Source organism: Bos grunniens, chromosome 19, assembly GCF_055505025.1.
Source record: "Bos grunniens cultivar Pamir isolate PY7600 chromosome 19, Bosgru_T2T1.0, whole genome shotgun sequence".
NCBI lineage: Eukaryota > Metazoa > Chordata > Mammalia > Artiodactyla > Bovidae > Bos > Bos grunniens.
The window spans coordinates 1,753,247-1,880,719 of record NC_141183.1 but is presented as its reverse complement, the minus strand read 5'-3'; the positions used below and the strand labels follow the sequence as shown (position 1 = coordinate 1,880,719).

The 127,473-nt window shown below is 50.2% G+C and overlaps 2 protein-coding genes and 3 long non-coding RNA genes across 11 annotated transcripts; 2 read left to right on the top strand and 3 right to left on the bottom strand.

The window, feature by feature from the left end:
• Positions 1-21,523: 21,523 nt before the first annotated feature.
• LOC147350943 (uncharacterized) lies at positions 21,524-43,185 on the top strand. 2 transcript variants are annotated; one of them, XR_015147012.1, is made up of 3 exons: positions 21,524-21,795; positions 24,114-24,247; positions 42,015-43,185. It is a non-coding gene; the product is annotated as an uncharacterized LOC147350943 (long non-coding RNA). The 2 variants fall into 2 exon arrangements; XR_015147013.1 differs by having other exon boundaries at positions 21,549-21,795; positions 24,114-24,237.
• LOC147350944 (uncharacterized) lies at positions 37,047-37,507 on the bottom strand. The gene is made up of 2 exons (XR_015147014.1): positions 37,383-37,507; positions 37,047-37,297 (listed from the first exon to the last, which is right to left on the bottom strand). It is a non-coding gene; the product is annotated as an uncharacterized LOC147350944 (long non-coding RNA).
• Positions 43,186-58,335: 15,150 nt separating the features above from the next.
• Positions 58,336-99,884, top strand: FAM20A (FAM20A golgi associated secretory pathway pseudokinase). 5 transcript variants are annotated; one of them, XM_086355872.1, is made up of 12 exons: positions 69,303-69,425; positions 69,904-70,022; positions 87,697-87,881; positions 88,743-88,793; positions 90,355-90,433; positions 92,835-92,927; positions 93,798-93,913; positions 94,559-94,739; positions 95,541-95,650; positions 96,121-96,202; positions 96,902-96,961; positions 98,111-99,884. In XM_086355872.1, the coding sequence occupies exons 3-12, from the start codon at positions 87,707-87,709 to the stop codon at positions 98,373-98,375; spliced, it is 1,212 nt and encodes a 403-aa protein (XP_086211998.1). In that variant the 5' UTR covers positions 69,303-69,425; positions 69,904-70,022; positions 87,697-87,706; the 3' UTR covers positions 98,376-99,884. The 5 variants fall into 5 exon arrangements, 3 of the variants coding, with proteins under 3 accessions (XP_086211996.1, XP_086211997.1, XP_086211998.1); XM_086355870.1 differs by lacking the exons at positions 69,303-69,425; positions 69,904-70,022 and adding an exon at positions 58,336-59,099; XR_015147010.1 differs by lacking the exons at positions 69,303-69,425; positions 69,904-70,022 and adding an exon at positions 58,600-59,099 and having other exon boundaries at positions 92,839-92,927; positions 98,111-98,994.
• A 4,652-nt stretch (positions 99,885-104,536) lies between these two features.
• PRKAR1A (protein kinase cAMP-dependent type I regulatory subunit alpha) lies at positions 104,537-119,083 on the bottom strand. 2 transcript variants are annotated; one of them, XM_086355874.1, is made up of 11 exons: positions 118,899-119,083; positions 115,758-115,937; positions 110,955-111,125; positions 110,057-110,148; positions 109,795-109,856; positions 109,005-109,051; positions 107,994-108,152; positions 107,273-107,333; positions 106,115-106,236; positions 105,172-105,253; positions 104,537-104,894 (listed from the first exon to the last, which is right to left on the bottom strand). In XM_086355874.1, exons 2-11 carry the CDS (start codon positions 115,929-115,931, stop codon positions 104,722-104,724), a joined length of 1,143 nt encoding a protein of 380 aa, XP_086212000.1. In that variant the 5' UTR covers positions 115,932-115,937; positions 118,899-119,083; the 3' UTR covers positions 104,537-104,721. The 2 variants fall into 2 exon arrangements, with proteins under 2 accessions (XP_086212000.1, XP_086211999.1); XM_086355873.1 differs by lacking the exon at positions 118,899-119,083 and adding an exon at positions 118,534-118,658.
• A 424-nt stretch (positions 119,084-119,507) lies between these two features.
• On the bottom strand, positions 119,508-121,174 carry LOC147350940 (uncharacterized). Its single transcript, XR_015147015.1, has 3 exons — positions 121,046-121,174; positions 120,080-120,218; positions 119,508-119,656 (listed from the first exon to the last, which is right to left on the bottom strand). It is a non-coding gene; the product is annotated as an uncharacterized LOC147350940 (long non-coding RNA).
• Positions 121,175-127,473: the final 6,299 nt, after the last annotated feature.

The window sequence follows — 127,473 nt, the reverse complement described above, 5'->3', positions numbered from 1 at the left end:
GGGAGGCCTGGCGTGCTGCGATTCATGGGGTCGCAAAGAGTCGGACACGACTGAGCGACTGAACTGAACTGAACTGAACGCCTGTAATTTGCCCAATATTGTACAGCACTTATGGGGCTTCCCAGGTGGCTCAGTGGTAAAGAATCTGCCTGCCAATGCAGGAGACGTGAATTCGATCCATGGGTCAGGAAGATCCCCTGGAGAATGAAATGTTACTCTTACACTTAAAAAAAAATGCTTATCATAGCCCTCAAGTCCTAAACTAGATGACCGTAGAGCTAAGGACTTGACTGAAGCTCTCTGACTCCCAAAATTAAGCTTTTTCTACCAAAAGTAGAAGACTTTCCCCTGCAAGGCTCTAAGATTCTAGGCACACACACCAGAAATCCGCTGGGACAAGTTTTTCTTCCAAGTGGGTCACCAGTGATAACCGCAAGTGAATGCATTTTGCAGTGCAGGCTGCTCACCAATCATTCAAACATCACACTCCCTAAGAGCACCATGGACACCTTTAGAACCAAACAGAAAGGGAGATAAGCAAAGCAGAGTACGGAACAGCCTGTTCTCGGACGCCAGCAAGCTAGTGGAAAAACAAACAGACTCTGCTGAAAATTAATAGGAAGGCAGAGACCTACCGAAGAAATGTTGTAAGAGGAGCCTCTGTACTTTTTTGGCTTTTTCAATCCCTGATGTACAAAGAAAATGTCAATTTTAAAGAGTAGCTTTAAAAAATGGGTTCCACTTGCTGGAACTGAAAGGATAACATTAAATAAGTAGCTTGGATCATCCCTACTGGGCTTCCCTGTGGCTCAGATGGTAAAGAATCTGCCTGCAATACAGGAGACACTGGTTCAATCCCTGCGTTGGGAAGAGCCCCTGGAGGACGAAATAGCATCCCACTCCAGTACTCTTGCCTGGGAAATCCCATGGACAGAGGAGCCTGGTGGGCTGCAGTCCATGGGGTTGCAAAAAGTCAGACACAATTGAGAGCCTAGTTTCTCTCTGAATGGCTTGTTCTTAACCAATTTGTTCTGGGGGGTCACACTGCCTCACGCAGGATCTTAGCTCCCCAACCAGGGATGGAACCTGAGCCGTCCGCAGTGGAAATGCAGAGTCCTAACCACGGGACCGCCAGAGAAGGGCTTGAATGTCTCACTCTTATCATTCAGGCCTCAGATCCAAATTCCCTTGCCCAAAGAGGTAGACCAGTCAATTCAGAAGGTTGTTGCTGTTCAGTCACTCGGTTGTGTCTCTTTGCGAGCCCGTGGACGGCAGCATGCCAGGCCTCCCTGTCCCTCACCATCTCTTGGAGTTTGGCCAAGTTCGTGTCCGTTGAGTCGGTGATGCCCTCTTTTCCTTTTGCCTCCAGTTCCCCAGCAATTCAGAAGGTGGCCCTCACAATGACTGTCTCTCTCCCTGGTTAGTTTCCCTTCCAGCACTTTTCACAAAGGACAGCTTCTCTCTTTAGATATTCACGCACTGACACTCTGTCCCCACTCCACCCTAACACCCAACACAGCATCTGCAGCCCCACAGGGAACAGCAACAAGTGCTGGATAAACAGAGCCCCAGGCCCCGTCCTGCGGCGCCGACAAAGCACACACCAGGCTCACAGCGAAGGGAGCCGGGTCACCGCCTCGAGTGTGAAAGCAAACAGCCAGCTCCACTTACAAAAACAGGCTTTCAGCTAAGATCACAGGAGATAGTTCCTAACTGATTATGCTGAGCTGGGGAGTGAGATGCAAAGATAATAAACACAGTTAATTGAAAACAGATGCAGAGCAGCCCGTCCCCCATGGGTGACTTGACGGAGGGCCCTCAGACTACTCTTCTCGCCAACATGTTATGAGGATAATTTTATATGCCAGAATATGTTCTCATGAGGGGACATCTCTGCCCCCTGAGCAGTCACTCGATGGTCAATCCATCTTGACAAGGAGTCCTGAGGGTCCGTGCTCATTTGCATTTCTGCCCGGGTCTGGTAACTGGTACCGCCCAGCTCTGACTTCATAAATAAGAATCCGTAACAGAGGGACACAGTCTAAGATCCTTGAATAGGGCACCAGAGACACTATAATAGTATCTTTATTGAGTGTTGATTTCCTTCTTGTGCCAAAACGCGCCTCTGGCTGATCGGTTCAAATGATACAACTTGCTAGCAAAGGTGGAGGTTTCTGGTGATCAGACACAGAGCAGATGTCCCCTGAGTGCAAGAATGTTGTTTTTCTAAACAACTGCCCCGCGACTCACAACTGCAGCACACAAACTGCTGAAGCTGCGTCTTTGCAGAGGAGCAGCCGAGAAGCCCAAGTGCACAGAGGCTTCAGAAGCCAAGTTCAAACTCATCAAAGAAAAGCCACGTGCTTTTTTAAGGTGTGGAGAAAATGCCAGGTGCCCGTCCAACCTCAGGGAGGACAGTTCGATGCCTGGTGTTAACCAGGGCTCCCAGAGGGACACGGTGGTGTCTACACCTTAACATTCTCTTCTAATGATCACGTCCAGGACGCTGGGTTTCATGTGCAACTTCTCTGGCTTTCAGGGAAGAAATTGAGCTCGCCAGAGATCTTGCCACGTAGTGCTTCTTCAGATGAGCCAACCACAAAATGCAAACGCAAATCACGTCCTCTTTTCTGAGCCTCTAGTGTAGGTGGACACTCTTGATGAATCTCAGATGCAGCCTTCATTGGTACAAGCAGCACCCTGACTCTCTGCTCCTGACCGACTCTGGGTGTCACTGTGGATCTGAGGTGTATTAATCATGCCTCCAACTCTCTCTTCACATAGTTCATATTTTTGATCTACTGTCTTTTATTCTCCTCAACCTTTACCCTATATTTTGTCCTCTACCCATCCATCCATCCATCCATCCATCCACCCAGGCATCCACCCATCCGTCCATCTGTCCAGCCACCCGTTCACCCACCCATTCACCCACTCACCCACCCATCCATCCCTTAACCCAACCGTCTATCCATCCATCCACTCCTCCATCCACCGCTCACCCACCCATCCCTCCATCCGTCCACCCACCCAGGCATCCACCCATTGACCCACCCATCTACCCATCCGTCCATCCGCCCATATGAACTTAGCGTCTGTCTCTTGCCAGATACAGTGCTTCGTGCTGGGGGTGCGCTGGTGAACAAGGTGGAGTCTAAGCCCTTGTGGAACAGAGTACCTGACAGTGGAGACAGGCACGAGGATGGACCGTGTATTGCACTTGCGGTCATCACTAGAATGGAGATGCTTGAGAGGGGCTGGGGACCAGAGGGAGGGCAGGTGTACACGGATGGGAGGGAGGCGGGCGGTGTCAGGGACCACTCCATGGAGGACTGGCAAGGAGGAGGCCCCAAGAGGATGGGAGCACGAATGAGGAGAGGGGGAAAGTGTGACATTCCAGGCAGAGTGAGAAACACAGCTCGAGGCACAGAAACCTGGGCCTGGATGCCCAGCACTGGGGTGGGAAGGGGCGGGGAGGAAATGGGCAGGGCTGTCAGGAAGCTCCTGGTGGGTCTTGCCAAGAGGGATGACTTGGAGGTTTGAGGGTGACCCGAGAATTGTGTTTGATATTCCCCCAAAATAACCTTCTTTTCAACTGGTCTGCCTGCAGTGCAGGAGATACAAGAGACATGGGTTGGATCCCTGGATCAGAAAGATCCACTAGAGAAGGAAATGGCACTCCAGTGTCCTTGCCTGGGAAATCCCATGGACAGAGGAGCCTGGTGGGTACAGTCCATGGGGTCGCAAAGAGTCAGACACGACTGAATAACTAAATAACAGCAAATATTAAGCTTACCCCATAAAAATGAAATACTAGCTCATAAGAACTATTTTCTTTCATTCATATACATGGATGTGTAATGATATGTGTGTGTACACACACACACATACACGCACGCACACACCTGCTCTCCGATCGCCCTGCTACTTGGGCACTGGACATGTCTACTCATCTCTCCCTCTACTATGCTGCTAAGTCCCTTCAGTCGTGTCCGACTCTGTGCGACCCCATAGACGGCAGCCCACCAGGCCTCCCCGTCCCTGGGATTCCCAGGCAAGAACACTGGAGTGGGTTGCCATTTCCTTCTTCAATGCATGAAAGTGAAAAGTGAAAGTAAAGTCGCTCAGTCGTGTCCAACCCTCAGCGACCCCATGGACCGCAGCCTTCCAGGCTCCTCCATCCACGGGATTTTCCAGGCAAGAGCACTGGAGTGGGTGCCGTCGCCTTCTCCGCCCTCTACTATATGCAAGGATAAGGGACTGCATCCATCCATTTTCTCTCCAGTTTACATCCTTTTTCCTGAAGTTAGGCTCTCTGTTCAGTGCCTTCCACTTAAGCCCACAGGCCAGGCCCCATGTTCAGGGGCAGTTGACGCCCTCAGAGCATCGGCGCTGATGGGGGTTTTGTGTTTAGAGCGCCCAGTGAGAGGAGGAAGAAGAAGGAAGCCCTGTCTGAAGAGCAGCCCCGGGCCCTCGGTCAGAGGCTGCTGAAGGGAGAAGGGGCCCAGGTCACGGGCAACAAGACCAGGGATGCCAGCGACGACAAGGCTGCGGAGGACAGAGCTTCTCCTGGCAAGAGAGAGTCCCGGAAGGACGCCAGGGGTAAGGCCAGCCGTCCTGGGGAACCTGCGGGCTATTTTCCATTTCAGGAACTGGGGCCCGGGGGCGAGGGTGGAGCTGATGGGATGGGACCCAGGGAATGGAGGCGGGTGAATTCAGGTTATAAAGTTCAAGTCTGCAGAGCTACAGTGCTCAGGACTTAGCGTCCAACCCCCAAGGCTCTCACTTCTGCGTTTAGGTCAAACCCAGGGTTGGGAAAAAGGGGACCAGTCCCAGGGACACCGATGGCCAGGCAGGGCAGGGAGCTCAGCAGCCACAGATTGCAGGTGCCTCGCCCTCAGGGAGAGAGTCTGCTTCTGGCCAAGGACACACGAGCCCTTCCCCAACATGCTGCCTTCATGTCTGGGAACTGGGCTCTTCCCCCAAAGCAGGGACCGAGCCAGGCACACCTCATTCAGGCAGGAAGAGGGCGGCTGCCAACGAGGCATCTCTTCAAGAATGGGGGGCAGACGCATCCCTGGTGGCCCAGCAGAGAAACACGCAGTTTGCAAGGCAGGGGACTCAGGTTCCACTCGCCACGGGGCCGCCAAGCCCACCCACCACGGAGAAGATGCCCCAGGACGCAACGGAGACCAGACACAGCCAAACTTTTAAAAACAGAAGAATGGAGACGTGTCACCTAGTGCCAGCGGCAGACGCCAGAGCGGGGCCGCGGTCGGAAGCGGGAGCTCAGAAGAGAGAGGAAGACAGGGAGGCAAGTCATCTCCGCATTTCCATCTCCTGCTGTAGGCAAAGAAGCCACACCCTCCGCAGAGGTGTCCACGTGATACTTCTGCTCAGCGTGCCTCCTGGGTGCAGGAGAGAAAAGCGGGGGGTGTTTTTAAGGTGAAAAGTTATCTTCAAGCCTCACTAACTGGATGGCACAATCGTTTTTGATCATTAACTCAGAGCTGTCACTTATACTGAGTCCCAAACACAGTGACAAATTCCAGTTGCCAGACCCAGGGTTACATAAGTCCTCCTGACTGCCTCCTGTTCCTGCCGTCACACAGAATCAGGAAGGGCTCTTAGTGATGCAGACCCGGCTCACGTCTTGCAAATCGCTTTCTAGTCCCTGAAAGTCTTCTTGGTTTCAGTCACGTGGAAGCCAGTGAAAACTGTGAAGATGTGAACCAGATAAAACTGAGCTTGGAAAGCTTTTGCAAGCTTTGCCAAGTCTGGTCCTGCTCCCCAGCACTGAAACTAGTCCTTAAGAAGCTGTGTGAGGGGACTTCCCTGTGGCCCAGTGGCTAAGGCTCCATGCTCCCCATGCAGGGGGCCTGGGTTCAATCCCTGGTCAGGGAACTAAGATCCCGCATGCCACACCTATGACCTGGAGCCACCAAATAAATAAATAAAAACAAACATTAAGAAAAGGGAGATTTGTGGGAAAGGGAAAGACGAGAAATACAGCAAAAGTAGGAGAGAGGAGACAACTTATCTTAGGATAACAACTCCAACTTCGAAGCAAAACAAGTGCAAACTCTTCGTTGCCAACGGAATTCAGGATGAGTGTCAACTTCAAAGGCACAGGAGACAAACATCTGGCTCCTCCTGCCTCCCAGCTCAGACGCCCTCTGAGGGTCTACACAGGAGCCCACAGTGTCCCAGACCCCTGCACGCAGCCGAGTTGATCCTCCCCGGGCTTCCAACCTTCTCATTCACCTTCCTCTCCAGCTCTGCTTCGAGATCAAAGCCTTGGGGTCGTGCACCAGCCATGTGCACAGTCAGCTGCGTGACAGGGACTCTAGGGAGCCTGTAGGGCTCAAAAGTGGGTTCATTCTGTCGTTCACTGTGTGGTGAGCACCCACTCTGCTCCAGACACTGTTTCAGGTGCTGGAAACACGTCAGTGCATGAAAACCAGAGGAGACCGTCCACAACACAAACGCAGAGACCATTCAGATGAGAGACGAGGGTAGCACGGACCTGAGTGGAAACAGTATCAGGTCCCCCAGAGGAGACCGTCCACAGCACAAACGCAGAGACCATTCAGATGAGAGACGAGGGTAGCACGGACCTGAGTGGAAACAGTATCAGGTCCCCCAGAGGAGACCGTCCACAGCACAAATGCAGAGACCATTCAGATGAGAGACGAGGGTAGCACGGACCTGAGTGGAAACAGTATCAGGTCCCCCTCTGAAACACGTGGTGCTCTGGGAAGGAGTTCAAATGGAAGCCCACACAGGTTGGGCTTCCCGGGCGGCTCAGATGTTAAAGAATCTGCCTGCAGTGCAGGAGACCTGGGTTCGATTCCTGAGTCAGGAAGATCCTCTGGAGAAGGGAAGGGCAACCCACTCCAGTATTCTTGCCTGGAAAATCCCATGGACAGAGGAGCCTGGCGGGCTGCAGTCCATTAGGTCATGAAGAGTTGGACATGACTGAATGACTATCCTTTCACTTTCACACATGTTAAATATTATTGTATGTGCCTAGATGCTCTGTTGATAGACTGACAATATATGCATGATTAATGACATAAAATATATAATTCATACCTTAACATTAAAAAAGGCTTCCCAGGTGGTTCAGTGGTAAAGAATCCACCTGCCAATACAGGAGATGCGGGAAACATGAGTTCAGTCCCTGGGTCAGGAAGATCCCTGGAGGAGAAAATGGCAACCTATCCCAGTATTCCTGCTGGGAAAATCTCATGGAGAGAGGAGCCTGGGGGCTACAGTCCATGGATCACAAAGAGTTGGACACGACTGATCAACTGAGCATATCATTAAAGTAACACACTAATGCAGAGAATGCACTTATGGACCATATTCTATTCTCCAACTCATGTCCAGCCTCTCAGAGCAGTGTGGGCAGAGGAAGAATTTGAACGCCACTTTCATCTACATATGCTCCCATCTGGACCGAATCAGTGACCCCCAAGAAGGTCAGGGCTTGGTCCCCAAGGGGTCGGTGGAAGCTTTGGAAGCCGTTGTGGGAGCCTGCAGTTCAGACCATGCGAGCCGGGCTGTGTCTTACTTTCCTCCCACTTGAAAGTGATTAGGACTTTCTTCCATTTGGGGTTTTTTACCCACTTCTGTCCCTGGAAGGCTCCGGAAATTACACAGCAAGTTTTCCAACAGATGCTCCTACAGCGGCTGGCCGTCCCTCACAGCTGCCCGGCTGCCCTCCCCACATGTCGCAAGCCTGACGTGGCACAGCTGAAGGGAGACTCGAGCCCACGGCCCTGCCGCCTGCGGAATGCCCAGCTCCAAAGCCAGGTTGTCTCTCACGGCCTGGGGAGGTGCCTCTACACCGCCAGGGGTTCCGCCAGGCAAGAGATCCCAGCAGGAGGTACCAGACATGTAAGATGTCAGGGCAGAGTGGTGGGGAGGGGGAGACGGAGAAATGTTCCAGAAGAAACAGCCTTGCTTGGAAAAGTGCGGTTTCAGCAGCGATTTTTGGAACCTCAGTGCAGAGAATGCCGGGAGCGGCTACATTTGGGGAGCGGCTGCATTTGGGGAACCGGCACTCCCCAGCCCCGGAGTCACGTGCAGCATGAAATCTGAACCACAGCCCTTGCGTTCAACCGCCTCTGCTCGGGGGTATCTGAGATCTGGAAGACTGCAGATCAAAGGAGCGCTTGCTCCCGAGTGTCAGGGTCAGGGGAACACAACACTCAGGCCAGCAATGCACAATCCAGCCAACGTGCTTGAGACTAGATGGCTAAGCAGAGCGTGGCTCGGTTTTCTTGAAGAGCAGATGGTTGAACTAGAAAGGAGAGCAGAGAGCAAAGGCTCAGAGAGGGTGAAGGTCCACCCCTCACACGTGGCTTTGTTCACCTCATCCTACATCCTGGTGCCCTGGTTCTTCTTGGGCAAAACGGAGCTCACTGTGCTCAGCTTGCAAAGTCACTTCAGTCGTGCCCAATTCTTTGCGACCCTATGGACCATAGCCCTCTAGGCTCCTCTGTCCATGGGCTCCTCCAGGCAAGAATAGTGGAGTGGGTTTCCATTCCCTTCTCCAAGGGATCTTCCCCACCCAGGGACCAAACTCGGGTCTCCTGCACTGCAGGCAGATTCTTTACTATCTGAGCCACCAGGATGGGACCATACGTAAACAAGATTGGCGTTCAAATTCTCCCTCTGCCCACACTGCTCTAAGAGGCTGGAGACAAGCTGGAGAGCAGAACATGGTCCATAAATACATTCTCTGCAGTGCTGTTGCTTTTTTGAAACCAAACCTCACCCAAACCTGCCTCCCTGCAGCTTCCTTTGTTGGTTCTAGTTCTGTCCACAGGGTCTGGTCAGACGAGCTTGACCCCTCTTTTTCATGGCAGCCTTCAGATATGTGAGAGTGACTGCATGTCCCCCGCCAGATTCATTCATCTTCCCTAACCATTCCCACTCCTTTCAGTCATCCCCCAAAAACAAAGAGTGTTTTAGGGTTTCCACACCATCATCACCACTCTCCTCTGAAGGAGCCACAGTGGGTTCAGGTGCCCTTGAGCTGAATTCAAGGGTTCACCTGTAATGAGACCAGGGAGAAAAAACTGGGTCCATTCCCTTCTTGTTCCAGATTCTTTGTCTACTGATGTAGGCGGAGGCCTTGCAGATAGGTTCTCAGTCACTCAGTCATGTCTAACTCTTTGCAACCCCATGAACTGTAGCCTGCCAGGCTCCTCTGTCCATGGGACTTTCCAGGCAAGAATCCTGGAGTGGGTAGCCATTTCCTTCTTCAATCCACTCACACAGTTCAGTTCAGTCCAGTGCCTCAGTCATGTCTGACTCTTTGTGACCCCATGGACGGCAGCAGGCCAGGCCTCCCTGTCCATCACCAACTCCCAAAGCTTGCTCAAACTCATGACTATCGAGTCAGTGATGCCATCCAACCATCTCATCTTCTGTCATCCCCTTTTCTTCCCACCTTCAATCTTTCCCAGCATCAGGGTCTTTTCAAATGAGTCAGTTCTTCACATCAGGTGGCCAGAGTATTGGAGCTTCAGCTTTAGCATCAGTCATTCCACTGAATATTCAGGACCGATTTCCTTTAGGATGGACTGGTTGGATCTCTTTGCAGTCCAAGGGACTCTCAAGAGTCTTCTCCAACACCACCATTCAAAAGCATCAATTCTTTGGTGCTCAACTTTCTTTATGGTCTAACTCTCACATCCATACATGATTACTGGAAAAACCATAGCTTTGACAATATGGACCTTTGTCAGCAAAGTAATGTCTCTGCTTTTTAATATGCTGTATAGGTTGGTCATAGCTTTTCTTCCAAGGAGTAAGCGTCTTTTAATCTCGTGGCTGCAGTCACCATCTGCAGTGATTTTGGAGCCTAAGAAAATAGTCTCTCACTGTCTCTACTGTTTCCCCATCTATTTGCGATGAATGATGGGACCAGATGCCATGATCTTAGTCTCCTGAATTAGCAGGCAGCAAATTTGTCCTGCCACCTATTTTCCTAAAGCTTGCAAACTAGGAAGTGTTTTCCTGTTTTTAACTGGTTGATGAAGAAATCAAAAGAGGACTATTTGGTGACAAAGAAGAATGACCTGAAAGTCAAAATGTAGTGCCCATGAATAAAGTTTTATTGGGACACAGTCGGCCCCACCCACTCATCTGCATATTTGCACACTGTCTGTGGCTACTCTGGTGCTATGATAGACGAGGTGGCCAACAAAGGCTTAAATGTTTATTATCAGGCCATCAACAGAGAAAGTTCTCCAATCTCCACACTCAAGTCAAAGAATAATCCTGCACAAAGGCAGAAAAGTGAGAGGCTTACTTAAGTCATCCTTTAATAAACCAAATGAAATGACCATGTCAGAGCCCCTAAGAACCTTCTCTACTCAGTTAAACCCCCAGAGCAAGAATCAACTCAACCTGTGTGGCCTCAACTCACAAAAAGTGAACGTGGCCTGAGACACATTCACAAAGCTGGTCACATTCCAGAAAAGCAAATCGGAACATCGTCACCAGGCTTCTGTGGATCTCCTAACAATGCTTTCATTCTGGGCCCTGGGGTGAGGGTCTGCTTCTTTCTCAGCCGCACGAGCCTCCTCCTGGTTATGCTGGGGTCAAACACGGACAGATCAGCCCTGGTCGCGGCCGGAAGGAAGGGGTGCAGTGCCAGGGTCCTCCGCGGTGCCCTTTCTTTCCTCACCCCCCAGGAACAGACTGGAAGCTGCCGGTCCCCCTGGGACCTGTTTATCCACCTTTGGTCTCGAGTCTGAGCTCCGTGAAAGCCCTGGGACGAAGCTGGGAACTGACTCCTCCGACAGCGAACAGGTTCCGGATACACGACGTGAGTCTCCCGAGGGTCCCTGTCCCCCTTAGTCCTTTGCAGACTGAACAGTGAGAACAGGCCCCGTCCAGGGGTGAGCTGAGAGAGTGCTGAGGCCCGTGCAAACCAGAGGGGCAGGAGCGGGTGGTGTCTCCCTCCCCCACGTCCCTGTCCAGCCCTGACACCTGGTGAGGCCAGGGCAGGGGAGAAAGGGAACCCCGAGTGCAGGTCCTAATGCACCCAGCATGACCCTCATCGCGGATCCCTACAGAGAAAAGAAAAGTCCTCAAAACCGGGCAGTCTCCTGATGGTCCTAATGGTTTCTTCCATGTCAGGCCTGGTCTGTTCCTCCCCCCGCCGAAGCAAACTTATGGTTACCAAAGGGGAGATAAACTGGGAGCCGGGATGGGCGTTCACACTACTACACAGGATAGATGACCAAGGACCTTCTGCGCAGCACAGGGAACTCTGCCCAAGAGTCTATGATAAACTATGAGGGGAAAGACTCTGAAACATAAAAAGATGCATGTTTATGTATAACTGAGGGCTTCCCCAGTAGCTCAGATGGTAAAGAATCTGCCTGCAATGCGGGAGACCCGGGTTCGATCCCTGGGTCGGGAAGATCCCCTGGGTCGGGAAGATCCCTTGGAGGAAAAAATGGCAACCGACTTCAGTATTCTTGCCTGGAAAATCAGAGGAGCCTGGTGGGCTACAGTCTGTGGGGTTGAAAAGAGTCGAACACGACCGAGCTACTAACACTTACGTATAACTGAATCACTTTGCCGTACACCTGAATCTAAGACATCGTAAATCAACTACACCCCAAATAAAATTTTTAAATAATAATAATCTGCCACAGAGGTGGGTGGTGAGTGAAGGTCCCATAGAGAGGGGCGGGGTCATCACTAGAGCTCGCGCCCTGACCCTCCAGCCACTGACCCACTGACCCAGCGACACATAGGGGGTTAGGTTTCGTGTGGGGGAGGGTGGGGGCTTGCCCCTTCGATCTGCATCCCGGGGATACAGAAAATGAAGAGAGGTACCCGGAAGCCCAACTCACGCATGAGAGGCCTGAACGAGAGCTGCCCCTTCTAAAAAGCCCCCTGCCTGGTCTCGCCGTGATCCCGTGGTGCTCGGGAACCTTTGTTTCTGGGATTCCTCACACAGGTGCATGCGGCCCACCTGCCCCAGCAGGGCCCCTTCCAGAACTTCATGGACATGAAGGCGGAGAAGAGGCTGGCCGGCCGCAAGGAGCGTCGCAGCCGCTTTGGAGACATCAACCCTCACAAGCGCTATCAGTTTGGACAGGTTTTCTGCCCTTTCCAGGCCCTCGCCACCACGGTGAGCAAGCTTTTCTTCTGCACAGGGTTGTAACGTCTTTTAGTGAGAACTGGGAAAAAGCCCAGGGCTTCCTTTCTTTGGAGGGATTCATTAGTCAGTTCCGGCCACAAAACAAATTACCCTAAAGCTCAGTGCTTACGGCGGCAAGCATCTTTGTTTCTCCCTCGCTAGCTTACAGAGAAATATATTCATTCCACTTTTGCTCACCACAAGTCCACAGGGTAGGAAGAGTAAGAATTGAGAATAGTCCCAACTGTCACAAGAGACTAAATCCAGTCTACCCACAGGTCTGCACAGATTCAGGGAAAGAGCTGAAGGCAGGTGGCCACAGTTGTGTTCAGAAGCACAGCCATTTCCAGAAGAGGAAGAGGTCTGGGGAGAGGGGGATCTTTTGTGATAAAGGATGATGGTTCCTTCTTCCTCACCTGTCACCTTCAGGACCCAGGTCAATTCAAGTCGGACTGTTCCGGGAGGCAGGTCCTTGGAACTCTTACTGTTACGTCTGTGTGGTACTTCCTAGAGCTGCAGTCTTACCATTTGAGTATGCATACGAATCACTTGGGGGACGTCCCTGGTGGCTCAGAAGTAAAGAATCCACCTGCCAGTCCAGGACACACAGAGACGTGGGTTCAGTCCCTGGGTCGGGAAGACTCCCTGGAGAAGATCATGGCAACCCACTCCTTTATTTTTGCCTGGATAATCCCATGGATAGAGGAGCCTGGCAGGCTATAGTCCATGGGGTTGCAAAGAGTCAGACTTGACTTAGGGACAAAAACAAAGAATGAATCACTTGGGAAGTTTGAGGAGCATGCAGATGCCCCAGGCTTGCAGTCATTGCCATAAAGGGGTCCTGGGTGTCTTGGGTGGGACCTCAGAATTTCCCTTTTTGATGAGTTCTCTATGCCCCATATTTATATGTCATCACTCAGCAGGACTTCCCATCCGGGCTCACTCCATCAGTGCCCCTAGGGCTGAGGCCAGTATGCTGGCCGCCTGTAACCCACTCTCAGCTCCATCGTGTACACTGGAATCCGGGTCAGAAACTTCTACCCATCGGTAGTTCCCAGACCTCCCTGAACATCACAGTCACCCGGACAATCACGCTCCTCCCCATCTTCCCTCCCCTAGAGCAGAGATCAGAAGCTCCGGGGGTGAGTCCCCGGGCAGCAGCAGGCTGTAAAGCCCCGCTGGTAGAGTGGCCAGTTCATCCCAGTTTCCCCAGGACTGACTTGCTCAGTTTTCCTGGGACTTTGTATCTTTTAACACTAAGAGTCCTGTCCCAGGACCCTGCAGTCCTGGTTTTAAAACTGAGTATCTCAAGTCCCTGGAACTCATGCAAACCACATGGTTAATCACCTGTCCGCTCAGGATTCCAATGTGCAGCCACACAGAGAACTCTGCACACCGACCTTCCCACGAACCAGCCCCAGTGCCTCCTCTCACAGGTCCCTGCTGCCCCTCTTCCCAGCCGCTGACCAGTATTCCCTCCGGAGGGTCCACGTGCCCAGAGCCAGGCATGCTGGAGCATCCAGACATGGAATTTCAACCCCACCCTCAGGGAGGGTGAGCAAACTGAGCCACATGCTATAAACACGAGCAAAATGGAGCGGTAATAACGGCAGCACCATAAACTGACGGGCCAGAGGCAGAGGAGGGCCGTCCAAGCTGGAGGTGCTTTCTGCTAAGCCCAGTGCCCCCCCTTCCCCGAGGCCTTGCTGAAGGACGGTGATGTCCCCAGGTAGGGACGGCCTCTCGATGCACAGGGCACCTGGGAGGGTGGATCCCCGTGACCTGAAGACCGTAGGAGCCTTGTGTGGACTCCTTAGTGTGGGGCAGGTATGGTGCCGGAGCCCTCACAAGGCCTTGGGCTTCATGACCTCATCGTGTGAGCATCATCCTCGCTTTATCCATGAGGAAACAAAGGGCTAGACGTTAAGGGATTGGCCCAAGACGGCTGCCAGTCAGAGCTGGAGCCGGGACGGGAGCCTGCTGTGCGGAGGAGGCGCCCCCGGGCCCCCACGCTCTAGTCTGTTTTTTTAATTAAAGTACGTATATACAGTGGAATGTTACTGAACCATAAAAAGAACCAAATAATGGATGGACCTAGAGATTATCGTACTAAGCCAGACAGAGACAAATACCATACGATACCATTCGTACGTGGAATCTAAAATCTGGTGCAAATAAACTCATCTGCAAAACAGGAACAGCCTCACAGACACAGAGACCAGGCTTGTGGTCGCCAGTGGGGAGGAGCTGGGGGCGTGGACTGGGAGTCCGGGGTCAGCGGGTGCAGACTAGCACACAGGGATGCTAAAAGCAAGGTCCGGCTGGAGCACGGGAAGCTGCTTCTCTTCTGTTGTTTCAGTTTAAACGTTTCATTCAGTATTGGTATTTGGTACTTTATTTGACATGACCGATCAGCAATGCTGTAATAGTCTCTGGTGGACAGCAAAGGGACTCAGCCATACATATGCACGTACCCCAGACTCTGCTCCCACCCAGGCTGCCACATAAGACTGAGCAGAGTTCCCTGCGCTGTACAGCAGGTCCTTGTCGGTTACCCACTTTAAATAGAGCCCGGTGAAGCTGACCATTCCAAACTTCCTAACTGTGCTTCCCCCCCAACTATGAGCAGGGAGCTCCTGTTTAGCCACTGTTCTCTGCCCGACAGGAGATGCGAAGACTTGTTTTCCCCCGAGACCTGCCCCCGAGCCCACACATGCAGAGACTGGGCGTCTCCTGCCCCACCGAAGGGGGTCTTCAGGACTTACCCTTGTCTTCCGCAGAACTGGGCTTGGGGAAGCACACCAACAACCACGAAAAGGAGAAACCGTCCAGCCACGTGAAAACACCTCTATTCCCCCCAATAGTTAAGGCAACAAATTCTAATGACAGGAGATAATAAACATTGCAAAACTGCATGTGGCCTCTTGCTGTGAGGGTTAAAACAGCTCCCCAGGACTTGAGAATTGCTCATTCTCTAACCCAACTTAAGGCATTCCATCAACACGCCTCTGTGAACAGTCTGGGAAGGAAGAGCCACTTAGAAGCTGCAGTGCCCAGTGAGAACCGAATCCTCTCCGAGTCCACTTGTTTCAGATCTCTGAAGATACATGGGGGGAGGTGAGTACAGGTCAATGAGTCAAGGACCCCACTCTCTCCATCCTTCTGGTCTACCAGCACCAGAGTGTTGTATGGTGAACTTGGGGTTAGCTCCTCGTGGTCACCAAAGATTTGACACTGCACCAACACCACATCCTCACAGGAGCACGTCTGACCCTGAAAGGCTGAAGTTTCTGCCCACATCATTCACACACACACACACACACACAGCCAGAAGGAGAACCTCCCCCAGCCACCGCTGAGCAGATTTCCCAGCAGCTCTCCTTGGCAAGGATGTGGCTCGCCCATGCTGTGACCACAAGGGAAGCTGGGAAGACATGTACTGGATATTTGCTGGGGGCAAGTTCTACCATTAGGAAAACTGCTGATAAGCGATGAGTGTCTGCTACCCTGGGACACTCCCTAGTTTGCAGCTCAGACCCTTAGAGTGAGAAATTCCTGCTTAGGCTGACTGAATACCTGGCTTCTTACAGTTTCTAAGCATACATCCTAAGGTTGCTCCTCCATGTTAAATAGCTTTCATTTTTCATTTTAAAAGTAACGTATGCTTATAATAAAATTTACTCAAAAATATAAATAAGAAAGGGCTCCCTGGTGGCTCAGTGGTAAAGAATCCTCCCACAACGCAGGAGACTCGAGCTCAATCCCTGGGTCGGGCAGATCCCCTGGAGGAGGGCATGGCAACCCGCTCCAGTGTTCTTGCCTGGAGAATCCCATGGACAGAGGAGCCTGGGGGGCCACAGTCCATGGGGTCACAGAGAGTCAGAGATGACTCAGCGACTGAATGGCAACAATAAAAAAGAGAACAACTACCCAAGTCACAGCACTGATCAACAACTAGCGTTTGCATCTGGAAGCTTTTAGATCGCTTTTCAGTCTTTTGTTTTTATTGTTCTCCTGGCCTGGATCCGTTTTCCAGACTTATTTTCTGGTTGCCCCACAGGGCATGTGAGATGTTAGTTCCCCGACCAGGGATCCAACCCATGGCCCTGCACTGGAAGCTCAGAGTCTTAACCACTGGACAACCAGGCAAGTCCTGCCTTCTCTGCAGTTTTGTCTGGGTGGTTTTTTGCCACCACTGCCCAGCGCCTCTCAGAGCCAAAGGCCCCCCTCTGGGTCCCCTTCCAGGTGAGTGTGGTCAGCAAAGTCACGGCCCCTGTTTGCATCACAGCTCTGTCCCCAGGCAGGGGGTCTGCCCTTTCCTTTGAACTTCTGGCTATACTAAACAACTTCCCCCCAAACTAAAACCAAAATCTATTCCTTCTTTATTTGTAAGCTTTAGCCTTTTTTGCTGATTCCCAGAGCTTAATTTTTTCACATCAGCAAGTTTATTTCTAAGCCACAGGACAGGCACACACAACAAGGTCCCCTCCTCTCTGGCACACGCCCCCTTCAATCCCAGGCAGACAGCTCCCTTTGCAACTACGCTGATTATTCAATTGTCTACTTGTTTTTCCTCTGACTGCTGTGATTCACAATGACATAGGCAGAATTTTATATTTTAGCCTTTCCCATCTCTCTTAAGCCAGGGATTCACACACTACGGCTCTCAGGTCAAACCTGAGCTTTCTGGTTTTTTATATCAAGTTTTACGGGAAAGGCAAACACATGCATTTGTTAGCACACTTTTTACTGTGCCTTTGGGGCCATAGCAGCAGAGCTGACCAGTTACAACTGCGACTGTACAGCTCAGAAAGCCGAAGATATTCACTCTCTGGCCCCTTATAGATAAAGCTGTCTGTCCTTTCTTAAACCAAATTCCCCTTCACGATTTCCAACTAAGGGATTCTACTTCATTTATCTCCACTTCGTAAAAATATCCTTGAAATCTGGAGTCCATGACCACGTCCATCAACCAGCAGAGGAAGTCAGGAAGGCGTCCAGGTCTCTTTCTAGGACGTGGGGTCGACAGCTGTCTGATGCTGCCCCAGCACGCCCTCCCTGCACACAGGCTAGTGTGACTTCTGGTGAAGAAACCATCCTGCATGTACCATGTGTGACCTGGCAGTGTGTGGAGAAGCTTCTTTCTCTCTTTTTATTCTAACCATGAGCCACCACTTCACACCAGCTTCCACTTCCAGGTGGAGAATTCCATACAGAAAGACCGGCTCTGTATGGATGCCGGGGAGGGCTTAAGCTCAGCCACCCGACCTGGTTTCTCTTATGCAAGGTGCAAACTTCCTCCCAGACTCGAGCAGAGATACAGCTCCAGACAATCGCAATGGAATGCAGGGAGAGCGTGAGACCCAGGGAGGAGACTGCCCACACTCAGACCACATGCCCAGGCGTGAAGAGGAAGAACTACCAGTGAAATTCACAGCTGATGATGAATCTGCTTTATATCCATCTTTGCAAAAACCCATTAATGCACCGAGCAAATCTACACAGACCAAGCTTTGCTCTAGGACTTGAGCAAGGCAGGACTCTGATGAAAATAATAAAAACCACACCACCAGCATATCCTGAGTAATTACTTTGTTCTGCACACTGTATTCAAAGATTTTGTGGGGCTTCCCTAAAAAAATTAGCATTATTTATCTCCTGATGAGTTGGGCTTCCCTGGTGGCTCAGAATCTGCCTGCAATGTGGGAGACCTGGGTTAGATCCCTGGGTAGGGAAGATCCCCTGGAGGAGGGCATGGCAACTCACTCCAGTGTTCTTGCCTGGAGAATCCCATGGACAGAGGAGCCTAGGGGGCTGCAGTCCATGGGGTCTCAAAGAGTCAGACACGACTGAGCAACTAAGCACAGCGTGCAGCACATCTCCCGTGGCTCGGTGGTAAAGAATCTGCCTGCCAATGCAGATGACATGGGGTTTGATCCCTGATCCGGGTAGATCCCACATGCAACGGAGGCAACTGAGCCCCTGTGCCACAACTATTGAGCCTGTGCTCTGAAGCTCGAACCGCAGCTTCTGAAGCCTGTTTGCCTAGAGGGTGTGTGCTCTGTGACAGGAGAAGCCACCGCCATGAGAAACCCGAGCACCGCAACTAGAGAGGAGCTCCCACTCGCTGCGGCTAAGGAAAAACCCGCACAGCAATGAGGACCCAGCACAGCCAAAATAATACAATTATATACAGTTGAATCTACACTGTTATTCCCCTAAATTAATCCACCATCATTAAGGATGAGAAAACTGACCTTTAAAGAGATTATAATGGCATCAGGCAGGCACTGGGCCGGCAGCCTTGACAGCCCAGACGCGTCCCCCAGGCTTGCCCCAGGACAACAGCCGCATTAACATCGTTTATCTCACAAACTTGTTTAGAAACCGCAGCACATGTCCTTACCCCCTCCTGCCCTGTGGTTTATTTGTCCTCTGCTCTTTCCTGCACTCTCTTGATAAAATAACCCATGCATACGCGACAAATGTTAATGGAGTCATCTGTCACTGCTGGTAGGTAACGTCTGTCAGTTTTCGCTGCTGCCTCCTAGACCTGATGCATAAGTGTGAGTGCCTCCCCTCCTGGCCTCAGAGGGGGTGTGGACCCGGAAGGGAGACACTGGGCTCTTTATGTGCAGGGTCCCCAGGGACAGGGCCCGGGGTGGACGGGCAGAGAGGAGGGGCGCTCTGGGTACTGCCAGCAGCTTCGAGCTGGTTCAGGGAGAGCTTTGCCACTCAGGACAGGACAGCCTTGGGCATGATGCCTGTGCAATGTTGAGGAGGCCAGCTCCTGGTGAACAACCTCGGTGTGATTTTTTAGGCCTGGACGTCCGCAGTTGCAAGGCTTTTCCTGGCAGGTCCCAGGCCAGGCCTGCTGGCAGTCACGCACCACAGACTCTGAAGGGTCCCCCTGGCCTGCTGGCATTTTACTCCCTTGTCTCTCAGTGTCTGGAGGGGGAGGATCGGCTCCAGGACCCCCTGCGGATGCTAAAATTATAGGATGCTCAAGCCCCTTACTCAAAACTCTCTGCTTGTGACCTTCACATACCCTCCTGTACACTTCAATCATCTCCAGGTTAATTACAGCACCTAATATACTGTTGACACTATGGGAACGGTTGCCAGTGGGGAGGGAGGTTGCAAATTCAAGTTTCGCTTTTTGGAATTTTCTGGAGTCTTTTCCCACAGTGAGTTGAATGCAAGGATGAGGGATACGCAGACACGGAGGGCCCACGGTGCTGGCAGTCCCAACCTTGGCGCTTCCTTTCCTGGTGTCTCTCTCCGCAGCCTCGGGTAGGGACAGGCTTCTTCAGGAGATAGGCTTCCTCACCGGACAGAAGCCAAGGGGACCTTGAGACCCTGCCCCACCCTGACCCAGGACACCGCCCACTCCCCGCCTTCCCCTCCCCTGGCCGTCCCTGAGCCAGCCTCGGGGTCCCCTCGCAGAGGCACGACCCCTGGCCCACTCTGATCCAAACTGGCCGTCACTGCTGCAGGGAGGAAGATGGGACGGGGGGTCAGCCTTTCCTTCGGTTTCTGTTTCTGGGCCCGTCGCAGTCGTGTCTGAAGGCTTCACTCCCTCATTCTCGGCTCCTGCCCCGGATCGGCGGCTCAGCGTCCGTGTCCAGTTCCTTGAGCTCCAGGCAGACGCGCCAGCAGCCCTTCTCCAGTGAGGAGGGGTGACGGGGAGCCTGAAGGCATCCAGCGCAGGACAGTTGCTACCATGGCTTTTTCCTCTCCTTTTCCAAGGCTTGATTCTAAGCCTCACATCCAGACCTCTGTGCACATGTGTGAGTGTGTGTACATGTGTATGTGAGTGTGTGTACGTGTGTGCGTGTGTATGTGTGTTGTGTGTGTGCACATGTGTGTGTGCGTGTGTTTGTGAATGTGTTTGTGTGTGCACACGTGTATGTGAGTGTGGGTGTGTGTGCACACGTGTGCGAGTGTGTGCATGTGTGTGCACACGTGTGTGAGTGTGTGTGCACACGTGTGTATGTGCATGTACGTGTATGTGAGAGTGTGTGTGCACACGTGTGTGAGTGTGTGTGTGTGCACGTGTATGTGAGTGTGGGTGTGTGTGCGCACGTGTGTGAGTGTGTGTGAGCACGCACACGTGTATGTGCATGTACATGTATGTGAGTGTGTGTGCACACGTGTGTCCGTGTGTGTGTGCGCGCACGTGTATGTGAGTGTGGGTGTGTGTGCACACGTGTGTGAGTGTGTGTGCGCGCACGCACACGTGTATGTGCATGTACGTGTATGTGAGTGTGTGTGCACACGTGTGTGAGTGTGTGCACATGTGTGTGTGAGTGTGGGTGCGTGTGCACACGTGTGTGAGTGTGTGTGTGCACACGTGTATGTGCATGTACGTGTATGTGAGTGTGTGTGTGCACCATGAATTCAGGGAAAAGCTGACTGCAGCCCTCAGTCTGTGACACACCCCCTCCCCACCCCCTGGAGAACCCCACCTTTCTCTCTGACGCTCACTTTTCTCCCCAAAGTGGAGAAATTCTCCTGCCCAAAGGGCGGAGCCCCCGTCTGGCAGACAAGGCCGGCCTGGGGAACCACATACCACCATCTCTGCAAAACTGAGCCCCAAGCTCCAGAACACAGATCTAGAAACAAACTGCTATCACAGAGCTCTATTTTTCCTACAAAAATAGCTAATGACAAAGATCTACCCTATAACACAGGGGACTAAACTCAATAAGCTATAGTGGGAAAGAATCTGAAAGAGAATATATATGGATATAATAAGAATATATATATATTATAAGAATATATGTATGTATATACACATATATACGTGTCTGTAACTGAATCGTTTTGCTAACACCTGACACTAACACAACACTGCAGATTACCTACGCTGTGCTGTGCTGCACTCACTCACTCAGTTGTGTCTAACTTTTTGGGACCCCATGGACCGTAGCCCACCAAGCTCCTCTGTCCATGGGGATTCTCCAGGCCAGAATACTGGAGTGGGTAGCCTTTCCCTCCTCCAGAGGATCTTCCCAACCCAGGAATCGAACCCACGTCTCCCGCATTGCAGGTGGATTCTTTACCACCTGAGTCACCAGGGAAGCCCAAATTAACTATACTTCAATTTAAAAAGTGAACCGAAGAACAAAAACAACAAATAGCCTATCCCATTTCTTTATGATTTTGTTATATCAAGAATTTTCAAACAAGTCTTGCTCCTCATAAGCAGGCCTGGGTCTCACATTATCCACATCCTTGTGAAGCCAAACAAAGCAGGAAAAAAAAAAAAAAAAACAAGACTTGCTCACAGTTTTGTTTTGTTCCTATTTTTTGCTGACTTGGACTAAATGCTGCCATATGCTGAGAAAACATCCAGCGCTTGCATGTTGGGTTTTTTCTCTTGTTTAGTTTTATCTGGTCGAGTCACGGAGCCGTTGGCTAAGGAAGCCTATAATCTGTACTTCGTGAATAACCATGTAATTGAGCGATTGCAGTCACGGCTGCGGGCTGCTGTGTGGACAGTAGTCTTTGGGGGTTTTTTCTAATTTTTTTTCTGGAATGCCCAGAAAGGGAGCACACGAGTTGGTTCTCAGGGCTCCAATCCTGGAATCTGCAGCCTTCTTCCAGGAGTGATGAAGGTGAGGAAACAGGGCCTCAGGAGCCCAGGGAATCCAGCTTGGGAGAGTTTCCCAGGGTGATTTTCTGGGTTGGTTGGTTTGTTTTGGTTGGAAACGGGAAAAGCTAGATCTGTGCAGAACCCACTTCAGTGTTTGGAATGGTCTTTTCAGAGCTCCGTGTCATGGGAGTAACTGTCTGCAGACAGGCTTCTCTCCTCAGTGCACCAACACAAGCCCACTGCTTGATATCTCAACACATAGAGGGGTGGGTGGAGGGGTGGAAGGGTGGGTGGATGGGTGGATGAATGGATGGATGGATGGATGGGTGGGTGGATGGGTGGGTAGATGAATGGATGGGTGGGTGGATGGGTGGGTGGATGGGTGGGTAGATGAATGGATGGGTGGGTGGATGGGTGGGTGGATGGGTGGATGGATGGATGGATGGGTGAATGGATGGATGGGTGGATGGATGGATGAATGGATGGGTGGGTGGATGGGTGGGTGGGTGGGTGGGTAGATGAATGGATGGGTGGGTGGATGGGTGGGTGGATGGGTGGGTAGATGAATGGATGGGTGGGTGGATGGGTGGATGGATGGGTGGATGGATGGATGGGTGGGTGGATGGATGGGTGGATGAATGGATGGATGAATGGATGGGTGGGTGGATGGGTGGGTGGGTGGGTGGGTAGATGAATGGATGGGTGGGTGGATGGGTGGGTGGGTGGGTGGGTAGATGAATGGATGGATGAATGGATGGGTGGGTGGATGGGTGGATGGATGGATGGATGGGTGAATGGATGGATGGGTGGATGGATGGATGGATAAATGGATGGATGGATGGATGGGTGGGTGGGTGAATGGATGGGTGGGTGGACAGATGGATGGATGGATGGGTGGATGGATATATGGATGGGTATGGATGGATGGGTAGATGGATGGACCACTGAATATTCTCAGGACCCAGAATTGCTTTAAGTTAATCAGATACATGAGAAAATTATAATGCTTCAAGGTGCCAATATTTCAACACTCCAAGTAACACAATGATTCAGCCCAAATCCTCAATATTACTTTAAGGAATGACACTCATGAGTGAGATGTGAGAGTTTTCAGAAGGTTGCAGGCATTGACATTTTTTGGTCCCGAATGACACCGACTCTGCCTGCATAAAATACTAGTCCTGGCAGGAAGTACCAGTGGCTCCTCACCACTTAGGAATGAAAATAAGTGGCAAACAGGAAACCACGTTTATTTTTTACTACAAGTCAGCCAAACTCCCACACCTGTGCTGTGCATTTCCTCTGTTGGGCGTCATAAAGGGCAGCAAGAAAGTGACACTTGCCTCCTCCCTCTCTCCCAAGAGGCCGTCTCTCTGCTGGGTAGCGTCTGTGAGGGGAAGCAGGGGAGCGCAGCTGAGACAGCGCAGAGAAAGTCTCCATCCCCCAGCCCTGATCCCTCAAGAGAGTCACTGAGCAGCTGGCCCTCCCAGGGATGCTGGGGCTCCTGGCCGTGGCTCTGGGGACAAGGTAGCATTTGATGAAACACCCCATCCAGGACTCAACTGAGTCCCAAGGCAGAACAAGTTGCTGCTGGAAATTATCCTGTGATGAGATGATTTGGAAGGAAGCGATCGGCCCTGAGAGCCACTGGCCGCGTTCCCTGCTTCTTGCTCACTGGGCTGGATAAGGTTTGCCTTCAAAAGATGACTTTGCCCACAATTCCTTCAGGAAGGTTCTTTATCCCGGGGAGCCTCTTCTTGAGAACGGCTGAACTGTGAATACCTGTTCTAAGTTAGACCGCTCTTTCAGCTCCATTTAAATTACTATCATCATGCTGGCTTCCTTAATGACGCACCTTGGGAGGCCAGAACGTCTCTGAGGTGCAGGTCCTTAATGAGGAGCTTCGTCCGAGAGGTATAATTTGAGCCGTCTGCCGTGAAGCGGTCCCGACTGAGCCGGGCCCGGTCCCCGCTGGCGCTGAACTCCCCCTGCCCCTGAGGAGCACTCAGCTTGGCTCTCTCCCTTTTCCTCACGGCCCGGGCACTGACGTGTCTTTCTGCTTGGAGCTGCCCGTCTGGTCCTCTCGTAAGAACAGCATCATAGTTGAACACGAATAGACAAATCGGAGACACGTCCTTCTTCATATTCACAGGAGTCAAAATATGACCATCAGTTTGTCTAGTTGAGGACCAAGTTGCTTCGTTTTTTTACTCTTTTTATTGTATTGGAGTAGAGTGGAGTCACTGTGCTGTGTTAGTACCTGATGCACAGCAAAGTGACTCACTATATACACTCACACATGCATATGCATGCAGTCTTTTTCACTATGGTTTATTACAGGACCCTGAGCAGAGTTCCCTGTGCTGTGCAGTGGGTCCTCGGTGTTCATCTATGTTATATACAGCAGTGTGCACCAGCTAATCCCAGATTCCAGTTTTATCCTGGCCCTCCCTGCGCTTTCCCTGTTGGTAACCGTAAGTTTGTTCTCTATGCTTGTGAGTCTTTTTCTGTTTCATCGATGAGTTCGTTTGCAGCCTTTTTGTAGATCCCACACACAAGTGGTACCGTATGATGTTTGTCTTTATCGCACTGACTTCACTTACGTGACCACTTCTAGGTCCATCTATGTTCCTGCAAGGGGCATTATTTCATGCTTCTTACGGCTGAGGAATATATACGGACCACATCTTCTTTATCCAGTCCTCTGCTGATGGACATTTAGGTTGTTGCCATGTCTTGGCTATTGTAAATAGTGTTGCAATGAACACTGGGGTGCGTGTATCTTTTCAAATTATAGTTTTCTCCAGATACCTGCTGAGGAATGAGATTGCTGGGTCATATGGTAGCTCTCTCTTTAGCTTCATGCTGTTCTCCATAGTGACCGCACCAATTTACATTCCCACCAGCAGTGTAGAAGGGTTCCCTTTTCTTGACACCCTGCCCAGCAATTGTTATTTCTGGACTTTTTAATGATGGCCATTCTGACCAGTGTCAGGTGGTAGCTCATTGGACTCGCAGCTGCATCAAAGCTCAGCCCTCTCATTCCCGCCCCACGTCCCCGCCTCCTCCACAAGTGAGCCCCTAACAGCACACACCAAGGGACCTGGTCACACGCATCTCCAACTCAGAGCCAACCCTGCCCTCATGGCAATCCACCGGCCTTCTAATCCATCCCCCTCCAACCTGGATCCACTCTCAGGTCTGACTTCTCTGAGCGTCTGCTTAAAACGGAGAATTTAGCATCTGGAGAGTGAACAGCCAGGGCCTTCAGGAAAGTCTGCCAGCCGTTGTTTGCAGCTTGTCAAAATCACATCACCTCCACCCTTCCCTCTGGCCAGTCTCTCTTTACGTCTCCCTGTCTCCACTGAAGCTCAAACGCCACGTCTTCACAGTTAAAGGTTTGTTTAGTCAGGACGGCGTTCACCCAAAACAAAATCTCTCGTGAGTGGTTTTCTGCTCGCCCGTCACTCCCCTGCCTGCTGACCTCGACTCTCAGACCAAAGGAAATGAGGGCCAACAGGTCACGGGCAAAGCCGAGCTCGGACCTCAGCGGCGGTCCCCGGGCTGGATGGGCCTGTCCTCACTCCCGCCGTCCTACTGATTGCTAGGTCTCTGCTCCTGTGGACTCACTGGCATGTGGGCCTGGTCTGGTCTTGATTTAAGAGGAGGAAATAAGTCACAAATCTTTATGGGCAAAGATAATTGCCATGGGCCATGTTTTTCCTACTCCGAGTCTGCTCCTCATCGGCACTGGAAGTCACCCCCCAGAGCGGGCGTCCGGGCCCTGGGCCTCGTGGCTTTCAATGCGGCCATCGGCTAGACTTTGATTTCCTGCTCCTCCACCTCCTGCTACAGAGTTCCCGGGCTTAAAGAAGTTTCCCTTAACTCTGCTCAGGGTTATGTGGCAGCCTGGGTGGGAGGGGAGTTTGGCGGAGAAAGGACCCGTGTACGGCAGGGCTGAGTAGCTCTGCCTTGCACCTGAGACCATCCATGCGGTGTCAATCGGCTACGTGAAAGCCAAAGTGTTAGTCGGGCTCAGTCCTGCCTGACTCTTTGCAACTGCACGGACTGCAGCCTCTGTCCATGGGATTCTTCAGCCAAGAACACTGGACTGGGTTGTCATTTCCTTCTCCAGGGGATCTTCCCAACCCAGGGGTTGAACCTAGGTCTCCCACATTGCAGGTGGATTCTTTACCTTCTGAGCCACCAGGGAAGCCCAGTTGGCTAGAATTCAATATAAAATAAAAAGTTTAAACAATAAATAAAAAACAAGAGAAGTTTCCCTTTAGAGAAACAACTCCCAATTGTCAGAGAAAGGATTGCATACTTGTCCATTGTCCATAGACAGAGGAGCCTGGCAGGCTGCAGCCCATAGGGTCCCAAAGAGTCAGACACAACCGAGCAACTTAGCCCACATGCACTGTCTAATTTTTCAATTCATAAATTGATGCATGAATTGGCCTCTTATTTCTAAATCTACTTATGTTGTGAACTGGTCTGGGGCTCAGGCACAACTTGGAAGTTGTTTAGGGAGACCATGACAGCTGCTGAAGAAGCTGAGGGTGGGGAAGTCTAGTTACTCTCTCATAAGCTCCCTGTCAGGGTGTAAGGAAAAAGAGCCTCAGACCGAATTCTTCCCATCACATGCACATTTACTCGACAAATGTTTCTTGGCAAGCAGACACAAAATAGTTCATGCAATCAGTTCTGTAGACACAAATAAAGTCCCAGCCCTGTGTCTCTTGGACGTGATGAACAGTTCATTTATTAGAAAGGTTTGGTTAAGACAGACACAACTCTAGAAGCAGGATTCAGCTCTCTCCGCTGGACTCAGGCCACTGGAAATGTTCCAGTGTCAGAGGCTGAACACGAAATTGCTCACTCTGAGCGGATGGGCAACAGCCTTGCAAGACTTTCCTAGCCTGGTCTTGGAAGATAAGGGCGTCTTCAAAGCACTTTGTTGTTGTTATTATTTAGCTATTCAGCTGTGTCCAATTCTTTGCTACCCCACAGCCTGTAGCCCACCAGGCTCCTCTGTCCATGGGATATTTCCAGGCAAGAATACTGGAGTGGGTTGCCATTTCCTCCTCCTCGGGATCTTCCTGACCCCAGGGGTCAAACCCTCATCTCCTGTATCTCCTGCATTGCAGGCAGATTCTTTAAGCTGAGCCATCAAGACATGGGTGCTTATATGCATATACACTGGCATTAAGAAATGGATTCCTTTATAAAGGAACTAGTTGGTTGAGTCTGGATTTGAGTTGTCTGAAGTAAAAATTCTAAGAAGTCTCTTCTCTTCTCTTGACAAACATGAGCACTTATTTGTCTTTTTTTAGCAAGACTCAAGTAGGCCCCAATGCAGGGCTGGCAGGTTGAAACATTACGATTCCATCCATCATGTTCATAATTCATGCATTTGCATCTCTAAGGAACCAGATCAGAATAAACAAACCCCTGGCACTTTCTCAAATTTTGGTCTCTGTCGTCTATCTCTTAATGATTTCCAGAAGAGGCGGTGGAAACAAGAAGCAGCGGTTCACCCGGGGTCAGCTTCCAAGCGACTGACTGATGCTAGCGTCAGAATCGTTCTTCAAAGACATCTTCAGAAGGGAAAGGCGTGTGGGCGTGTAACGAGTAATCCCCTTATCCCGAAAGGATGCGACACTCCTCAGAGACACTTACAATCCAGCGCTTTGGATTTTCCTTTCTTTCTTCTGTGGCTTTGCTGTTTAATCTTGTTAGGAAGGTACCCCAGCTTGTTCCACTGAAGTGAATGTCAGCATGGCCTTTGGAATAACAAGACTCAGAAGTATATCTGTACCATCTCTTGTTGGGAAACCAGGAAAAGCGGTCCTGGAGGATCATTCACTGCCCCAGATGTTTTCTTCTCACAGGTCTGGTTGCCCAATTGTTTTATTTACAAATGAGAGATTAGCCATTAGGAAGAGCAAAGTGAAGTGACAGTGAAAGTCACCCAGTCGTGTCCGACTCCTTGAAACCCCATGGACTAAACAGTCCATGGAATTCTCTAGGCCAGAATACTGGAGTGGGTAGCCTATCCCTTCTCCAGCGGATCTTCCAGACCCAGGAATTGAACCGGGGTCTCCTGCATTGCCGGCAGATTCTTTACCAGCTGAGCTACCAGGGAAGCCCAGGAAGAGCAAAGCCCTAGCTTTTCAAAGGTGCAGATTCTAGGGCAAAGCCGCGAACCAGTCAAGTGTGGGGGTAGACCTAGGAACCTGAATGCAGTTCTGATCATCTATGACTCCTCCTCACTCCTCAGAGTCCAGGGTATTGTGGTTTCTCCTGGAAGCAAGTAAGACAAGGTCAAAAGAATAATCCAGAAGCAAAGTCTGCTGAAAGTGGCTAAAAGCAGAGCTCCATAGAGAACCACACACTATTGGGGAATATGCAAGATAAAAAGCCACCAGGACTTCCCAAGTGGTCCCGTGGTTAAGGCTTTGAGCTACCAGTGCAGGGGACTCAGGTTCCATCCCTGGTGGGGAACTAAGATCCCACGTGCTGTGGAGTGAGGCCAAAAAACAAAAAAAGCTACCAGACTTGCTGCCATTTATTGGGGAAATCAAGTCTTTTCACATGGTGAAATGTTACAGAAAGAACACCGAGTAACATGCAGATGGGAGAAAGGAGACCAGCCATAAACGCCAAAGGTACACGTGGTGAAAGAATAATCAGAATTGGAAGGGGACTGTTTCTTGCAAAAAAAAAGTGTTTTTATATCAGGGAACCCCACATCTTCATTAGCAATATTGACTTGGTGACAGTTATATATTAAAAAAATTAGGGTTTCACCAACAGCTCAGTGGTAAAGAACCCACCTGCCAATGCAAGAGATGCATGCAGGAGATGTGGGTTCGATCCCTGGGTTGGGAAGATCCCCTGGAGAAGGAAATGGCAACCCACTCCAGTATTCTTGCCTGCCCAGTCCCATGGGCTGAGGAGTCTGGTGGGCTACAGTCCATGGGTTCGAAGAGTCGGACATGACTGAACACACACATACATATATTAAAATTAATTAGTTTCAGCCCAGAAACAAAAGCATGAATGTGTGGGCATATAAAGTAGGATGTAGCATTGTCAAAGTGAAGGGGGAAAGCACGGTATTTAACACTTGTATTGAGATTTTCCATTTTGTGAAATGAGTGAGATCTCTGCCACATATAAAAAATGAATCCCAGCTGGATTAAATAATCAGAGACAAACCACAAGCTACAAAAGAATTAGAAAAATAGACAAAATATTTTTGTAGCTTTAAGGATAAGGAAGACTTCACAATGAAGACATAAAACTGAGAAGGTCAAAATGAGAGACTCTGACTGACCTGACAGCACCGGGATGGGAGACCCGCAGACGGAGGGCGTCAGAGTCAGAGACGCCAGAGAGTCAGTCAGACCCCAGCCAGTCAGACCCCAGCATGGGACACCCGCACACGGAGGGCGTCCAGAGTCAGAGACGCCAGCACAGTCAGAACCCAACAAACCGATAACAGCCTGGAAAGAAATGTCTCTAGCAAAGAGAAAGAAGCGATATCCAGAATGCTGTGTTTATTACAAATTGACAAGAAATGGGTGAACATGGCACAGAAAACTAGCAGACAATGAGACCAGCTGAAGGGAAGACCCGGCAGCAGGAAAGGAACCCAAATCACGAGCACACACGAAAATAGGCTAAACTCTGTCTAAACTCTAGAAGGACAAAAATGGTTACAGCAAGTATTTTCATAATATTGATAATATTCACTGTTAGCAAGAAGGCAAGATCAAAGACCCTGCCACACACTGTTGATACGATTGTAACCCCATAAATATTAACTCATTAACGCCCACATCTCTGGAATCAGAAATTCCATTTCTAAGAGTCTATCCTCCAAAAATATCAGTACTACCAAGAAAAGTCATTTAAAAAAAAATTATGCAGTTGCCCGTTGCCACGATACGGAAAAAACCTAAGTGTCCATCAACAGATGAGCAAATAGAGAAGATACGGTATACACATGGGCTTCCCAGGGGGCGCTAGCGGTCAAGAACCTGTCCGCCAATGCAGGAGAGGTAAGAGATGAGGGTTCGAGCCCTGGGTTGGGAAGATCCCAAGGAGGAGGGCATGGAAACCCACTCTGGTATTCTTGCCTGGAGACTCCCATGGACAGAGGAGCCTGGCGGGCTATATAGTCCACAGGGTCACAAAGAGTCAGACACAACTGAAGTGCCTTAGCATACACACACACACGTACATACACAGGCAACAGAATACTACTCAGCTACAAAAAAGAACAATTTTTTTTTCCATTTGCAGCAACATGGACGGACTTAAAGGGCGTTGTGCTAATTGAAACAAGTCAGGCCGAGAAAGACAAGTACTGCATGGTATCCCTTACGTGGATGGACTTAAAGGGCGTTGTGCTAAGTGAAACAAGTCAGGCCGAGAAAGACAAGTACTGCATGGTATCCCTTATGTGGAGTATAATAAAAACAACAAACCAGCACGTATAACAGAAAAGAAGCGGATTCACAGATACAGAAAGCAGACTAGTAATTACCAGTGGATTGGGGGAGGGGCAATGCAGGGATGGGGAGAGGGCACAAACGATCAGTGTAAGACGGGCTCAAGGCTGCACTGTTCAACATGGGGGATACGATCAACACTGTGAAATAACTGAATGAAGTATAGTCTTTAAAAATTGCATAAAAAATTAAAATGAAAAAATAATTTTAAAAAATTAGAAACATCCAAAGGCAGAATTCTTGGTCAAAGGGTAGGAAGATTTTTAAGTCCTCTATTTTAAACTGGCCTATTTCAAAAAATACTCTGTACATGTTCCACACAGGACTCAGGATAAAAATACTTACCCTACCCTATAACTGTTCATTCCGCTATATTAGAGTTCTGCTGTGTTCTGTAAGCCACGCCCAGCCTGGGCCTGATGGTCATTATGGAATAAGCGAAACTTTCCCAGCCTTGATCAAACACCAAATTCTAATGAAAGAAATAACTTCAGCTATTTATGAGAGTATGAGACTTAATCCGAAGGGAAGTCAACTCTGAATATTCACTGGAAGGACTGTTGCTGAAGCTGAAACTCCAAAACTTTGGCCACCTGATACGAAGAGTTGACTCACTGGAAAAGACCCTGATGCTGGGAAAGATTGAGGGCAGGAGGATGAGATGGTTGGATGGCACCACTGACTCAGGGGACATGGGTTTGAGCAGGCTCCAGCAGATAGGGAAGGACAGGGAAGCCTGGCAGTCCACGGGGCCACAAAGAGTCGGACACGACTTAGGGATGGAACCACGACGTGAGCCTCCAAGGACCAGGCTTTGTCTAATGAAGATGAAATTAAACTAGCAACTGGAAGACGAGATGACCTGAGTCAGATCCCCTTGCTGTTTAGCCCCTAAGTTGTACCCGGCTCTTCTGTGACTCCATGGACTGCAGCCCCCAGGCTGCCCCACCCATGGGATTTCTCAGGCAAGAACACTGGGGCGAGTTGCCACCTCCTCCTCCATTTCCAAGTCACCTTAAGCAAGCTATTTCACCTCCCTGACCTCCAACGAACACGTTTGCAGAATGACGATAATAACACCCGTCCTTCTAAAGGATTCTTGTGAGGATTCACGACACGAACTAGGAGATCGAGCTCTATGGAGACCTGGAGGATTATCAGGGCTGAGTCTCTTGGGCAATAAAGTGAAAACTGAAACACATGCCTGACAGCTAACTGCCTCCTCTCAGGAAATGGTTTCTCCTAATTCTTAGAAACACCAGCGACGGTTTACCCCGTCCCTGGCACCTGTGTGTCAGCAGCGCCAAGAGTGAGCAGAAAGGACACCCCCCCTGAGCTCTCAGGAACCAGGACTAAGCTTCAGGAAATGAGCCCTTGTCACTTTGTTTCCGTGTCAAGCTGGGGTTCTGACATACATCTAATCTTCGCATCACCTCCTGACTTCGTGTGGTGGGTACTTGAACAGGGTGGGTCCGGAAACCCAGGACATGTCCTTGGGTCCCTCTGCAAAGCCATGAATGCCTGGGACTCATTCTGGGCGTGGTCAGTCCCTGGCCACAGGGTGAGAAAGGGGTGGATGCCCAGGCTGGTCCAATCAGAGCATCTCTTCTAGACTCTTGCAAAAGGTCAGCCTCTCTGTTGACAGAGGCTGTTAACTTTAACCCTGAAACGGTACAGCAACCTGGCCCTGCCTCACCGTAGAGGATTTACAGCAGAGGTGAAGCCGAACTCACAACCCCTTCCGTGGCTCTGGCCCTGGCTTTCCTCTCTGTCTTCCCCTCTCCCTCCATCTCTTCCTCTCTGTCTCTCTGATCAATCTCTTGATAAACACGCACATAAATGGGGGCAGAGAAAGTCACAGAACGTTCGTACTTGTTAGGAACAACTTCCCCCACCACTGTGCATGTTGAAAAAGCAATAACAATAGTAAGCTTTCTCATGCACACCTCCCGCTCTCCACCAGCGGTTGATATTTTATGCACCAACAAAACAAGCTTGTGGCTGGACAAAAACAGCACACCATAAACAGACAGACTGCTTCCCAGGTCAGAGTTCACCTGGAAGCAATAGAGAACTCTGTGTGGCTTCTCCCAGGCATCAGTGCAAATTTTTGCGGCAGCGAACACATGAGCAGAAGCACGTGACCTTGGGCTCATCAGTCAATATGACAAACGACTTTGAAGAAGACCTGTGTCACCAGTATGGAAAGTCCCCAAAAAAGTGTTGTAAAATAATGTCTTGCAAAGCCAAGTTCATACAGATATCCTCCCAAAATCCCCTTCCCCACAAAAAGTAGCTGAGAAGTGAGTCTGATGGGTGGGGTGAGAGAATGAAACTTTCAGCAAGGGAAAAGTAGAAAAGAAAGAAGTTTTTATTCCTGGATTGCCACTGGCTTTCCTGCTCCTGGTTTTTTTTTCCTCTTAAGTTACATGAGGTAAACCTGGGGTAGGGAAAGAACCATGAAATTAAAAGACACTTGCTCCTTGGAAGGAAAGGTATGATGAACCTAGACAGCTTATTTAAAAAGTAGAGACATCACTTTGCTGACAAAGATCCGTCTAGTCAAAGCTATGGTTTTTCCAGTAGTCGTGTACGGATATGAGAGTTGGACCATAAAGAAGGCTGAGTGCCAAAGAATTGATGCTTTCAAACTGTGGTGCTGGAGAAGACTCTTGAGAGTCCCTTGGACTGCAAGGAGATCAAACCAGTCAATCTTAAAGGAAATCAGTCCTGAATGTTCATTGGAAGGACTGATACTGAAGCTGAAACTCCAATACTTTGGCCACCTGATGCGAAGAACTGACTCATTGGAAAAGACCCTGCTGCTGGGAGAGATTGAAGGCGGGAGGAGAAGGGGACGACAGAGGATTAGATGGTTGGATGGCATCACCAACTCAATGGACATGAGTTTGAGCAGACTCCAGGAGATAGTGAAGGACAGGGAAGCGTGGCGTGCTGCAGTCCCTGGGGCCACAAAGGGTCAGACGTGACTTACGGGCTGCACAACAGCATGAGACACAGATGCAGACTTAAGATAGACTGCTGAGGTTGTCTTGAGTGAGGTTCCAACGTTTATAACAGAGGAAGTCTGAATATTTCTGATAGATGTTACGGGTCCCCTTTCTTAATGAGAAAACAGAGGGTTAATGAAGAGAAGGGACTTGGTCAAGGGCAAATGGTTCTCCACCTCTCTCCCCACCACCAGGCTCATCTAACCCAAAGCCTGTGGTCTTTCCCCTGAGCTGATGAGCACAGGATGCGTCCAAGCCCCCAGCGGTCTGAATTATCTGGGTACACTGTCTCATTGATTTCCTTCTTGGCTCCAGGCAGTAAGTTATCCAATGAGAGAATCTCGTTCCTTCCTTCCTCCGCTGCTTCCCATTCTCCTGGTCAGGACTGGGATTCCATGCCCGGCCACAGCCCTTGAAATCTCTTGGTCATAGCAGCTCAGGGAGAGAGGAACCTGGGGAAGAAAGCTTTGCGTACCTCTCCTCTCAGACTCAAGACTGGAAACTGTTGACCCCTGTATTATCTGACTGTGCTCTTAAAGATTAAATGGCAAGAGATAAACTCAAGTCCTTCCAAAGGTCAACTCACTCCATCTTACCTCCCACCTTGCCTCACAGAGAGGCATTTCTGAAATCAAGGATGTGGGCCCTGCTGTTGAACATTATTAATGAGTTATCCTTATTTGAATTATCCTTATTTCAGTAAAAATTAGAGGAGGGCTTCCCTGGGGGCTCAGTAGTAAAGAACCCGCCTGCCAATGCAGCAGACGCGGGTTCGATTCCTCGTCCAAGAGGATCCCACACGCTTTGGAGCAGCTAAACCTGTGCACCCCAACTACCGAGCCTGTGCTTTAGAGCCCGGGGGACACAGCTACTGAGCTGACGTGCGGCAACCACTGAAGTCTGCGTGCCCGAGGCTGCGCTCCTCCGCACAGGAAGCCACTGCCGGGAGAGGCCCACGCGCCGCAACTAGAGGAAAGCCCGCACGGACTGAAGACCCAGTGCAGCCAAAAATAAGTAAATAACACATGTTTAAAAAATAGAGGACCAGAAAGATGTGTCACACAGAATCCTCCCATTCTAGCACTACCAGTGTTAGGAGTTTGGTACATTTTTTCCCATCCTTTTTCTTAAGCATCTGTTTCAAATACAGTTGTTATGAAGAGGTCTAATTTTGTAGCATATTTTCTTTAATCAGCATTTTCCATGTTGCTGTATGTTCTTTACAACCATAAATGTAAGGATAGAGCAGTCCTAAGGATATCGTATCATTGCGATGGACATTTACAGGGGTTCTTCGCAGGGAACTGAGTCCCTTTGCTGTCCACCTAAATCACCGTAAATCAACTTTAATTTTTAAAAAAAGGTTAAATAAGCCCTAGGGATGTGCACAGCAGGATGACTATAGTCTCTATTGCTGTGTGATATGTAGGAAAGTTAAGAGAGTAGAGTCTAAAATTTTTCATCACAAGAAGAACATTTGCTGCCTTTTATTTCTATTGTTTCTACAAGTGGAAAAAGTGAAACTTGCTCAGTCATGTCCAACTCCTTGTGTGACCCCATGGAGTGCAGCCCACCAGGCTCCTCTCTCCGTGGGATTCTCCAGGCAAGAATACTGGAGTGGGTTGCCATTTCCTCCTCAGAGGATCTTCCCAACTCAGGGATCGAACCCGTGTCTCATATCTCCTGCATTGGCAGGTGGATTCTTTTACCACTAGGGCCACCTTGGAAGCCCCTTATTTCTCAGTAATACTGGGAAAATACATATACAGTTAGTGGGTTTTGAAAAACACACACATCTGAGTAACTACCAGCATAATTAAGATGTGGAGCTTTGTCTTCACTCCAAAAAGTCCCCCATCTCCACCCTCAGCCCCAGACAAGCACTAAACCGCCACTGTGGATGAGCTTTCTCTGCTACAGAATTTCATATAAATAGAAACATACATTTATTCTACTTTCATGCATCATAATATTTTTGAAGTGCAGCCATGTTGTTGCATATGTAAGTCATTTTTGTTTCTTTTTATTGCTGAAGTATTCTACTGAATGGACGCGTTACAGTTTCTTTACTCATTCACTATCTGATGAACATCTGGGTTGTCTCCAGTTTTTTTTTTGTTTTTTGTTTTGGTTATTATAAATAAAACTGCACTAAGCATTTCTGCATAATTCTTCTTATGGATGTATGTTTTCATTTCTTTTATGTACATACCTAACAATGAAATCTCTGGATTGTATGGTAAACGTATAAACATCATAAGAAGCTGTTTGTAAAGTGCTTCTACAATTTTACATTCCCCCCAGTAATAAGTTAGGTTCTCATTTCTCCACATCCCCACCAACACTTTTTATTGTTAGCCATTTCAATGTGAGGTGGATGGAGGCAGGATCAAAATTTCAAACTTTTTTTATTTTTGGAAAGAGGTAAAGTATTATTCTACTATATAAAGATATAACTTGTGCCATGCCAAATGATACTGGTTAATTTCTGTGATGTTCGTTTCGTTAGAAAGCAGACTAGAAAGACTCTAGAAAGACTCTACTACGGTGGAGGTAGAGATGTGGGAATATTAAAGAAGTGGAGGAGAGTCTATCGGTGGGAAGAGGGGCCCTATGGAGACACTCCAGGAGGATTAGCTGGGTGACATAGGAGCCACCCACATGAGCCGGAATTCAGAGGTGGGCAGATGTTTATCACTCCCAAGCTTAGGGTCCTGGATTTAAACTCTATAAAAGGAGTTCCTTATATGTGGAATCTAGGAAAATGGTACAGATCAACCTATTTGTGAAGCAAATAGAGTCACAGACGTAGAGAACGGACGTGTGGTCACAGGGGCGAGCAGAGGCAGGGGTGAATCGGGAGGTCGGGCCAGACGTGTACACCCTGTTGATGCTGTGTGAAAAGCAGACAACGGCCGGGCACAGCTGCTCAGCACAGGGACCTCCACTCGCTGCTCTGTGACGGCCTGAGGGGAAAGGAAGCCTGAAACAGAGGACCAGATGCATCTGGTGCCTGATTCACCGTGCTGCACAGCGGAAACTAGCACATTATAAAGCAGCTGTACTCCAAATGAAAAGTTAAAAATAAATAAATTTCACCTTTATAAGTTAAAAAGCGGGGAGGAGTCCATAAAATTGGAGCAGAAGCCCAGAAATCACACTTATGACAGCAGACAGAGATTCCTCCATATTTATAAACTTCCCAATGGTAAGACGCAGCTTAGAGTTCTGTGAATTTGATCAGTCCTTACTCATGGCCTTGTGAACCCTTGTCTAGAGTTGAGAATATCTAGCCTCAGTTACTGAAATGAGCTGTGTGCTCAGGGTGAAAGTACTCTTTCCCTTGCCAACTCCAAACCACACGTCTCGCTTTTTGGCCGTAACCAATCATGAGGTCAGCAGGTTCAGCCTAACCTAGCCTACCTAACACAAGCATTAGGGAATATTTTGCAAGTGGCCATGCTTCAGATCTTGTATGTTAAACCCAGGGTCTGAGGTTTGTTGAATCAACACACTCACAATAAAATATGCGAGAGCCATAATTCCCATGCAGAAAGACACAATGGTTAGTGTACATCATAGGCTTTGCCCGCTTTCAGAACCTCACACAAGTTAAATGATGTCTTTGTGCCTCTTGGGTTTTTTCCATCTTCATAAACAAGGACCGAACAAAGGACCTCCTTGATGATAACTGAAGGGGGGAAATTTTCAGAAAACCAATGCTATTTGTACAACGATCATCATAAATTAACATTTATTCTGTGCTGGCCAAACTCCAGGCACTTGTTGTCCTGAGCTCTCACCATGCATTAAGCAGCCCATTCTGTCATCAGACAGTCCTGCCCCACACGCCCTTCCCTTGGCACCCATGGGGAATGGGCCCCAGGGGTCCCTGTTGATGCTAAGATCCAACGATGCTGAAGCCTCTCGTGGAAACACCTTCTAAGGGAAGAAGTGCGCTTCCCAGGTGGCTCAGTGGTAAGAAATCTGCCTGCAATACAAGAGACCTGGGCTCAGTCCCTGGGTCAGGAAGATCCCCTGAAGGAGGAAATGGCAACCCACTCCGGTGTTCTTACCTGGGAAATCCCATGCACAGAGGAGCCTGACGGGCTGTAGTCCATGGGGTCACAAAAGAGTCAGACACAGCTGAGCAACTAAACAGCAGCAATGAAGTGAATACGCAGACCGTCCACACCTGCAGATTCAACCACAGTGAAAGTCATGGTCGCTCAGCCGTGTCCGACTCTCTGCGACCCCATGGACTGTAGCCCGCCAGGCTCCTCTGTCCATGGGATTCTCCAGGCCAGAATCCTGGAGTGGGAGCCATGCCCTTCTCCAGGGGATCTTCCAGACCCAGGGATCAAACCATGGTCTCCTGCATTGGAGGCAGATTGCTTACCATCTGAGCCAGCAGGGATTCAACGAAGCACAGATCTAAATTTCACGACTGGAAATCCTCAGTGGGCTGAATTCCCAGAAATAAAACCCCAGGACGCGGAGGGTGGGTACTGCACTTGCCCACAGTCAACCACATGAGGCGTGTGAGACCCAGGAACCGAACACAGGCTTTCTCACCCCAACGCTAGTGTCCTTAACCACCCCCCAGCCATAGCACACAGTAGAATGAACTTGCCTCCAGCACTGTCTTGATGAATTGAACTGAGTTAGCTTATCTCACATCGCGACAAATGCACAGAGGTTGGGGCCTCGGTGTAAGTCACATTTTTTGAAAGCATAATCCAGCCAAGTTCCTGGGCGAGTTCTTTTATTCTCCTTCCTTTTCCAGCCCTGAATTTCCCACCTCTTGGGATTTGGTACTACTTTAGCAGACATGGGGTGAAACTGAAGGAAAAAAAAACAAATGTGAAGAGCACCTTGTAGGAGAAACATAGCATCATTAAAACGCCTACAAGGTGGAAAAGGAGTCGAAACACACTTATTACACACAGATTACATGGCAATTCATCTGAGGCGTTAGATTTTGCAGCAAGGTTAGCATATTTCAAATACTCTTCACTTTGGCTCTCTCCTTTTTGGCCCTTCGTTTTTAACAGCAAAGGTATTGTATGCTTTTGTTTCAGGGGGTGATGTAAAGAAGGAAGTAAAGAGGGGAAAAAAAACAGTATTTTCCTGGCTCTACTGTTTTAAAAGCTTTGGATGGCAGGAGCCTGGAAAGGACTCTCAGTTTTTACAAAATACTTCTTGGAAAACATCTTGAATAAGAGGAAAGCCAGGTAGGAACTGTGCAGACAGGAAAAAGGGAGTTCCTACAGAGACAAGCTTGGGCCAACAAAGGAGGACGGAAGTGGGTGGCAGAGGTCTCATCCAGGAGCCTGACAACCAGATTAAAGAGGAGACGCGCCCACGGGACGTTTATTTTCCCAGATTTAAACACAATCCTGGAGCAGAGAAAGAAAAAAAAAAAATTAACTGAGGTGAAATGCTTTTCCACTCTGCTGAAATGAGGGTTGGAAAGAGAAGTTAGACTGAATCTCAAAAATCCATCGAAAGTTGTTTTTCCTGTATACTCGGGCTTCTGGGCTAAGATTCGATTCACACCTACAGCAGCTCACACAACGGAGTGCAAACCAGGCGCGCACTCCCGGCAGGCTGCTGTCCCCCAGGGTTTCTCAGGGAAGAAGCGAAAGGAAGAGGCTACAGGCCACGAGTCAGGGAAGTTTCTGGACAGCCGAAGGGACGGGCCACACTCTCCTGCCAAGTCAGCCCGGGTGAAAGGACAGCTTGTCTCTTTACAGATGTCCCACAGCAGGGACGGCAGGCGGTTTCGAAACACTTCTTCTCAGGAAAAGGGCCAAAATGTTACATAAAGTTAAAAACCAGTGTGCAGCCTAAACCCCAAGATGAGCGAGCACTGAACCTTCTCTGAAGGCTCTGGGAGCCCTACTAACCTCCACTTCAGTGCTCCGTGGACGCCAGGCCACAGCTCGCTCTTCTCCTTAAGAGGAGCTAGACAGGCTTCATTTTTAGCCCAAAAAGCGATAGGAGAAATCCATAGAAACACAGGTGCTGAATCTAGCTCCCCTCTGATTGCAAACATCCCAAAGTGCATCCAGTTTCCTACACACTTTTGACTCAGTCGATGGCTTGGGGATGGTGCAAGAACAGAAAGGACAACAGAGGTGCCTCCTGCAGACAGAAGATTCTGGGTCCTTACGTGCAAGGTGTGTGTTCCAAGGATCCACAGGAACCGGGGCGCCCAGGAGCTTGTTAGAAATGGATGGTGGACCACACCCCAGGGCACAACAGAGGATTTCTATAGCAGTGAAAATACGATGTCTGATATTATAATGACAAGTACGTGTCGTTATATCTGCCTGCAATGTGGGAGACCTGGGTTTGATCCCTGGGTCGGGAAGATCTCCTGAAGGGGGACATGGCAACCACTCCAGGGTTCTTGCCTGGAGAATCCCATGGACAGAGGAGCCTGGCAGCTACAGTCCATTGGGTCACAAAGAGTTGGACACGACTGAGCGCATGCATGCGCACACACTCACAGACACAAACACACACACACACGTCATTATAAATTTCTCCAAACCCATAGGATGCTCAACATCAAGAGTGAACCCAGGGACTCCCCAGTGGTTCAGTGGAGAAGACTCCCTGCTTCCACTGCAGGGGCTACAGGTTCAATCTCTGGTCGGGGAACTAAGATCATGCATAGCAAATGGCACGGCCGAAAGATGTTTTTTGAAAAAGAGAGTGAACACAACGGTGAACGAGGGACTTGGAGCGATGGCGATGTGTTAATGTAGGTTCGTCCGTTGTACCAAACGTCCTGCTCTGGTGAGTGATAGGGATCTCGGTGGGCGGGGGTGGGGAGGAGGGGCAGGGCTATGGAGAAAACTCTCTGCCTTCCTCTCAACTTTGTTTTAAACCTAAACTTCTCTAAGAAATATTGTTGCTACTGTTGTTTAGTAGCTAAGTTGTGTCCAATTCTTTGAGACCCTATAGACTGTAGCCTGCCAGGGTCCTCTGTCCATGGGATTCTCCAGGCAAGCACACTGGAGTGAGTTGGCGTTTCCTTCTCCAGGGGATCTTCCCGACCCAGGGATCGAACCCAGGTCTCCTGCATTGCAGGCAGATGCTTTGTCCTCTGAGCCACCAGGGAAGTCCAAAATTCATGGGCAGTTCAGCCAATTCTAGGAAGGAGAGGTTTACATTGCTGTTTCTCAAACTTCATTCATTCTAGAAACATTCACTCTTTTTTTAAAAACCATTTCCATATACAACCCTTATACATTATTTTTACATTAGTCAATTTACAATGAATTTGGTTTCTTTAGAAGCAACCTTCAAGTCAATAAATAAGACCAATGAAATCAGAAATCTGATGGTCTAAGTTGTGTTTTTTTTTTCCCTAATCCACTTTAAAGGGAGACTATTACTTAGGAAATAAAAACAGTCACACCTGCATAAAAATGTGACTTAGAACTCCAGGAAGCCCCTTCGTTCCCACATTCGCTTCTTATTAGCTCTCAGTGGTAGCTCTGTTTTGACATGGAATCTCTTCACCCAAGTGGTGGGAGCAAAACTTCTCAGCTCCCAGCTCGTCCAGGTCAGTCAGGGACCAGAACTGACAATCGATTTGCCCAAAGTGACGCGCGTGCTGCGAGGTGGGAAGACTAGAGCGCGGCTCTGCCCCGCAGGGCTGAGCGTCCACACCCCACCCCAAGCCCCAGCCGCTCCGGGACTTGGGTCTTGCTCCTGCAGGTGTATAGCACCCCTCCCTCATGTCAGGATGACTGGTGGGTCTGTACCGCAGAGTGAGGAGAAACTATTCCTGAGTGTCAAGCCTTTCATTTTGCAGCTTTCTGACATCCAAGGGGCCCGATTTCTTTCAGAGCCGCTCATCAAAGTTTCTCTTCACGGAACCAAAGCCGCGTCTTGCTCTTCCTGCCATGCTGCTTGTCACAGAGCAGATTTCAAAGGCTGAGCTTCCCAGGCCAAATTCTATCCTCCTTAAACATGTTTTTTAAAAACAGCTCCTACAAAAGGAATGTGTGAGCAAGCTCCCGTGACTGACAGCCTCTGGCCCAATGATTTCTTCTCAAAGTTTTTTTTCTCTGTGACTTTCCTGGCGATATTCTAGTGATTCTTGGCAATATTGATTCATGTCTGAGGAACGAGGGTAAATTAGCAGTGTCTTTCTGCTCTGCTCTATGACAAGCATGAGAACATCCTTGCACACTATATTATCAATTCTCAGTTCAACTCTGGAAATACGTTTTGAGGGTCCCAGACAAGCCACAGGTGGTAAATGCTTCCGGGTCACAAGAATTCCATGTGACATATTGCAGTCTTCGCAAAAGAGGGATGTGTCTTTTCCACCCAACAAAAAAGTTGTCAACTTCTATTTTTCTAAATCATGTGTCGTCAGTGGGGGCAAAGTTTGTTCTTGGAGGAGAAAGTATCTTGGCTATGAGAATGGTATGTGGCCCTTCAAAGCTCACCTCAACTCAACAAAATCTTCACCCTAGAATTTAATTTCTCTCATCAGACTGAAATTTAATTTTAATCAATTTAAGTAGTCCATTGAATTTAAAATTCAAGTTTAATTTTTTTTTTCCTTAGGGACAGTGATAATGGCGGCGGGGGGAAAGGTTGAGAAACACTGAAAACGCAATGAAATTGTATTTCAATTGTACTTCTCCTCTGACCTATAAATTCTTCTATTTCCCTCCTAGAGAAAAGATTCCCAAAAGAAGCATTTACACGGAGTTGCTGACAGCACCATCTTTTTTAATGGTGGAAAAACCTGAATGTTCATCAGTTGAAAATGGTTAAAAAAAAGAAGAAGAAGGTCTGTATTACGAGAGGCTGTGTATGAGTGCTCCTTGGAAGGCAAGCTGTGACAGACCTGGACAGAGGATTATAAAGCAGAGACATCGCTTTGCCAACAAAGGTCTGTAGTCGTGGACTGATGTGAGAGTTGGACCATAAAGAAGGCTGAGAGCTGAAGAATTGATGCTTTTGAATTGTGGTGCTGGAGAAGACTCTTGAGTCCTTTGGACTGCAAGGATATCAAACCAGTCAATCGTAAAGGAGATCAATTCTAAATATTCATTGGAAGGACTGAAGCTGAAGCTCCAGTACTTTGGCCACCTGATGGGAAGAACTGACTCATTGGAAAAGACCCTGATGCTGGGAAAGATTGAGGGCGGGAGGAGAAGGGGACGACAGAGGATGAGATGGTTGGATGGCATCACTGACTCATGGACATGAGTTTGCGCAGACTCCGGGACACGGCAAAGGACAGGAAATCTTGACGTACTTCCAGCTCCTGGGCTCACAGAGAATCGGACACAACTTAGCGACTGAACAACAGCAAAGGACACGCTGGCATTTTCTGTTCCTCCTGGAAGTAAATGAGACGCTCCCAATAAAGTCACAGCACAAAGTTTACTTATCACTTTGAATTTTCTGTCTACTTATTGAAAAAGCTGCTTTAGACATCAGCGATTGTTTATCACAGATTCCTCGTATGTCTTAATGAGAAAGAAAATATAAGAGATATAAAGTGTTCAGAGTCTGAATGATCTAAATTGTTTTTCAATTCGAGTCAGCAACCATCACATTTCTCCAAAATCACCCGTCAAGCGACCAACGATTCTCCTCCAGGATTTTCTTTTAACGCTGACACCCGTTCTGCAGCTTTTGATGTCGGCGCTTTCTTGATCAGCAACAATCCATCACAACAACCTTTCATGGCTTTGAAATTTTCTTCATCCAGTCTGTGGAACTTCACAATTTCTCCTGCCTTCAATCACATGGCTTAGCATGGGATAATAAAAGGAAAAAAGCCCTCTTGTGTGCATTTCCAAAATAAATAAATAAATAACAGCTTTATCAACTTAAGAATCCCTTCCTTAGGTCTCATGAAGCAGTCATCATCTGGCAAGAAAAAAAAAACATGGAACCGTGATCATTTCTCTAATGATGAAAACTTGCTTCACAAATATGCAATTTATGCACCAGCTGGCAATAATTGTAAGATGCATCACTGATTTCAAAGATGTTAAAATATGTACTATATACACCCTAGAATTAATGACATATAGTGTCTTACTTGGGGCTTCCCAGGTGGCACATTCGTAAAGAATCCACCTGCCCACGCGGAGGACACAAGAGACTAGGGTTCGATCCCTGGGTCAGGAGGATTCCCTGGAGTAGGAAATGGCAACCCAGTCCAGTATTCTCGCTGGAGAATTCCATGGACAGAGGAGCCTGGATACATTAAGTGTCCTGTTTGAGCCTCCCAGCAGCCCTGTGAAGTAATTACTGTGTTTACAGACGAAGAGGCTGAAACGTAACTAGTGAAAAGAACTCTCCCAAGGTCACAGAGCCATCGAGCGAACACAGATACTCAACTCCAGAATCTTCTGACGCTATACCCAGAGCACATGACCTCCGCACTCTGGCTTCTCAAGTCAGCAGAGTCATCTTCATCCCTGGCACCATTATCAACACGATGGTCATTGTCACCACCAGTCGTCCTGGGCATAGCCCTCATCATCAAAGTCACAGTGAGACAGACGGGGCCTCGGACTCTGCTGCACTGCCTGTGCCTGGACGGACGTCTCCCTCAGCAACAAAGCGCAAAGTGACCATGAAAGTGCTGCTCGGCTCAGCCACGTCCAACTCTGTGGCCCCATGGACTGTAGCCCGCAGGGCTCCTCTCTCCTTGGAATCCTGCAGGCAAGCAGTTGGAGTGGGTTGTCATTGCCTTCTCCAGGGGATCTTCCTGCCCCAGGGATCGAACTCCCGTCTGCATTGCAGGCAGATTCTTTACCATCTGAGCCACCAAGGGACTGAAAATATTTATAAATACATGCATGCGTAGTTGGGGCAAATGCTGGACAATGAGATACAAAGAGACCAAGAAGTCCAACTGCCACTTCTGAAGAGCCAGGAGCGAAAGTAGAGTGCCCCCTGCACACAACACCACATCAGGGGTGGGCAAAACACCCAAGCCACCCCTCCGTCCTGATTCCTGGACACCTCTCTACCCTGACCCCAGGTAAAAACCAGCTCAGCCTGCCTGAGTGGGCAAGGAAGCCTGTTACTTGTTCTTGCTCCTTCCTGCTGCAGCAAGGGCCCCGTAAAGCCTTGCCTGAATGTCCTGTCCAGCCTCTTATCAATTTCTATTGATTAAGGAGGCCAAGAACCCTGGTCGGTAATGACAGTAATCAGCAGCATTGTCGTCACCATCGTAGCTAATATTTACTGAGCACCTATTTACCATGTGCTAGGTTCTATGCTAAAGTTCAGTTCAGTTCAGTCACTCAGTCGTGTCCGACTCTTTGTGACCCCATGAATCGCAGCATGCCAGGCCTCCCTGTCCATCACCAACTCCTGGAGTTCACTCAGACTCACATCCATCGAGTCAGTGATGCCATCCAGCCATCTTATCCTCTATCGTCCCCTTCTCCTCCTGCCCCCAATCCCTCCCAGCATCAGAGTCTTTTCCAATGAGTCAACTCTTCACATGCCAAAGTTAGCATAACTACCCTATAGATACATTTATTATAGCTTCATTCTACAAGCACTGATAGTAAGACTCAACAGGATCAAGTAACTTGTTTAACATCATTCATCTGAGGCCCAAATTCATACCCTGGCCATCTGACTGTAGATACCACACTCATAACTACTAAGGATTAAGTACAGGACCCAGCAAACTGTAGGCATTCAGTAAATGATGCGTATACTTGTGCCTAGCCCAGTGACTGGTATGTGGAAAATAAACAATTATAACAACAGTAGGGGCTCCCCTGGTGGTTCAGTGGTAAAGAATTCACCTGCAGTGCAGGAGACCCGGGTTCAATCCCTAGGTAGGGAGGATCCCCTGGAGGAGGGCATGGCTACCCACTCCAGTATTCCTGCCTGGAGAATCCCATGGACAGAGGAGCCTGGAGGGCTACAGTCCATGGGGTCGCAAAGGGCTGGACATACTGAGGAACTAACACTGAGAGCCTTCCACTCTCCGATGGCAAGATGTGGGGCCACCGTAAGCTGGATGGAGACACACGCAACGTCCAGCATCTTTACCACGTGTCTCTGGTCCCTAAGGCAGGACTCACCCCACAGCAAATGCTCATTTGTTTTCCCCTACGTGTGATGCTTTGTTCACTTCAAACTCCCTGTTACAAAAGCACAACCTTTGCCACCTCTCAAACTCGATGTAAACACACCCAAACGAAACGTCCTCTCCTCACTTGCTCCTCCTTTTTCTTAGAAGGTCCTTCAGCTGCCTCCAAGTTCTTCAGGGGCCCAGGCGCACCCTCCACTATGGTTGGAAACTCTGACCACTCTCCTGAATTCTGCCTGAGTCAGCCTCTTCCCCAAGCCTCCCTTCATCCTGGCCCATCTTACACACTGCTTCCCAGAAATGTACAGGGTTGAAAAAGCCTGACTCCATGTGGATCTGCTTCTTCTACTTTAGCTTTTGTGCTCTGTTGCCTGGGCTGAGTCATCCTGACTCGGCACCTTCTGTACAAGAATGCTGCCTATAGCCTGAGATATATGGGACAGCCTGTTCCCAAGGCTCTGACCTTTAAGGGTGTAACACTTTTCCATTCATACAGAGATAGAGAGCTGCAGAACAGAAAATAACATTTGTCTTGTTGGAGGTTTACGGGAAGATCTAGACCTGACCTAGGTGGACAGCTGCAAGAACAAAGCATTCCAGCACCAAGAAGTTTGTACCAACCAACCCCACACCCCTTCTCGCCTGGCCTTTAAAAATGCTTTCCTGAAACCCTGTGGGGAGTCTGGGCTTGGGGACAGCAGCCACCCGTCTCCTTGCATGGCCCTGCTATAAACCTTTCTCTGCTTCCAACTGATGTTCCATTTTGTTCGACCTCTTGCGTTGGGCACATGAATTTGTGTTCAGTAACAAAACCCACGGAGAAGGCAATGGCACCCCACTCCAGTGCTGCTGCCTGGCAAATCCCATGGATCGGGGAGCCTGGTGGGCTGCAGTCCATGGGGTCTCGAAGAGTCGGACACGACTGAGCGACTTCACTTTCACTTTCATGCATTGGAGAAGGAAATGGAAACCCACTCCAGTGTTCTTGTCTGGAGAATCCCAGGGACGGGGGAGCCTGGTGGGAGCGACTTAGCAGCAGCAGCAGCAACAAAACCCAACTATTCACTCCGCTGCTTAAAAATGCGCCATGGCTCCTTACCTCCCATCTGCTACTGCTAAGTCCCTTCAGTCGTGTCCGACTCTGTGCGACCCCAGAGACCGCAGCCCACCAGGCTCCCCCGTCCCTGGGATTCTCCAGGCAAGAACACTGGAGTGGGTTGCCATTTCCTTCTCCAATGCATGAAAGTAAAAGTGAAAGTGAAGTCGCTCAGTCGTGTCCGACTCTTCTCGACCCCATGGACTGCAACCTACCAGGCTCCTCGGTCCATGGGATTTTCCAGGCAAGAGTACTGAAGTGGGGTGCCATTGCCTCCCGTCTAATAAAGACCAAATCCCTTAATGAAGCTTGGGAAGGCCCCTTCTAGCTCCTCCCAACCTCAGTTTCCCCCGTCTCTTCGCCCTGTCGGGAACACCACCCGCCCTACGCTCTTGCGTCTCTGTGGGTCTCTCCATGCCCCGCGCTGCTTCGCTGTCACGCGAGGTCACAAGTCGCTTGAACCCCAGCACATGTGCTATTCACCTTTACGCCTGCCTGGGCCGCCGCACACAATACGAGCGCCTGGTTTGGGGAGGGGCACTTAATACACAGCCCACGGGAAGGACATCTACTAGATTCACACTCAGGGCTCTCTCCCCCCACTCGGTGACTCCACCCCAGGGAAGGGGAAGATGACCCGGCTGACTCACGAGTTTGGCAAAAGGATCTGAATGTGCTCAGCTCAGCATCCCTTCCTCCATCCTCCCTTTGAGGAAACAGCCACTTATACTTAACCTGTATTTGCGCTGAATTCTCTTTTCTTTTTGGCCATCCAGAAAGTTTATTCAGGCAGGATCATTCCAGCAGAGAAGACTTCCACTTTGCGGGAGGGATGGAAGTTTGAACGAGGGATATGTAAACAAACTTACCGGCCAGATTAGCTCCTGCCCTCTGACAGAGCGCTTTGTGAGTAAGAAAGGTGATATTTTTATCTCCATCTGTCTGCTTCTTATAACAATTTTTCAACTCTTTCCAATTAAGGCAGGTTAGAGGGATGTTATGTTTTAGGTTGTCTTAAGACCTAGTGTCTCGTACAGACAGTGTGTGTCTTACATGTGTCCTTGATTTAACTGACTTGAATTCCTTCCCAAAGACTTATTTTCAGCTTTCTTATCCTGAGTGAGATTGAGCAAACAAAGCCTTACTTTATAAATAGTACAGCAGCGAGATGGCATCTTTCAGCTGAGGAAACTGAAACATTTGGGGTTTGAGAAACATCATTTGTTATTTCACAAATAGCAGGCGGTTGGGAAAAGCCAAAAATGGATTTTCCATGTCAAATTTCTCTTCATCTATAAATCCGTCCCTTCTTGGGGAAATTTATAGGTTTCTGGCTTCCTTTTCCCAATGGTCATCAAATTTAATTTCCCAGGAGCTTTTTTTTTTCTTTCTCTTTTTAATTTCTACTCAAAACTTGTAAAATTTTCCTGATTCTTGATGTTCCATATCTTTTAGCTTATTCCTTCCTTCCACCTCCACTCTCCACTTTTATTCCTCTATAAATTCTAGAGATGACCAGACCTCCTGCTTCTCTAAGATCTATGTTGAGCCTTTGTATTTAACATCTCAAAACATCTGCCAACATTTTCATCCTTCTCTCCAGCCTCTGATTATACATATGCCTCTCTCCCTCCAAAGTGAGCTTTTGACTTCTACCTTCCGTTGAACCCAGGAGACCCCCTTTCCTCCATTCCTCTTGCATCCTTTCTATTTCATTTTCTCCCCTGGCTCCTCCCCACCTGCCTTTAAACATACCCAGATCCCCTCATTTTGAAAAACTTCTCATTGTTCACTTTGTTCCTTGCCCACCTCTAGCTGCTTCCCTCTGCTCCGTTCACTATCAAAGCTCTAAAAACATCATCACACAGGTTCTACCTGTATTTCCACGTCACTGAACTGTTCCACGATTCCATGACCTTTTGCTTCCAACCCAAGCATTCAATGGAAAGAATTACTCTTAAAGTTCACCAGCAGTTTGTTTATTGACACATTCTTCAGCCTTTACTCAGTCCTAATTCTTCTTGATTTCGTTGCTTCTTTCAACACCGATGGCCACTGTCCACCCTACCAACACCAGCAGCTTATTTACCTGTCTTTTCGTCTTAGTCTAGTATTCTTTCTCTCAGAACTGGGATCCAGTCCTGAGTCTTGATAAACTTCACAGCAAGGTTGCCACTTGACAGCGAGAGGCTCAGGGATGAGCAGGTGGGCCGTTTCTGATCCAGGGTAAAGGGGAGACCTCTTAGGAGCTCAGGGAAACATTTTGTTTCCTGTAAGAGAGAGGCCCAAGGAGAAAAGCACTTTTTTCCTGCCCATCCCTTTTTCCTTGGGATGTTGTCACATAAGAACATGAAGTCCTGAGCTGTGCCACCTTGTCACCAAGCAGGAAGGTCAACAGAAGAGCACGGAAGCCAAGACTGTTTCTGACATGAAGGAAAGCTTCCAAGTCAATGCTGTAACTTCTGACGTGTTTGAGTAACAATAGGTCTAGATGTAAGTAATAACTATTGGCTATATTTCTATTACTTGCAGCCAAATACATTGAAACATTCTTCCAAAATGCACTGCCTCATCCACTCTCAGAGAATAGGTTGTAGTGTCTAAGCTGACATCATCAAAATCCTTATTTCCGAATGTCTCTCCCACCCTCGACTCCCCAGATCCTAGATGTTTCCACTCGGATTCTCACACCATCAGCTTGAAGCGGCGTGTTCAAATCCACACTGATCAGTTTCCCCCTAAAGTCAGCCAGCCTTCAGTCACCTTCATAAAGACTAAGAAGCCCTTTGAGCTTTATTAGAAGAATGTGCATCTCCAACCAGCTAGTTGCGGTGGGGGATGCAGCCAATGTGCAGACACGACAGACAGAATTCAGTGTTCCTGTCTTAATGGGGCTTATCTCTGTCTGGGTGTGCTAGGGATTTCACGATGGATTTGGGTATAAAGGCGTGGATGACACACAGGATACCCAGCAAGAAGTGGCCAAAGATAACGCTGAAATGAAGACCATCAGGAGGCCACGAGAGATGCCTTCCTAAAGAGCAAGGCTTTGGGAGTGAAGATCCTGTCAGATTGTAAGCGGTGGAACAGCGTGATCAGATTTACATTTTTCAGAAATAGCTTCAGCGACAGCATGAAGAATGGATCAGAAGATGAAAGCCTGAGATACCGGAGCTCTCAAGGCAGTTAACTGAGCCAAGCAGCAGTTGCCAAGATCCCTTCTTAGCTGAGGTAGCCCTGCCAACGACGGAGCAAAGCATGGTGAAAACCCCCACCGACACAGGACGCCTCCACCAGGCACTCCTGACTCCAGAGCTCTCTGAGGGGCTTGGAGATGGTCAGAGCTGCCTTGCAGTCAGATGGCCCCCTCTGCCCAGGAAATCTTGTGCACTTAGCCTCTGCATCCCAGAGAACCCAGCTGATACCACATACATGAGTTAACACCTATTATTTGATTTGGTTAAATAAGCATTTAATAAACATTAAAAAGGTGACAGGCTGGTGATTTCCTCAACTAACTAAAACTACCTAATACAGCAATTCTTACTCAAAGCAATTCACTTTCTATTAATTAATGTGCTCCGTCCTCCCTGGTTCTTTGCTTCTCTTAACTTAGAATATAACCACATCCCAGCAATATTCTCTCCAAAATATCATCCATTTCTGTTGTCCTACTTTGTTCTTAAATTTTACCTTGCAATCAAATATTACACAGGAAAAATAAACAGGGATGAATCAATCAGTCACGGCTAACAGAATTCATCCAAGCCCCTTTGTGCATGTCATTACTTATTATTTCCCAGATTCAACTATATTCGACATAAACCACAATCATTCAACACATAACTCCATATGGCAAAAGGTCTGTATGGTGAGATGAACATACAAGGCATGTATTATGTCTGTTCCCAGGACATCATGGTCACAAGCATTGCCAATAGGAGTAACTGAAAAGATTCTTGTTTCTGAGAATCAAACCGTTTAGTTAACAAAGACAGAGATTCATTTTCTCTTTCTTCCTTTTATGCCAATCATCACTGATCCCAGATTAATCTTCCAAGAAAAGCACATAGAACTACAAATATGTTGGCATTTCCTTCTTACAAGGAAAACATCAAAGTAGGTAAAAATCTGCTTTCTCAGATTCTAGAGAGCCAGTACTGTATTACTGGTATCCTATTCAACTTTCAGGGGTCAGCAACCTACCAACCTTGGACCTAACCTGGCCCACCACTTGTTTTTATGTATAAAGTTTTATTGAAACACAGAGATGTAGTGAGTTTATGTATTGTCTCTGGCTGCTTTCCTACATCAATGACAGTGTTGAGTCATTGCAACGAAGACCATCGAGCCATAAAGCCTAAAATAGTTATTATCTGGCCCTTAACAACAACAACAATAAATATTGCCTTAGTTAAAACAGCGTGGTATTTACTCTCATATTGGGTATTTATTCATTCATCATTTTTCATTCATAATATTTTAACTGACATTTTAACATCACTGCTAATGTGTCAACCTGAAATTAGCAATGATTTTTGAAGATCACAATGAATGCTCTCCTTTACTTTTGATTAATCAGTTCAGTTCAGTTCAGTCGTTCAGTTGTGTCTGACTCTTTGCGACCCCATGAATTGCAGCACACCAGGCCTCCCTGTCCATCACCAACTCCCAGAGTTCACTCAAACTCACGTCCAACGAGTCGGTGATGCCATCCAGCCATCTCATCCTCTGTCGTCCCCTTCTCCTCCTGCCCCCAATCCCTCCCAGCATCAGAGTCTTTTCCAATGAGTCAACTCTTCGCATGAGGTGGCCAAAGTACTGGAGTTTCAGCTGCAGCATCATTCCTTCCAAAGAAATCCCAGGGCTGATCTCCTTCAGAATGGACTGGTTGGATCTCCTTGTAGTCCAAGGGACTCTCAAGAGTCTTCTCCAACACCACAGCTCAAAAGCATCAATTCTTTGGCGCTCAGCTTTCTTCACAGTCCAACTCTCACATCCATACATGACCACTGGAAAAACCATAGCCTTAACTAGACAGACGTTTGTTGGCAAAGGAATGTCTCTGCTTTTGAATATGCTATCTAGGTTGGTTATAACTTTCCTTCCAAGGAGTAACCGTCTTTTAATTTCATGGCTGCAGTCACCATCTGTAGTGATTTTGGAGCCCAAAAAAATAAACTCTGACACTGTTTCCACTGTTTCCCCATCTATTTGCCATGAAGTGATGGGACCAGATGCCATGATCTTCGTTTTCTGAATGTTGAGCTTTAAGCCAACTTTTTCACTCTCCACTTTCACTTTCATCAAGAGGCTTTTGAGTTCCTCTTCACTTTCTGCCATAAGGGGGTGTTCTCTGCATATCTGAGGTTATTGATATTTCTCCCAGCAATCTTGATTCCAGCTTGTGCTTCTTCCAGTCCAGCGTTTCTCATGATGTACTCTGCATAGAAGTTAAATAAGCAGGGTGACAATATACAGCCTTGACATACTCCTTTTCCTATTTGGAACCAGTCTGGTGTTCCATGTCCAGTTCTAACTGTTGCTTCCTGACCTGCATATAGGTTTCTCAAGAGGCAGGTCAGGTGGTCTGGTATTCCCATCTCTTGAAGAATTTTCCACAGTTGATTGTGATCCACACAGTCAAAGGCTTTGGCATAGTCAGTAAAGCAGAAATAGATGTTTTTCTGGAACTCTCTTCTTTTTTGATGATCCAGCCGATGTTGGCAATTTGATCTCTGGTTCCTCTGCCTTTTCTAAAACCAGCTTGAATATCTGGAAGTTCACGGTTCACATAGTGCTAAAGCCTGGCTTGGAGAATTTTGAGCATTACTTTACTAGCGTGTGAGATGAGTGCAACTGTGTGGTCGTTTGAGCATTCTTTGGCATTGCCTTTCTTTGGGATTGGAATGAAAACTGACCTTTTCCAGTCCTGTGGCCACTGCTGAGTTTTCCAAATTTGCTGGCATATTGAGTGCAGCACTTTCACAGCATCATCTTTCAGGATTTGAAATAGCTTCACTGGAATTCCATCACCTCCACTAGCTTTGTTCGTAGTGATGCTTTCTAAGGCCCACTTGACTTCACATTCCAGGATGTCTGGCTCTAGGTGAGTGATCACACCATCGTGATTATCTTGGTCGTGAAGATCTTTTTTGTACAGTTCTTCTGTGTATTCTTGCCACCTCTTCTTAATATCTTCTGCTTCTGTTAGGTCCATACCATTTCTGTCTTTTTATTGAGCCCATCTTTGCATGAAATGTTCCCTTGGTATCTCTAATTTTCTTGAAGAGATCTCTAGTTTTTCCCATTCTGTTGTTTTCCTCTATTTCTTTGCATTGTTCACTGAGGAAGACTTTCTTATCTCTCCTTGCTATTCTTTGGAACTCTGCATTCAGATGCTTATATCTTTCCTTTTCTCCTTTGCTTTTTGCTTCTCTTCTTTTCACAGCTATTTGTAAGGCCTCCCCAGATAGCCATTTTGCTTTTTTGCATTTCTTTTCCATGGGGATGGTCTTGATCCCTGTCTCCTATACAGTGTCACGAATTTCCATCCATAGTTCATCAGGCACTCTATCAGATCTAGTCCCTTAAATCTATTTCTCACTTCCACTGTATAATCATAAGGGATTTGATTTAGGTCATACCTGAATGGTCTAGTGATTTTCCCTACTTTCTTCAATTTAAGTCTGAATTTGGTAATAAGGAGTTCATGATCTGGGCCACAGTCAGCTCCTGGTCTTGTTTTCGCTGACTGTATAGAGCTTCTCCATCTTTGGCTGCAAAGAATATAATCAATCTGATTTCAGTGTTGACCATCTGGTGATGTCCATGTATAGAGTCTTCTCTTGTGTTGTTGGAAGAGGCTGTTTGCTATGACCAGTGCGTTCTCTTGGCAAAACTCTATTAGCCTTTGCCCTGCTTCATTCCGTACTCCAAGGCCAAATTTGCCTGTTACTCCAGGTGTTTCCTGACTTCCTACTTTTGTATTCCAGTCCCCTATAATGAAAAGGACATCTTTTTTTTCTTACCCAAGTAAGACGGTAGGTGTTGCGAGCGGGCATCAGAGGGCAGACACACTGAAACCATAATCACAGAAAACTAGTCAATCTAATCACACTAGGACCACAGCCTTGTCTAACTCAATGAAACTAAGCCATGCTGTGTGGAGCCACCCAAGACGGCGGGTCATGTGGAAAGGTCTGACAGAATGTGGCCCCTGGAGAAGGGAATGACAAACCACTTCAGTATTCTTGCCTTGAGAACCCCATGAACAGTATGAAAAGGCAAAATGATAGGATACTAAAAGAGGAACTCCCCAGGTCGGTAGGTGCCCAATATGCTACTGGAGATCAGTAGAGAAATAACTCCAGAAAGAATGAAGGGATGGAGCCAAAGCAAAATAATACCCAGTTGTGGATGTGACTGGTGATAGAAGCAAGGTGCGATGCTGTAAAGAGCAATATTGCATAGGAACCTGGAATGTCAGGTTCATGAATCAAGGCAAATTGGAAGTGGTCAAACAGGAGATGGCAAGAGTGAACATCAACATTCTAGGAATCAGTAAACTAAAATGGACTGGAATGGGTGAATTTAACTCAGATGACCATTATATCTACTACTGCGGGCAGGAATCCCTCAGAAGAAATGGAGTAGCCATCATGGTCAACAAAAGAGTCCAAAATGCAGTACTTGGATGCAATCTCAAAAACGACAGAATGATCTCTGTTCGTTTCCAAGGCAAACCATTCAATATCACAGTAATCCAAGTCTATGCCCCAACCAGCAACGCTGAAGAAGCTGAAGTTGAACAGTTCTATGAAGATCTACAATACCTTTTAGAACTAACACCCAAAAAAGACGTCTTTTTGATTAATAGGTGATTATTATTTTTCAGTGAACCTAATCTTTAAAAAAAATCTACATCCCAGAAGACATTTAGAATTTTGAGTTGCAGTCAATATTTATCCATGTTTTAGGCTAGCTTTAAACTTTAAGCTTTAAAACAAAAAGAGATTAATCTCCAAATGAGGCTGGAAATAAAACTACAGCCTTAAGAAAAATTAAAAGATAATTTTCCCCTAACTGCCATGTTTTCCTGTCTTTCCTCTTGGAAAGATCGCCTCTCTAAATACAAGATGTCAGCCTTTTAAAATGCCTTTCATCCCCAGATCTTTTGACATCACAGACCTTCTTTTTTTAATGGAGCAACATCTTCCCAGGAACTTCTCAATGAATCATAGCCTGAGAATGAAGAGGAAACGGAGGAGGTCTGCCCTGAAACAAAGTGACACAGGGAGGCTCCAGCCTTGATCCGGACTCTAGGCAGTGAGGGCTGCACAGGCCACAAGTCTGTTCAGTAAAGACTTACTGAGCACGAACTGTGAGTTGGATCTTCTACGGAGGAATTGTCTGCAAGACACCAAACCTTTCAGTCTTTTTCTACTTCTATATAGAAACATATGCAAAAATATATTTTAATGGGTAATAATGTATAAGTTGCAATTACTACATCTTTTTACCTGATAATATAGACACATTTTCATGAAAATAAATAAATAGAGGAGCTTCCCCAATGGCTCAGTGGTAACGATTCTGCCTGGCGATGCAGGAGACACGGGTTCAATTCCTGATCTTGGAAGATCCCACATACTGCAGAGCAACCAAGTCTGAGCGCCACCACTGCTGAGCGGGTGCTCGAGAGCCTGGGAGCCTCAGCTGCTGACGCCCGAGTGCCCTGGAGCACATGCTGCACGACAGGAGGCGTCGTCGCCTGTACTGCAGGAGAGGGCAGCCCCTGCCTGCTACAACTGGAGGTAAGCCTGCACAGCAACAGAGATCCAGCCCAGCCAAAAATAAACAAACAGAATTATTTAAAATAAAATTATTTTAAAATAAATAAAATAGAGCTTCATTTTATAGATGAACCATCATTTTTCTTAAGTAGTTCTCAATTGTGGAACATTGAGTTTATTTCCTTTTTTCTTCCCTATACAGCCATAACCATTCTTTATCTAAATACTCATGTACACCTTTGATGACTTCCTTAAATTTTTTAAAATGGAATTTAGAGGCCAAAGTCTGTGCCGACGATGCTGGATGCTTGGGGCTGGTGCACTGGGACGACCCAGAGGGATGGTATGGGGAGGGAGGAGGGAGGAGGGTTCAGGATGGGGAGCACATGTGTACCTGTGATGGATTCATTTTGATATTTGGCAAAACTAATACAATTATGTAAAGTTTAAAAATAAAATAAAATTTAAAAAAAAAAGAAAAAAAAAACAAAGTCTGTGCCGAATGTCAATTTCTTATCTCCGTTCCAAATCTGTTCCTCTTCCCCCTGCCTTGTGAAATCAGAGCCGGACCCTGTACACGTTTCTCCTCCACCAGCTGGCACCACGCGGGGCTTTGTCAACAGAGGCTGTTGGAGAAACCCCGCAAGCCAGTGGTGGTAGAAAGACCACGGGTCCCGGCACACAGCGGCTGGGGACAGCACGGGTGTGTGATGTGAGGGGCCACAGGTGAGGCTGGCGAGGAAGCCCGGGCCGAGACGCGGAGAGCCGGAGCCGGAGCAGAAGGGAACGCGTATTTCCAAGAGGGAGAAGGAGCGGCTTAGACAGACCTTGAGGCTGGTGACACGCACTGCCCATCCCGCCCCTAGATTCCTCTCTGCCCACAGCCGCCGCCACACTTAATATCTGGCTTCCACGTGCAGTTTGCCCTTGACCTTTATGTAGCAGAGGAAAACGTGTTTAGACAATTTCTACTTGAGTTAGGAATATTGCTTCCTGAATGGAGCTCAGACAAAATGGGTGTGGAAGGAGGGAAGTCGTAAGACTCGTGATGGCTCCGCGCCCACACCCTTTGCCAGCCCGGAAACGCAAACCACACTTCCTCCTCGTTGTTACCGACTCAACGCCGACGGGTGCCTGACTCCTTCATCCTGGCCAGGAGGCCTAATTAGGCACGTTCGAAGCGTCTTAGAAACTGGAGACCTGCTCGAATATGATTGCGAAAAAGAAGGTGGTTCCAAAACCCTAAAACTCCCGCCAGCATCCTCAGCTGAGCAGAGCAGCTGGCGATGGGATCATCCGGGCACCCCTCGCATGGACGCGGCTCCGCAGGCCACCACGTTGTATTGCTGACCACGGTCCTTTTCTGGCGTCTTCCTTTTCAGTACTTTCCTGTCTTCGTCCCTCTCATGAACAGTCTCCAACCTTCCCCAGTGTATGACAGGAACTAAGAAGCAATCGTATTTCTGACAAACACATCTCTCACACTCACCACGTGCTGGGGGCTGTTCAAAGCGGGTTATATACTTAAAGTCTCTTAGTGAAAGTGAAAGCCGCTCAGTCATGTCCAACTCTTTGCCATCCCGTGGGGTAAACAGTCCATGGAATTCTCCAGGCCAGAATACTGGAGTGGTCCCGCCTCCAGGGGGTCTTCCCAACCCAGGGATCGAACCCAGGTCTCCCGAATTGCAGGCGGATTCTTTACCAGCTGAGCCACTTTAAGCCACACAGTCACCCTATGGTGTGTGTGTGTGTGTGTGTGTGTGTGTGTGTGTGTGTGTGTGCTTCACTTAGTTGTGTCCGACTCTGCAACCCCATGGACTGCATCCTGCCAGGCTCCTCTGTCCATGGGATTCTCCAGGCAAGAATACTGGAGTGGGTTGCCATTTCCTCCTCCAGGGGATCTTCCTGACTCAGGGATCTTACCCCAGTCTCCTGTATTGCAGGCGGATTCTTTATGGCCTGAGCCACCAGGGAAGCCCAACCCTGTGGGGTAAGCTCTATTATTAGCTTCATTAACAGATGATGGGGCTGGCAGAGGCCACAGGGATCTCCCACCAAGCCACAGGGGGAGGAACTCGAATCTGAACCCACAAGCCCAAGTGCGTCTGAGAGTTCTGACTCCAGGAGGGCAGGAGGGGGTTAGAGAGCCAAGTTCACAGAAGGGGGACGTTCTGTGCCTGGGCGGGCAGCTCCTGGCAAAGATGCCTCTTCATACCCAGGAAGGGCTTGGGGGTGGGGAGGGGGGGTGCTGCCTCCGCCGTCAGACCAGCATGTCTCCATCCCACCAGCTCATTAAACGGAGGAGCCAGGAGTTCAGGGCCGGGCAACCACCTCGCCCTCCGTCTTCCTCAAAGGGAAAAGGGGTGGGAAGGGGTGTGAATGACCTCACAGGATACCAGGGGAAAGCCTAACACAGTCCTTCAGTGATTCATTTGGGCGGACCCGCTTTCGCACCCAGCTGAGCACGAAGTTCGGAGTGGGGTCAGCGGGAGGGCCCGCTCCTTCGCGAAAGGACACATTCCCGCTCCGTAGACGCGGGCACAGCGGGGACCGCGCTCCATCCAGACAGGAAGTCGGCAAGACTTCTTTTCAAAGGTCAAACTTTTTCCCTGGCTGAGCGCGGCTGTTTCCTGAGCGCCTACTACGCGCCGAACACCGGACACGCGGTCTTTCTGGATCTGGACGGGGCTCTGCGGGAAGACGCAGAGAGCGAAAGGGCCACACACACGCACGCACACACACCTGGCAGCTCTTAAGGGGAAAGGCTCTCAGGGAGCTGTCTTGTTTCTAGGAAATAAACACGAAAATCGAAGGTCTCTCGTGCGCAGCTTCGAGCCCCCTCAAGCGCTTGGCTGAGCCCCGAGCGGGGCCCGCGCGCGTCCGGGGCGAGAGGCCGGCGCGCGGTGGCCGGGCGACCAGGTGGCCGGGCAGGGCCGGAAGAGGGCCCGGAGTCGGCGGGCGGGCGGGCGGCGCCGGGGGCAGGTGCCAGCGGCAGTGGGCGGGGGCGGCGGCGTCACCCCTCCCCCGGGGGCCGGGCGCGCACACCAACTCGGCCCGAAGAGCCGGGGGCACGGGCGTCCCCGCCGCCCGCCGGAGGAGCCGGAGCGACCGCATCCTCCGGAGAGACGCCCCGCGCTCCGCGGCCGCCCTCCTCCGCCGCCGCCGCCGGGAGGCGAGCGCCGCCCGTCCCCGCGGCCCGGCGCCCCGATCCTCCACCTGCCGCGGCTCCCGGGGCGCAGAGGGTGTGAGAAGCAGGGGCCCGGGGACACCGGCCTCCGGGGGCCACTGGGCGCGGAGAGGGACCGCCGCCCCCGCCCGCGCGCTCTGCGCCCCGGCCGCGACTTCAAGGGCGACCCCCTCGGAGGGGGCTCCGCGCGCGCGGCGCGTCCGGCCGCGGGGCTCGGGCGCCTCTGCGCGCACCCGGCGGGGCCATGCCCGGGCTGCGCCGGGACCGCCTGCTGACCCTGCTGCTGCTGGGCGCACTGCTGGCCGCCGACCTCTACTTCCACCTCGGGCCCCGCGTGCGGAGCCGCCTGCAGCCCCGGGAGCGCCCGCTCGGCTGCCCGTGCGCCCGCCGTGCCGCCTCCCCGGCCCCCGCCCCGGCCCCCTCGGCCCCGCGGCGGGTCGAGCCGAGCGGCGGCGGCGATCCCGGCTCCAAGCTGCGGGCCCTCTTCGCGCACCCGCTGTACAACGAGCCGGAGGAGCCGCCGCTCCTGGGGCCCGAAGACTCGCTGCTGGCCGGCCCGGAGGCGCTGCGCTATTACCGGAGGAAGGTGGCCCGCTGGAACAGGTGAGCCCCGCCCGGCCCCCGGCCGCGCCGCGCGCCCCGCGCTGCGCCCGCGCCCATCTCGGGGAGAGAAGTTTGCAGGCAGTAGCGCGCCCGGAGATGCTCCCAGACCCGCCCCTGAGCCCCCGGGGTTCACCCCAGGCCCCTTCCGTTCCCGGGCCATCTCCTCGCTCTTTCTCCCGCTCCTGATGTGGGATCTCGGTTTTCCAGAATGAGGTTTCCAAACAGAGCAAGTCCAGCGCTTCTCCGCACCCAGCACTTAGCTCTAGACCTGGGCGCCTTTCAGAAACCAGGGCTACTCCCGGAAACCCCGCTCTCCCCTCTTGTTTATTCCCCTGCCCGGGGTCAGAGATCAGGAGAGGTCAGCGGGCCAGAAAGTCAGTTTCCCCAAGTGGTCACCACTCTGTTAAGTGTAAAGCGTGGCTTGCCCCTTTCTCCTGAGTGTTATAACCTACGAGCAGTTTTATTATTGGGGGGGGGGGGCTCACTTGGAGCTGAGCCTCCATGCTTGCATAGACTACCTGGGGATTTTTTTACATCCAAGACTAAATATAGAGGGGGAAATGCCAAACATATGTAGGGTAATATCAAGAAGGATTTTGTGTGTGTGTGAAGAGGTGGGGAGGGAGGGTGTTAGAGAAGCTGGGATGGTCAGTTCCGAGACCCCCAGCTGATGACAGAGGCCTTGGAGGAGTTAGGACTCTGGCTGAATATGGACTGGTCTGAGGATAACTCAGCTCACGTTTGGACACATTCATCACTTTTCTTAACACAAGAGATTTCCAAATGAGCCCTCTTGGCTGGTTTTATGGTCCCCCCAGAGGATGGACAAACATAAGTCTCTGGAAATTCAGCGCTTGTCCAAGTAAAAACTGTTTGCTCCTCATTCTATAGCGCTGAGAGTGGCCAGGGGTGGAGGGGGCCTTTGGAAAGTGAAGAGAAAAAATGAGAGTTATCAGCTGAAGTCGCTACAGTGCGTTTCAATTGCAACTCTGTGGCTGATAATTTTATATTAAAAAGTGGTTCCCAAGTCTCTTGCTAATTGAATGCAATAAAAAGGCAGTTTGAGATTGCTTCTCAGATGCTGTCATTTTCGATATTACCTTTATTTCATCAACCACATGAGGATCGGTGAACTACTAAATTATGCCCTTGGAAAATGATCGACACGTCAGTTGAGGATTTGAGGGGGGACGCGGGAGACTGCGCTGTGTCAGTGTTGATCAGTATCCACTCATTCACACAGCTGTGGCCTTAAATTCTGTATGCTGGTTTGGTCCTTAAGGAGAGTCGGAGGAGTATTTTGGCAGAAAAGCAAGACTCTTTGTCACCAGTCTGTCCTACAGACCATTTTGAGCTTGACCTCTGTGTCATTACGTGTCAGAAAACTTCGTTTACTGATTAGGAGTGATCTTGGCCGTTTAACAGTGGATGGGTGGGGGCTGTGGCCTCGCTGTACTCGGAGGTAACGGGATGGGTTTGTGTGGTCGGTTGAATGTGATAGTTGTGATATTGACTCATCAGTGAAGTGAAAGTCACTCAGTCGTGTCCGACTCTGTGTGACTGTTGAGTCCATGGAATTCTCCAGGCCAGAATACTGCAGTGGGTATCCTATCCCTTCTCCAAGGGATCTTCCCAACCCAGGAATCCAACTGGGGTCTCCTACATTGCAGGCAGATTCTTTACCAGCTGAGCCACCAGGAAAGCCCATTACTTCCTCTTAATCCATGAGAGCTCAGATGAGGTTTGTGGGCTGTAACAGGAGGGGGAGCTGTTCTTCCAAGTGTTGAAACTGGACCCTAGAGGCAGAGAAGCTTCACCCAGAGTGCATGGTAAGCATCCAGGCAAGGATGTTAATAAGCATATTCCGGCTTATGTGGTGTGTATCAGGGCTTCCCTGGTGGCTCAGCTGTTAATGAATCCACTTGCAATGCAGAGACCCGCGTTTGATCCCTCCGTCAGGAAGATCCCCTGGAGAAGGGAACGGCAACCCACTCCAGTATTCTTGTCTGGAGAATGCCATGGACAGAGGAGCCTGGCGGGCTACAGTCCATGGGCTCGCAAAGAGTCGGACACGACTGAGTAACTAGCACTTCATCAGGCTAGAAATGGAATGTGGGGGACTGCCCTGGTGGTCCAGTGGTTAAGACTCTGAGCTTCCAATGCAGGGGGCCCAGGTTCAATCCCCAATCAGGGAAGTCAGATCCCCCATGTCGCACAGCATGGCCAAAAAATAAATAAATAAAACCATGATGTAGAAGAATTTTTAACAAAAGATAATAATCATAAATGGAGCATGGAAGGCCCACTAGCCAGGATGCATCTGCATCGCACTCAGAGTTCCGTTATAAGAGACAGCCACCGTCACCTTACGTGAGGTGGTGCCCCGTCGACGTGAGCACGCGTGAACGCACCTGCTGTGATGCGCAGGGCCATCGAGAGCTGCAGGCTTCAGTGCCGACGGCGAGAACGAACAGCAGAGGAGAGAAGCAGGGAGGGACCGTGCCAACCACTTCTCTCTTGCACACACAAGCCCGCGCCCCCACCCTCGTCTGCAGCCACTATCCAGCCAGTACTGAAAACCCAGAGCTTTGCACACATATGTGGATGCCGTCGTGCCAATAATTACTTAACGTTAGCTGCTTTCCAAAATAACTGTGGCAACAAACCAGCTGCCTCACCTGGAGAAGCGCAGGTAACACAGTAGCCAAGTCAGCCGCCCTCCCACGTGCTCAGGTGAGCCCGTCGGTCTGCCTGACTGATTCTTCTAACCACCGCCCTAGCAAGCAATGCATGAAGTCAGAAGTACGTTCCTATAACTTGAGCTTGTGACCAGAGTTAGGATATGTCCCATCTTACCTGCCGCCTCCCAGCACATCCCTTTTTTATTTCAGTGGAAGATGGAGCTCACACACTGTTTTGCATATTTCAGGTCCTCGATCAATATTCATTCATGGAATGTCAATACCTAGTTAAGTTGAAGCGATGCGAAAGGCATGTCATGGGTCAGGTGGGCTATCCCCGTGCTGACCTGAAGCCTGCTGCAGACCTCCTTAAGTGCCGTCCTTCCTTCCCTTCCTCTCTGTCCCCCTCAAAGTGTAACTAAGTGAGGCACAGTTCAGTTCAGTTGCTCGGTTGTGTCCGACTCTTCGCAACCCCATGAATCGCAGCACGCCAGGCCTCCCTGTCCATCACCAGCTCCCGGAGTTCACTCAGACTCACGTCCGTCAAGTCAATGATGCCATCCAACCATCTCATCCTCTGTCGTCCCCTTCTCCTCCTGCCCCCAATCCCTCCCAGCATCAGGGTCTTGTCAGATAAGTCACCTCTTCACATGAGGTGGCCAAAGTATTGGATTTCAGCTTCAGCATCAGTCCTTCCAATGAATATTCAGGACTGATTTCTTTTAGGATGGACTGGTTGGATCTCCTTGCAGTCCAAGGGATTCTCAGAAGTCTTCTCCAACACCACAGTGAGGCACAATCCAGGTTAAAAAAGTAATCAGGGAAAATGTTCCTGTCGCATCGTCGGCCGCTGATCCCTCCAGTGGTCCAGGACCAGCCCTCGACGGGCGTGAGGACACAGGGGGCACGGGGAGCCAGGGGGGCCATGGGGAGTCAGGGGCGGCCATGGGGAGCCAGGGGGCCACGGGGAGTCAGGGGGGCCACGGGGAGTCAGGGGGCACAGGGAGTCAGGGAGGCATGGGAAGCCAGGGAGCACCAGGAGCCAGGGGGGTCACAGGGAGCCAGGGGGCCCACAGGGAGTCAGGGGGGCACGGGGAGCCAGGGGTGTCGCGGGGAGCCGGGGGGGCCACAGGGAGTCAGGGGCGGTTACGGGGAGCCAGGGGGGCCACAGGGAGTCGGGGGGCATGGGGAGCCAGGGAGCACCAGGAGCCAGGGGTGTCACGGGGAGCCAGGGGGCCACAGGGAGTCAGGGGGCACGGGGAGCCAGGGAAATGGGGTCGTCAGTATTTCAGACCTTAAACCAACAAGCTGCTGCTGCTGCTGCTAAGTCGCTTTAGTCGTGTTCAACTCTGCGACCCCGTAGACGGCAGCCCACCAGGCTCCCTGGTCCCTGGGATTCTCCAGCCAAGAACACTGGAGTGGGTCGCCATTTCCTTCTCCAATGCATAAAAGTGAAAGTGAAGTCGCTCAGTCGTGTCCAACTCTTAGCGACCCCATGGACTGCAGCCCACCAGGCTCCTCCATCCATGGGATTTTCCAGGCAAGAGTGCTGGAGTGCGGTGCCATCGCCTTCTCCACCTTTTCCTGTCAAAGCAGTGATGAAGGGCAGTGCATACCTGGATCCCAGGTTCACGGTGCCACTACCCTCACAGCTTAGAGGCTGAGCTCTGGGTTTCGCCCCCTCCCAGAAGCTGCGAGAACCAGACCACATCTGTCCTTTGACTTGTCAAAGCTGGTCAGCTCAGCTTGGCCTTGCGCCCACATATCTTTGGTCGGTTCCTCTGTAACCTTCTGGTTGTTACAGTCAAGGTCAAACGGGGTCATGCCTCCGTGGTGTAAAAACTCCTGCAGCTGCGACACAGACACACATTCTCTTCTCTCTGCTTTTCTCTCTGGACCCCCTCCTCCAGGATCAAGAAGGTTCTGTTTTCCTGTAATTACCGACTGTGTCCATCTGTGCTCTTCCCCCCATCAGATGCCCCATCTCCCTCCTCCTGCATACTTGCTCTCACTGAAGAAAGTCTGGCCCAAGACTCTCTTTGAAAGTCACAGCAAAGAGACGCTGCAGCTCTGCGAAAGTGACAGGCGTTCATGGGGAGTAAACTGGCTCCAGTTTTTCTGGGAGAAGCTCTGACAAACTCCAGAAGCCAAAGCAGTGATAGGAGGGCAGGGAGAGAGCCAGACAAGACGAGAAAGAGTTCAACCAGGCACGAGAACGGTCTGGCCTAGGAATCGGCGGAGGGAAAGCTGCTTCCCACCGTGCATCTGGGGAAGGAAAAATAAAGTCTCTTCTCGCCTCTTCCTTTTTGCCTCTTTCCTACTGATCTCACGCTCGCCCAGATCACTTGGAGAGCAGGGTTATTGGGAACGGGCGGCTCCCCTACAGAGCCTTGGATAGAAGCCCAGGGCCCAGCTCAGAGACTGCTGTCTGTCTTTCGCCCAGAGTCAGCAAGGCCAGCACCCCCTGCTGGTTCTTCTGCCAGTGATGCCAGGCTGAGAACGGGTCTGAAAAGGGCCCTCAGCCACCACCCACCCGCATGTGGTTAGCAGAGGGGGTGGGAGTCCGGACGTCCATTTCTCTTCTCTCCCAATTAGAGCCTTGCTGGGCTAGTTGGGGAAAAGCTATGACTTCAGTGGTTTCTGAGTCCCTGGACTTTCAGCTGGAGGAAACCTCCCCTCTTGTCAGAGCCAAGAGCTCCAAGCAGATGGTTTCGTAGAGGACTGGGCCAGCTTCCTAGTGCCTCATCCCAAAGCCCAGTCCTCGCTGTGGTCAGCATGGCAAAGAGCCAAACTGGGGAGGGTACCACGCAAGGGAGACCCGCACCTCCTGTCTCCAGTGTCATCAGAAAGAAGCCCTTTGGCTGAGAGCCGGAAGGTGCTCATCGACTGCTCTGCTGGTCCTAACAGCTGCCACCCCGCCTCCTTCACCCCCAGCCAAGTCCTTGTCCATCTGCGAGAAGGGCTGGCCAGTTCTCTGCATGCAAATCCTGCCCGAGACAGGCGTGGTAGCTGCCGTGTACTTGACATACACCTGCTAACTCAGGCCTCACAATTTCTCAGGAAGAAGGTGTATGAGTCCTAGACACGTCCCTAGAGGCCCGGCCCTGGTGGGAGTTTACAGATGTAACTAAACCTCTCTACCAGAGAGGGTGACCTTGGGATAGGGAGATTACCCAGATATTTGTTGTCCTTATTGTTCAGTCGCTACATCGTATCTATCTCTTCAAGACCCAATGGACTGCTGCATGCCAGGCTCCTCTGTCCTTCACCATTTCCAGAGTTTGCTCAAATTCAGGTCCACTGAGTTGGTGATGCCATCCAACCATCTCATCCCTTCTCCTCCTGCCCTCAATCTTTCCCAGAATCAGGGTCTTTTCCAATGAGGCGGCTCTTCCCATCAGGTGGCCGAAGTATTGGAGTTTCAGCTTCAACATCAGTCCTTCCAATGAACACCCAGGACTGATTTCCTTTAGGATGGACTTGTTGGATCTCCTTGCAGTCCAAGGGACTCTCAAGAGTCTTCTCCAACACCACAATTAGAAAGCATCAATTTTTTGGTGCTCAGCCTTCTTTATGGTCCAACTCTCACGTCCGTACATGACCACTGGAAAAACCACAGCCTTGACTAGATGGACCTTTGTGAGCAAAGTGGTGTCTTTGCTTTTTAATACACTGTCTAGGTTGGTCAGAACTTTCCTTCCAAGGAGTAAACTTCTTTTAATTTCGTGGCTACAGTCACCATCCACAGTGATTTTGGAGCCCAAGAAAATAAAATCTGTCACTGTTCCCACTTTTCTCCCATCTATTTGCCATGAAGTGATGGGACTGGATGCCATGACCAAAAAACTCAAGTTTTTTGAATCTTGAGTTTTAAGTCAGCTTTTTCACTCTCTTATTTTACCCTCATCAAGAGGCTATTTAGTTCCTCTTCACCTTCTGCCGTAAGTGTTGTGTCATCTGCATATCTGAGGTTATTGATATTTCTCCCAGCAATCTTGATTCCAGCTTGTGCTTCATCCAGCCTGGTATTTCGCATGATGTAGTCTGCATATAAGTTAAATAAGCAGGGTGACAACACACAGCCTTGACGTACTCCTTTCCTGATTTGGAACCAGCCCATTGTTCCACGTCCGGTTCTAACCGTTGCTTCTTGACCTGCATACAGGTTTGTCAGGAGGCAGGTAAGGTGGTCTGGTACTCCCATCTCTTGAAGAATTTCCCGCAGTTTGTCGGGATCCGCACAAAGGTTTTAGCATAATCAGTGAAGCAGCAATAGATGTTTTTTCTGGAAGCCCCTCGCTTCCTCTGTGACCCAGTGAACGCTGGCAATGTTGACCTGGCTGTGTTGGACCTGATGACACGAGCCCTTTGAAGGCAGAGAGTTTTCTCCAGCTAATCAAAGAGGAAGTCGAATAAGGGCTGGAAGTGCCTCTGCTGACTTGCAGATGGGGTGGGGGGGCTGTGGCAAGAGAGACAGTGACCTTCAGGACCTAAGCTGAGCCCCGCTGACAGCCAGCTGGGAAACAGGGCCCTCGGTTGCACAACCACAAGGAGAGGAATTCGTCCAACAACAGGAACAAACACGGCAGCAGAGCCTTCTGCAGACTCTCCGGAGGAGCACGCAGCCTGGCGGACAGCTTGACCTCAGCCTTGTGAAGCCTGCGCTGGGCACTCAGTCACGCTGAGCTGGAACCCTGACCTGCAGCTCGGAGAGCGGGTCAGTGTGGGTAGCGTAAGGCCACCAGGGTGGCGGTAATTTGCTCCTCGGCATAGAAAACAAACGTAGCACTACCATTGACTTCGTTTTCTGGAGAAAACCGGGGATGGGAAGCTGGTTGCCACTTGCCTTCTGTGTCAGGCAGCTGGCAAACCTCAGATGGGCTTGGCACCCCGAGGGGCTAGGATCCACGCGGTCTCACCATCAGCTCCAGCCCTCTGCATCCTTGGAAGCTCCAGGTCCTCATTTCTCCTCTCTGGGAAAGGCGTTTCCGGCCACCTCCCTCCACGCCGGTCCCTCCCCGACGGGACGCATCCTCCCCTACAGCATCACGGGAACTGTTGTGACTGTGCAGCCTCACGGCGGCTGTCACATGAGCATGAATGGCCCTCGCTCCTGGCATGAGAAGCCCCCAGCCTGCACGTGGTCGCACGGATACATCTGTTCCGTGGTTCCCCCTACGGGAGAGCCAGAGTGAATATCTGTAGAACAAATAATTAGGAACAGACGACCTCAGGACTTGGGGGCTGTTACTCAACATCCTTTTAGCCCCTGTGGGGGATGAAAGCCTTGAACAAAAACAATCTTGACCAAAAACAAGTCATCCCACCTATAACCTGCCTCTTCCCCCTTTGAAAGTCTCAGGCGAAACCCTCTTACTGAGACATCCTGGCATTTAGACCAGGGGTGCTCTCTCTATTGCAGTAACGTAAATAAAATCAACTTCCAAAATAAAATTTTTTTTAAAGCCCTGGAAGAAAGTCGAGAAGGTGCTGTTTGCCAAAAAGAGAGAATTTCCTCAGCTTCCTGCATTTTCTGAGGAAAGAGCAGCCAAGAAGTCATGCATTTAAAAAAGCGGGAACCACAGAGAAACCCTGATTTAGCCAAAAGCACTCCCCACTCACCCCTCTGTAGGCGCCGACCTGTGTCTTCCCCGTGATCATCTGTTAAACCAGACACTGCTGAGGACCTGAGGGTTCTGCTGAAGTCGGCTTTCGCGTGGCTCCAAGCCGAGGCGGGGACACCATTCCAAACAGCTGCAGCCCGGATGGAGCAGAAGTTCTAGGAGTCAGAGCATATGAGTACCTGTTATTATAGGCAGGCGCACACACACAGGACTAATGAAAACCACAGTATGGAAAAAAAGGCCTAGTTCTCTTTGTGGCTTGTCACTTGGCAGGATGTCTTACGGTGGAAATGTGAAATCAACCCCAACCCTGAGTCTGAGTGCCCTGGAGACGCCGGGATCCGGGAGTGTGGGTCCCTGGAGGCCGACCTTGGAAATCAAGACCTGGAGCCCGCCAGCATCTTTCGTCTGGAACAAGAGGTGAAGCTAAGACCCAGAGAAGGCCTGTTTTATTGGACTCTCTGGTAACAAACCCGATAAATTTGGACAGCCACAGGGGATAGAACATGGTGGAGGACTGTGATTGCTAAGAAGCCAAGAACCTGTAAGAAAATTCAGCAAAATGTGGAGAGGAGAGCGAAACTGAAGGAGTTGTTGGCACGAGGGCAGATGAACAGAAGAGCTGGACGATGAAAGTAAGACGGCCTGGGAAGAAACAGGGTTTTAGGAAATTTGGGGGAGGTGGGTGGGTGAGAAGAGCGTTCTGCTGGCAGAAGAAAAAGCGAAGCTGTTCAGCCCTGGGAAGCGAGTGCAGCTCTCACGTGGCGCCCTGGCCTCCAGCTGTCTCCACCGGGTCAAGCGCATGGGCTGTGGGTAAGCTCATTTTTCGTGATGCTCACCACAGTGGAGTCTGTGTGGAGGGACAGATAGTCATCCGAGTTTCATCCATTTAAGTGGGACTTTTATTTTATACTGGAGTATAGGTGATTAACAATATTGTGATAGTTTCAGGTGGGCAGCAAAGGGACTCAGCCACACATACACATGCATCCCTTCTCCCCCAAACTCCCCTCCCACCCAGGCTGCCACAGAACACTGAGCTGAGTCCCTTGTGCTGTACAGCGGGATAACCGGAATCTTTCTATTTCTGGTTCATTTTCTTCAGTGGCCGAGTAGTGACTTTGTGGGGAAAGTGTGTTTATCTGCACTCACAGCCCAGCTCCTGTTTTGTTTTGTATTAACTCTGAGTTAGGAATCCTGCACCACCAGCAGCTGCTTATTTCTGCCTCCTGTGCTTCTCCGGGCACTTAGAGATTCTGGAGGAAGTCAGACTGACCAGCTGCAATTCCATCATCAAGTCAAGCCCCGATTCACCAACATTTCATTGCAGCGTTGTTTTTTAAACCGGGATCATTGGATCCTACCCAGTTCAACTGATGAGGTCTATATTTCCCTTACATTTTACACATACTTTGCATTCTGTGGCTACGTTTATTTTCTTAAGAAATAGTACATGATATTTGCAAAGTGCTGCCTACTCTCTTCAGGATACTTTGATGTCAAGCGACAGAAATCCGACTCCAAACAATGCAAGCAGTTAAAGGAAATGTGGAGAATCAAGTAACCAAAGCTCGGTGAGGTCAGCTAGCTCTACTCTATCGCTTAGTCCTTCTGCCTGCTTTAATCCCCTCTGCAGGTTCGGAGCCCCAAGAGCACTGGGACCCGAGAGAGAGAAAAGCGCTTCTCAGATTTCCAAAAAGAAAGATCCTGGGCAAAGTCGCTGATTGGCCAGACCTGGGACAGCCAGGCTGTAGAGGGTTATGATTGGTCCAGTTCTGAGGAGTGCAGGTGCTTCAACCAATCACTGGCTCTGGGGAGGTGGAGTCATTGGAAACTTTCTATTGATGCTCTCTATTCGAGCCACGTGGCTCAGGGTGGGAAGAACAGTTCCCCCAAACCAGGCTGGCTGCCCAGACCTCGAGTGACCTGGAAGAACTTCTGTGACGGGCGTGAGCTAGACATTTTCTCAACTTGTGCCTGCTGCAGTTTCTGACTCTGATAGCCACCGTTCTCGAGTTTTAGTAAGACATTTTAAATTTTTATTTTTGGCTGTTTGTTGCTGCTCTGGCTTTTCTCTAGCTGTGGCGAACGGGAGCTACTCCCTAGTTGCAGTGTGCAGGCTTCTCATTGCCGTGGCTTTTGTTGCGGAGGCTTCTCTTGTTGCCGCGGAGCACGGGCTCTGGGGTGCGAGGGCTTCCTTAGTTGCGGCTCGCGGGCTCCATAGCACAGGCTTAGCTGTGGGACAGCAGCTCAGCTGTTCCGCAGCACGTGGGCTCTTCCCGGATATCCTGGATAGAGCCCATGTCTCCTGCGTTGGCAGGCAGATTCTTTACCACTGAGCCTTTCAGGAAGCCCAATAAGACATTTTTAAAGCAAATTCATTTGTTAACAAGTTCCTATTGTGCAAATCTTTTACACCAACCATTAGAATTCCTGCAAGAGGATAGGAATCTTTATTAATTTGGGCTTTCCTTTAAATCAACCGTGCTCTCTTTATAGGAGTCCAAAGGAGGAGTGGATGTGAGCTCATGTGTCTTTCTCTCAAAACTCCACTGGGACCCAGGATGCCTTGTGTCAGTCCCCAGGGAAGCACTTGCCTCCTTTTTAACATGAAGAGGGTGAGTCTGTGGTTCTTCTTGAAGCTCCAGCAGCCCTGTTTTCCAAGCTCTCTCCCCCCTCAACCAGGATTTCTTCTGTCTGAGTGAAAACACTGGACAAGCACTTTCCAAGTGTGCTTCATGAACTTCCAGGGTTTCTGGAGGTGCTTCACAGGTTCTGAAAATGATTGCTTCCGTTTGCATTTTGAAAACCTGTGCTTCAAGGTAATTTTGACAGAATATGAGAAAACGCACACCAAGCTGTGTTATGCACACTGAGCCATTGGATCTCTTAGCATTTCCTGAGCAAGGTCTGAAAAGGGAGTTCAGTCACTGTATTCGTCTCCCAGGGCTGCCGTAGCAAATTGCCCCTGTTTAAGCCACTGTTGGTTGCTTGGAATAATGTAAACTTACTCTTTCACAGTTCTGGAGTCTGTGTTCTGAAACCAAGGTGTGGGCAAGGTAGCAGGCTCCTTGGAGGGTCTATGGGAGAATCCGTTCTGCGCTGCTTCCAGCTTCGGTGGCCGCCTGCATCACTCCAGCCCCTGCGTCCCTGATCGCCTCGCCTCCTCTTTCACCTCTGTGTGTCTGTCTCTCTCCTATAAGGACGCAGGTTGTGAACTCAGGTTGTGGTTGTCCAGTCACCCAGTCATATCCCCCCAGTGACCCCGTGGACTGCAGCACACCAGGCTTCCCTGTCCTCCACCATCTCCCAGAGTTTGGTCAAATTCATGTCCCCTGAGTCAGTGATGCCATCCAACCATCTCATCCTCTGTCGTCCCCTTCTCCTCCCGCCTTCAATCTTTCCCAGCATCAAAGTCTTTTCCAGTGAGTCATCTCTTCAAATCAGGTGGCCAAAGTATTGGAGCTTCAGCTTCAGCATCAGTCCTTCCAATGAATATTCAGGGTTGATTTCCTTTGGGGTTGACTGGTCTGACCTCCTTGCTGTCCAAGGGACTCTCCATTCCATCTGTGTCTGTCTCCTATAAGGACCCAGGTCGTGGACTCAGGACTCACCTGGATAATCCAAGACAGTCTCACCTCAAGAACGTTACTTACCTCTGTCATAGCAGATCCAAAAAAATCGGCTGGGGAGAGGCCAGCTGCTCCCAGCCCTTATTTTCCAAGTAAGGTCATGGTCACAGGTTTCAGAGGTTAGGGATAGGATAGGTATGAGCATTCAGTCATGTCCGACTCTGAAACCCCATGGACTGTAGCCCACAGGCTCCTCTGTCCTTGGGATTCTCCAGGCAAGAACACTGGAGGGGGTTGCCATTTCATTCTCCAGGGGATCTTCCTGACCCAGGGCTCAAACCCGTGTCTCCTGTGGGTCCTGCATTGGCAGGCAGATTCTTTATCACTAGCACCACCTGAAGGTTAGGTCATGGACATGTGTTTAGGGGAAGCCCCGCGAAGCCCGCTGTAGTCATGCACATCTCATGATGCCTAGGAAGGCCATGCAGCTGCCATTTTACTTTCAATTTTTAAAAGGATTGTTTTCCTGTTTACACAAAAGAGCACTTTACCATTTACACAGCAGATCTTGCTCTCTCTGCCAGAGCTTCTGATAGGCGTTGAGCAGCAGTGCATTTAGGATGAGACTCCGGGGGGTGCCTGGAGTGTGGTCGTCAGGGTCGTCATTCGGGACAGGGAAATAGATCTGCTAATTAACTGAACTTGGATGTGGGAACAAAGGCTCTTTATGAAGGTCTCAGAGTCAAACAGGACGGGCAAGGGAACTCAAGCCACCGGCCTCAAGCCACAGAGCCCAGACAGGGGCCAGACTACTGGGACAGCCCGCAGCCTCCTCGGCCGGTTCGCCTGGATCTGCTGTGACAGGCAAGCCAACGGGAGGTCCATACGTGAAGCCCACGTGCTGCGGAACATGACCACAAAACGTCTGGCTGGAAAAACACCAGAACAGACGATACGCCAGTGCTCACCTGAGGTATTAAAAAGCCATCAAGAAAGCGACCATCGGATGCTTAATTTGAGCAGTGTAACTTACCAGGGGCCCCTCCAGGTTAAACTCGGAAATGTGCACCCCAGGTAACTGGATGAGGTGGCGTTCTGTTCTGCCATGGGCTGTAAATCCGTCAAAAGGTCAAGGGAGGTCAGCCAAAAATGATGGGCTTGGATTTATAGCAGTTGATCTGCAGCCCTTCTTTTTGGCAGGAACTGAGCTAGCACTGTTTAGGCCACTTGTGATTTGTGATGCTTAAAATCACTTTATCTGCATCTGTGACAATGCTTTGTTCTCACTCTCTGGGCGGGGGTGGGGGGCAGTTGCTGTGCCTAACACACCCCGTAATGTTATTTACTCTTTAAAGTGTAAATAAGCAAGCAGGTGAACAAGGCGAGAACCCTGGGCACCACTGGAGGTGGTCAGCTAACTCCTGTCCTTCAGGACAGCCTGCAAAGCGGCCCACTCGGAGAATCTGTCCTGTCCCTCCAACCCAAACAGAGGCCCGGCCTCTTTCACCAACTCCTGCGTGACTTTCATCAGGGCTTTTGTCACGCCATACTGGCCTCTCGTTTACTGGCATGCTTCGGGTGCACCCTCACTGGACTGTCAGCTTTTCAAGGACGTGTTGAACTGAGTGGATGTAGCCAAACCCCGATCCCCAGAACACCGTTATCTTCTTTGGAAAAAATATCTTTGCTGAGGTACTTAATCGTCTTGACAGGAGGAGACCCGGCTGGAGTACGTGGGTGGCCCTGAATCCCACGGCATGTGTCCTTGGCAAGAGAAAAACAGAGCGAGCTTAGACACAGACAGGAAAGGAGATGTTGGGACCAAGAAGGCAGAGGCTGGAGGGACGTGACCACAAGCCAAGGAATGTCAGCAGCCACCGGAGCCAGAAGAAGCAAAGAGTGGGTCCTCCCGGAAGGAATGCAGCCCTGCTGACACCACAATCTCAAACTCATGGCTCCAGAACTCTGAGAACACATGTCCGTAAAGCCCCCAAGTCTGAGTTGCTTGTTAGGGCTGCCACGGGAAACAGGCAGAAGGCTGGATGTTTGCTTGCTTCTTGGCCATATGACCCCAGAGTCTAAAATGCTGCTTGTGTACAGCAGGTGCTTGATAAGTGTTTCCAAATGAGTGAAGAAGGCAGAGCACTGAAGAACTGATGCTTTCAAACTGTGGTCCTGGAGAGGACTCTTGAGAGTCCCTTGGACTGCAAGGAGAGCCAAGCAGTCAATCCTAAAGGAAATCAACCCTGAATATTCATTGGAAGGACTGATGCTGAAGCTGAAGCTCCAATACTTTGGCCACCTGATTTGAAGAGATGACTCACTGGAAAAGACTTTGATGCTGGGAAAGATTGAAGGCGGGAGGAGAAGGGGATGACAGACGATGAGATGGTTGGATGGCTTCACCGACTCAGTGGGCATGAACTTGGGCAAACTCTGGAGGATGGTGAGGGACAGGGGAGCCTGGCATGCTGCAGTCCATGGGGTCACAAAGAGTCCGTCACGACTTGGCAACTGAACAACAAGAAATGAGTGAATACATGAGAACTCCAGAGGCTTTGTGGTTGGGCAGCTCTGGGTTTAAATCCTGACTCTGCTACATAAACACTGGGAGACCTGAGGCTCATTTTCTCGGTTTCCTGCTCCGTAAAGTGGGCCGCAGACCTGACCCAGTGGGTAGAGGGCAGAGTGAGGTCTCCAGGGTAAGGCACAGGGCAGAGGGCCTGGCTCCCGCCGCCCTGAGTCAGCAGCAGGTAAAGCACCACCAGTTGGTTATTGCTCTGCGTTCCGTGTGGGTGATTTGATTTCCATCAACAGCCCACCATATTCATTAATGTTTAATGCCTGCTTGGGTGCACAAGACACGAGAAGCAGGATCTGCATTCTCCAGATGCCAGGAAAAAACCCCGGAGCTTCCAGCCCAGCCCTGGCCTGCCTCAGCCTCTGCTGCTGCTTCCAGAGAGAAAATATGCATGTTCATCTCTCCGTAGTCACTGTGATATCTAGAGCTTACCGAGGGGGAAAACACAGACGGGGCATCTGCAATTAGTCTACCTACCTCAGAAATTACAGGGCTTCCCCAGTGCTCAGTGGTGAAGAACCCGCGTGCCAATGCAGGAGACCCAGGTTCAATCCCTGGGTCAGGAAGATCGCCTGGAGAAGGAAATGGCAACCCACTCTAGTATTCTTGCCTGGAGAATCCTGTGGACAGAGGAGCCTGGTGGGCTACAGTCCATGGGGTCACAGAGTCAGCATGACTGAGCGACTGAAAGAACAACTCCAGAAATTATATGCGCCCCCCCACACACACACACGTGCACACACACATGTACACACAGGCACACATGTGCTCGCACAAGTGCACACACACATACGCACACACACACCTGGGGAAAGCCATTAGCTGATGTTTCTCACTGACTTGGCAGAAATCCTCCTTTTCCTGTTCTCTTTTTTTCACAAAGCACTTATCAAGCCAGTTCAGTAGGCTGCTCTTGCCTCACTGGGGACCTTTCTCTCTGACCTTGAGCTGGTGGCATTGAAAATGGGTGACAGCCATTCTGCACGGGTGCAGGGCTGGCCCCACCCCACGGACCATCACCTTGAACCCTCAGAACCGCCCGCTACGAGAGGCACTGGTATCCCCACCTTCACACGAGGATGGCCACTCAGACAAGCTGGGTCTCACCGGAACACGGACGTCAAAGGCCGTGGTGCAACAGTGGTGGCAACTTTGCCTTGCGTCTCAGGCTGGGTCCTGGAGACAAAGCTGAGATGCCACCGGAGCGCACTGGTGGGCAGCAGTCAGCGTCCCAGAGGCAGGACAGCCAGCACCGCATCCAGCTCTCTGCTCTGGATGCAGAGAGCCTGTGCGGTCCTGCCAGAGAGGAGGTTGTCAGTAAGCAGCAAAAGCTTTGGAAAGAGCCGAATTCGTCCGCCCTTATACTCCACAGACCTGCTTTGTATGGTTATACTGTAATTTCTTTGTTTTTATAACCGAGGGTGAAAGCGTTCCTGGAATCTCTCCCCCACATTCTGACTCCAGGCTGGAGTCTCATCACACGTCTGCCGCTTCTTAGCCGGGCGACCTTGGAGAGTTCACCTGTGCTGCCTTCATCCGGGCCCCATTTCTTTAGGGTGGATGGAGTAACAGTCACACTGACCTTATAAGCAGTTTCTGGGAGGAGTCCACGAGTAAAAGTTGCAAATTGCTTCAGACAGTGCTTGACAAAAGGACTGATGCTGAAGCTGAAGCTCCAATCCTTGGGCCACCTGATGCGAAGAGCCGGCTCACTGGGAAAGACCCCGATGCTGGGAAAGACTGAGGGCAGAAGGAGAAGGGGAACACAGAGGATGCGATGGTTGGATGGCATCACCCACTCAGTGCACATGAGTTTGAGCAAACTCCGGGAGACAGTGAAGGACAGGGAGGCCGGGCGTGCTGCGTGCAGCCTATGGGGTCGCAAAGAGTCGAACGCGACTGAGCAACTGAGCAAGAACCATGAATAAAACCTACACAGTGCTTCAGGCAGCACTGGACGTGATCCAGGAGTGAGGTGAGGGTGAGCGATCGCCTTCCTTCATTCAGGCCTCTTGGCCCAGTCGGGGTCGCTGCTCCTCTTCCTCCTGATTTCTGTTCTCGTGACCGCGGTCCTCGTGGTTCTCCGCCAGGGCTGGCCTCTGAGCACCCCTCCCCGCGCTGGTCCCCCGCCCTCCGTCCCCTCCGGCTCGAGCCCTGACCTCTCACCGTGAACCAAGCCTGAGCCGTGACTCCGGGAGGTCAGGACGGGCCGGGCCAGTGAAGCCCGAGTGGAAACACAGGGTCTATTGCGACACCGCTTCCAAGGAGGAAGTGATTGTATTTCAATCAGGAAAGAAGGGGTTTGTGTTGGGAAATCAGCCCAGTTAGCAAAATCTCAGTGAAATCTTGGTACAGTTATTACTTTCTCAACAGAAAACAGACCAGCGGATTCAGTGTTTCCACCACCATCCTGATGCTTAAGAAGTTTCTATCAGCATTCTCAGTGTGAGTGTGTGTGTGTGTGTGTGTGTGTGTGTGTGTGTGTGCGTGCTCAGTCCTGTCCAGCTCTTTGCGACCCTGTGGACTGTAGCCCGCCAGGCTCCTCTGTCCCCGGCGTTTCCCAGAATACTGGAGCGGGCTGCCATTTCCTCCTCCAGGGGATCTTCCCGACCCAGGGATCAATCCCAGAACTCTCGTCTATCCTGCATTGGCAGGCGGGTTCTTTACCACCGCACCAGCTGGGAAGCCCTAATAGCCTCGATATTCCTTGCAAAGCCTCACGGTCTGTGCGGCCTCCGTGGGAGAGCAGAGTGGTCTCGGCTCAGAACCGTGGTGTCAGGCTCCCCTTTTCACTGACTCTGTCGTCCGCTCACCTATGCGGACCTTCATCTCCTCCCGTGTAGTTTGGAGAAATGTAGTTTGGTCCCAGGACTTCGGGGAGTTAGACTAAGACAATGCAGGGGGAAACCCCAAAAGCCATTTGTAATAAGCTCTTCAGAAACGCAGGTGTAAGAGCGTTAAATAAAGTGATGCCTCAGATGCTAAACAAGCACCCGAGGCTGGGGGCGGAAGCCCCAGAATCCACGTGCCCCCGAGTGGGTCCCAGCCTCCTCGCGGCTGGGAGCCGGGAGGCCCGTGGGCCAACTTCCAGCCCAGCCTGTGGGCGGAACTTCGCAACGTCACTTCCTGGCCAGAGCCTTTAAAAGCTGGGGCTTCCCAGGTGGCGCTAGTGGTAAAGAACCCGCCTGCCAACGCAGGAGACATAAGGGACTAGGGTTCAGTTCCTAGGTTGGGAAGATCCCCTGGAGGAAGGTACGGCAACCCACTCCAGTATTCCTGCCTGGAGAATCCCATGGACAGAGGAGCCTGGCTGGCTAAGGTCGCAAAAAATGAGATACAACTTGGGACTGACTGAACAGCAACAAGAGGACAAGGAAACAGAGTCCGCCACCTTCTTAGAACAGGGGTGGGTGAAATTCCACCCGAACAGAAACCATATCCGCTTCTCAGCAGGCCACCCTCCCCCACAGGTCACTTATTGGGCTGAGGAGGAAAGGAGACCAATTATCCTCTCCGTGGGGAAATCAGATGGAAAAATAATACATGCAAATCAGCACAGTGCACAGGCCAAGGGCTGGGGAGAGTTTAACCTGCAGGGAAGCCGCAGGGAAATCTGCCTGCCAACCATGGAATTATGCAACCCCCCTCCAGAACCCCTAATTCATATCCCTCTCTACTGGGGCAGCCAAGGCCTGGGTGACAGGCGGTAAGGCCAAGTTCAAACACTGTTGAAAACAAGTATATTTGGGTCACCGTCTGTTTATTGAAGGATCCAGTGTTTGGGTCTTTAAGGCACTTCTTTTTCCTTAGTTCACTCTGAGCACTGCCTTTAGACTTAAAGTTCTGTTTTCTGCCCTTGGGAAATGGTGAAATAGCCATCCAATGTCAGTGTCATTGGTTTACTGTGTGTGTGTGAGAGAGAGAGAAACATTTATTTGTTTATTTTAGGTCTCACAGTCAGAGGATGAAAAAAGCCAAAATTCAGCATTGCCTCTTTTGCAAGTACCACGTGTGTTGCTATTTTATCCATATGCTTGTTGGGTTGGTACAAGCGGGACAGCTAAACAGCTGCTGACTCACACTTGTCTTTTTTTAAACAATTAAATAATATTTAAATTTTTGCTGGGCAGAGTGTGCAGGGGGAGGGTAGCAGAGCCTGAGGAGGGTTTTAGGCTGTGTATGGAAAATCTTGAGTTTCTCAGAGTCCAGAACCCATCACAGCAATTTTCAGGTCGTTATCAGAGGATTAAGTGCTTCATTTGCTCATGATTCTGTGGCTCCGGGCCAGGGCTTCTCAGCCTCAGCACTGCTGACATTTGGGGAAGATGATTTTCTGTCTTGCTGGGCTCAACAGAAAATTAAATAAAATAGGAGAATGCATTGCAGGATGTTTGGTAGCGTCCGTCAGCACTGCCCCCACCAGCCGTGATGCCAAGATGTCTCTCAGTGGTGCCACCCACGAGGGGTGCGGTTGCCCCTAGTCGAGAACCTCGGGTCTACACCACGGAGGCGGGATCCTATGGGAACGTGTCGTTCTCAGCCGTGGGCCCTCCGCTCTGTAAACGGTCACACTGGGGTGAGAGTGAGGGCTCAGTGTTAATGTTTGGTGTTTCTCAAAGTCCATCGTGCCCATACAGAATCCAGGGCATGCCCTCCTGTGCTCGGAACGGAAAGGTTTAGGAAGTGCCTCCTGCACAGGAGGCCTGACCGCAGGACTTCTCAGAGCCTCGACTGTCTTTGTGTAACTGAGACTCTCCCTGAGAGGTTACGCTTTGCAACTCTTTCCAGTTTTGCTTGCATGGAGCGAGTGATGTTTGGTGGTCACTTCGGTGCTTAGCTCTGGGCCCAGGACCAGAATCTGGGAAGCTTGGCCCAGCTGGAAGCTACCTGCTAGTTCCCTGCCTCGACTCCAGGGATCCCTCGGACCAGAGATCATGCTGCCATCTTCTCCAGGGTGTCCAATCTACTGTCACCTTCGGCGACAGGTCTGGAAGTTGTTGCTGGGGTAGAGATACAGGCTGCTCACTGAGGCCAGAGTCCCAGCTCCAGGAATGTCCCTCTAGGCTTGCCATAGCATCCAGCTCATTGTGATGGGCCGCCCAAAGTCGGCAAGGTCTGCTGACAAGGGCCAGGACATGGTAACAACCTAGGTGTCCATCCACGGGTGAATGGATAGAGAAGATGTGGTTTATACAGTGGAATATATTAGCCTTTAAAAGGAACGAGGTCTTGCCATTTGCAGCAGCATGGGGGGGACCTGGAAGGTGTCATGAAATAAGTCAGACTAAGTGAGATAAGCCAGACCGAAATAGAGATACTGTGCATCATTTATATGTGGAATCCTAAAAAAATACAACGAACTAATGACTATAGCATAAAAGAAGCTTCAGTTCAGTTCTGTTCAGTCACTCAGTCGTGTCCGACTCTTCGCAACTCCATGAATCGCAGCACGCGAGGCCTCCCTGTCCATCACCAGCTCCCGGAGTTCACTCAGACTCACGTCCATCGAGTCAATGATGCCATCCAGCCATCTCATCCTCTGTCGTCCCCTTCTCCTCCTGCCCCCAATCCCTCCCAGCATCAGAGTCTTTTCCAATGAGTCAACTCTTCGCATGAGGTGGCCAAAGTACTGGAGTTTCAGCTGCAGCATCATTCCTTCCAAAGAAATCCCAGGGCTGATCTCCTTCAGAATGGACTGGTTGGATCTCCTTGCAGAGTCCAAGGGACTCTCAAGAGTCTTCTCCAACACCACAGTTCAAAAGCATCAATTCTTCGGTGCTCAGCCTTCTTCACAGTCCAACTCTCACATCCATACATGACCACAGGAAAAACCATAGCCTTGACTAGACGGACCTTTGTTGGCAAAGTAATGTCTCTGCTTTTGAATATGCTATCTAGGTTGGTCATAACTTTCCTTCCAAGGAGTAAGCATCTTTTAATTTCATGGCTGCAATCACCATCTGCAGTGATTTAGCATTATGGCATTATATGACTCACAGATGTACAGAACAGACTGGGGTTATCAGTTGAGGGGGGAATATAAGGGGGTGGGGTGGGAGGTAGAAGCTATTGGGTGTAAGATGGGCTCAAGGCTTCCGTGGACTTGTCTTGGCCTCAAAGACACAGGGATAAATGCAGTGGGAGGCAGGGGAACAGAAGGGGATAAGGTGGGGCTGTGCTGTTTGTTGGCATCTGCAGGATGGAGCAGCAGGGAGACGTCCCGGCCCGTTTATGAAAAATCACAGGATTCATTTTATTTTAATTGTAGTGAAGTATAGTTGATTTACAATATTGGGTTAATTTCTGCTGTACAGCAAAGTGACTCAGTATATATGAATATCAGTTCAGTTCAGGCGCTCAGTCATGTCCAACTCTTTGCAACTCCACGGACCACAGCATGCCAGGCCTCCCTGTCCATCGCCAACTCCCAGAGTCTGCTCAAACTCATGGCCATCAAGTCGATGATGCCATCCAACCATCTCATTGTCCTCTGTTGTCCCCTCTCCTCCCGCCTTCAATCTTTCCCAGCATCAGGGTCTTTTCCAGTGAGTCAGTTCTTCGCATCAGGTGGCCAAAGTATTGGAGTTTCAGCTTCAGCATCAGTCCTTCCAGTGAATATTGAGGACTGATTTCCTTTAGGAGGGACTGGTTTGATGTAAGTTACTCAGTTTATATATATATATATATATATATATATATATATATATATATGTTGTGCTTAGTCAGTCGTGTCTGACTCTTTGCGACATCATGGACTGTAGCCCACCAAGCTCCTCTGTCCATGGGATTCTCCAGACCAGAATACTGGAGTGGGTTGCCATGCCCTCCTCTAGGGTATCTTCCCAACCCAGGGATCAAACCCAGGTCTCCCACATTGCAGGTGGGTTCTTTACCAGCTGAGCCACCAGGGAAGCCCATAGATACATGTTCTTCTCCATATTCTCTTCCATGATGGTTTACCCAGGATATTGACTATAGCTCCCTGATGTCAGGGATTTCAGTGGAGAGCCCACCAGACTGCTGAGGGGCATTTGGAGAGAATCCTCTGTTCCAGATAATTCTGTCTTGGGGACATGCAGCCTGCATGGGCCCAGTGGTCTCAGAAATAAAGTGCATTTCTGAGGCAGGTTGCAATCAAGATGTATTTCTATGTTATGTATGAAATCTTATGTATGTATGAAAAAAAGGTTCTAGAAATTTGTTGACATCCTTTCTCATTCCAAAGAAATAGTCACTCATGCCTGATTTTGTGATCACAGTTTTGTACTCTTTTTCTTAGAAATTGTCTTCCAAATATATAAGCATCAGGTCCCATTAAACCTGGATCATTCTTATTCACAAGAGAAATAGGATAAGAAAGAGGAAGGTATTTCCAAACTTGTCACCACCCAAACAAAATAACTCTGGGAAAATGTTCTTCCTATGACCATTGTCAAGGATAAGAATATTGAAACAGACAATATGGATAAAACAGATGCACAGATTTAGGTAGAAAGCCAAGTCTCTCAGAGGCTCACCGTAATGCTTTTATAATTTTCTTTATGGCAGAGTGCTTTTGGAAATTCAGGAAATGAATAAGATAATAAATAAGTCAGAAAGTAACTTTGTGCGTTCCCATCCAGCAGAGATAGAACTCTAGGGTGACAGTGTGACCCCTGTATTCCAAACATTTTTCCCCTTGAGTTTTTTGATGCTAGTATTTTGGAGTCTGATGGAGTTTTTGCAGCAGGAAAATTGTTCGGGCATCCAAGGACCAGTTATTTATAGAGCATTTCCTGCACGCAGAGCACTTTGTCAAATACTAAGATGCAAAAATCTTAGGCAGGTTCCTGCCCTCAAAAAACGTAGAGTTTAGTTGGGAAGAAAACACACGATGTGGCTCTGAAATCTTTCCCTGGTGCCCCCATCTCCCTCCCAATGCGGCCACACAAGGACCATGGAACTGTTTCCAGCAGAAGGAATTTGCCTGAGCACCTGCCAGCCTCTCCTGCCTCCCTCCTGCTGTTCAGGATCTTACATGCGGATGGTCTGGACTCTGTGAACCTCCACAGATCATCTGTCCTGAGCCAGGTGATGGGGTACTTCTGCACCTGACTCAGCATCTTCCAAACATGCTGGGGAATGAACAGAGCGGGGCAGGGCGGGGACACAGTAAATTAATTAGAAAATAATTCATGGATAATCACCAGATTCCTCCCTAGGGGACCTCAGTAAAGCAGAGAGGATGTCACTTCTCATCACTGCTTCGTAACCAGCGAATGTAGCAAAATATAAATTCTAAGTCATGCAGTTGAAATAGCTCTGCTGAGAGGGCTTGGCACCCTTGCTCTTGGCAGGGAACATGCGTCCAGATGCCAAAGAGAGACTGGTTATTTCAGCAGAAAGGACAGAAATGAATCCTCAAGATCAGTTCAGGCTGTCCTGACTCAGGAGAACAGAGAAATTTATGAGATGATACAGTCAGAAAGAGGGAAGAGAGGCAGGCAGGATTTAGGGAACTTTAGCATCAGAGCAAACCTACACTATCCGAACAGCATGCAGGTCAGCTTCTCCTGAGTAAGCCTGTGATTCCCACTAACTGTCTTTCCAGAAAAATACAGAGGGTAGTTCTCACTGCAGCTGAGATAAGGAGCACATTCATTCATTCCCCAGGGATTTGTCAAGTACCTGTTACATACGGCAAGGACAACAAAAGAGATGGGAAGTGTGTACAGATTTGCAGGCTCGAGAGAGAAGCTCACATTCAGCTGTACAACTGGAAACGTTTCAAAGAGGACATTCCTAGGGAGTTTGGCCCTGGAAGCTGGAGAAGAAAACGCGGAGGCGGGCATTCCCACGGGAGAAACAGCATGAGGCGGGGAGGAACCATCGCAAAGGCAGTTTTTGTGTGCGTCAGTTGTTTAATTGCAAAATTACAGAAACACGTAAAAAGTGGAAGTCACTTCTCATCACCCCTAAGGCCAGCTATCACTAACGTTTGTGTACTTGTCATGCACAGCAAATCGTCTGTGTTTATATGTGTATGTAAACAATATTTTCAACAACAACAAAAACATGAGATCCACCCCACAAACTGTGCTGAAATTAGAAACTCTTCTATGTCACTAAATACAGAGCCATCCCTGTAACACCCTATCATAGACGCTTGTATTTTCTCCATTTCTGTAGTTACGAACAACACTGTGTGTTTAGTCTCTCAGGCGTGTCCAGTTCTTTTCTACCCCATGGACTGTAGCCGGTCAGGCTCCTCTGTCCATGGGATTCTCCAGGCAAGAATACTGGAGTGGGTTGCCATACCCTCCTCCAGGAGATCTTCCCAACTCTGGGATCGAACCCAAGTCTCCTGCATTATGGGTGAAGTCTTTCCTGTCTGAGCCACCAGGGACACACAAACAGCGCTGTAGTGAACATCTGTGAACACACTTTCTTGCACACTTGTGCAAGGTGGATAAGCTGCAGAAATTAAATTGCTGATTCAAGGGGTGTGTATGTGTACGCTCAGTTGTTCAGTTGTGTCTGGCTCTTAGCTTGCCAGGCTCCTCTGCCCAAGGAATTTTTCAAGCAAGAATACTGGAGGGTTGCCATTTCCCACTCCCATAGATCTTCCTGATCCAGGGACTGAACCCTGGGTCTCTTGTGCGTCTCCCACATTGACAGGCAGATTCTTTACCACTGAGCCACCTAGGAAGCCCCACTGAATATAATTCTGAAATGGAAAATTGCCCTCTGCAAAGATGTGCCAATTACACTCTCATCAATAATGCAAGAAAGCACTATAATAATGCTATTCAATACGCCTGTTTAAGCCCTTTTAAGGTTTCCATTTTAAAAGTGTTTTGTAATTGTAAAGTTTGTGTAGATAACCACACAAGTTGGGCTGTATAGGAAAACTATTGACAAGAGTGTAAAGCAAGTTTCAGGACAGTGCGGATGTTATGTTATCAAATCCATAAGAATAAAAGTGGAGAGGGACAAGGGAAAAAACACTGGCCACATCAGTTACCTCTGGGGACGGGAAGTCGGTGAACAAGCAGACATGAATGGAAGAGAGGGTTCCGAAATTTAAGATTTTGAACCATGCAAGTATTTCCTATTCAAAAGTAAAGAATGTTATATATATTTTTTAAATCTAAAAGAGGTGCTGCTTCTTCCAGGAAACAGTTTTCGTGGAAAATTCCAGTTCTGCAGAGAAAAAGGAGCAGAGTGGTGTTTCCTCCTTCCCTCAAGGTCACGGGACTTGTAACCCAGGTTTTCTTTTTATCGATGAAAGCAACATCTGTCAGTACTTCGTGCTTTGTTTTTTGGTATCTACTTTCAGATCAGATCAGTCGCTCAGTCCTGTCCGACTCTTTGTGACCCCATGAATCGCAGCATGCCAGGCCTCCCTGTCCATCATCAACTCCCAGAGTTCACTCAAACTCACGTCCATCAAGTCGGTGATGCCATCCAGTCATCTCATCCTCTGCCATCCCCTTCTCCTCCTGCCCCCAATCCCTCCCAGCATCAGAGTCTTTTCCAGTGAGTCAACTCTTCGCATGAGGTGACCAAAGCATTGGAGTTTCAGCCTCAGCATCAGTCCTTCCAATGAACACCCAGGACTGATCTCCTTTAGGATGGACTGGTTGGATCTCCTTGCAGTCCAAGAGACTGGCAAGAGTCTTCTCCAGCACCACAGTTCAAAAGCATCAATTCTTTGGCGCTCAGCTTTCTTCACAGTCCAACTCTCACATCCATACATGACCAGTGGAAAAACCATAGCCTTGACTAGACGGACCTTTGTTGGCAAAGTAATGTCTCTGCTTTTGAATATGCTATCTAGGTTGGTCATAACTTTCCTTCCAAGGAGTAAGTGTCTTTTAATTTCATGGCTGCAATCACCATCTGCAGTGATTTTGGAGCCCAAAAAAATAAAGTCTGACACTGTTTCCACTGTTTTCCCATCTATTTCCCATGAAGTGATGGGACCAGATGCCATGATCTTAGTTTTGTGAATGTTGAGCTTTAAGCCAATTTTTTCACTCTCCTCTTTCATCTACTTTAGGTCTTCCTTTAAAGGTAAGGCTACTTTGCCAGGAATATCTTGGCTGATATTATACATAGCAATCCTCTGTACATATAATATTTTTTCATACAGTGATATTTACTGTTGCCACATTAAGTTGCATTTTTAGAAATCTACTTTATTTTTTTCATTGGGTATAGCAAACAGGGGTAAAAAGCGGGTAGCTTCTGTGTTCACCATTTTTTTAAAATCCTTATTTTATATTGAAGCAGTGGTAAAGAATCTACTTGCCAATGCAGGAGATATGGGTTCGATCCCTGAGTGGGAACAATCTCCCTGGAGAAGGAAATGACAACCCACTCCAGTTTCTTGTCTGGGAAATGCCACGGACAGAGGAGCCTAGTGGGCTACAGTCCATGGGGTCGCAGGGTCAGACCAGCTGAGTGAGTAAACAGCGCAGTTGAGTAGCACTGTTGTGTTGGTTTCAAGTGTGCACCAAAGTGGTTCAGGTGTACACGTGCGTGCATCTGTTCTTTCCCAAATGCTTTTCCCATTTAGGTGACCACAGACTCCTGAGCAGAGTTCCCTGTGCTATACAGTAAGTCCTGGTTGGTCACCTCTGTTTTCACTGTTATCTTTGCAAGCACACAACCCTAGTCAGAACACAGGTCAGCAGGCTGCAAAACGGGCTCTCCTTTAGGGGAAAAAGCCCCGATATGCACCATTTGCCAATTTCCGTGCTGTAAATTCTCTCACGATGGCATTTGTCAAGCTCCCTATGCAAGTCAGCTCAGGCAGTCTCTGCTGGTTGTCCCCAGGGAACAAAGGGTACACAAACATTTCTAAAAAAAAAAAAAAAAGATGACTCTTAGCAGCTCTACCTTAACCATTAAAAAACAAACAAACAAACAGGCCCAGTGGGAAGGATCCCCTGACGCCCTCTCTCCCTCTGGCCCTGCTCTGCCCAGGTTGTGGGTCAGGCTCTGGCAGGGGCTGAACAGCTACCCAGAGAGTCCTGAGTCCCCACCCAAAGGTAAACATGGACATTTAAAGAGCAGCTTGTCCGCTGTCACAAGTGACACTTAATTTGCCACGTTTATTTTTCTGTTTGGAGGCTGGAACCCTGACTGTTGTTATAACCAGAAGCCGTCAGCTCTCACCTCCACTTAAGAAAACTCGACCCCGCCCCCCTGCCCAGTCCAGTCTGGCCGCAATCCTTGTCTCTCTTTCTCTGAACTTCTTCTCTGAGCTGCCCGACCTCAGGGAGCCTGACGCAGTTCAGGACTGGGCAGCCTTCCCACCAGGCTCCCGGCAGAGCTAAGCAGTCCCAGAGTTTTAGCCTCAGAGCAGCCTTGGGAACCAGAATGAAATACAGATGAATGTGAATAAAGTAAGCAAAAGCTGGCAGGTGTGGCCCAGCAGGTAAACATCAGGGGCTGCCGCAGTTTAACGGGTCACATTTCAGATGACAGCAGCAGGAGCTCAGGGACCCCAGGACCAGGTCACAATTGGATGCGCACTGTGGCCTAGAGGGAAGGTGAACGGGATGCAGAAAGTCAGCCTGGAGACCGGCCCGTGCGGTCCCTCATCCGATATTCAGAAGGCTGCAACATAGGGAAGGAAGCTATTCTGCATCAGCTCGTGGGGTAGAGCCAAGATCCGCGGGGGAAGCTCTGGAAAGATCTTGGCTCAGTTTTGGAAAGTGCTTTCTCACAGAGCTAGCGTGATGGATTGGGCTACTCCTGGGTGTAGCCCAGGAGGAGAAGGGGGTGACAGGGGAGGAGATGATTGAATGGCGTCACTGATTCAATGGACATGAATGTGAGCAAGCTCCGAGAGATGGTGAAGGACAGGGAGACCTGGGGGGCTGCAGTCCATGGGGCCGCAAAGAGTCAGACACGACTGAGCAACTGAACAACAACTCTGGGTGTTGTACACCCCCTTCACAGGAGCTGACCAAGTACAAAATAGACAACACCTTGGTAGGAATGTTGTAAGTGGAACAAGGCACTAAGTTCAAGGGTCTTTCAGATCACTCCCAAGAGAAATAAGGATGTAGCAGGACACCCAAATCCTGCCCCATCAACCCACATGACCCTCACCGTCACTTAACTCGCCAGATGACCGGTACCGCCTTGCCTTGCCTTCCAATCTGAAGGGCTCCATCTTCCCACGCACCCATCTGTTTATCCACCTTTCCTCCCCGATCCTCAGGTACGCCTGTCCCTTGCCTGCCTCTTGTAGTTGTGTGCACCTTGTCCCCAGTCCCAGAGCACATCTCCTCTTCAGTCCAAACGCCACCCATGTGAACCCCCTGAAGTCCACTTTCTCCCACCTGGGTCTTCCTCTGACACTTGGCCACACAGCCGCCTGTCCCTTCCCCAGCAGGTCAAGACGTTTTAGTCTGAACACGTGTCTAGCAGTTGATCTACAACTGCCTCACATTTGCTCTGAATATTTCACAGACACGCAACTTGTCTCCCAGACGAGACTCTGAGCCTCTGCACTGCAGTGGTGCTGTTTTTCACTTTGCTTTTTTTGTGCTGGCAGAAAATTTCCTGAGCAGAACAATCTGTACATGGCTAATTAATTCTTCTTATCTTATAGGACATACTAATTAATCTAACTCAGCTTCCAGCTCTCCGTACTGACCCTGATCCTCATCCTTTTCGTTGTCACCAATTACCTTCTCTCTCCTATCTCCTGCCTCCTAAGGTCAAGAAATCACTGGGAAATATAAAATATAGACTTTTTCGTGGCAAAGTCCAGGAAGAGGCCCAGGATCACTCCCAGAGATACCAGATTGTATGAGGCCCCTAAATTTACTCTCAACCACACCCATGTCCCTCACAGCATTTGTCAGTGTCTGTGGTTAGGTGCTTGTGTATGTGCGTGTGGCACTGTGGACCTGTCGGGCCGTTTCACTCGCTGGATTGTAAGCGCTCTGAGGGCAGGGAGTCTGGTGGCCGCTGTGCCCCCCCACAGTAGCTAAGCTCATATCGAGCCTCGTGTATATTAGATGCCTCGTGATCTTGCTGAAGGAACGAAAGAACGGATGGAGCGTCCAGATGCGGCGCTCCTGCAGGCCTTTGCATTCTCTTTCCCCAAAACTGAAGAAACACTCTTCACGCTTTCAGACGACGCAAGATGTACAAAGAGCAGCTGAACCTCACGTCCCCGGAACCCCCAGTGCAGCTCCGCCAGGAGGCCAGCTGGGTCCAGTTCCACCTGGGGATCAACCGCCACGGCCTGTACCCCCGGTCCAGCCCCGTCGTCAGCAAACTCCTCCAGGACATGAGGCACTTTCCCACCATCAGCGCTGGTGAGCGTCACAGACCAGCAGGGAGACTTTCTCCCCGAGAGGCTGGGAAACCACCTCAGGCTGGGCTCCAGGGTGAAACAGTAGAGGGCTGATTCTGACACTCAACAGAGAAAGAAGAAGAAAAACACAAACATTGCTCTTTTAACCTTTGAAAGAGCTCTTACGGCCATGATCTCATAAGGGAGGCACAGGAGGTGTCTGTACCTAAAAAGGTGATGTCACTGTTGATCCTGTTCGCCTTTCCAGTCTGGCCACTGTCTCTCATACAGTGATCTTATGATGTAGACCAGGGGTCCCCAACCTCCTGGCCACTAATTGGTACCTCCTGCCTAATCAACAGTGGCATTAGATTAGAAATAAAGGGCACAATAAGTATAACACGCTTGAATCGTCCTGAAACTATCCCCCCCAACACCCCTAGGTGGGTAGAAAAATTGTCTTCCACGAAATTGGTTCCTGGTGCCAAAAAGCTGGGGACCACTGAGTATAGACAATATCATTGCTGTTTCACAGATGGGAACACTAAGCCTCAGAAAGCTTAGGCAGCCTGGCCGAGGACCCAGTGGTGGCCTGCTGTCTCAGGTCACAAGCAGTACGCCAGCCTAAGGGACACACTGAGGGATTTGCAGACTCCAAACTATTGACAGCATCGGTTTCCCCAACAGGCGTAGCTGGAATGTCCATTGAAGGGCCAGGGAGCACGAGGTCAGGATGGAGCAGGGTGGGAGATTGCAGCCCCAAATGGGGCTCGGGGAGACTCCCTATGGAACAGTCAAGGGCCCCAGGCCGCCTCCCACTCTCCCTCCTCTGATGTCTGAACTAGAGTTGATGTCCTCACAGGCCTTCTCATCCTTTTTGCAGATTACAGTCAGGACGAGAAGGCCCTGCTTGGAGCCTGCGATTGCTCCCAGAGTAAGTGGCCTGGCCCCGCCCCTGGTCTTGGCCCCGCCCCGCCCCTGGCCCCGCCTCATCCCTGGTTCCTCCCTAGCCATGGCCCCGCCCTGTCACTGGCCCCGCCCCTAGTCTTGACCCCACCCCACCTCTGGCCCCGGCCCCGCCTCATCTCTGGTTCCACCCTAGCTGTGGCCCCGCCCCTGGCCTTGGCCCCGCCCCACCCTGGCCCTGGCCCTGCCTCGTCTCTGGTTCCTCCCTAGCTGTGGCCCCGCCCCTAATCTTGACCCCGCCCCACTCCGTCCCCGGCCCCGCCTCATCTCTGGTTCCTCCCTAGCCGTGGCTCCGCCCCTTCCCCACCCCCTTACCCTGGGAACCCGGTACCTGGTGGCAACCTGGAGGTCCCACAGGCCTCCCCAGGGGACCAGGTAGCGAGCGGAGGGGCATGAGCCCCCTGCCTCCTCTCCGCACTCGCACAGAAGGGAAGGTGGGCCCGGTCGGGCGGCCTGCGGCCCCCACCCAGAGTTGTCGCGGGGTCGAGGAGCTGATTAGAAAAGCGGAGTCTTGGTCTCCACTCTGATTTTCTGAATCAGAATCTGGGTTCTCACAAAATCCTCGAGGGACTGGAGTACATTTTCAGAGTTAGGAAGCCGTGGGGCAGGGAAGTGTCTGTCAACCCGGCGACAAGTGACAGTGACCCGGGGGGGGAGGGGTGGTCAGTGGCCTGGGGGAGGAGGCCCAGGCGTCAGCATGGCAGAAACCCTACAGCGTCTCAGGCAGCCAAGCTGACTCCCTGGGGTGAAGATTCATGCAGGCCAAAGATGGGCCTGGGGTGCAGTCCTTGGGAGGGGGTGCTCTGTACTGGGGTTCAGACGTTCACAGACACTGAGGCCACAGCCAGTCACCATCGGTCCAGGAACCTCCTCCATTGGCCTCAGTGAACTGAACACACGTCAGAAATGTCCGTATGTCCTAACTTGTCAAAGGCTTAAAAGACACAAGATTGTAGGGCCTGGGGCTTCCCTGTTCTTTACTTTCGCCCCTGCCATCCGCTGTTTGTTGGAAGGCAAAGGTGAGGGGCAGGGCCAGGGGAGTCAGGGTTAGGGTTAGGGAGTCAGGAGGCAGCACGCGCCGGCAGGGTCTCGCAGGGGCCCCTCAGGTGTCACGAGGCCCCGTCACCGCCTGGGTGTCCAGTCTTACTAGGAAGAGATGTTGGTCACAAGTCCAGTGCGACGTGACAGGTGGCAGGTTCAGAGTCTCTAAGGCAAGGCTGAAGCAGAGAGGAAGAGGTCAGCTCTTCTCAGGAAAATGTCCTTTTGGGATTTTCAGAGAGTGTCCCTCTGGGGAAACCTGCGCTGTGTGCCCCTTTCCGATAACAGCAGTAAAAGTCTTACCTCGAGTCCCTGGACACTCTCCATAACCTGACCAGACTTTACTCCGCAGGCTTTGAGAGCAAATTCTAGTCTTTAGTGTCTCAAGTGAGAGAGAAGAGAAGAAACGGGCTGGGTTTGTGGGATGAAGAAGGGCCACAGCCCGAGCCTGGGCCCAGAAGCACCGTTAACCCCCCATTATTCCCGTGCAGTCGTGAAACCCAGTGGCGTCCACCTCAAACTGGTTCTAAGGTTCTCAGACTTCGGGAAGGCCATGTTCAAACCGATGAGGTAGGTGACTGCTTTCTGCACCCCCACGCCCAGCTGTGGCAGCCATAATAAAAATTTAATCTTCATTTTATAAAGCTTAGTCCCAAGCCAGAGTATCATTTTAAAATGTACTTCTTGAAAAAGCATGCATTTTTTTTCTATTAAGCAATGTAGACAGAATTTGTCCCTTTTTATAAAAGGAAAGTAGAAATTTATCTTTGGGTAATATAAATGATGACCACAGAGATTATTTTTTTAATGTAATATAATACAGTACAGAAGTGAAAGTCTTATTCACTCAGTCATGTCAGACTCTTTGCAACCCCACGGTCTGTATCCCGCCAGGCTCCTCTGTCCATGGGGTTCTCCAGGCAGGAATACTGGAATGGGTTGCCATTTCCTTCTCCAGGGGATCTTCCCAACCCAGGGATCAAGCCCACATCTCCTGCATTGCAGGCAGACTCTTTACCATCTGAGCCACCTGGAAAGCCCATAATACAGTACATACAATAAGAAACCTGAATATTCATTGGAAGGACTGATGCTACAGCTGAAGCTCCAGTTCTTTGGTCACCTGATGTGAAGATACAACTCATTGGAAAAGACCCTGATGCTGGGAAAGATTGAGGGCAAGAGGAAAAGGGGATGACAGAGGATGAGATGGCTGGATGGCATCACTGGTTCAATGCACATGAGTTTGAGCAAACTCTGGGAGACAGTGAAGGACAGGGAAGCCTGGTGGGCTGCAGTTCATGGGGTCACAAAGAGGCAGACACGACTTAGCGACGAAACAACAACCGTAATAAATATATCCACGCTAGTCAGGCTTTGGGAAGTAAATGATTTTCAAATTTAAAATCATGCCTCAATGTGCCGTGCAAAGATGAAATGATGATTCAGAAAATCCAGAAGGGCATCCGAAGGACCGTATATTCTTTTTTCAATTTTTATTTTTTCTTTACTTTTTTTTTTTTTTAGCCTCCCCAGTCGGCTTATGGGATCTTAGATTCCCAACCAGGGACTGAACCCATGGGTCATGGCAGTGAAAGGGTTCAGTCCTAACCACTGGACCATCAGGGAACTCCCAGAGCGTGTATTCTTACATACAGAATTCAGGAATTAAAGCAAGCTCAGGACACACAGACGGTCCTCAGACCTGGACATCGGGCGATGCTAACGCGTAGCCCAGGGTCAGGCCTGGCCCTGGGAGCCTGTACTTCAAAAGTGGCTGTGCCCTTGAGAGTCCCCACTTTGGGCAGCCCCTTGCTGTGGTTTCCAGGACTGGCTGGTGATTTTCTTTTATGTTTTGTTTTGTTTTTTGAAGGTTTTCTTTTATTTGGACCTTTTCTAAAGTCGTTATTGAATTTGTTACAATGTCGCTTCTGTTTCATGTTTTGGTTTTTTGGCCACAAGCATGTGGGATTCTAGCTCGCTTTGGACCAGGGACGGAGCCCACACCCCCTGCCTTGGAAGGCAAAGTCTTAACCACTAGAGCGCGGGGGGAGTTCCAAGGATGCTGTTTTTCAGCAGAGCGCACGTCACTGTTCCCGGGCAGGTGCTGCTTACTTAACGGCTTTCCACAAAATGACATTTGTTGACATTGACATCACTCTTGCAGCCACCGTGCAGCCCCACGCAGTGGATTATAAAATTATTCCAAGACCGTCCCTCTTCAAATGATTATCGGCGTCCAGGCCAGTCACCGCGGGGCCAGCAGGCAGGGCGCCCTGCACTAGTGGGAGACGCCTTTCTGAGCTTATATACCCAGCAGCCGGCTCCTCACGACCAGGCAGGGGATGCTTTTCAGCGATGCAGTAGAGATTTCTTAATGTTTATAAACAAATATCCTCGACGCCAGCCTCCCTCCCATCTCTGGCAGGGCCGGTCTCACGACCCAGTGGAGGTGCCTCTGTGCGGACGGTGGGTCCATGCACCCAGGACTTTCCTGCTCTTCCAATGTCCATCCTGCTGAATCGCATCTCTGGGGCACTTTTCCTTTTATAAGGTTCTGTCTCGGACCCGGCCTCTCAGTCCTCGGCCTCCGAGTCTACCCCACCTCTGGTCTGCTAGCCAGCACCCCGTCCTCCGTGTGTCTGCAGGGAAGTGCATTTTTTCACTCTAAACGACTGGGCTTTTCAGAGAATCAGCCACTGTCATCAAAGCGGCTTGAGTGGGAGGCCTGGTGAGGAGGGGGCAGGGGGCTACAGGACGGTCAGCGGCCTACAAGCAGCCTGGCTCCTCCCACTTGCAGGTCCAGCAGAGCAGAGGGGCCTCCAGCCGCTCCTACGTGTGGCCCCTCCCCTGTGTGAGCTAGGAAAGCACAGATGCGCATCTTCTTTCCAGCCAGTTGCCTGTAACAGCTCTGCTCCCAGGCTCCCGCCTGAGGACTGAGTCCAGGGCCTGACTCCTCGCTTCCTTCCAGACAGCAGCGAGATGAAGAGACGCCCGAGGACTTCTTCTATTTCATCGACTTTCAGAGACATAACGCGGAGATCGCTGCTTTCCACCTGGACAGGTAGCGCTGGCCCCACGGAGGTGGTGCTGGCTGCAGAGGCCAGTCGCGAGAGGCGCCCCAGCCCGCCCACCCCCGCCTCCCCACTCCATTCCTCCTGCTGGACTTTCTTGGTGGATCCCAGTGACGCCTTCAAACCCAACACAACCCATCAGCCCCGGGGATCGCAAAACACAAGGCCTTTTAATGTAACAAGGAGTGCTTGGTAAGGAAAGGAGCCCTGCCAGGCTGCCTGTGGCTCAGTCTCCTGACCTAAGAGTGGGGAGAATGCACCCCCTGCCACTTCCCCATAGTGCCTCCTGGCCTGTGAAAAGGCGAAAGCGCATTCCCGAACTTCCCAGCCCCCTGCCTGCCCATCATTCCTGGCTGAGGTGTGGTCTGGGGACTGGCAGCCCAGCACCCCAGTCCCCTCCCTGGAACTTTCCAGAAACACAGAATCCCAGCCTCAGCCTGGCCCCGCTGACTCAGAGGCGCATCTGAACAGGATTGGGGGTGACTCATGTGCACACGAGCGTGAGGAGCTCTGAGCCAAGCACAGGGTCATGCTGGGGTTTGCCCGGAAGGGCTGATGGGATAGAGTCCTTCCCCACGCCCCCAGCCCCTGGGGTGCACGCTTGCCTTGGACACTGAAACCCCCACCCTCCACTGGGTGCAGTCAGGAAGGCCCATCCATTTCTTTATTTTTTTTGGCTGTGCCTGGGAGCTGGTGGGATCTTAGTTCCCCAACCAGGGATAGAACCTGTGCCCCCTGCAGTGGAAGCAGAGTCCTGACCACTGCACCGCTGGGGAGTTCTCAGCAGGTCCGTTTCTAGTGGAGGCCACTTCTTTCAGGCGGTCATCCCTCAGACCTCAACAGGCCTCCGTCTCTTTCAGGATTCTGGACTTCCGGCGGGTGCCGCCAACCGTGGGCAGGCTGGTCAACGTCACCAGGGAGATCCTGGAGGTGACCAGGAATGAAATCCTGCAGAGCGTCTTCTTTGTCTCTCCAGGTGGGCTTCTGGCAAGAGCGTTTCTCTGGGTCTGAGAGCGTGGGCTGTCGTACGGTCTGACCTCCTGCCAGCGGTCCCCTGTTCCTGGGTGGCTGCCTGCCGCCTGCAGATGTGGGCCTCCAGACAGTCACACTCAGTGACCTGTGGACCGAGACGGCTGGGTGCCAGGTGCCCGTGCGGGCCCTGAACTCTGATGCCGGCAGCCCCGGAGGCAGATGTCACGTGTCCAGACAGAAAGCAAAAAGAGACTGCAAGTGTCAGTCACTCAGTCATGTCCGAGGCTCCTCTGTCCATGGGATTCTCCAGGCAAGAATACTGGAGTGGGTTGCCATTCCCTTCTCCAGGGGATCTTCCTGACCCAGGGATGGAACCCAGTCTCCCGCACCGCAGGTAGACTCTACCAGCTGAGCCACCAGGGAAGCCCCCGCTAGTGTGGGCATGATGCAGTAGGCTGGGCCCACAAGTCTCGACTCCGACAGTTGAGAGGTGGTTCCCAGGATGCGCGAGTCTGTGGTATCCCCCACAGATGGCAGAGGCCATGTCTTCTCCTCCTGACTTTTCCCGAGACACGAGTTCAGGGATCCCTGGGGCAGGAGGATGGTGCCTGCTCCTCCTCTGACTGTCCTCTCCTCCTCCGCCCTCCAGCGAACAACGTGTGTTTCTTTGCCAAGTGTCCGTACATGTGCAAGACGGAGTACGCCGTGTGCGGCAGCCCGCACCTGCTGGAGGGCTCCCTGTCCGCCTTCCTGCCGTCCCTCAACCTGGCCCCGAGGTTCTCCATGCCCAGCCCCTGGATCCGCTCCTACTCGCTGGCCGGGAGAGAGGAGTGAGTGGGTCCTGGGACCAAGGGCGCTCACCTGGCCTCGGGAGGCCCACCGCTGTCTCCGCCCCTCGGCCTCACCCCATGTGCCTGCAGGTGTCACTGCCATCCCTTTAGTTCACGGATGGTTATAAAAAGCCCCCTGTCTACCCCGTGCTGGATGCCCGGGGAGACCGAAAGGACAGCCCGGGTTCTTCCTTCGAGAAGCCCCCCGGTCCAGCGTGGGGGCAGAGAGCAGCCGGGCTGTGAGAAGGCACAGATGCCCGTGGGGGACCCGGGCTCCCCAAGGTGGTTGTTCCTAGGGCCTGGCCGGGCACAGAGCAGGTGCTTAGTGAACGAGCCGACTGGATGAATGGGTTCATCCCTCCAGACTTCCAGCCGTGGTGGGAAGAGGAGGGAACAGGCAGGACTTCTGGGGGCCGTGGAAGATCCTTAGGGACTCGTGAAGGCTGAGGGGGAGCCCCCCAGATGAAAGGGACCTGGGGGCCTTCTGGTGCACAGAGAGTGGCAGAGGGTGGCTGGCGGGGGCTGCAGATGGCTCGGGAGACAAGAGAGCAGCAGCCTAGAGGCCGTTGGGAGGCGCTGCAGAGGAAGCCGGGCCCAGGCACGTGGTCAGTGCAGCACCCCGCTGGGCCGGTCACTGTGAAAGGTCTGGAGCCTCCTCACGCAGCGAGTCAGCCGCTGCCAGGGGCCCTTACCCAGGTCCTCCTGGGGGTCCCCACGGGCCCCAGCCCGGGCAGGAGCGGGGAGGCAGGGACGTGGGGGAGGTGAGGCCAGACTCCTCCACCCCAGCTTTTCCTCCCCCAGGTGGGAGGTCAACCCCCTCTACTGCGAGGCGGTGAAGCAGGCGTACCCGCACAACAGCAGCAGCCGCCTGCTCAACATCATCGACATGGCCATCTTTGACTTCCTGATCGGTGGGTGCGACGCCGGGGACCCCCTGTGACCCTCCCACAGGAGTGAATGGTTGTCCCATCTGGAGGGGCAGACCCACCCGAGGCCGGGTGGGGATGGAAGTCGTCCCCTTCACAGTGGCAATGTGGGGCGAAGGTAGGAAGTGCAGCAGTGGGAGGAGCCAGGGAAGGGACCTGCCATCTACTGTGGAAGCCCCCGGGGGATGGGCAGGCTCGGGAGAAGGGCAGGGATGCAGGCCTCCGCCCTGGGGGCCGGTGAGCTTCTGGAAAGGCAGGGAGCCAGACCCAGTGCGGGCACTGGGCAAGGAGGGCCAACCTTCCAGGCAGGTATTAGGACCCCAGTGGGCTGGGGCGGTGGGATGGCCCTGGGAGAGAGGCTCGGGCGGGTGCAGCCTCGGCCCCAGAGGGAGCTGGGAGGCGGGCGCCGTGTCCACAGGCCCTGGCCTGGCCCCAGCGCCTCGCCTCCTCCACAGGAAACATGGACCGGCACCACTACGAGATGTTCACCAAGTTCGGGGAGGACGGGTTCCTGATCCACCTGGACAACGCCCGGGGGTGAGCACGCCCCACGCCCCCACCCCGCGGGACCTCCGTGGTCACGTCCAGGCTCCCGACCCTCCTGGCTCCTTAGCCTTTGCTCTTTTTTCTTTTTCGCCGCTGCTGGTTCTTTGTTGCTGTGACGGCTTTTCTCTAGTGTGGAGAGCGGGGCTGCTCACTGTGGTGCCATCTTTAATGGGCTCTAGAGCACCGCGCTCAGTGGTCGTGGCTCCCGGGCTCCGGGGCCCAGGCTTAGCTCAGTAGCTGTGGCACCTGGCCTTAGCTGCTCCCTGGCACGCGGATCTCCCCAGACCAGGCATGGGCCCCGCGCCCTGTGCGTTGCCAGACGGACGCTTACCTGCTGCGCCAGCAGGGAAGCCCTGCCTTCGCTCGTCTTTGCTGAGGCGGCGGCCTGCGGCCCTCTCCCCCTCCCTCCGCGTTCACCGCTGGCCGCAGAGCGCCCCTCTCCTCCTGTCAGCCTCCACCCTCGGGCTGGTGGATACAGGGACAAATGGGCGCTATTTTTGCCTTCTCTGGAGGAGGCTTGTGTGACCTGAGGAGAGGGGCGGGAGGGGCATTGGCCTCGAGCCCGGCGTGCACGCGGAGCCGGGTCCATGGGCCGCGCAGCGAGGGCGGGCGGGGGCGGGGTGGGGGACGCGGGGGAGGAGGCGGGGGCGGCTCCGCCCCACGAGCGCCCTCTGTCTGTCTGCCCCGCAGGTTCGGCCGGCACTCCCACGACGAGGTCTCCATCCTGGCGCCGCTCGTCCAGTGCTGCCGGTGAGCGAGCGTCCCCTTCGGGGCAGCTCCGGTGCCCACAGGGCTCTGCAGGGCTCCACCCATTTCCGCTGCTCTAGGACATGAGCGGGCGGACGACAGGAAGCTGGGTATCTCCTGTCCCTTAACTGCAGAATTGCCCCCGCAGAGGGAGACTTAGGGCCTGGGCTTTCAGACCTCTCAGCCGCCTGCCTGCATCCTTAAGCCACGCAGATAAGCATGCGCTCACTCTCGCCAAGCCTGGTGGCCTCTGCTGTGTCCCGGCTCACGTAGCTTGTAAATACCGCTCTCCTGTCACCGTCTAAGCAGAATCCTGACTCAAGTCCTATAAGCGCTTGTCGGAAGAGAGGAAGCCCCCAGGCCTCCATCTGGTCAGCACGTCTCCACAGCATCCCTGACCGCCTCCAGCCTGGCTGGCGCATTAGCAGGCCGGCCAGGACCACACACCTGCTGGGCAGCAGCGTCCAAGGCTGAACAGAAACATGTGGCTCACGGGGAGCAAAAGTGTCTCCGTTCCCTGCTGGAGCCTGAACTTTCTTCCTCCACTTCCTGGGGTGACTTACACGTATCCCCCTCCCTGCCACCCACCTCCTGAGCAAGAAAGGCAGGGGTTGTGTGTGATCGAGGCTAGGCGCTTAAGTTGCTTACATGTGAGTCCAAGTCACAGCCCCACGTAAGAGAGATCGGAATCCTAAAGGTTGGCCTAACCCCATTTCAGAATCTGATACAGAGAAATCAGAACCATAGAGCTGAGCGGAAGCAAGGTGGGGCCAGCAGTGCCCACGGCCTTTGAGAAGGCTGGCACCCGCGCCGTCTCACCTACTGGGGGCTTCTCACGTTGGCTTCAAATTTCCTGGGAAAGCTCTCACTCAGCACTTGCTTGGATCCCCCGAGAAGCCCCGGATGCCTGGGGTGCCACAGTTGAGAGTCCGGACGGCTCGGCAGACCACTGGGCAAGGACCGCAGGGCGCTAACCGCCACCCCATCCAGTCCCTTCTTACCGGGTGTCATTCAAGAGTGCTCAAGAAGGCCCTGGGGGAGGAGACGGCTCTGCAGCACGAGCCCCCCAGAATGGGCAGTGGGGAGAGAAGGAAGTTCGGGAAGCTTCTCCCTTTACTGTTACTAACTGGGTTTTTTGACTCTGTCCTCCAGGATAAAGAGGAAGACGCTCCTCCACCTGCAGCTGCTGGCCCAGGCCGACTACAGGCTCAGCGACGTGATGCGCGAGTCGCTGCTGGAGGACCAGCTCAGCCCCGTGCTCACGGAGCCCCACCTCCTCGCCCTGGACCGCAGGCTGCAGACCGTCCTCAGGACTGTGCAGGACTGCATTGAGGCCCACGGGGAGCAGAGTGTGGTGGCCGACGGCCCTGTGGGACAGTGGGCCCCAGACTCCAGCCGGGCTAACGCGACGAGCTAGGGGCCGGAGGAGGCACACCCCGGAAAGTGGACCAGAGCCGCGGTGGACTCTGAGTGTGGACCACTGCTTCCCCAGGGCCCCCGTCCAGGCTGGGGCCTGGGTCAGGAGCTCACGAGGCAGGCAGGGCGAGGGGATGATTCTGAAAGAGCGGAAGTGTGACCCAGCGAGCCTCCCTCCTCAGAGCACTGGCCTGGCTCCCCTCCCCCGGGAAGCTCTGCTCCATCGAGGCCACAGACACCTGCTGAGCCCACTGGCAACCTGGACACGGGTCTGGCCTGGAAGCCCGGCTCCCAGGACAGCATTAACTGTCACAAATAAAATGGCAGGACATCGGATGGACTCCTCCAGGTGTTTATTATGGCCACAAGGAGGTTCCTGATCCACACAGAAACATCTGGTGTCTCACAAGCAGACAAAGAAAGAAACTACTCATGGTGACTCTCCAGCTGGTTTAAAGTGCACTTCACTCTATTCACGCGCCAATCACTGTGGCCCCGTCTCAACACAGCCGTCCCCTGTGATCTCTCAGATGTGTATCACAAGAGGTAAACAGAGGGATCTGCTCAGGGTATCCGAAAAGGATGTTTCCATCTCAGAGTAAACACTGACTGAACTGGCATCAAGGATGTCGGGACTGGCGTCAGTAGCTACAAAAGGCAAAGCGAGGGGGTCCTGCAGTGGGACAACACAAGGCCAATCCGGCAGGGGCACGAGCCTGGCCTGGAACAGGGCAGCCGGGGCCCACCCGGCCCACCAACCAGTGCTGGCTCCCATGAGACCTGGCAGTGCCCCCGCCAGTCCCTGAGGGCAGCCGGGGCCCACCCGGCCTGCCAACCAGTGCAGGCTCCTGTGAGACCTGGCAGTGCCCCCGCCAGTCCCCGAGGGCAGCGGGCTGCCCGGAGCAGTCTGACGCTCTAGATGCCCTCCCCTCCGCCACCCGCTCAGACAGGGCTCAGTCCACTTTACTTCCTAAGCCTCCAGCCGTTTTTGGGACTTACTGTCTCGCCAGCCTTGTCTCTGCTGACCTGCTTGCGTCTGAATAGGACGTTTTCTTGCTCACTCCGCAGCCCGTGACAGCACACGCGACGGGAGTGGACTCACGCTGATCGGTCAGCAGGTGACAAGCGCTGCTGTCGTAGGTCGGCTTTTCTGGTGAAGGCCAGAGGCTCAGATGCTCGTGATGAGCGGGGTAAGACTGAGGCTGAGGCGGGTCCCAGGTCAGCACCTCTCTGGACTTCATCCAGGACCTCGGGTGTGCGCCCAGGGACGGCCCCAGGGGACACACTCTAGACGGGCTTCCGGCCCCCCGGGGCCCCCACTGCCACGCCCCAAGGTGCAGACACCACGGCCGCTCCCCGAGCTCCCGCCACATAGACAATCCCCACCTCATCCTGACTGCCAAGGAACTGAGGGGCTCAGAGAGGTGAACTAAAATCACACAACCTAGGGGGTCACAGCTGTGCCAAAGTGTTTCTTCCACCGAACACAAAAATGCACCCAGCTTGTGAAGCTGTTGTTTGTTGACTTTACAACAAAAATCAGTCTTCAGTAGAGGGACCTCAACCCCAGAGGCCTGCGTCACTGAGGCGTCTCCCTGCCCCTGGGGCACCCACCTCCCACTTCTCCTGCTCTGAGCCAATGTCTCCTTCTGGAGTGGGGGGAACCAGGTAATGACACACGGAGGGACAGCCCGGAAACACGCAGGCAGGGGCGGCCGAGGACAGAACCGACGGTCTCAACACCCAAATGGCAGAGCCCCAGGCAGGTTAAGCCCAGCTCCACGTCAGGCCAGCCTCTTGTGTTCAGGTGGCCGCGATAATAGACGCTGGCCTCCTTCACAAACTCAGAGTAACAGAACCGAGTGAGACCCGTGTGCCCAGTGCCTAGGTGCCCCGACTCAGCTGTCCTAAACACACCATTATTCTTTCAATAACATCAAGACTCCACTATTTGTCAAAAACACCATAAAACAGAAGACCCCAGTCTTGGGACTATCAGGTTCTTCCCACACATCCATGACTAGAAAACTCTTGTCTTTGTAAGAACCTTCTGTGTTCTCCTGTCATTACCGATGGCAAAGTGAAAACATGAAAGGGAACAGACAGATTGTGAGCTGGTGGAGGGAGAGGTCTGGAGGAGCTCAGCCTCCCCCAAACCTGGAGGGCATCTGGGCTTAGGACTGTAACAAGTGTAGCTGCTTCTCTTATTGGTGGTGGTTTAGACAGAGGACGAGATGGTTAGATGGCATCACCAACTCAATGGGTGTGAGTTTGAGCAAACTCTGGGAGATGGCGAAGGACAGGGAAGCCTGGTGTGCTGCAGTGCATGGCGTCGCAAAGAGTCAGACATGACTGAGCAACTGAACTGCCACCACCAAAAAATGGTAGACAGAGTCACCAGAGACAGTGAGTCGGGGAGACAGCTGTTTGCTCCTATTAGAAACACGGGGCCGCAGGTTCCCCCGAGCCTCTCATTACACTTTTGCCCACCAACCAACCCGTGATCCTTTGCTGTGTGTGGGGTGTGTGAGCACGTCAGCTACTACTGTTGCTTCATGAATGCTGAGCTCGTGGCCAACAGCACTGCAACCCACGCCTGAGAGAAGGTAGTCACACTCGAGAACACGAGCCAGAAGCTGACAACTCCTCTGGGGCCATTTTAAACAGCGAAATAACCGACAGAGCAGCTCAAAAACACCAAAAAAAAAGGGCATTAAGTAGACCAACAGGAAGGGCGCTGGATCACAGACCTAAGTCTGAAAGGAGGCAGGGTGCCGCCTGCCCCGGGCCGGGCATGTGGCGGGCAGGACAACGTCTCCTCCGCCCGACTCTGGCCTGGGCGTGGCCGTGACAGTGCTGCAAGGGCTAAGCTGGGGGTACAGACACGTCCCAGCGAGCAGGCAGGTTTGCAAAATGCGCAAATACAGCTTCCGTGAGGAACGAGGATCAACTGCGATGACTCTAAGGTGAACAAAGGCGATGACAAGCTCTCCACCTAGTGGTGACTGGGGAAACCACAGCGCTGCTTATCTACACTGGCAGAGCTTTCACAAAAGAACAAACCCTCGTCATCTGGGGTTTGGGTTTTAGGCTGCATCAGGATGAAGTCACAGCTCTGCACCACAGACTAGGGAGGGCCACAGACCCTGAACCACAGACTGTGCCAACTGTGAAGAGTCTGCACTTCACAAACTTGTCCTTCAGCAGCAACACTGGCTTCTGTGTAAAATTCCAGGGGTAAGAAGGGAGAGATTTCCGCTTCTCCTCTCCAGGCTTCCCTGGTGCTATTACGACAGCTACTTGGGGGTCACATTTAATGGTGATCCAGACGCTGCTTCTCAGTGCTGTTTCAGCCCACCTAGAAATACACTTGCTGGGGCCTAACAAAAATACAGAATGGGTTCAGCTGTCAATTTGTGGTTGGAGAGAAGGCAATGTTAAGAAAACTAACATCATACAACTTCAACTTCACGACATCAATACACTCACATCATTAAAAAAGGATTTCATATGAGCCAGTGTTTGAGAGGGACAATTAATCTACAACCAGTATAGTCAACCCAGGAAAATGCTCTTCAATTATAGTCCGTTAAATATTCGAACTCCAGTGGGCTGCGGGAGGAGGTGACTGCATGTGGACAAAGCGCATGTGCTACGAAGCAGCACGGTTCCAGCAGGGGGTGAAGAAACGAAATCTACCATCCTAACAGACTCAATTACCCATCCCACGCCTCAGCAATCTGAGGAACAAGTATTAGAAATGACCTTGTATGTGTGCAAAACACAGACACACACCTAAATACACAAACGCACTTATTAAATTTAAGCCAAGGAGCACGCTGATCCAGGAGTCAGAGAACCAGTCTACCCTTAACAAAAAGGCGTTCTTCGACTTGACTGAACCTTTTCCTCCCACCATTCGGTAAACAGATCCGGTACATCTCAATTACCCTGAAAGGAAGGAGTTTAGATTCACTGACAAACTGAACTGGAAAACACTGAAAACAAACGTATTCTTCCGATGATCCCCTCATCCCCTAACTCACAATCAATTTTCATCCTTGCGGACCGGATTTGGATTCGGAGTTTCTGGGGGACTGGGGATGGAGAAGAGAAGGAAAGGAGAAAGGGAAGAAAGACTGATTCGTTAAAGAATTAAATTATTTAATCTTTTATTACTTGACCTACCGTTGAGACAATCTATAACAAAAAGAAGAGAGTATATTAGCACACACAGAATAATCGGACTAGTAACCAGGAACAATACAAAATGGTCCTTTGGTGTCCACACTGTTAGAGCAGGAGATCTCAAACTCCCTTACCAAGCCCAGAAATGACGACTGCGAAAGCTCAGGATGTCCGCTGAGACAGACGACGCAACTGTGATTTCGCATATACACCCAGACTGCACAAAGACAAAGCTTAAAATGCGATCTTTAAATTCAGACTTCAGTTTGCTTAGATTAAAAACTACAAAAAGGGGTAAACAGCAAAGCCAAATGACTTAAGAGCAAAATTCATTTACGAAGCATTGTGGGTATCTAAATATACACGAACATGATTTCATACATACAGGAAACTGTGCAAACGTATGACATTCTAAAGTACAGTTTGGCATTTAAACAAAGATCAAATTAAGCTTTAAGCTAATTAACAATTTTTAATCTTTTAAATATAAAAAGGCAGCTAAACACAAAATACAGATCAAAAATCCTCATTTAGTATAATTTTGAAAAATAAAAAATATGTAATAAGGTGGCTTTCTATTCCACACTAAAATGTAAATAAAATGTTTCCCAGATTTATACTCCAAACTAGTAACAACCTAGAAATTGTTCTAATCTGTGAAAAACATGTACCATGACCAATTTAATGACCCAGGAAAGGGTAAGAAGGGATTACTAATCAGAGCCAGTTGCATACAGATGGAAAAAGAAACACTTGCAGTCACTCCCAAATACACCCCTACATGTTAGGTCACAAAAATCACAATGCAAACAGAAGTGCCTACGTTACGGAACTGTGAGATGCTGTTTAAAACACAATGAAGATGAACAGTGGGGCTTTCACTGGTGCAAGGGAAGAGTGTAGCAGCGCAAGGTTGATAGGGCTGGAAAGCACCGCAACACAGCTCAGACTCAAAACAAGTTCACACAGAAAAGTCTCCCAGGGAATACAACAGCGGACAGGGAAGCGGAACTTCGCAGCAGGATGGCCTCTCTGATGGATGTGTAACACAGACACATCCTACCCCACCCCCAGGCCCCCATGAAGTCTAGCTGATTGAAAGCGGGGCGAGGGGTGGTGCGGGCGCTGAAGCCAAGTAAAGAGCGCCTTCCCGAGCCCCCTGCCCCAGTGAACCCGTCTGCCCGCCACCGCCCTCCAGCAACCCCTCCTCCATTTCTCTGTTCCGTCGACACGGAGTGGATCTCTCCTGGAGTCAGGGCTTGCAGAGCGTAAGAGATGGCCATCCTGGGTCACCTGAAGGACATACGCTAACCAGAGGCTCTGAGCTAACAACCAGGAATGCAGACCTTGAACTCTCATTATCAATTCAGCATCTGCTGCTGAGTATTTGGCACTAGCTGGAAAGAGGAAGGTCTAATCAGAATCTGTGAGCTGAGGCAGATGTCGTTAAATCAGAACTGGTATTTGTGGCTTATGATTCGGTGTGAAATGCAGAGAGCAGGAATAGACAGGCACACCTCAACATGCTGCGGAACTGAAGAGGAAACCTTAACAACCAGAGATAAACAAAACCAGGCATATCAGCCTGACAAATACAAATACTTATTAAAAAAGAAAAAGAACTGGTTGTATCATAGCAACAATGGGCATTTCCACCCTTAAGCTACTCTAACTACAGGCAGACATCCTACTACATGAAGATTCTTCTACACCTGTTCCTCCTAATCCTCAGAGCTTCATGGGAAATCATTTATTCCATAGAGGCAGACAGCACACATGGCCACAGTCTAAAGAACACTTGCGGCAGCAGGAACGTGCATCACTTCAAGGAAACCTCGCGCTGTGCCTCAGACGCCACGCACCTCAGGGGAGCGGGGTCAACCCTCGGCAGACAGCGAGCCAGGCTGGGGCAGGGGCGGCGGGGGCTGGGGTGTGAACACCAACACTGCACAGACAGGCGGGGACAGCAAAGTCTCCAGAGAACCCTTCTATTTATTTAACTGTGTGAGCACTCAGTAATGCTCCAAAATAAAAACGGTGCCACAAAAGCAACTTGAACAGAAACCGACAAGAAGCTGCGGTGCCAGTGGCCACAGGGCGCTGCGCGGGCACAGAGCGTCTGCGTGGGGGCCTGGGCGGACCGGGCGCCGGGGCGGGCCTCAGACAGACAGGGACACGAAGCTGTTGTACTGCTGGATGTTGCGCTTGAGGATGTCGGAGCACGGGCCGAGAACGCGCTCGAACCGCGGCCGGTCCAGCTTGACGCACTTCAGCGGGCCACGGGCCACCACGGTGGCTGCACGGGGCCGGTTCATCAGCAGAGCGATCTCGCCTGGAGGGGAGAGGGGGCTGAGAGCGGGCACACTCCCGGAACGCTTTCCGAGAGGCACCCTTAGAGCAGAGAGAGACCCGCCCAGGCCACACGACATCTGCACTTCAGAACAAACGACAGACATGAGACAGTAATGTAACTACTAACTGAGTCAAGGTCAAACTCTCTGAGAGCCAAAAAACTAAAGTAAAAACTGAAACGCAGGAGAAGGAAAACAAGGCCAGGAAGGACTGTGGCGCTTGCTGAGGAGGGACGTCACCCTGCGGGACCCACTTACCAAAGTAGTCTGAAGGCCCCAACCTTCCCACTTCCACAAACTCTTCGTTCTCTGAGCGCCGCTGCAGCACCGCGGCTGAGCCCTGTGATGGGACCACCAGAGAGCAACACACGTGAACACGGCCCACTCCCAGGGACACACTACCACCCTGTGCAACCTAGAGCTCTGCAAGGAGAACAAATAGCAGCTACTTCACATCTTCTGTGTTCACGTGATGAAGGGGACTGGAGAGTCAGCAAAGGCTTGACCTCCATCCCCGGGGTTCCTGCTGCCAAGGGACTGCCAGGGTTTGGACTGAGGCGAGAAACTGCGGGAGGAGGGCAGACCCAGGCACACCGCCTCTTCATGGACACAGCGGCACGCGGGCGATGCCCCAGCTCCTCCAGGTACTGTCCCTGCCTGCTGCCTCTGTGACAGAGTTCTGTCTGCGACAGAAATGCCGGGGCTCAGAAGAGCCTGGACACATTCCTGCCTGGCCCTGCTCACTGAGACTTCCTCAACCCCTGGCCGGAGAGATACCAGCAGCTTCTCCTGACCACATTCACAGCACACTAGCTGTGTGGATCTCCATGTCCACGGTCATGAGCATATAAAACACAGGAAAACAGAGAATTTAAAGACCTGAGCTGGGCCCTTTATTGCCAAACAGCCCAAAAGCATGATTTTAACAAAAATGTACATCATTTCACAGTCTGCACGTTGAGTGGTGGAGTTCTGTTTGGCCTGTATAAGCAGGATTAATTTGAGTAAATCAGAATCTGGCTAATACCTCCCACAATTCTGACTTAAACTCATTTAAAATGTGGTGGCCTAGCAGAAAAGCAAGTATCAGCATTTCAAAGGGGACGATAACCTTTAACTGAAAGTGTCAGGTGACCCGAGAACAGAAGCTGTGACTGAGAACCAGCGCCCACTTCTCCCTCCGGGGCTGCCCCCTCTTTACCTCTAAAATAATGAAGAATTCATCACCCGGCTCCCCCTGTACCACAATCTTCTGCCCGTCTTCAAACTGGACTGGTTCCAATGCATCAGCTACCGTGAGACGCTCCCACTTGTCCAGAGATTCTAAAAGGCAAATATCCAAAGAGTTTCTCTGTGTTATCCGGCATGCTAAGAATTTCAAAACAAAAAGTATAAAAAGTCAACTGAGACACTCCAGTGCGGCTCAGATTCAACTTGGCACCTGTCTCAACTGCCCCTCTCAGCAACGCCCCCCGTCACTTGCAGGTGGCCCACGCACCCTCCTGAATCCAGGGGCCCAGAAGCCAGACTAACCTACACCAACTCATCCAGTGGGAAAGGAATGAAAAGAATGTGATCATTAAGTATTGCCAAAGACTGCCATCAATGCAACTCAAACCTGCAATTACAGGACCCAAAAAGAATCTGTTCCAGAAATGCAGAGAAATAACTCAGATTTATTTACAAAACCAAAAAGAATAACTAAAAAATAACTTATGTTCCCAAAGGCCAAACTAACACTCAAGACACTAAATAGTAATCATTTCCAAGAAAGGAAAACTAAGGGCACAAAAATCAAGTCACTGTAAAAAGCAACAATTCAAGACTGCGTGACCTTAATGAAATCCACCATTCCCTCCCAATGAAGAGCAGCTTGTAATAACATCTCCAAGTCCCTGTAACATATCCCACAGCAGCACCTCCCATTACGCTGCTCTGCATTTCCTCAAACTTCTAGCATTTTTTCAGAGAAAGCCAGCAAGTGACACCAAACCTTTCCACAGAAGAAACACATTCTTGGCGACACTCACTTTCCTGAACTAAAAAAACTCACTGACAGAGCATGGAGACCAAGTCCCGGGGAACCGGCCGGCTGCTGTCTGGAGGACAGGTCCAGTCTTTCTATCCTTCCAGGAAGAATCAGTAGCACTGATTTCTAACTAAGAAGTCAGCCATCCACCAGCAAACTAAACACAAGGTGAAACTCCTTCTTGGCCAAACCTCGGTCTCACAGTTCCGTGCTTTTTGTTACTATGAAAATATGCTGATAACTTGAGCAATCTTTAGCAAACAGAATCCACTTCCTTAAGCACCACTAACACTTCAATTTAGCGATTCTCCATGCAACTTTCCAACTTACCTAAAATAGACACTTTACTAAGAAACTCCTCATACATCTTCCGCTTTCTCAGCGTGCTTCCCTGTAAATGAAAAAGAGAAAGTCGTGTCTCTGAAGCGTGTAAACCGCATAGCGCTGTGGAGCAACAAGCGCTGTGTCAGGTAAGCTGGCAACGGTCACCCAGGGCTCGCTTGTTCTCTCCTGTTGAAGACGGTAGGCCTGTGTTCAATAAGAAGCTCTCGGTAACTTGCTCCTAAAAGGAACACCAGGTATATGGCCAAAGAATTCATCAAGTACTGAAATGTCAAAAAAAGCAAATAATCAGTTCTCCAAAAAAAAAAAGCCCCCAAGTAAAGCTGAGTATACTTCCAGCTCAGGGTCCTGCTCCACAACGCCAATCCTCTACAGAAAGAAGGACTCAAACTGCTATCGTAGAAACGTCAGAGCAGCACCATCAAGCCGTCCGTCCGTGTGAAGATCTTCCTGGCTACAGGAAGATGCGCTGGCCAATGGAGGCAGTTGCAAACATCAGCTGACCACTGCACACACACCCTGTGTTTATCTCCCATATTATTTCAGCCAAAGTTCGGTTCTAAAAGACCTCTGTCGCAAACGGTGTAACGGGTAATGCTAAGACCAAGCATCCAACCGTTACAAGCACTCCCACCTTCCTGCGGTAGCACTGTCGAGCGCGAGTCGCACAGCCTGGACGGCAGGCTGCACCCACTCGCACGGGTCTCACCATGAGGATCCTTCTGTAGCTGTCCCGGTCAATGCCCCACAGTTTCACGTTCGTCTTGGCCTTGACAGTGGCCGCTCGAGGAGTCCCGTAAATCAGAGCAAGCTCCCCGAAGCTCCCTCCTTCCCCAACACTGGTTGCCCATTCATTGTTGACATAGACCTAAAATACAAAAGCACTGGTTATCTCTACACACACAAATATATACGGATTAAAAACGCGCACACTCTTTTAAAAGGTCAGAATCCTGAACTTTGTTGTAGAAAATAAAATGTTACCTTTCTGGAACACAACAGAGCAAAGCACCTGCCTTCTGACAACTCAAACTCCCAGAGTGTCTATGACACAGCTGGCCTAATCATCTGGGAAGAAAAGGGCCCCCACTGCAGACGATGAGAGTGAAAAAGTGAACCAGGCCTTAACAGTGCTCATCACATATTTACTAGGCAAAAGGAGAAGGGGGCAGCAGAGGATCAGATGGTTAGACAGCATCACCAACTCAATGGACATGACTATAAGCAACCTCCAGGAGACGGTGGAGGACAGAAGAGCCTGGTGTGCTGCAGCCCATGGGGCTGAAAAGAGTGGGACACAACTCAGCCACTGAACAAGTGTACTTACAGAGCCCTGTGCCAGGCACTGTGCTGGTTAGCGCTTTACTTGCTGTGCCGCTGAGTTTTCTAATACTCTTGTGGGAGGACAAGATGTACAGGACAGAGGCTGCACCAAGTCTCCCAGCTGACGACCTGCCAAGCCTCCCCCTGACCTTCTCCTGCAAAGCAGGCGCACATGCCTGAACCGCTAACCCAGTGAAAGCTCCGAACTGTACACTCAACCAAAGGAAGTACCTTTAGAAAGTCTATGTGTCAGTAAAAATGGCCTTTCTTGGTGTCAGTAAAACATCTGGCAAAAGGAATCTAACATACAAGGATGTAATAGTCCTTCAGACACTCTCAGAAGCAGTAAATAACAAGCTTTTAAGATTCTCAACATATTTTTATTATTAAATCTTACGTCCATCTCTCCTTGGTCAATCACGTAGAAGTTATCCCCTTCGTCACCTAAAAGTGAGGAGAGTAAAAAAGTCAGAAGCAAATTATAAACTAAAAAAGAACAAATCAAACCAAAAAGTCCAGCAATATATTTTACAAGTCATAAAACTGACCAGGTCATCAGTCATCTCATGGTGAAGATGCCTCTGAAAAATAACTTAAGCAAGCCACTTGTATGCATAGAAATTAGAAATGTTAACCACTATGTCATCTAAAACAACAAACAAGATACAATAGTAACAACATATCACCTTGTCACTAAAGAAGAAAATACATGGATTATGAAAACCCATGAAAATATTGAGAGTAAATAAGAAAGGCAAAAAGAGGAACACCCAGAAGATGAGCTCCATGTCAGTGTATGTGGGCAAAGTAAGAGCCGGCAGAAGGGACAGAGCCTTACACAGAGACAAGCTAGATGATGAAGAGTCTGAGTGTGGCTTATTCCCTGCTTCATCTTCCTCTGACTGGTTAATGATCCATATAAAAGATATATAAAATATATGTGGCTCTGGAATTCCTTACAAAGTAAAAATGCACAAATTTTAACAGTTACTATAAACAAAACTACACTGACATTAGGGAAATACTAGCCCCTTAGGCAAAGTGTGCCGTTTACTTTTAGCTGAGAAAATTTTAATTAAAGAAATAAGAAAATCCAACAGTATACCAAAAGGAAGATGGTAGGCTGAAAGAGGAAAAAACTTCACAACTTTACTAATAGCACTTGCCATAAAAGCGGCCACCCTTACCCTGCTGAATAACAGTCTCTCCAGCAATAAAGGAAACCGGGAACATGGCGTCAAAAATGTCACTGCAGAGAGAGAAGGCTTCGTGTTACAAAACATTAACCTTAAAACTAACAGACCTTAGTCTGTTAGTTAACCTTAGAGCTTCCAGATTTTCAGCCTGGAGTGGCACCAGGTGAACAATTATGAAGACCCTTTAAAACTTGCAACAGTGAGGCAGCTAGTTTGGGATCCCAACTGTACCGAAAAAAAAAATATCACCTACCTTCTCTCGTTATCATCAAGATGTGAAAACAGTACGTTCTTTTCAATGGCTTTAGCTAAAGCAGCCATTGTCTTATAATCTTTCGGTATAACCTAGGAAAGAGCAGGAAGTCCAATGACCATTCCCCACATTCCATAAACCAAAACAACTTCATGACTGCAACCGACATTTCAATTAGATGTCAAGCTACCTTAGGTACTTAGACAAGGCTGCTTTGAGTTAAGTATTTTCAACACAACACTCTCACACTATCTCTGACCCCACAGATACTGACTTTGAGTGAACAGATACTGACTTTGAGTGAACAAATACTGACTAATTAATCCCCTTTGTCTACAACTAGGCCTGCACTGAAAGGCTGGTGTTTGGTTCCTAGTCAACAACCCGAGAAACAAACCACAATCACCTTACCCACGGTCATTACTGAGGCACACCCGAGCGTTTTATGGTAACTTGTCATCGTCTGAAGTGTGATCATGCACTGTTAGTCTCTCAACCTCCTGCCAGCCCAATTATCCTCCCCCTTCAGGCTAATCGCATAACTGGAAATGGCAGACTGGCTCTGAGAAAAAGCCAATGGAGATGAAAGACACTTACAGAGCAAAAGGGTAAAGCCACCACACGAACGAGAGGACGTCAAAAAACTGACACCACAATGCAGGACAACAAGTACTGCCTGGTCTTTCACCGCAGAACACCACCACGGAAAAGAAAATCCCCCAAACTCAAGTGCTCGCTGTTTTATAATCACTATAGATGCTTCCTCTGATGGGCTCTTATTGCAGAAACCTGCTCCCAGCACCCAGGAACAGCAAGGATGGAGCACGGCCCCCCCATTTGTGTTTACTGCTGGGAACAGCGCACGCTCATCAGAGGAGACATCCCCGCGGGCAGGTACCTTCCGAACATAGGACGCGGCATCCTCCTCGGTGTAGACCTCAGCGCTGATGGCCCCGCGTCGCCGCCGGCCCTTCACCACTGGGTTAGGGGGCGGCGGGGAGATTTCATCCTCCCGAGAGTCTGCACGGCTGCCCGCTTTCTGCAGGTTCTGGATCTGCTTTGCCTCCTCCTGAAAAATTACAAGTTTATAAAACGAGACCCTGCCTCGGTGCTCTTCACTGGCGTTCCCCTAGTCTAACCACAGTCCTCAGTCACTGCAAACCTCTCCTTATCAACGTGAAAGTTAAGGCGCAAAGGCGAATCATGAATGGCAGAAAGTGCAGAGTCGAATTTGAAGAGCAATACTCTGAAAGGTCATACTGCTCCTCAGATGGTGACAGGAGCTACACTAACAAACAGAAAGCCACTGGTACAAGGGCACAGAACACGCATATGCAAGCCATACACGCACTGAGGCAATAAAGCGACGGTGATCTGCAACGCACTCAACAGCCATCAACTGCAAAACTAAACCCTGGGAAAGGAGTGAGATCCCTGCCTCGCCCGTGCATGCCATCTAGGAATATCACTCAGGCACAGCAAGTGACATGAGAAAGTCTAGGCTATCAGGTTACTCCATTAACTCAATACAAATTCTGTGGACCTGCCACTCCACATCTACACTAGGCAAGGGGAACACAGAAAAACAAGAGAGAGAGTGCTGAGCCTGTGGGATTTATATTCAACAAATAATGAAATGTGATGGGAACCTGGACTTCAACTAAGATCAAACATAACAATACTTACCCTAACAGAGCTGGAAGCATTCTTTACGGGCAGGGCTGACACTCGGTTTACCTGTTTTTAACAACTTATTAAACCAATCCATATGAAACCAAGATCAACTACTTAAAAATCTTATTTTTCAGATCTAGGGCCTTAAAAAGAAATCCCCTCAGGTCTGCAGTAGAGAATGAGTTATGACTGACGCCAAACCCGAATGAAACAAGCCGAGAATGGCGAGCTATCACCTCCTCGTTCGTGACTCACTCTCCATTCTTTTCCTAAAGCAGCCTTGAAATTCTAAATGACAACATTTACTAATTATTTCTGAAAAATTCTGATAAAAAAGAATTTAAGGAGGTGGTGGCTTTTTCTCCCGCCTGGTACTCAGTTCTGCATCTGGCATCAAGACAAATCAAAGCACACACAAGTGCAGCAAGAACCATCTGGAACCACCGCCACTGAGGCAAGAACAGTGCTTATTTCTATTAGTAGACTTGTGACTGATGGGTTTTTTTTTTTTTTTGGAGGGAGGAACCAGCTTTATTTTTCTCATCTCTGTAGATTTTTCGATTAAAAACACAGTAACAAAGGCCTGTAACAAAACTACCGTGAATGTATTTGCATATTCAGTTACAAACGCACTTACCTGTTGATCAAATAATAAAGTGTGTCTACTGCTAGCAATTTATTTTAAACATGCATGTATGTGAAATTACATATACACAGAGTTATTCATTATACCAAAGCTTTTAACAGCAAAATACCAGAAACCACCAAAACAGTCATCAATGTGGCGATTAAGTAACACCCACAGTTAATGTGCGTCCATACAGTGGGATGCCATGCACACACTGGACACAGGTGTGTAAATGCCCGTGTATGATGGAACTCAGGCGGCACTCCAGGGAGGCCACGGCGTAGGAAAAAGACTTTTCATTGTCATGTTGAGCCACGGGCAAATATGTAACTAAATTGTTTTTTAAAAAATTTTCAAAGAAAACCCACTTCATTATCGTTCTGGTAATTACAGTAACAGGTAAGGTTTTTCTCATTCCATATTAACAGAGAACTTTAAAACTCCAGTGTGCCCAAAGTTTAAAGTTCAAGAGCATAAATGAAAACACAGATTCTACCTCCCAAGATGTGTCATTGATATTTCACAAAAAATTCATGAAAAACCTCACAAGTAACCCTTCGTTTGGAAGTACTGTCTATCTAAGTGAATTTTTATTGTCTTATACGATTCTGAAGTGCCAAGAGCACTGTGGTTGTAACCATGCTTCCTGGATTTCCACCTTCCAACGGCGCTTGGACGTGTCCTGATCCTGATGACTTGGAGCCACGGCTGAGGTCGCCCATTTCTCCCAAGCACCGTGACACGTTTTATATCCTTTTTCTCGCTGCTGTCATTCTTCAGTCTCCTCACTCCTCAAAAGAACCCCCCCGCCCCCGTCCCCTTACTGTCAGTGCATCCCAGCACATTAAGTTCTGATTCTGCGCCCGCGGCTCACTCAGCGTGCTTTCATCCTCCCTGCCCTGACATCCATTCCTCCCAGAGGGTGACGTCAACGTCCCAGCCCACTGACTCGGGGTTTGGTACGTGGCTTGTTCTGCCACGCCAGGCCCTCTTCTTGTAAGACTGTACTCTGGCCCCTAGAGCGCCTGCCCTGCTCTGCCTTGAGAACAGCATGCCTTATATATGGCTGCTCCTTCCACTGAACCCCGGAACAAAACATGTGCAGCCAAGACAAGACGGGCTGAGCAGAGAGGGCTGCACGTGACCCAGTATCAGGACATCTGGAGTGAACCACCGAGACGTGGGGGGCACGAGGTCCCTGTATGACCGCAGCCAAGTTCCCTGACCCCTCTCTTAGCTTTACTGCTTCCTCTCTAAAACGGTGACAATCACCAACCTCACATATTTGAAATAATGAGCATTTACAAAAGGTCAAGGGCTCACACAGAACCTGGCACACAGGAGGCACTCCACAGTCAGAGCCATCACAATTCCTCTCATCTACTAGTTGGCAAGGTTCAAAGGAACACATACAAAAGAGAGGACTCGGATGACAAACAACAGTCTGAAGAAAGATGCAGATGCTGTCAATGGACCAACTGAGACAGGTTTCTGGGGCATTTCTTACTGAGCAGTTGAGGGAACCAGAAACATGAGCCCTGGTTAGCATGGCAAAGAGGAGACAAGAGTGTGCCTGTATTCTCAGACATATAACTCAACACCTAATGTACAGAAAAATGACCTGTTGAACAGCTGAAACCCTAGTTTCTTCAATGCCCGGATATCCATAGTCAACCTCAGCTAAAGGAGTGGATGCAAATGAACAAAAATCCATGAACACACAAAAGTGGTAAGCTGTGACTTCTCTTAAGGGGTAGAGAGGCCGACACACATCACATCTAAAAACCCCATGTGCACAGAAATGACTTTCAGGGTCCTTTCCTGCTTTCCCTGAGGTCAGTGCTCCAACAGGGCCATCAAAGTGCAGCCCTGAGACGAGCACGGCACTGCACACTCCCTATAAAAAGACACACACTTCATGCCTCACCCACCTCGTCCGCTCAGCGGGTGGCTGCTATTGATGTCCAGAGAGAAGAGGGATCACCTTACAGCGACCAACTTCAGAACCAGACCTCCAGGAACGCACTTCACTTCCAAACAGGGAGGGAAGGCCCACGGCAGCCTGGCGCTACAGTGCTCCACTATCAGAAACTGCTTAAGTAAAAACCAGACTTCCTACCACAGTTCCAAAACACCAAGGCTACATGCACTGGGACTGGCTGGGTTTTCCTGTTGTTTTTAATTATTCCAATCATGGTACTAGACACCAATTTCAACAGCTTTCCAAGAAAACTGGAAAAAGGGTCCAATCACTGAGCCACCCAAACATTTTCTGAACATTAGTAAAACAGATTCTTTTACTAATAAATTATGCTGACTGAGAAGTTGTCCAAACCAGTGGGATACAGTATAAAACTTTCTGCAATACAACTAGATAATTAACAATCATACACCTAAGAAAATGCCTCCCAAGTGGTACACAGTCATTATGAACCACATCATAACTTCAATATGCGTTAAGAAAATCTGTAACTTTATCCTGCTGAAGTTTCAGGAGCAAATCAAACAAACTACTCAAAACTCTCAACAAACCAAACTTCCTCCTTCATCATTTTTTTGAGGGAACTGAACTAAAGCACTGACCTTGATGAAAAATGACCACTTTGCTTAGAGAAGCACATACCCCATGCTTAGGTCCCACCGACACACACACAATAAGGATGTGCAACAATGAGTAAAAACTGAATCTCTTTTTTCTCAAAGGGAAACAAGTCCTGACCAGAACTGTAAATACAGTAAAATTCTGACAGCTGTCCATCTTGCTCTCTCTGCTCCACAGTCAATTTATGCTAGGACATATCCTACAGTAAGACATACTTGGACGACTCGGAGTTTCTAACGTACTAGTCACAAGCTGGACTCGGATGCTCCAGTACAGTGATTTCAAACGTAGGGTAAAGCCTGCAAGTTTACTTGTTTTGCTGAAGAAAACAGCATAGATGCTTTGAAGTACTGCAGAAGTTCTCAATTCACACCACTGATGTACTGTTTTTATTTTTTAATTTTTACTGGAGTATAATCAATTTACAATCTTGCGATAGTTTCTGCTGACCAGTGCTGTACTACTTCCAATCAACTGAATCAACTCAGGTACTTTATTTGGTCCATTTTATGTATTAATTAAAACAGTTACATGGAACTATGGTTGGAAAACCTGTAGCCAAATAAACTGAGCATTCAGAGTAGTTTTGATAAATTCTGATTACAATGTTACAAATTACTACAAACGCATTAACTGCATTTCTTTTCTGAAATTCTATTTTAAATGATGATGATGATTATAAATAATTATTTGGTCAGAATTGCTTTTCTTCCCAATGATAGAAATCAGCGACCTTCTCCAGCCTTGCATTTAACAACCGTAAGGGTCAGCTCTTGCGCTCCCCCTTTTATTTTTACCTTCTCCAGCTTCTCGAAGTATTCCCTGAGGAAGGCCATGGGCCTCTCGGGCCGTGCGGTGCACAGCTGCACGATGGAGTCCTTGAGCAGCGCCTGGATGTTGTGCTTCTGGACATAGAGCTCGCATTCCCGGAGGCTGCGCTCCTCCTCGCTGGCGGTGGTGCCGGAAGCCATGGTTCACTACGGAGAAGACACAGAAGCTTGGGAAAACTATTCACAGAGAGCGAACGTCAAGCTGGCCTTCGATTTAACAAACTCACCAGGCAACTGGTTCACAAAGATTTCATTCTCACTAGGTAGATTTTTTAAATTGTAAAACAGGGAGGTGAGGGCTAGGGAATGAAGTATGAAGAGAAGGCACATTCTGGCAAGGCAGTGCTGCACTGAGGTCCCGCTGCACAGGGCCCAGGCCCGGAGAGGCAGGACGCAGGACTCAGGATTCGGCCGGCCCCCAGGCCGAGAGAGCAAGCACGAGCGGCTCTCCCAGCAGGGGCTGGTGCTAAGGAGTCAGGCAGGCCCCCAAGGGAATTTCATTCAGTTCTCTTCTGCAAAAGGAATCCTGAAGACGTGGGACGTGTGCAAAGGGTAAACAGGACACAGAACTACAAGGCACAGCAGTCAGCACTTGGTCAAAGCAAGGAAGCACCAAGAGGGACATCTGACGTCCCCTTCACGTAACCCGGATCCCAGGGGAGCAGGCCGATCTCAGCCAGCAAACCACCCGAGCGCAGGCTCTGATCAGCCAACACAACCAAAATGGTTTAAAACACAAAAGAAACCCCAGATGAGTAACAAAAGCAATTTTTAATCCCAGACTCTTTGTACCAGATTCCAGCCTTAAATGATAACACAATTATTCACTAGTAAAAGGGAAAATCTTATACGTTATTAATAGAAAAAAAAAAAAAAAAACCACCATATAAACACCTTAACAAGTAAATTATAAAAGATTTGAATAGGGAAATGTTAAACCATCAAGTTTTTAACTCACATGAAAACTAAATAGATAAACTACATTTAGTGAATTTTAGAGGGTTTAAACTACTTCGACGTGAAGTAAAATAAACAAATGCAATAATGGGCAGCTAACCTCAGCCTGGAATTCAAAGCTCACTAACTTAACAAAAGAGTCACAAACTGTTTTCCTTTCTAATTACCATGTAATTAAGATCAGAAGATAAAGGTGAGGTCCTCTCCACTCTGCAAGAGAATTCCGTACTAACCCATGTTTTCCAAATACAACGCACACAAAACCAAAGAGATCAAACTAAATTTCAAAGGACAAAGAAACAGCACAGGGAAGAGGGGCAGTACTATGCTGTTACTCATTCTGTTTTGACAGCTTTATAACAGTAGACTAGTTAACAGACCATGAGAAAGTTTGTAGATATCTGACAGGCACATAAATTAAAGAGGCCACAGAAAAAGATTCCTGCTGCTCCTTTAGAAATAAACTCTAACACACACACACACACAAAGATTACCTTAAGATAGATTCACACCCGCCTCTTTTACAGGTCAGACAACCGTATCAACTGAAAATCCACTTCAGGATTTTCTGCATTAGAAAATACATTGTACTGAAAGCCACCAAAATCGGTCCATGAGATCTGTGTTTCCAAACACTGATACATTTCGGAACATCAATACGTGTTTCCAACTACCAGAGAAACCATTCAAAGGTCAGGTTTGTGGTAGAAATGAGAGAACTGAGTCCAAGAGGTGAAACTGGTTTTTTGTTTGCAACAATGTATTTAAAAGACCAAAAAGAGGACACTGGAAATTTGGCGGCATATTAATAGAAACGCTCCAGGGTTCATGTGTTCATCGTGTGAACCCCGGAAAATCCGTATTTCATGGTATTAATTTCTTAATGGACTACAGATTCACTCTGCACTTGTACTCAGTTCTAACAGCCTATAATTTAGCTCTCTCCCTCGCCCCCCGTTACTCAACTGCTGAAAAACGGACACCGCATTGTCTCTCCTAAGAAAACACTGGGGTTCCTTCTTCTGGAAATTCAGTTGTGACAGTAACACAACGCTGTGTCCAAGGGATTAGACGCGAGGAAGTATGTCAGACCCTTTGAGAAGGTCGCTGATTGAGGCCGCGGCCAGGAGCCCTTCCTGGGGGTCATCCTCGGGGACCACGGAGATGGCCACTCCCGCGAGCTCCCCCCGGCGCGGGCGCGCGCGCCCCGAGCTGAGGGGGCCCCGGGTACCCCGGACGTGCGCAGGGACGTGCCCTTCGCGGCACTTGGGCCCCGGCCGCGGGAGGGAGGGCCCCCATCTCGCTCCGGTCGAAGGCCGCGGGGAGACCCCGAGGGAGGCGAGGGCGGACCGACGGGGCAGGCCGGCGGCGGCCGCCGCGGGGGCGGGGCGGGGCGGGCGGCAGGCCGGGACGGACGAAGAGCGCCGCGGGCGGCCGCGTAGGCGGCCGCGGGGGGAAAGCACGGCCCCCGCCCCCGTGGCGGCCGGAAGGGCTGGGGGCTCCGCGGGCCCCGCGCCGCCGCGCTCGCCCTCCCCCCACCACGGGCGGCGGCGCGGGTGGGCCCGCGCTGGGAGCCGGGAGCAGCCGGGGCGGCCCGCGGCGCGGACGCCGGCCAGCGCGGGGCCCGCGGCAGCCGTGAGGAGAGGCCGCGCGGGCGGGCGGCGCCGGGGGAGCGGCCGTCCCCCCGCAGGGCGCTCCCCGCGACGCCATCTTGGGTCGTCCCGGCGCCCCCGGGCGGGCGGCGGGCGGCGAGGCGGGGCGCGCCGGGGCCCGCGAGTCCCCTCACCTGCGGACGGGCGGCGGCGGGCTCGGGCTGCGGGCTAGGAGACGGCCGACGGGGCTCCCTCAACGACGCCCTCCCGGCCCCTCACCACTCGGCGACAGCGGCTCCGCAACGGCGCCACCGGAAACGGCCGCGCCGCAGCCAATCAGCACCCAGCTGCTGACGTCAATGCGCCTCGCTCTGGCCAGAACCGTCGCCCCGGCAACCTTAAAGGGGCAGCGGCCCTGCAGGCGAACCCTCGCCCCTCCCCCGCCCGGAGTGGTCCTCCCTCTGCCCGTGTTTCGGTCCCAGCGCGTCCCTGATCCGCACTCTACGGCGCGCAGTCTCCGGCTCGGGGCTCCCGTCGCCCGTCACCTTCCGCCCCTCACCTGTCCCCGTTCGGACGCCGCGAGCACCCAGCTGCTCCGCGGGCTCCCAGCTGCTCCGCGGGCTCCCGGTCCCTGTGCGCGCGGCGCGGCAGCTCGCGTGCCCGTCCCGCGCTCGCCTAGCGCCCTCACTCCCGCCGCGCGCGCCGCCCGCGCCTTTTCTCCGGCCCTCCGCGCCCGCCCCCGCTCGGCCCCCTGGGGCGTCCCGGGGGACAGGTGGGCGGCTCCGCCCAGGGCCCCACCGAGGGGCCGCGGGACCCGGAGGGGGCTTCCCACCGCCTCCCACCCGGGGGAGGCGGCAGCTGCGCCGGGGGCCGCGCGCGGGCGGGTGCGGGCCGCGCACGCCCGCCGGGCATCCGGCGCTCGCGGCCTCCGGGCTGCGGCCGGCCATCCGGCCCAGGAAACCCGAGCCCGGCCAAGTGTCCGCTCGGCAGGTCCGGCTGCCCGCCCCGCGCCCCCCGCCCGGGGTGCTGTGGCTGGCGGAGGCCTCTGCCCCTTTGGGCACCAAGTGCTGGGAAGGACTTTGTGGGGGTCCAAGAGAGGCCCGAATCCCCCTAGAACTTGAAGCACCCCCATCCTCGCCCCTGACCCAGTGCGGTGAGAAGTGCAAACCATACTGATGGGCGCAGACCCTCTGACCGCAAGAGAAATCTCAGCCGCCTGCAAAACGGCCCCCATCGGGGACGATGCGGTTGGCGGCGTGGGGAGGGGGGTTTCTTCACCGCTTCAGCCATTTTTTTTTTCCATCCCAGACTGTGCTCCTGAAGAAGAAAGGGGATGCAGAGAGACAATAAATGAAGGCCCTTGGAACAAGCGCATCTTTGTGTCTGGCTGATACCTGTTGGACTCTTGGGGTATAGTTCTAGGGCTGCATGTGTGAGATACACAATGGATTTCACACTTGTATCCCTAGACTTAAAGGACATGAACTAGAGCAAATTCCTGGGAGACAGTGGAGGGCAGGAAGGCCTGGCGGGCTACAGTCCATGGGGTTGAACAATATATATATAATGACATACATATATGGATGTGTATATATTATAAGATATATACATCATGAATAATTTTATATGGATTTCAGGTCAAAACAGTGTATTTTGGATCTATTCGGTTAAATATTATTAAAATTAATTTCGCCTTGTTTTTTACCTTTTTGATACAGCTATTAGAAAAATTTCAAATACCTTTAAGGTTCGTGTTTATACTATTTCTGTTGGTCATCACTGTCCTAACAGGCCAGTTGCTCCCCTGGATCCAGCAGTCTGATGGGGCTCCTGCTTCTCAGAGTATTTCTTTTATTTAGTTGTGGTTATCCCCCGCTTTCTGAAAGTCGGAGGAAGCACAGACAATTATCAGAAGGGCCAGATTAGGTCGATAAGAGGAGGGTGTATGGGGAAGTGCCCACACCCCCATGAATCTCCCCCCAGGGATGGGTGGAATGACGGATTAAAGGCAGAGCCTCTGTCATATAGGATTTCACCGTGTCGGTACAAAGAGAACAAACAGCCTTAAGCTGGCAAGCAGGAGAGGGACTTCAATAGCAGTGAGCAGGCCCAGTCATGTTCCGAGAAGAAAAACTGCTGTCAGACAGATCTGAGTTTGGTTTCAGGCTCTGCCATCTCCGGTAATTGACTTAATCCCGATGAGCCTCAGTTTCCTCAGTGGGAAAGGACAAGCAGGGTGCGGCTCCAATGATTACTTAGGTAAAGGTAGTAGCAGCACACGCGTCTGTAGCACTTAGTACGTTTCTGGCCGTGCTAAGTACCTCGTGCACCATAACTGAGTCTTCATCATAGCTCTAGCATCGGTATTATTGTTACTGTTACCAAAGGAAGAGGAGGCACGGAGCGGTGAAAGGGCCAGGATGGCTCACACCCTGGCAGCAAGCTTAGTCACTTTCCTCTGCAGCTGCTGTGCAAAGTGTCCAGCCAGGCGGGGGCTACAATAAATACAAATGAGTTTGCTTGCCATTTATCCCCACCTCTCATCAGCTCCCTGCATCACTAGGTTATGACGGCCTTGGACGGTGTTACCTTCCTGCCACAGTCAAGACCCTTAGAGTAAGGAGACCAGCAGGCTGCTGACGAGGAGCCAGTGGCTCTGAGGGACCGCTGACCCGTGCTGGGTGGCCTGGCTGTGGCCCCACTCACCTGCACTCAGGCTCCAGTCTAGCCACAGGCCGTTTCCTGTTGCGCTCAACCTTCTTGTAGCTGCCAAACCCTCCTGAGCTGGGGCTCTGAAAGACAAAACACAGAAATGGGCAGCAGATTCTTGAGCCTAGAGCCCACTGAGACGATGGTTCGGAAAAACCAAACAGCCCTGGGGGTTTCCAAGAGAGGTGAAGGCTCTTTCAGTCCCACCCTGCCCTGGGGAGAATTTCAGCTCCTCAATTTCATTTCAGAAGCGACCATTGCTCCACCCTAGTTTCTGTGTGGTTTTACCCTCTCCAGAGGCCTTCTGCCCTGAATTCCAAGGTCTGCCAGCCTTTTTTTTTTTAATCTATGTCCTTATAAAGGCTCAACAAGGGACTTCTGGTGGTCCAGTGGCTAAAAAGAACTTGGCCATCGCAGCGCAGGGGGCCGAGGTTCCCTGGATCCCTGACCAGGGAACTGGATCCCATATGCTGCAACTAAAGATCCCATGTGCCACAACTCAGAGCCGGTGCCACCAATTAAACAAGTATTTGTTGAAAAGGCTCAACAACATGAGTTTCTACAGTAGGGTTGTAAGTCAATTTTTCTCTTTAAAACAAAATTCCTTAATTGCTGTTACAATGTTTGTGAAACAATAGCAAACAATTTTAGAAGCAAAATAAACATCAGTTGTGCATTTAGCCAAAGTGGAACTAAGCAAGCAAGTGTATAAATGGAAGGAAGGTCTTGGGAGACCATTTCTTGGCGTTATGGCTGAAGTCTCCACTGGCTAAAGATAGATGCACCGACTTCAGGTTTCCTAGGGATACTTTTCAGACTATCACCGCCTTCTTGAGCTGAGTGTATATGCTTCCTATGGAACCCAAGATTGTGGTTTCAAAGATAACCTAGTTCCAGCAAGCTTTCCAATGCCCGTGAGGTCTTTCCTCACTGGCAAATGCTTACCTAACCTGAGGACTGGTGGTCCTGTGGTTAAGACTCCGGGCTTCCACCGTAGAGGCCAGGAGTGCAGGAACTAAGTCTGGTGAGGAGCTAAGATCCTGCATGCCTTGCCGCAAGGCCACACCGCGCCCCCTCCCCAAAACAACACAGAATAAAGCCTGAAGGTTGGTGTTGACCCGAAGTATTCATTGAAAATGTTAACCCCAAAACCAGAGAAGTGGCAATTTTCACTCTACTACTAAAGAGAGTTTTCCAAGTAAAAATATCTTTATCCCAAATATATCTTCACCCAGAATAGCATATTTAAATCCACAATGTTCAATAAGAGAAAGTTAAATTAGTAGCCAGGTTCTCCAGACAAATAGAAGCAATAGGAGAAAGAGAGAGAGAGAGGAATTTATTTGAAGAAATTGGCTCACACAGTTGTGGGTCCTGGCAAGTCCCAACCTGTAGGACGTGCCAGCAGGCTAGCAACCAGGGAAAAGTTGGTGTTGGAGCCTTGACTCTGAAGACAGTCTGGAAGCTGAACTCCTTTCTCAGGAACCTCAGTGTTTCTTCTTAAGGCCTTCAACTGGCTGGGTAGGGCCACCCACACAATCAAGGATAATCTGACTTAAAGATTGATCACATCTAAACAATACCTTCTCAAGGACATTCAGACTAGTATTTGAACAAAAACTGGGTACCGGGGCTTAGCCAAGTTGAATTGTAAAATTAATTGTTGTAGTTCAGTTTAGTTGAGTGGCTCTGTCGTGTCCAACTCTTTGCGACCCCATGGACTACTGCACGCCAGGCCTCCCTGTGCATCACCAACTCCCAGAGCTTGCTCAAACTCATGTCCATCGAGTCAGTGATGGACTATCCAACCATCTCATCCTCTGTCATCCCCTTTTCCTCCTGCTCTCAAACTTTCCCAACATCAGGGTCTTTTCCAATGAGTCAGTTCTTTGCATCAGGTGGCCAAAGTATTGGAGTTTCATCTTTAGCATCAGTCCTTCCAATGAATATTCAGGACTGATTTCCTTTCAGTTCAGTTACTCAGTCGTGTCCGACTCTTTGCGACCCCATGGACAACAGCACTCCGGGCCTCCCTGTCCATCACCAACTCCCAGAGTTTACCCAAACTCATGTCCATTGAGTCAGTGATGCCATCCAACCATCTCATCCTCATCTCCTTCTGCCCTCAATCTTTCCCAGCATCAGGGTCTTTTCAAATGAGTCAGCACTTCGCATCAGGTGGCCTAAGTATTGGAGTTTCAGCTTCAACATCAATCCTTCCAATGAACACTCAGGACTGATCTCTTTAGGATGGACTGGTTGGATCTCCTTGCAGTCCAAGGGACTCTCAGGAGTCTTCTCCAACACCACAGTTCAAAAGCATCAGTTCTTCGGCGTTCAGCTTTCCTCACAGTTCAACTCTCATATCCATACATGACCACTGGAAAAACCATAGCTTTGACTAGACAGACCTTTGTTGGCAAAGTAATGTCTCTGCTTTTTAATATACTGTCTCAGTTGGTCATAGCTTTTCTTCCAAGGACCAAGCGTCTTTTAATTTCATTGCTACAATCACCATCTGCAGTGATTTTGGAGCCCCCAAAAATAAAGTCAGCCACTGTTTCCACTGTTTCCCCATCTATTTGCCATGAAGCGATGGGACCAGATGCCATGATTGCAGTTTTCTGAATGTTGAGCTTTAAGGCAAATTTTTGACTCTCCTGTTTCACTGTCATCAAGAGGCTTTTTCGTTCCTCTTCACTTTCTGCCATAAGGGTGGTATCATCTGCATATCTGAGGTTATTGATATTTCTCCCAGCAATCTTGATTCCAGCTTGTGCTTCTTCCAGCCCAGCATTTCTCATGATATACTCTGCATATAAGTTAGATAAGCAGGGTGACAATATACAGCCTTGATGTACTCCTTTTCCTATTTGGAACCAGTCTGTTGTTCCATGTCCAGTTCTAACTATTGCTTCCTGACCTGCATACAGATTTCTCAAGAGGCAGGTCAGCGGTCTGGTATTCCCATCTCTTTCAGAATTTTCCACAGTTGATTGTGATCCACACAGTCAAAGGCTTTGGCATAGTCAATAAAGCAGAAATGGATGTTTTTCTGGAACTCTCTTGCTTTTTCCATGATCCAGCAGATGTTGGCAATTTGATCTCTGGTTCCTCTGCCTTTTCTAAAACCAGATTGAACATCTGGAAGTTCATGGTTCACATACTGCTGAAGCCTGCCTTGGAGAATTTTGAGTATTCCTTTACTAGCATGTGAGATGAGTGCAATTGTGCAGTAGTTTGAGCATTCTTTGGCATTGCCTTTCTTTGGGATTGGAATGAAAACTGACCTTTTCCAGTCCTGTGACCACTGCTGAGTTTTCCAAATTTGCTGGTATATTGAGTGCAGCACTTCCACAGCATCATCTCTTAGGATTTGAAATAGCTCCACTGGAATTCCATCACCTCCCCTAGCATTGTTCATAGTGATGCTTCCTAAGGCCCACTTGACTTCACATTCCAGGATGTCTGGCTCTAGGTGAGTGATCACACCATCGTGATTATCGTGATCATGAAGATCTTTTTTGTACAGTTCTTCTGTGTATTCTTGCCACCTCTTCTTAATATCTTTTGCTTCTGTTAGGTCCATACCATTTCTGTCCTTTGTCGAGCCCATCTTTGCATGAAATGTTCCCTTGGTATCTCTAATTTTCTTGAAGAGATCTCTAGTCTTCCCCATTCTGTTGTTTTCCTCTATTTCTTTTCATTGATCGCTGAGGAAGACTTTCTTATCTCTCCTTGCTATTCTTTGGAACTCTGCATTCAGATGCTTATATCTTTCCTTTTCTCCTTTGCTTTTTGCTTCTCTTCCTTTCACAGCTATTTGTAAGGCCTCCTCAGACAGCCATTTTGCTTTTTTGCATTTCTTTTTCTTGGGGATGGTCTTGATCCCTGTCTCCTGTACAATGTCACAAACCTCCGTCCATAGTTCATCAGGCATTCTATCAGATCTAGTCCCTTAAATCTATTTCTCACTTCCACTGTATAATCATAAGGGATTTGATTTGAGTCATACCTGAATGGTCTAGTGGTTTTCCCTACTTTCTTCAATTTAAGTCTGAATTTGGCAATAAGGAGTTCATGGTCTGAGCCACAGTCAGCTCCTGGTCTTGTTTTTGCTGTCTGTATAGAGGTTCTCTGTCTTTGGCTGCAAAGAATATAATCAATCTGATTTCAGTGTTGACCCTCTGGTGATGTCCATGTGTAGGGTCTTCTCTTGTGTTGTTGGAAGAGGGTGTTTGCTATGACCAGTGCATTCTCTTGGCAAATCTCTGTTAGCCTTTGCCCTGCTTCATTCTGTACTCTATGGCCAAATCTACCTGTTACTCCAGGTGTTTCTTGACTTCCTACTTTTGCATTCCAGTCCCCTATAATGAAAAGGACATTTTTGGGTGTTAGTTCTAGGAAGTCTTGTAGGTCTTCATAGAACCATTCAACTTCAGCTTCTTCAGCATTACTGGTTGGGGCACAGACTTGGATTACTGTGATATTGAATGGCTTGCCTTGGAAACGAACAGAGATCATTCTGTTGTTTTGGTGGTTGCATCAAGTACTGCCCGAAAAATCCAGCATATTCCACCTATTTATTCCTTTTCCTTCTCTCAGCTGGTGGCAACCACTGACCATTTTACTGTCTCCATAATTTTGTCTTTTCCAAAACGTCACACCGTTGCGATCTAAAGGTATGTAGGCTTTTCAGACTGGCTTCTTTCGCTTCCTGCTGTGCCTTCCATAGCTTTTCATGACTTGGTGGCTCATCTCTTTTTAGGACAAATAATGTTTCATTGTCCAGATATACCACAGTGTACTTATCCATTCATATGTTAAAGGGCATCTTAGTTACTTTCAGGTTTTATTATGAACAAAACACCATAGGCATACATATGCAGGTTTGTTTTTTATTTTTTTTGGCTGTGCCATGGCTTGTGGGATCTTACTTTCCTGACCAGAAATAAACCTGGGCCCACAGCAGTGAAAGCACCAAGCCTAACCACTGGACTGGCAGGGAATTCCCTGGCAGGCACAGGATTTCACGTGGATTCGTTTTCAGCCCATTTGGATGAATACCAAGGAGTACACTGGCTGGTTCGTATGGTTAAGAGTGTGTACACTTTTGTAAGAAACCCCCAAACTGTCTTCCAAAATGGCTGCACCAATTTTGCGTTCCCGTCAACGGTAGATGACAGCTCCCGTTGCTCCACACCCTCGCCAGCATCTGGAGTTGTCAGTGTTTTGGATTTTCAGCCTCCGGCCGGGCAGTACATCATGCTTCTTTTCACTTGCAGTTCCCTAAGAGCCTATGAGATTCAGCATCTCTTGGCATGTTTATCTGTGTATCCTTGATGAGGTGACCGTTAAGATCTTTTGTCCATTTTTTAATTGGATTGTTTTGTTTTCCTGTTGGTAAGAGTTCTTTGTAAATTTTGAATAAAGTTCATATAATTTTTACATGTCACATTCACTTCTTTCAACAATTTTAAAATGTAAAATCATCTGTAGCTTGTAAGCTGTACAAGAACACATCAGGGACCAGAGTCAACCCATAGGTCATAGTTCGTCTGAGATGTTTGGGTTTTCCTCTTAGAACCACTCGGGAATCAGCCCACGGTCACATGCAGCGAACAGATGTAGTCTAGTGCATGCTTATCACTCTGCCTCTACTGAAGTGAGGGCAGGAGCAAGGTGTATGAGGGAGCTTGGAGCAAAGACGCTTGTTAGAGTTTGTTGCAGTGATCTAGGTGAGCGGTGGGGCTGGCTGAAACTAATTAAGTTTTGATGCAGCTGAGTAGAGCGGGGCTGTAAAATCCACTGTGCATGGTAACTGCAGCCATGAAATTGAAAGATGTTTGCTCCTTGGAAGAAAAGCTATGACAAAACTGCTGCTGCTGCTGCTGCTGAGTCCCTTCAGTCGTGTCCGACTCCGTGCGACCCCACAGACGGCAGCCCACCAGGCCCCGCCGTCCCTGGGATTCTCCAGGCAAGAACACTGGAGTGGGTTGCCATTTCCTCCTCCAGTGCATGAAAGTGAAAAGTGAAAGTGAAGGTGCGCAGTCGTGTCTGACTCTCAGCGACCCCATGGACTGCAGCCAAACCTAGACAGCATATTAAAAAGCAGGGACATCACTTTGCTGACAAAGGTCTGTCTAATCAAAGCTAAGGCTTCTCCAGTAGTTATGTACAGATGTGAAAGTTGGACCATAAAGAAGGCTGAGCACCAAGGAATTGATGCTTTCAAATTGTGGTGCTGGAGAAGACTCTCAAGAGTCCCTTGGACTGCAAAGAGAATCAACCAGTCCATCCCAAAGGAGATTAGTCCTGAATATCCATTGGAAGGACTGATGCTGAAGCTGAAACTCCAATACTTTGGCCACCTGATGCAAAGAACTGACTCCTTGGAAAAGACCCTGATGCTGGGAAAGATTGAG

Coding starts and splice junctions, on each gene's coding strand:
- FAM20A (XM_086355870.1), top strand. CDS start 58,741: ATGCCCGGGCTGCGCCGGGACCGCCTGCTGACCCTGCTGCTGCTGGGC. Junction 88,794..90,354: donor AGCCTGCGATTGCTCCCAGA/GTAAGTGGCCTG, acceptor ATTCCCGTGCAG/TCGTGAAACCCAGTGGCGTC. Junction 96,203..96,901: donor CACCTGGACAACGCCCGGGG/GTGAGCACGCCC, acceptor TCTGCCCCGCAG/GTTCGGCCGGCACTCCCACG.
- PRKAR1A (XM_086355874.1), bottom strand. CDS start 115,931: ATGGCTTCCGGCACCACCGCCAGCGAGGAGGAGCGCAGCCTCCGGGAA. Junction 110,149..110,954: donor CCGCGTCCTATGTTCGGAAG/GTACCTGCCCGC, acceptor GCTCTTTCCTAG/GTTATACCGAAAGATTATAA. Junction 108,153..109,004: donor TTGACCAAGGAGAGATGGAC/GTAAGATTTAAT, acceptor TTTGTATTTTAG/GTCTATGTCAACAATGAATG.